Here is a 144,179-nt window from a genome sequence, read left to right as displayed (position 1 = left end):
CCTACATGCTTGTAAATACCCGTTGCTATGTTGTTTTTTAATATGTGATCTTGTCTGAATGTTTTATGACTGCTGCAAAATGTTATTGCCTCTGAGGTCATTAATGCTTTCTGAATCTGAAAAATCTCCTTTACTTATAATCCACCCAATAAGACACATTTCCTGTTGCTGCGGGATTATTTTCCCGCTGTGAGAAATTGCTCAAATGAATATACTACACCTGTAGTTACAGTAGCTAACATGCATAAAGTAAGATTTAGGGCTTGTGTTTGGGTTAGCTCGCAAGTTAGTTTCGATGCTGTAATAGCTTGCTATATCATCTCTACTAATGCATCAACTGAAGCTATACATCAGTTGAAGGTAATGTCTCCTCTCGCTGTCTTTCCCCAGGGCAGCAGACCAGTGTGCAGTCATCACCACTCAGAAACCAGAAGACCTCTGACATTATGGAATCAGTCTTCTCTCCATCGCTACACCGTTGGGCATGAATATGTCAAAGGACCAGACAACGATGCCCTGCCACACCTCACTAAGAAGGAACCACCTTGAGATCAGAATCTACAGTACACGTATAATGAAGGAACTATGAACTCACAGAGAACTGCAATACCTATAATACCGTTCTCTTCGTCCACTGGAAAACTACATATTCCATGCACCTTTTCTGCTGTAATTCTTGAAAAATAATTATAGTGTCGAGCTTCTTGGACAAAACAGGGTCTACATTGTAATTGATATGCTGCACTTGAATGACAATGACTGTTTAGGACTAGGTGTACAACTCTTTCAATGAATGTCAGGCCTCTTGGCAGCTAGCTACTGTACTAAATGGAAATTTAGCTGACACTTTAATCCAAAACAGATTACAGTTAATACATATTCAGAATATGTGGTCAATTGTGGGAATCAAACCGTCAACTCAAACCAATCAACCAACGAAACAATCAACTGACTAACCAACCATTCAACCGACTAACTAACTAACCAAACATCAGAACCATTCAATGGGCTCGTTCGACATTGCAGCTGACAGTGCAGGTGACTGCCGACTGACTGATCTACAAACCACCTTGCATCACAAACAACTACTCATTATAATTTGTAGATCAGTCGGACAGTTACAATTGATCCAGGATACATTATGGTTTCTCAAAGATTGTCTATTATATTCACGATAGTCGATCGACCTCTCTAACAATAGAAATACATGTCCTCAAATATGAAAGGCAGGTGGGAGGAAGCTAGATAAGGTGGGACCATTCTGGCCAATGAGAGGGCAGATATGCGTGTGAACAACAGGCCATAGAGCTAGATAGAGGACTCATATTTGTATTCGTGGTATTATAGCGTCTGTGACAGCCTGGGCAGCACCATTGAAACTATGTCCATTTCAAGGTAGTCCATTTTCTTATTCATCGGCTGATTGCTCCCAACTCACAGGAATCCCCACATAGTTGACAACTTTAAAATAGTGGAAGCACTCAATGGCAATATGCATTTTAAGACAGGTTATATCCATTATGAGCCATCCATCTGTCTCTATCACAACAAAAATAAAGTTGTTATTTTTTCAAAGTTGTCGAAATGCCAGTTGCGTCCACTTATATCAGTGCATTTGAGACAATTGAACCATTATGAAACTTCTATTAGATCAAATAAGCCTCAGGTAGAAAATTAGCAATTCAATTCGACACTCTCTCATTGACCTCCATACAAAAATTCCTAAATTCGTGGGCTTATTTTTCATAGACAGCTTTGCCTCTTTCTCTCTGGCCATTGTCACTACATGACTATCCTCCTCTGCTGGGCCACAACAAGCCTCAGTCATGTCAAGTCATTTTCTCTGCCATGAGATTGCCACGACTTTGAGTCGCAACAGCTTCCGTGTAGTCCAGCTACTTTATGGAATCTGGGGGAGTCTTTGAGCCACAATGGTACATCCGTTTCCGGTTAGACCAGCTACTTCCTTAAAACTGGTGGGGAGGGATATAGAGACTGACATTGACTGGAGCAGGATGTGCTGTGACTGTCCTCCACTCAGCCACGTCTTTGAAAAGAACCAAGTCAGAGTCCTGCCACCGAGGGACTTAACATGCTTTTTATTTGAAATACTATGGCTTGCTCAGCTTGGTTCCCATCGAGACCAACCAATGACATGACCAATCACAGCACCCCATTTGCAATGTGAATTGCAGCAAATTATACTTCCCACGGGTTTGAGGAATTAGTCAGACTCAACTCCACAGAGTATTATAAAGTGAGGGCTATGTATTCCTTCTGATATCTGCTCTGCTTTTGTCCTCTGCATGGTTACAAACATTTACTCTTCTAAACAGACCAATTTGTTTTGGTCATATTCTGGGCTTGACATCAGTGGTAGTAGTACTAATAAGGTGTGGAGATCAGTTAAGTGACTTAGTCTTGTATGGTAGATGTGTGTGGCACACAAGAGGGAGGATTTAAAATCAAATTTGACTTGAGCCAATGTTCAAGTGAACTTGGTAGGTCATATTCATTTGGTATGAAATGGAAGCAAACAGGGAGGGACTACCTGGACTTTTTCAATAAGAAACGGTATTAGCTACATGTACACTAATGAATAAAACCCAGGTTTTGGGAAGGCGTTATACATATCATGTAAATGACTAACTGATGCTCTCAAAATACAGAATATCATTTATCAAATGTAATATTTGTGGTACATTATTACTATAGTGCATGAATAAATAGGACATTAAAAGTATCACAATAGTATGACTCGTCCAAGACCCTCTAAATAATATTGTATTAAAAAAACAAAGAACTAAACTAGCTCCTGTGTTTGTGTAGGCTACAACAGAGAGAAAAAGACATTCTACTACGTCAGAATTTCAAAATGACTATACCAAACCAGCACGATACAGTACATATAACACACACACAGAGTACAGTAGTAGGCTATGCTATGGGAGTGGAAGAGAGACTTTTGGAAACAGTATTCATCTGATACTTAAAAAGAAACAAGATCAGCTTTAGAGACATTTTTGTTTTTTTCCCAAAATGTGTGACATGCAGATGGTTATTGCATCCCATCTTGTCTTGTTGCTTTTTTTTCTTGCCGAATGTCATAACGTGAAACCACTGAATTGAACCAAGAGGTCGTAGATTGGTTGATGAAAAAAGGCGGGTCGATTTGGAACCAAAGGAAAACATAACTAGCAGATGATAAACTGTTTTATTGTGATCAAGAGAAACATAATCAAAAAGACAGCATGTAAGTGCCCTGGGGAACCCATCATCTGGGGAAAAAATGCACACAAAAGGGACAAATGAACATGAGATTTAACATACAGTACAAGTCAAAAGTTTAGACACACCTCATTAAAGGGTTTTTCTTATTTTCTACATTGTAGAATAATAATAAAGACATCAAAACTATGAAATAACACACATGGAATCATGCAGTAACCAAGAAAAGTGTTAAACAAATTATTCAAAGTAGCCACCCTTTGCCTTGATGACAGCTTTTCACACTCTTGGCATTCTCTCAACCAGCTTCACCTTGAATGCTTTTCCAACAGTCGAAGGAGTTCCCACATATGTTGAACACTTGTTGGCTGCCTTTCCTTCACTCTGCGGTCCAACTCATCCCAAACCATCTCAATTGGGATGAGGTCAGGTGATTGTGGAGGCCAGGTCATCTGATGCAGCACTCCATCACTAGCCCTTACACAACCTGTAGCCCTTACACAACCTGAAGGTGTGGTGGGTCATTGTCCTGTTTAAAAACAAATGATTGTCCCACTAAGCCCAAACTAGATGGGATGGCGTATCGCTGCAGAATGCTGTGGTAGCCATGCTGGTTAAGTGTGCCTTCAACTCTAAATAAATCACTGGCAGTGTCACCATCAAAGCACCCCCACACCATCACACCTCCTCCATGCTTCACGGTGGGAACCACACGTGGTGGAGATCATCCGTTCACCTACTCTGCGTCTCACAAAGACATGGCGGTTGGAACCAAAAATCTAGTTGAATAGTTGACGTTGAGATGTGTCTGTGACTTGAAACTCCGTGAAGCATTTATTTGGGCTGAAATTTCTGGAGGTGCAGTTAACTCTAAATAACTTATCCTCTGCAGCAGAGGTAACTCTGGGTCTTCCTTTCCTGTTGCAGTCCTCATAAGATCCAGTTTTTATTTAACTAGGCAAGTCGGTTAAGAACAAATTATTTTTTTACAATGACAGCCTACCCCAGCCAAACCCTAACCGGGCAACGACGCTGGGTCAATTGTGTGCCGCCCTATGGGACTCACAATCATGGCCGGTTGTGCTACAGCCCGGGATCAAACCAGGGTCTGTAGTGACGCCTCTGGCACTGATATGCAGTGCCTTAGACCGCTGCGCCACTCAAGAGTCCCAGTTTCATCATAGTGCTTGTTGGTTTTTGAGACAATGTGGAAAATTTTAAAAAATAATATTTTTTTAAACTCTGGAATGAGTAGGTGTATCCAAACTTTTGACTGGTACTGTAAGTGTTTGTTTTTGGGACATTACATTATTCTATATCAAAACTACATACAGGTAAGAATTTAAAGAGATCCAGATATCAATATTTTCTTAGACTACAGCAAATGAACAGTCCAACAAAACATACAAGACAAAACGGCCTGTCGGTTTCATTTGTAATGTGGTCTTTAGTAATGTCCAGGCAAAGTATCTAAAAAGCAGCTTTTGTTAAAAGTGAACAAGTTCTTAATATACAGAGTTCATTTTTAAAATACACAAGAGATATAGTATGTTGGAAAAAAATACTGTACAAAAACATGAATATCTTTGTATAAACAATAAAACCTTTAATATATCAATATATCCTTTGTATACTGAAATGTTTTGGTCTGTAGTAAAGATATAGTGATTAGGGTATATTCCACCGTACTGTATAGGCAACACAATTAATTCGCCCAACGTACTGTGTGACTGTTATCAGAGGAGGCTGCTGAGGGGAGGACGGCTCATAATAATGGCAGAAACCGAGCAAATGGAAAGGCATCAAACACCTGCAGACCGTGTGTTTGATACCATTCCACTGATTCCACTCATTACCACGAGCCCATTCTCCCCAATTAAGGTCCCACCAACCTGTGTTTGTTATATACTGTAGTACATCTGTTACATTCATCTCATTGGGTCACAGAGAGCATCTGTGCAGTGTCCATACTAGGACAGTCTCAGTAGGACTTCTTTCAATCTGAGCAGGACTGAGAGGCTGTCTTAATACGGACACTGACAGAGAAAAGTCATGCTCGGGAAGAGTAAAAGAAAATTATAACAGCTATTGTCTATTGCATGTACGCTGATAATGTTCAAATTTGAATACTTGAAGAGGAAATAAAAACATGCCAGAATATATGTAAATACTACAAGTAATTACAAATGAAATAAAGAGGGTTGTTCCATGTGTGTCTGTGACAGTAAGCTTGGTAGATAGGAGACCAAGTCTCTACTGCTTTATGGGCTTATTGCTTTAGCTTCTGACAGTTCGTCTGTACAACACGGTGAAACAATGATCTGGTGACAGGTAACTTGAAACAACCTGTGTTAACAAAGTTATCAATAACACTGTCAAAACCTACAAGCTCACAGTCTTACGTCAAGTTGTTCCAAACGTCAAATTTCAAAGTGTTTAAGGTTAAGTTTAGGCATTAACTCTGAATGGTTAAGTTTAGGGATAAGTTAGGGATAAAACAAAATATAAAAACATCTTTCTATCGCTGGATTCAAACATGCAACCTTTGGAATCAGAGGCAGATGCTTACACCCATCCGCAACATCTTAGCAAAACCAAAACCTACTTGTTAGTAACAGGGCTCACTGTTGCCCCTTGTGGCTGTTTTCCACATCTCTGGACGTCATCAGACATGGATCGACGTCGAATACTGACTTGTATCACGGGTGACCTCCCTGGTCAGAACACTGCCATATGAACGAAATGAACAAATGACAAAGCTGACATCATAGAATGCTAGCCTGGACGCCAGTCTGTCTCTGCGTTAGCTAATATGCTGTTGCCTAATGAGAAACAGTTGGGTACCCAGGCTAGCGGTATGTAGGCATTAGAGAGATTTCAAAGTGTGAGCAGTGCAGTCATTCTTTACATCAAGATTCTACACTTTACAAACAGCTTATCTCTGTCAAAGCATAAGAAGGGGGGGGGTGGATTAAAAAGAAAGCTGGATGAAGTGAGACAGGTAACGTCAGCGGAGACATCTCAGCTGACATATTTACAGTATGGAAACCATAGAAAACCATGGCAACCACAGACACAAGATCATCAACAGATGATAACAGATGTTATGGATCAAGAGGGAGTTGGATAAGGGTAGGTAACATAACATTCAACATACATATTAATAAAAAATGAAATGCCACAGTAAACGCCGTGGACAATATGTACAAACCACTGTGTAAGGAAAATAACAAATGAAATACATTAGCCATGTGTGGATAAATGTATATAAGAAAGAAAATAATAAAATCAAAAACACACATAGCCCAGAAATAAAGGAAACACATTCCGTTTCATACTCACACTTTACACAACGTTATCCGCTTTCACGCTAAAGTGCCAATCAGAGACAGACATGGGTGAGATAAATGGGGGGGGATTGACTGGGTGGTTGTCTCAGACAGCTGTAAGCTCAGCCTCTCAGCCTCATATTTTGTGTGTGTGTGTGTGTAGTTGCTATCTGTGTTTGAGTGTATTCTGTCTCAGTCCCATTACAGAGGTCCGTGTGTGGCCTGGTACTTGACCACTATGTTTTTGGTGCGCCCCAACTCTCTCCTCAGGTCGCCCACCTCCATCCTCAGTGCTGAATTCTCTTTCTCCAGGAAACCCGCTCGGATGGCGATCTGGTTCTCTTTGAGCCGACGGGCGTCCCGTGACCTCTTGGCAGCCACGTTGTTCTTCTTACGCCTCACCCAATACCTGTCATCCTGCTCGAGAGGTGCAAGGGAAGAGAGTGGGGAGTTAGAAGAGGGGAAATGTCCCACTGGGCAAAAACTGATTGAATCAATGTTGTTTCCACGTAATTTCAACCCAAAAAGCCTGATGAAGTTGAAACATGGAAAACTAATTGGATTTGCAAAACGTCATCAACTTAAGGGCATTTCGTCTTTTTTGACCCAACTTTGAACTTAAATCCAATGACGGTCAATTGTTTAGTTGATTTTACGTTTAATGTGAATTTGTTGACAACTCAACCAAATGTAAATCAAAACTAGATATCGAACGGACTTCCGTGCCCAGTGGCACAGTTAATTATAAACTCCTCAGAGCTAATTTATAAACGTTGCCTATGTACAAAAAAAAAAAAACATTTAATGTACCAGTTCACGCAAAAGTTGGCATTTATACAAACTGAACTTGAAGTGAGAATGTGCTTAGCTTCCCACAAACTTTAGAATATGCACAACTTTTAGTGGTTAACGTATTGCATTGCAAGCAGGCAAGAAGCCTGGTATTTTATGCAAATGTGGGATATGATGACATACTTACTCATAGGACACATATAATAACAGGATTCAATAATATACCGTTAGTGAGAACAGCGAAGATGCATTTTTTGCATCCTAAAGTAGTTAGAAACAGGCATCTATAGTACATTTGGAAAATATTCAGACCCCTTCGCTTTTAACATTTTGTTACGTTACAGACTAATTATAAAATTGATTAAAACATGTTTTTTCTCATCAATCTACACACAATACCCATAATGACAAAGCATTTTTAGAAATGTTTGCAAATGTATTAACAATAAAAAACAGAAATAGCTTATTTACATAAGTATTCAGACTCGACATTTTGCTCAGGTGCATCCAGTTGCCATTGATGATCCTTGAGATATTTCTACAACTTGATTGGTGTACATCTGTGGTAAATTCAATTGATTGGACATGATTTGGATAGGCACAGAACCTGTCTACATATGGTCCCACAGTTGACAGTCAAGTCAAAGCAAAGACTAAGCCATGAGATTGAAGGAATTGTGTCGAGGCAAAGATCTGGGGAATGGTACCAAATCATTTCTGCAGCATTGAAGGTCCCCAAGAACGCAGTGGCCTCCATCATGCTTTGATGGAAGAAGTTTGTAAGCGCCAACACTTTTCCTTAAGCTGGCCGCCCGGCCAAACTGAGCAATCGGGGGAAAAGGGCCTTGGTCAGGGAGGTGACCAAGAATCCGATGGTCACTCTGAAAGACCTCCAGAGTTCCTCTGTGGAGATGGTTGTCCTTCTGAAAGGTTCTCCCATCTCTACAGCACTCCACCAATCATGCCTTTATGGCAGATGGAAGCTACTCCTCAGTAAAAGGCACATGACAGCCCGCTTCAAATTTGCCAAAAGGCGCCTAAAGGACTCAGACCATGAGAAACAAGATTCTCTGGTCTGATAAACCAAGATTGAACTCTTTGGCCTGAATGCCAAGTATCACGTCTGGAGGAAACCTGGCACCATCCCTATGGTGAAGCATGGTGGTGGCAGCATCATGCTGTGGGGAAGTTCTTCAGTGGCAGGGACTGCGAGACTAGTCAGGATTGAGGGAAAGATGAACGGATTAAAGTACAGAGAGATCCTTGGTGAAAATCTGCTCCAGGGTTCTCAACCTCAGACTGGGGTGAAGGTTCACCTTCCAACAGGACAATGACCTTAAGTACACAGCCAAGACGAAGCAGGAATGGTTCCGGGACAAGTCTCTGAATGTCCTTGAGTGTCCCAGCCAGAGCCCGGACTTGAACCCGACGGAGAGACCTGAAAATAGTTGTGCAGCGATGCTCCACATCCAACCTGACAGAGCTTGAGAGGATCTACAGAGAAGAATGGGAGATATTCCCGAAATATAAGTGCGCCAAGCTTGAAGCATCAAACCCATGAAGACTCAAAGCTGTAATCGCTACCAAAGCTGCTTCAACAAGTTACAGGTATGAAAACTATGTAAATGTGATCTCATTTTTTTATACATTTGCATTGTGTGTAGATTGAGGAGGGAAAAATAACTATTGAATCCATTTTATAATAAGGCTGTAACATAACAAAATGTTAAGGGGTCTGAATACTTTCCCAGGGCACTGTATTTCTTTTCTATGATCATTGCAGAATAAATCATTTTTCTGACTATGATGGTTTCATACTTGCCAAGTAGCTTATAGGCCTAGAACGTCCCATCTCTCATTAATTGGACCCACTTTAAAAATGTTAAATAGAATAAATTCCTCACCACATTTTCTGGCCATGATGGGTTTACATTCTTGAAGAAGCTTTAACCTACAACAAATTACCATGGCATCTCTCATTTCATTTGACCTATTAGACTATTGTTTCAAGTATTTTGCTCTATGCATCCAAAAGGGAGCGCAGTTAATATACAGTAGAATTTAACAGACAGTTAATATTTTGCTTTGAAGTGCGTAGGCTACCACAGTAGGTTTTTTTTTATTTTCGAGTAGACATAGACAATGTATAAAAATGTGCGGCCAGTGCAGTATATTTAGGATTGGGAAAAAGTTCACGCAAAACATCACCGATTTCAAATGATCCGTTTACAGTTCCACAGCAATTTACAATAGTTTTTCCTCTTTCAGAAACTGTCAAGATACAGCCAATGTTACTGTAAAAATGTAAAACATTCTACCAACACCTCCAGAGACATTTGATCAAGTTGGCCATTGCTATTTCCTTTAGAAACTAAGTTGGCCTAATTCCAGTCATTCCAAAGTATACAGTAAATAAGGGCATTACTGTCACCATAAAAGGTGGAGTTTTAATGCTCATTCATGCGTGCATAGTTTCAGCACCGGTCTGATTTTTAATGGGCAACATGTGTATGCATGTTATGTGCAAAGTTTATAATATAATTATAATATAATAATAATAATAATAATAATAAATGCCATTTAGCAGATGCTTTTATCCAAAGCGACTTACAGTCATGTGTGCATACATTCTACGTATGGGTGGTCCCGGGGATCGAACCCACTACCCTGGCGTTACAAGCGCCATGCTCTACCAACTGAGCTACAGAAGGACCTCTTATAAATCTCAATATTTGTGTGCAGTCTTTTTAGAAATGGCACAGGCAGATATTTAGTGTGAAACGTACACAACGGTTATACATAAGACCCCAGATGACCAATATAATAAAAAAATAATTAAACTCACATTTCATATAAGCGGGTTAACTGGATTGGTAGCTTTAGCCAACTTTCCATTGGCTTGTTGCTGTGTACCAAAACAGTTGCCTAAGCAACGCTGTAAAGGGGTTGCCATGAATTTGGCATTATCTTTGGCTCCTGGTGAGTAAAATGCTCTAATATAAATATGGTATCAAAGCAAGTACAGGGCAATGAAACACAATACCGTAAAATTTAACAATGAAAATATTTTAAATGCATTCTTTGGGATATTTACCTGGTACCAAAACAGGTCAAACACCGTAAAGGGGTTACATTTGGCAGTAGCTTACAGGCAGCTCGTAGCAAGTCAAATTATGCATTTCAAATTACAGTACACCTACTGTAATATAAATACGGTATCACAGTACAAGTACATCATAAAATTGGCTGTATTATATTCTAGAAACATTAATGCCTCTAATCAGAATAAATTATGAATGGATGAATGAATTAAAGAGGGGAGGGGTTTGTATTTTACTATAATTACAAGGGATTGGTGCAAGCAGGCTGGCTGCTTGATAAAGTGTTTACACATTACAGAATATTTTGTGTTTTATATCACTTGACCTTCTAGGGGCCTTAAAGGCTTCCAAACTGGCAGTAACTAAAAGGCAAAACACAGAAAAATGCTGAACAATTTAAGGTTTAATACTTACTGCCACTCTAATCTGTCATCTATACATTTTCAATAGAGGGAGCATTATCACATGTGAGCTAAATTGGTACAGCATTCTCACTCTCGGGTGCAACAATTATAGCCTCTTAAAAGGCACACCTCAAAATACGTTAATGAGCCAGAAACAACAATACCATGCACCCACTAGTGGTAAAAAGGTCCAAAGATACAGTACGTTCACTCCGTGAAAAATCACTCTGAAGTTAAACACATCCATTTGCTAACATAATGCTCTCCCATTAGAAAATGACCCCTCCTCTCTCTCTGGCAGCTAGTGAAGTTCCCCATAACCTTTGTATGCCTGCACAATCAGCTTTCAGTCAATGTACTAAAACCATGCATGGATCCACCTTTATGTGAACAAACTTAAAAAGGCAAATCCCCTAAGTCTCTCACACTCACAACCTTGTTTTCATATGGCTTTAGTGTTGTTGTGAAACCAGACTATAATCAGTATTAATGGCTCTCTGTCTACATGCCATTCATTCACTGTGATTATCATCTCTAAATAATAGATGAGTCAGCATTATGACCAACTCTACCTGTTACATAATCAGGGATAAAACAGCGCTAAGTAATCTGATAGATTAGATGACACACACACCTTCATGTCATCAGGGAATAACACCTTGCGAGCCTTCTTGAACATGGGCTGTGGTTTGAGCTCCTCGGGGGCAAACTTGCATTTGCGGGGGTCGAACATCTCCTGTCCCGGTACACTGGACAGGGCCAGGTCAGCAGGGTCGGGCTCATAACTCATCGGCACCTGGATGGACTCTGGGTCGATGGGGCTGGGAGTGTTTCTGGATGGCAGGGCTAGAGAAGGGGAGGAAGACAACAACAGGATGTTCGAGACATGGAAATAGGCTAGAGAAATGTATTTGATAGAATTATAGAAATTACCTCTGCATACTTTTTGGGTTGGTGTGTCGGTTAAAAGTAATGCATTCATGACATTCATGAAAAGTGACAAATTGAAAGTAATGCATTTTTATTCCAAGCACCACAAACAATTGCACTGTTATTATAATTGGGGGCGGCAGGGTTCAAATCCCTGAGCTGACAAGGTACAAATCTGTCGTTCTGCCCCTGAACAGGCAGTTAACCCACTGTTCCTAGGCTGTCATTGAAAGTAAGAATTTGTTCTTAACTGACTTGCCTAGTTAAATAAAGGTAAAAAAAAATAAAAAAAATAAAGTATGTATCCAGTAGTAGTGGCAAACAGTGGCCACCATGGGGCACCATGCCATTGTGTGAAACATACCAGTGTGAGTACCTACATTTCCCCTCTTCCCCCTCCAATTCCTATCCAAAAATCAACTCTGAACCAACTACTGGACAGAAGCACATTGGTTCTAAAATGGGTATGTGGACAGGGCTCATATTATAAATCTCTATCCACTTGTCTCTTGTCTCACTATGCATGCATGTATCTATTTGCATTGAGTGGAGACTGGAGGCCAGCTGGAGAGAGAGAAAGATAGTGCCAGAGGCCCTGCTCCTTTTCAAATGACATCTGAACCTCATTCTCAAATCAAAGTTTATTGGTCAAGTGCACAGGATACAGAAAAGCCCTATAGATCTGAACCTGATGTGACGACTAGGCCCTTCTCTAACTGAGCTGAGGTATAATAGTCGTATAGAAAACCTGTGTTTTTTATTTGCACTTGTATTCAAATTCAGATTCATATTTGATTTATAATCACACTAACAAGTGTCCAGGAGGTGTACTTGTACTTCAAGCTGGCTCGCGCTACAGAAACAGGAGACAGCCTCCTGCCTCTATGGGTTGTTCTGGCTCGGACAGGGCTTACTTGGTCAAGCCTTTCATATCTACTTAACTAACCGCTACCTTAGGCTCAACTGCTACCAGAGAGAGAGTCGGCTGGTGGACGAGATTAATCACACTGATTCGGTCTGAGATTTACAGTATCGATAGATCTATACCTAGCTCAGCTACACAGGGATGTACAGAGACAGATTTGACCTTCAGTGCAGATAAAGATTTCACTTCAATCAAGAGAAGACAACATATGCTTCTTAGAAGTGAGTAAAGCACCTGCTAATCAGAAGTGCCTGAGACGAGTGACTAAGGAACAGAACATTACACTAATTAGCTAAAGGGATGCACTGAGAGAGATTTGACCTCCAGGTGAAGATTTCACTTCAATCAAGAGAAGGCAATCTGCTTCTCAGAAAAGTGTCCTAGGCTGTGTTTACACACGTAACCCAATTCTGATCTTTTATTTGCATACCTGATATTTAAAAACAAAATGGAATCAGATCTTTTAAATATTTTCAAATACCCCAACATTTTAAGGAATTTTTTACACAGCCACCCTAAGAACCCAATTCAGATTTTTCTTCATATCAAATATTTTTTTCTGACTGTCAACATTCAGTTTTACATGTGACCAATATCAGATTTGTGCATTCACACCGATCTAGCCTCTGAAGTAGCACACAGATGCAATGCTCATTTCCTGTCACTGTTCTAGGGGGGTTGTCATGGTAATGGACGGTAATGTGCAAAACAAACACTCCAGTGTAATGAAATCTAAATCAGGACAGAGCCACATGGGCTGCCTGTGTAAACGCAGCCTAATTCTGATCTTTTTTTCACTAATTGGTCAGATCAGGTCAGGTCTTTACCCAATAATTGGGCAAAATATCAAAAGTGTGCTGCCTGTGTAAACGCAGCCATATAGATGTGGGTTAACAACTGCCTCTCTGAAGAGAAGTACTTCAAATGAGTGACTTACAAACAGAACATTGCACAAATTAATCAAGTTAATTAAGCCTTGTTCAAACTGCAGGCCTTAATGCTCAAATCAGTTTGGTTTTTCAAATCTGTTTTGGAATATGACTGTCCAAACAGCAAGTTACAAGTGACCAAATCGGATCTGTGTGTGTTCAGACAGCAGTCATTTGATGACATGGCTACACTCTGTCATAGTAATATCGGGTGTGAGCGCAGAGGTGTAGGCTGATTGGTGGTGGTGCTGAAGGTGACAACAATGTCTGCTTTGAATGTTCAAAATCATAGTATAAGAACACTTTTAAAGCCTTGAAGGATAAGATAATCCAACTTTTTTTTAAAGTCATTTTTGGCCACAGCAGTCTATGTAGGTGGCTGTTGAGCTTTCTAGCACATTCACTCATTTGTCTGTAAACAATTAACACACTAGTTAGCTACCACATGTTCTTGCCAAACTGTCAGAGTAGCTAGCAAGCAACAAGATATGGTACATAATCTAAAAACCATTCGAGGGCAAATAAATCAGATTTGACCGCTCAGACAAGTTTCTCGGCCAGGAATCAGAATTGTATCTGATTTCAAACCACACCCCCAAACATCTTCCCGCAGTGGTGGTAGGGGTTGGAAGAGAGTAGTCTGACTGGCCTACATGCTGTTTACATTCTGTGGTTGGTTATCGTTGGTCCATATGTCGTATAGGTTTGATCAGCGGTTCCCAACTCCGGTCCTCGAATATCCCCAACAGTACACATTTTTATTGTAGCCCCAGACAAGCACACCTGATTGAGTTGAATCAGGTGAGTTTGTCTGGGGCTACAACCAAAATGTATGCTGTTGGGAACTGGAGGACTGGAGTTGGGAACCACTGCATTAGATTCTAAAATGTGTGTTAGCTGGGTTCACGTGAGGTACCCCTGCTCATACTTCTGATCATGTCCCAGTTCAGGTAAGTAGAGCACAGTATGTACCTAAAACACAGATATTACGCAGAGACAAGCCCAGGTCCAGACAGCCTGAAACAGTGTGTCTGCATTCTGTGTGCAACACACTTAGGGGTCACACCATCACAACATCTGTTGAACTTCACACCTTATCCATTCTGGGTTTGTGGCCTTTTCTAGGGAACCTAATAAAGCAGTCCTACACTCTATTCGTACTGAGCCTGCATTTTAATTGGGGCACAGACACTAAGGACTGTGACGGATACATGATTCATCTTTTCCCTTCTCGTCTATTTTTATGTTGACGTAATTTGTTCTGAATTCTGACACACTCAGAATGCATTGGTTGGCTCATCCCAACCCAAGGCCAAGTATGAAATGAACAGACAGCTCTACATTGCATCTATTGATTTACTCATCGATTACGAGGTGACAATAAAATATGCTGCTGGACCCCTCGAGGTGACAATTAATACGGTTTAGAACTGCAATAGCAACTCTCATAAAAGTGGTCCTCTGTGACTCAGCTGGTAGAGCATGGTACTTGCAACACCATGGTTGCGGGTTCGATTCCCACGGGGGACCAGTGTGAACATGAATCCACTCACTAAAAGTAGTGTACATCTTAACACCTTACTAACATGGTGACTAGCAGGTGTATTGTATTTTCACTTCAAATGATTGAGATTTGTATGAGCTTAGGGGGAATATTTTCCCTAGTGACAAAAGGCAGGAAAAGGATGAATTTGATGGTGTACTGTAGGCATGAACATTCTTGCCCCTGCTCCTTGTTTTCCTGTGTGTTTTGGTATGTATGCGAGGTGTGCATGTGTGTGTTTTACACACCTGTTCTGGTAAGACTACGGAGACAGTTCTGTGCGCCCATGCCTGTGTGTACCAACGTCGATGCGCTGGCATGGCTGCTAAGGTCGATCACTGAGGGCGACGGTGTGGTCGGGGCTTGTGACCTACTTGACGTCTGGTGCTGGGACTGCGATTGGTGTGATTGGTGCTGGTGGACGGCGCTGGCGAGATCAGACGGAATGCCATTTTCCGACAGGAACTCGTCCAGATCCATGTACTCCAGCTGGAAATTGTCCTCATCGTAGGGGAGAGTCTTGTTCCACAGTGTGGGGCCAAGGAAGGCTGACTGTGGGGCACTCCTCTCCTCATCCAAATTCTTCTCCTTCTCTCGCTCCTTCCCAAACCCTAGAGAGAACACTGTTAGTACCAAGACATATATTTGTTTTTTTAACAATGCTGCTCTATCACAAGGCTTGTATTATATTGAATATGCAGCATATTTATTTCAGTTTATTGTATCTGTAATTTGGGAGAATAAAGTATCCGCTATGGCAGGGCTATTCAACTCTTCCCCTGTGAGGTCTGGAGCATTCTGTTTTTTTGTTCTACCTGATAATTAATTGCACACACCTGGTGTTCCAGGTCTAAATCAGTTCCTGATTAGAGGGGAACAATTTTTAAAAAGCAAAAGCAGTCGAACTGGCTTTGAAGTCCAGAGTTGACATTTTGAGGGCTCTATGGTATCCACCAGCTCATTTTCAGGGTTAGCTGGTTTGGATAACTGTTTTTTGAGGAGCAAAAAAGCTAGTATATGGAAGTGAATCCCTGTACCTGCTTTAATAATGTTACTTCATAACAATATCTATCACCCCAACGTATCATGCTTGCAATCAATGAATCCATTGTACCAATATACATCACTGACAGCCACTGTGTTTGCGATATGATTAAATACATTAATTTAGGAGTAAACAAGTGAAGGGATAGTTAATTGCTAGCTAATTAACTTGTCAAATGTTTGTCAGCTGACTAATATCTGAAAACATAGCTACTGTACTGGTGGGGATGGTTTGGCCAAATACAGATATGCACACCTTGGAATTTCCTCAGAAAATGATTCCAAGTATGTGACCAGGTAAAGACAATGAAGCAAATCACTATCAATTTGATCAAACATTTCTAAAAAAAATTGTATAGCCTAGGCCAGGGATATTCAACTCTTACCCTATGAGGTCCGGAGCCTGCTGATTTTCTGTTCTACCTGATCATTAATTGCACCCACCTGGTGTCCCAGGTCTAAATCAGTCCCTGATTAGAGGGGAACAATGAAAAAACGCAGTGGGACTGGCTTTGAGGTCCAGAGTTGAGTTTGAGGGATCTTTAAAGTATATTTTAAATGCATTCTTTGGGATATTTACCTGGTACCAAAACAGGTCAAACACTGTAAAGGGGTTAGATTTGGCAGTAACTTACAGGCAGCTCATAGCAAGTCAAATTATGCATTTCATATTACAGTACACCTACTGTAATATAAATAAATCTAATTTTATTGGTCACATACACATAATTAACAGATGTCATTGCGGGTATAGCGAAATTCTAGAAATACGTTATCAAAGCAAGTACTGTGTAATGACATACAGTACAATAGTATAAAATATTATGTTTTATCCTATAAAAAGGTAAATACTACCGTAATCGGAATTCATAAATGGATGGATGAATGAAATTCATTGAGGGGAGGGATTGTTTGTATTTCACAGTATTTTATTGTAATTACATGGGATCGATGCAAGCAGGTTGGCTGCTAGGTAAAGTATTTACACATTACAGTAGGTATATTAATGAATATTTGGTGTTTATATCATTTGTACTTATAGAGACTTTAAAGGCTTCCAAACTGGCAGTGACTAAAGGGCAAAACAGACCAAAAGGACATAGCAAAATGCTTAACCATTTGAGGGTTAAAACTAGATGCCAGTCCAATCTGTCTCCTAGACAAATTTACAGGGCACTAGAACCACATTGCACATTCATCTTCTGCACATCTATCTCTTCAGTGTTTAATTGTTATATTGTAATTATTTTACAACTATGGCCTATTTATTGTCTTACCTCCCTTATCCTACCTCATTTGCACACACTGTATATAGACTTTTTAAAATTGAATGTATTGACTGAATGTTTGTTTATTCCATGTATTGTTATTCCTGTGTTGTTGTTTGTGTTGCACTGCTTTGCTTTATCTTGGCCAGGTCGCAGTTGTAATTGAGAACTTGTTCTTAACTAGCCTACCAGGTTAAATAAAGGTGAAATATATATATATATATATATATATATATATTTTTTTTTTTTTTTTTAAATAGGAGTTCAAATTGTACAGCATTCTCACACACAGGTGCAACAGATATGGCCTCTTACAAGGAACGCCTAAAAATATGTTAATGAGCCAGAAACAACAACACCATACACCCAATAGTAGTTAAAAGGTTTTTGGCACTCCAAAAATACTGTACTGTACTGTATTCTGTGTGGCGGAATTACAGTACCATTCGAAATACAGCAATTCTTTGCCCAGGCCAAAACATTTTCTCACAATTAACTATAATTTACAGTAAGCTGCAGTAAAAAGTTTGAGTATTTTACTGTTGATAATAACCCAAATTACCGTATAATTTACAGTTTTCTGTTACAGTGTAGATACAAGTAACTTATCCTCTAAATAAACTACACAAAAATACATAAATAAACAATGGAATTAAATATATATATATATTTCTATACAAATTAGAATAATTTCAATTTAAGATAAGTTGTTATATAGACTTGGAACATAATATAATAATAAAAAATACTTATTTCTTACCTTCATTTTGGTGTTCATGTTTGAGGAAGGGTAGCTTCATGGGGTTCTCCAATAGAGACTTCAGTACGCAGTGATTCGACGGAGGTAGAAAACTTGGATTCACCGTGAGATGCCTGGACATTATTTTATCCATCACTTCTTCCTTTAGCTGTAAAAAATGCACTAAATCTGGTCCTGGGGTATAATTATGCAGATAGGCTAATAAAAAATATTAAACAAAGCAAATAAATCTAAATCACAAGAATAGGTCGATTTAACCTGTTCAATTAGCCTAACTGGAGAGAAAAATTAACTCAGTGGGCAGATTGCGTGCAAAGCTGGTTCCAGGGCCACCGGCTATTCCAAAATCGGCTGTAGTCTGCAGCAGAAGACAGATAGCGTTCAAGAAGACAGATAGCGTTCCCCCATTCCATTCATACCATATGTGAGAACCGAGGTATGTGACGTCAAACCCTGAGAGATACCGCCCCTCTTTCCTCGGGTGTGTGTGTGCGTGCGTGCGCGCGCGCTCGTGTGTGTGTGTGTGTGTGTGTGTGTGTGTGTGTGTGTGTGTGTGTGTGTGTGTGTGTGTGTGTGTGTGTGTGTGTGTGTGTGTGTGTGTGTGTGTGTGTGTGTGTGTGTGTGTGTGTGTGCGTGTTTCCCGACCAATTCATCATTACAATGAAAGAGGCCAGTGTCAAAAAGTGATTAAACGCCACTCGGAAGTTCATTCCGGTCTTTATTCGGTGTGTCGTGAAAGTTACCTATGTGCTACTACAGTATATTATAATAGACATAGTCTTATGCCCTGTGGCCTATAATTTATCATAATGTTTAACAGGGTTCAAAGAAGCAGACATTGCAGGGCTATTCACCACCAGAATGCGCACAGAGAGTAATAGGCCTATTGGCATAATATCCGTGTAGATAATAATATTATAATAATATTATTATCCGTGTAGATAATAATATTGGGTGTAAAAAAAATCTAATAAAACTGTTAGAACATTATGTAGGCATAAATTGGCCCTTGTTTCATAATAGGTGCAAGGTGCCATCATTTTTGAATCCCTCGTTCTCGATGAGAAACGCATCCTCATATGTGAAACACATGACAGATTCGCTTTAAATTAGGCTAAGATTTGTTCCCACATACATACAAGAACAAATGCAGTTTGAGACTATTTAAAAGCGCTTTCGTCATGTTTCAAACGAGGAACTGTGTGAGCGCATTTTTTTTTATACAGAGCGCTTTTTTCGTCGGTCACGCTTTGAACGCACGGAACAAACCCTGTTCACCCGAGAACAGAGTGGAATGATTGGTCACGTGCGTGGGCGCGGTTGACCTACTTTTGCCCAATAGCAGAGCGAGATATCCGGCGCTCGCTGCTCACCCCCTCCCTAGCCGGTTCTCACATTGAACCCCTCATGTGCCTTTGCCCGGGGAAAAAACAACTCAATCTCACACAGTACTGGGGAAGAAAAAAGGGTCCATACTCCTTGAAATAAGCCGTTTAGGCCTACAAATGAACAACTGCAGGATCCTCAACCTGAGTGCTGTCTTCTGCTGCCAGAATCCTCAACCGCACCAGATCAACTGATCTCATCACAGCAGTAGTGGTGCATGGGTAAAATTACTGAGGAAACCAAGCCAGAAAAAAGCCATATTACAAACTTTTTTTGTGGTAATTGCTTGTTTGCACTATAACCTGGTAATTCATCTGCCTTGCAATCGTGATATATGGGCCCAATGCCGAGAAAATTAGAAGACTGTCAGAATGAATTCAACCACACCTTTGTTTCAAAACAAAAGCGGAGAGCAACTGTCCCACGAAGCATATTGCATGTAACAAACAGTTACATGACCTACAGCATGGTCAAGCAAGTTCATGTTTCCAACATTTTCAGACTACTAAACAACTATTGATTTAGAACCACGGAAAGTTATCAAATGCTGCAAAGAAAACAGGAGCTGCTTCAATTATTTCAGCACCATTTAATCTTCAACATCATCAAATCACCTATGTCTAATACAGTGACAACTAAAATATCTAAAAAAAAACAATGTAGTCCAATCAACATAAGCTAAATATGATGTGACTGTTCATGGTACTGATTTCTGTCTGTCTGTGAGGTGTTTAATGAGGTGTTTGTTTACATTGACTTTGTTTTCAAACATTGGAGTAAAACAAGCTTATATTTTGGTTACTGTGGGGTATGACCGTTGAACTAAGCTTATAGGGCATTTATAAGTTATATTCTTCAAGAATCAATGGGTACATCATTATTAACAACAATTTATGTAGCAACTGCTGATAGCCTTTTTAAGCTAGAGATGTCCGTTTTTTTGCATGGATCTACATTTTTTGCATGACTCTAAATCCACCGCAGCTGCCAATGTCGGCCTTGTTATTTGTCAGACCAGGAGACATCCTGAAAATTGGTCTTCTCATGAAGACCCCTTTATGGAAATATGAGACTCTCACGAACACGGTGGTGTTCTCCGTGTCACGGGACTTGTCTGAAGGTGAAAATGAATGGAAGTGAATAGAGAATTTCCAGCTAAAAAAAGGTATACGGGCAATTCCATGATAATGAAAAAATAGAAATAATTCCTGAGATTTCTTATCTCTTAGATATAGGACAGACACTTCAAATACTTCCTTTTGATAAAATGTTGGACTATCTGTTTTTCCATGTATGAATCTGGTAACACAATAAATATTTATTTAGTAAAAAAGACAGTTGTTACTGATAATACCATAGTTGAGGACATGTATGTGAAAATCCCAGCAGCTTCGCAGTTATTGACACAGTCAAGCCGGTGTGCCTGGCACCTACAACCATACCCCGTTCAAAGGCACTTACAACTATTGTCTTGCCCATTTACCCTTTGAGTGGCACACTTACACAATCCATGTCTCAATTGTCTCAAGGCTTAAAAATCCTTCTTTAACCTGTCTCCTCCCCTTCATCTACACTGATTGAAGTTGATTTAACAGGTGACATTAATAAGGGATCATAGCTTACACCTGGATTCTCTTCTGGTCAGTCTATTGCACACTCAGTGTATAAAAAGTAAGACAGAGTGGCAGTGTTTCAGTTTGCGCTTAGTGGGAATATAATTGGTTTTACAACAGGACAATGACCCAACACACCTCCGGGCTGTGTAAGGGATATTTGACCAAGAAGGAGAGTGATGGAGTGCTGCATCAGATGACCCAACACACCCCCAGGCTGTGTGAGCGCTATTTGACCAAGAAGGAGAGTGATGGAGTGCTGCATCAGATGACCCAACACACCCCCAGGCTGTGTGAGCGCTATTTGACCAAGAAGGAGAGTGATGGAGTGCTGCATCAGATGACCCAACACACCCCCAGGCTGTGTGAGCACTATTTGACCAAGAAGGAGAGTGATGGAGTGCTGCATCAGATGACCCAACACACCCCCGGGCTGTGTGAGCGCTATTTGACCAAGAAAGAGAGTGATGGAGTGCTGCATCAAATGACCTGGCCTCCACAATCACCTGACCTCAACCCAATTGAGATGGTTTGGGATTGTCACGTTCTGACCTTTATTTCCTTTGTTTTGTATTTATTTAGTATGGTCAGGGCGTGAGTTGGGTGGGCAGTCTATGTTTGTTTCTCTAGGTTTTGGGTATTTCTATGTTTCGGACTAGTATGGTTCTCAATCAGAGGCAGGTGTCATTAGTTGTCTCTGATTGAGAATCATACTTAGGTACCCTGGGGTTCACTGTGTGTTTGTGGGTGATTGTTACTGTCTCTGTGTTTGCACCAGATAGGGCTGGTTTGGGTTTTCACGGTTTTTGTTAGTTTGTTCATGTGAAGGTATTTATTAAAACATGAATCAAAACAACCACGCTGCGCTTTGGTCCGCCTCTCCGTCAATGGAAGAAATCCCTTACAGGGATGAGTTGGACCACAGAGTGAAGGAAAAGCAGCCAACAAATGCTCAGTATATGTGGGAACTCCTTCAAGACTGTTGGAAAAGCATTCCTCATGAAGCTGGTTGAGAGAATGCCAAGTGTGTGAAAAGCTGTCATCAAGGCAAAGGGTGGCTACTTTGAAGAATCTAAAATCTATTTTGGTTACTACATGATTCCATATGTTTTATTTCATAGTTTTGATGTTTTCACTATTATTCTAATGTAGAAAGTAGTACAAATAAAGAAACCCTTGAATGAGCAGGTGTGTCCACATTTGTTACTTGTACTGTACAGTATACAGTGGGGAGAACAAGTATTTGATACACTGCCGATTTTGCAGGTTTTCCTACTTACAAAGCATGTAGAGGTCTGTAATTTTTATCATAGGTACACTTCGACTGTGAGAGACGGAATCTAAAACAAAAATCCAGAAAATCAAATTGTATGATTTTTAAGTCATTCATTTGCATTTTATTGCATGGCATAAGTATTTGATCACCTACCAACCAGTAAGAAATCTGGCTCTCACAGACCTGTTAGCTTTTCTTTAAGAAGCCCTCCTGTTCTCCACTCATTACCTCAAATCAAATTTTATTTGTCACATACACATGGTTAGCAGATGTTAATGCGAGTGTCGCGAAATGCTTGTGCTTCTAGTTCCGACAATGCAGTAATAACCAACAAGTAATCTAACTAACAATTCCAAAACTACTGTCTTATACACAGTGTAAGGGGATAAATAATATGTACATAAAGATATATGAATGAGTGATGGTACAGAGCAGCATAGGCAAGATACAGTAGATGGTATCGAGTACAGTATATACATATGAGATGAGTATGTAAACAAAGTGGCATAGTTAAAGTTGCTAGTGATACATGTATTAGGTAAGGATGCAGTAGATGATATAGAGTACAGTATATACGTATGCATATGAGATGAATAATGTAGGGTATGTAACATTATATTAGGTAGCATTGTTTAAAGTGGCTAGTGATATATTTTACATAATTTCCCATCAATTCCCATTTTTAAAGTGGCTGGAGTTGAGTCAGTGTCAGTGTGTTGGCAGCAGCCACTCAATGTTAGTGGTGGCTGTTTAACAGTCTGATGGCCTTGAGATAGAAGCTGTTTTTCAGTCTCTCGGTCCCAGCTTTGATGCACCTGTACTGACCTCGCATTCTGGATGATAGCGGGGTGAACAGGCAGTGGCTCGGGTGGTTGTTGTCCTTGATGATCTTTATCCTGTAACATCGGGTGGTGTAGGTGTCCTGGAGGGCAGGTAGTTTGCCCCCGGTGATGCGTTGTGCAGACCTCACTACCCTCTGGAGAGCCTTACGGTTATGGGCGGAGCAGTTGCCGTACCAGACGGTGATACAGCCCGCAAGGATGCTCTCTATTGTGCATCTGTAGAAGTTTAAAACTTACTACCCTCTCCACTACTGTTCCATCGATGTGGATAGGGGGGTGTTCCCTCTGCTGTTTCCTGATGTCCACAATCATCTCCTTAGTTTTGATGACGTTGAGTGTGAGGTTATTTTCCTGACACCACACTCCGAGGGCCCTCACCTCCTCCCTGTAGGCCGTCTCGTCGTTGTTGGTAATCAAGCCTACCACTGTTGTGTCGTCCGAAAACTTGATGATTGAGTTGGAGGCGTGCGTGGCCATGCAGTCGTGGGTGAACAGGGAGTACAGGAGAGGGCTCAGAATGCACCCTTGTGGGGCCCCAGTGTTGAGGATCAGCGGGGTGGAGATGTTGTTGCCTACCCTCACCACCTGGGGGCGGCCCGTCAGGAAGTCCAGTAACCAGGTGCACAGGGCGGGGTCGAGACCCAGGGTCTCGAGCTTGATGACGAGCTTGGAGGGTACTATGGTGTTGAATGCCGAGCTGTAGTCGATGAACAGCATTCTCACATAGGTATTCCTCTTGTCCAGGTGGGTTAGGGCAGTGTGCAGTGTGGTTGAGATTGCATCGTCTGTGGACCTATTTGGGCGGTAAGCAAATTGGAGTGGGTCTAGGGTGTCAGGTAGGGTCGAGGTGATATGGTCCTTGACTAGTCTCTCAAAGCACTTCATGATGACAGAAGTGAGTGCTACGGGGCGGTAGTCGTTTAGCTCAGTTACCTTAGCTTTCTTGGGAACAGGAACAATGGTGGCCCTCTTGAAGCATGTGGGAACAGCAGACTGGTATAGGGATTGATTGAATATGTCCGTAAACACACCGGCCAGCTGGTCTGCGCATGCTCTGAGGGCGCGGCTGGGGATGCCGTCTGGGCCTGCAGCCTTGGGAGGGTTAACACGTTTAAATCTCTTACTCACCTCGGCTGCAGTGAAGTAGAGTCCGCATGTTTTCGTTGCAGGCCGTGTCAGTGGCACTGTATTGTCCTCAAAGCGGGCCAAAAAAGTTATTTAGTCTGCCTGGGAGCAAGACATCCTGGTCCGTGACTGGGCTGGTTTTCTTATTGTAGTCCGTGATTGACTGTAGACCCTGCCACATACCTCTTGTGTCTGAGCCGTTGAATTGAGATTCTACTTTGTCTCTATACTGACGCTTAGCTTGTTTGATAGCCTTGCGGAGGGAATAGCTGCACTGTTTGTATTCGGTCATGTTACCAGTCACCTTGCCCTGATTAAAAGCAGTGTTTCGCGCTTTCAGTTTCACACGAATGCTGCCATCAATCCACGGTTTCTGGTTAGGTAATGTTTTAATCGTTGCTATGGGAATGACATCTTCAACGCACGTTCTAATGAACTCGCACACCGAATCAGCGTATTCATCAATGTTGTTATCTGATGCAATACGAAACATAGACCAGTCCACGTGATGGAAGCAGTCTTGGAGTGTGGAGTCAGCTTGGTCGGACCAGCGTTGGACAGACCTCAGCGTGGGAGCTTCTTGTTTTAGTTTCTGTCTGTAGGCAGGGATCAACAAAATGGAGTCGTGGTCAGCTTATATGCCTTATATGCATCGCGGAAGTTAGAGTAACAATGATCCAAGGTTTTTCCAACCCTGGTTGCGCAATCGATATGCTGATAAAAATTTTGGGACTCTTGTTTTCAGATTAGCCTTGTTAAAATCCCCAGCTACAATGAATGCAGCCTCCGGATAAATGGATTCCAGTTTGCAAAGAGTCAAATAAAGTTAATTTAGAGCCATCGATGTGTCTGCTTGGGGGGGAATATATACGGCTGTGATTATAATCGAAGAGAATTCTCTTGGTAGATAATGCGGTCAACATTTGATTGTGAGGAATTCTAAATCAGGTGAACAGAAGGATTTGAGTTCCTGTATGTTTCTTTCATCACACCATGTCTCGTTAGCCATAAGGCTTACGCTCCCGCCCCTCTTCTTACCAGAAAGATGTTTGTTTCTGTCGGCGCGATGCGTGGAGAAACCCGCTGGCTGCACCGCCTCCGATAGCGTCTCTCCAGTGAGCCATGTTTTCATGAAGCAAAGAACGTTACAGTCTCTGATGTCCCTCTGGAATGCTACCCTTGCTCGGATTTCATCAACCTTGTTGTCAAGAGACTGGACATTGGCGAGAAGAATGCTAGGGAGTGGTGCACGATGTGCCCGTCTCCGGAGTCTGACCAGAAGACCGCCTCGTTTCCCTCTTTTACGGAGTTGTTTTTTGGGGTCGCCGTTGAAAGGCAGAACACAGGATCCGTGTCGCGAAAATCATATTCTTGGTCTACTGATGGTGAGTTGACGCTGATCTTATATTCAGTAGTTCTTCTCGACTGTATGTAATGAAACCTAAGATAACCCGGGGTACTAATGTAAGAAATAACACGTCTTAACTGCACCTGTTTGAACTCGTTACCTGTATAAAAGAAACCTGTCCACACACTCAATCGAACAGACTCCAACCTCTCCACAATGGCCAAGACCAGGGAGGGTGTAAGGATATCAGGGATAAAATTGTAGACCTGCACAAGGCTGGGATGGGCTACAGGACAATAGGCAAGCAGCTTGGTGAGAAGGCAACAACTGTTGGCGCAATTATTAGAAAATGGAAGAAGTTCAAGATGACGGTCAATCACCCTCGGTCTGGGACTCCATGCAAGATCTCACCTCGTGGGGTATCAATGATCATGAGGAAGGTGAGGGATCAGCCCAGAACTACACGGCAGGACCTGGTCAATGACCTGAAGAGAGCTGGGACCACAGTCTCAAAGAAAACCATTAGTAACACACTAAACCGTCATGGATTAAAATCCTGCAGCGCACACAAGGTCCCCCTGCTCAAGCCAGCGCATGTCCAGGCCCGTCTGAAGTTTGCCAATGACCTTCTGGACGATCCAGAGGAGGAATGGGAGCTTTTTGGTCTAAACTCCACTCGCCGTGTTTGGATGAAGAAGAAGGATGAGTACAACCCCAAGAACACCATCCCAACCGTGAAGCATGGAGGTGGAAACATCATTCTTTGGGGATGCTTTTCTGCAAAGGGGACAGGACGACTGCACCGTATTGAGGGGAGGATGGATGGGGCCATGTATCAAGAGATCTTGGCCAACAACCTCCTTCCCTCAGCAAGAGCATTGAAGATGGGTCGTGACTGGGTCTTCCAGCATGACAACAACCCGAAACACACAGCCAGGGCAACTAAGGAGTGGCTCTGTAAGAAGCATCTCAAGGTCCTGGAGTGGCCTAGCCAGTCTCCAGACCTGAACCCAATAGAAAATCTTTGGAGGGAGCTGAAAGTCTGTGTTGCCCAGTGACAGCTCCGAAACCTGAAGGATCTGGGGAAGGTCTGTATGGAGGAGTGGGCCAAAATCCCTGCTGCAGTGTGTGCAAACCTGGTCAAGAACTACAGGAAATGTATCATCTCTGTAATTGCAAACAAAGGTTTCTGTATCAAATATTAAGTTCTGCTTTTCTGATGTATCACATACTTATGTCATGCAATAAAATGCAAATGAATTACTTAAAAATCATACAATGTGATTTTCAGGGTTTTTGTTTTAGATTCCGTCTCTCACAGTCGAAGTGTACCTATGATAAAAATTACAGACCTCTACATGCTTTGTAAGTAGGAAAACCTGCAAAATCGGCCGTGTATCAAATACTTGTTCTCCCCACTGTATACACAGAGTTAAAAAAGGGCTAAAAGTAAAACAAATTGACCTGGAGATGTTTTTCAAATCCTAATATATACTGTATTTATTTGCAGTTCATAGCAACTACACATTTTCTTATTGTGCAAGCTATAGTCCTCTAATGGAACACTTGCAGACACATGCACAGATAGGGTTCAACCAGTGCCTGAGATCTTGCCAGTGATGATGTCAATCACATTTCTCTGTAAGGAGTCATTATCACTACTCTTGCTTAAAATGTGTGTGCTTAAAAAGTGTTCGGTATAGGCCTATCGCCTGTGCAAAAAAAATTATTCACTACAGATGCAATTGAAATATTATAAGGAATTACATTATATTTTTGCGTGGGTGGGGTGGTCGGGGTCATTTTTAGCACCTTCCCCTCACAAAGATCTTTGCATGGCGCTGAACACTTGAAACAGTGAGTGGGCGATTCACTGCATGTACAATATTCCCCTAAGCTCTCAGTCTCTCTCTTGGTCTTTCTATTGTCACGCCCTGACCTTATCTATGTTTTATGTATTATTTTGGTCAGGTCAGGGTGTGACGAGGGTGGGTATGTGTGTTTTTGTCCTGTCCAGGGTTTTTGTATATCTATGGGTTTTTTGTATGTCTAGGTAATGTAGGTCTATGGTGGCCTGAATTGGTTGCAAATCTGAGGCAGCTGTTTATCGTTGTCTCTGATTGGGGATCCTATTTAGGTTACCATTTCCGTTTTGGTTTTATGGCTTATTGTCTATGTGTCATTTCCTTTCTGCACTTGGTTTATATAGCATCACGTCTTTATTAAAAGAAGTATGTATTCACAGTATTCACAGTATGTGGTCTCATCAATACGACGAACGCGAGATCTCTTCTTTCTCTCTCCTTTTTCTCATTTCTCTCCCCCCAAAATGCAAATTCAGAGAGTTGGACAGATGTCATTTTTAAGCAGACTAGAAATCATTTCAGACAGAGAGGCCTTTCACATGATTTTGTTTTAATCAATCATAAGATGTGGCAATTTAGAACAATGCAATCTATTAGGAATGTCCTATATATCCTTAAGGTCAAAACGGTCTTGTTTTTATGATATCTTCCTAGCACACACACTCTAATCCACTATATTGTGCCTGTACGAATAACAGATTGAAAATAAGATTAGCATGAACAGAATGACCTAAATCAGCCAGTTTGTTATGTACTCCAAGATCTTGATCCTACTTTGCCCTGCACACACACACTTTAGGCCACTCAAACTTATCTCTGGAATCGACACCAGTCCCACTGCATTTTCTTTCATTGTTCCCCGCTAATCAGGGACTGATTTAGATCTGGGACACCAGATGGGTGCAATTAATTACCAGGTAGAACAGAAAACCATCAGTCTTTGGACCTTGTAAGGTCAGAGTTCAATAGCCCTGCTCTAGGCTATCTGATAACCCTTTGTTGTGCAATGAAATTAACTGAAAACACCGATTGTGGTTTGACACAGATTTTGCTTCTTTATTTGACAATAAAACATAGCTGGCTGAAGGCCAGCTCTCAAACTCCATTTGGTTCTGAGATGCCAAGATTTATTTTGTTTTATAATTATTTTTACCAACCTTCTCTGTCTCTGAGGAAACTAATTGATCTCTACCTTCATTCACTGCTATTTATGGTTCATTTTTTAATAACAGCAACTTTGTCAAGAGAATGAAAATGCTGTGCCAGTAATATAACAAAAGGCTGAAACAGCAGCAGTCTGGCATAAAATGTGTCCCAAATGGCACTCAGGTTGCTTTATAGTCCACTACTTCTGACCAGGCCCTGTAGGGTGACATTCTGACCAGGCCCTGTAGGGTGACATTCTGACCAGGCCCTGTAGGGTGAAATTCTGACCAGGCCCCGTAGGGTGACATTCTGACCAGGCCCTGTAGGGTGACATTCTGACCAGGCCCTGTAGGGTGACATTCTGACCAGGCCCCGTAGGGTGACATTCTGACCAGGCCCTGTAGGGTGACATTCTGACCAGGCCCTGTAGGGTGACATTCTGACCAGGCCCTGTAGGGTGACATTCTGACCAGGCCCTGTAGGGTGACATTCTGACCAGGCCCTGTAGGGTGACATTCTGACCAGGCCCTGTAGGGTGACATTCTGACCAGGCCCTGTAGGGTGACATTCTGACCAGGCCCTGTAGGGTGACATTCTGACCAGGCCCCGTAGGGTGACATTCTGACCAGGCCCTGTAGGGTGAAATTCTGACCAGGCCCCGTAGGGTGACATTCTGACCAGGCCCCGTAGGGTGACATTCTGACCAGGCCCCGTAGGGTGACATTCTGACCAGGCCCCGTAGGGTGACATTCTGACCAGGCCCCGTAGGGTGACATTCTGACCAGGCCCCGTAGGGTGACATTCTGACCAGGCCCCATAGGGTGACATTTGGGAGGCAACTCTGACTCTGGGTTTTAGTGGAATCTCTAGTAAAGCAAGACCAGATGTGTCTCCTCCCAACTAAAGCAGTCAGTCGTCAGTCAGTCAGTCAGTCAGTCAGTCAGTCAGTCAGTAGCCCGAACACTCTCACTATAGAACTATGGGGCTGTCGGAAGACTGATCACAGGTAGCACACACTTATACACACTCACTTGTTTTTTCTATCCTCGTGGGAACCTAACATTTATTTACTATTTTCCCTAACCATAATCATAACCCTAAACCACCTACCCTAATTCTAACCCTAACCCTAACCCTAAATTTAAAATAGCCTTTGTCCTCGTGGGACCGTGGGAAATGGATAATTTTCCTTCTTTTACTATCCTTGTGGGGACTTTTGGGGATTTTAGGCCCCCACAAGGATAAAAGAACAAGACCACACACACACACGTTATCTCTCTCTTTCTCTCTCATTCAAAGTTCTGTGTTGCATAGAGCCGTGACGAGGAGTAATTCTTCAACATTTTATTTTATTAACTTCAATTACAAAAGTCACCTAGACAACAAACAAACCACAATTGCTTTAAAGTCTCAGTTAAATGTGGATGATCATTGGAAAGATCTGTATCTACTATGACGTTAGAGATGGCTTAGGCCACAGGTAGCACACAAGTAATGATATGCAGAACACTGGTAATTGTTGGTTAGACATGAACACAATACACTTGGGGCTCCCAAGTGGCGCAGCGGTTTAAGGCACAGCAGCTTAGTGCTAGAGGCGTCACTACAGACCCTGGTTTGATTCCAGGCTGTATCACAACCTGCCGTGATTGGGAGTCCCATAGGGTTGATGCACAATTGGCCCAGCATCGGTAAGGTTTGGCCGGGGTAGGCCGTCATTGTAAATAAGAATTTGTTCTTTACTGACTTGCCGAAGTTAAATAAAGGTTCAATAAAAACAAAAAAAATAGGCTGCATTTACACAGGCAGCCCAATGATGATATTTTGCCTAATTATTGGCAAAATATCTGATTGGTCAAAAGACCAATTAGTGGCAAAAGATCAGAATTAGGCTGCCAGTGTAAACACAGCCTTAAATATCTTTAAAATACTGTTTTATTGATTGCATAATGAGTTGAAAGCAATACAGGACTCTGAATTGACATGTTATTGCAGAATTTTGAGCAACTGGATAAAGATAGCAATGCTGGGCTCAATTAGTGAGCACTGGTTAAAGAACAGGTTAACTTACAACAGCAAATATGATGATGTTCGATAACTACCCTTGCTATTATATGCTTTCGTTCCTTAATTCTTATTAAAACTTGAGTTAGGCTGAGCTTTTAACAGCAAACTCTGGTCTATTGTGACTCAGAGACAATTCTGAGTTCGGAATGTGGACCTCTAGGAATCTCATTTAAAGGTGCAGCTCAAGGAGCAAACAGAAAGAAAAGAAACGAGAGCAAAGATAAAGTCACTTCACCGACCAACCTTTTCTGCTTTGGAAAACAAAAATACTAATTCTGAACCTGGTTTCAAAGGATGAAAAGGGGTTGTGACATTGTTTGAGTTCTTTGAAAAGATGGATGGTGGAGGTGGAAAGAGAGATGAAGAAAGAATGTTTGGTCATTGTTCCTAAAAGAGTTAATAGGAAAAGAAAGAAAGAAGAACATAAATAATAGAGAGGAAGGTGGAGAGGCAATTCCAGTAACTCTGTAAAAAAAACACAGAGTGAGATATTAAAGAATCATCATTCAACTCCATTGAACCGGGAAGCTAGCCTTGTGCAATTCATTTGAATATAATTCACTTACGTCTAGTTTCACTGTAAAAAAAATTACGTTTCCAACCGCATATTCACCAGAACAGCTAATGTAATGCCATTTAATGAAACACTATGTATAGCTAGTTATATGATTTTAAGGACACAAGGTGTTTGTTGGGGCACCTAAAGGGTTCCAGGTAGTTTTCTCTGTATCCACCTCTATGGTTCTTCAGAGTCTCCATTTGTACAGGAGGACAGGCTGAATGACAGGTGTTTCACAGCTGCCTGAGGGGTATACTACTAAGCAAGTTTGAGGAGTTAGCGAGGTAACTTGGGTCAACTCTGAGTTCAACTCGCGATAACCGTTCATACAAAAGTGGCTCACCTTTTAGCCAGGTAAATTTCCAAGTCAAGGAATCCTTCGGAACTCACAGCTAACTCCACTTCTCCGCATGAAATGATTGAGCCACGAGTTGAGAACCAATGAAATCAGATTCCCTTCCTCTTGCAAAGATTGCATCATCATCCCCTTCATTTGAGGAAGATGACTGATTACATCTTTTATTAATCAAATATTTTTCAGTGTAAAAAAATAGTAATTTTCACATTACACTTTTAGGAATGACATAATGCATTTTAAACGTCACACACAGTAACAGTTTTGTATGACTTAGCTAATAAAATTGTTTTATTGATAGGAGAGGGGAAAGGCGCTTGTGGTTGTGCATTGATAAGCACACCAAAGCACACCCGAGTCAGCATTAAAGATAAATAATCAAATAAAGACAGCACTTCTAAAAGCCTATTTCCCCACATAGCCTGCGGAATTTTCACAATAACTTCGGCAGAAATTCAAATGTGGCACTGACTCGCTCATGGATCGATTTTGTCAGCATTGTCTCAATGAAGAGTTCTGCATTCAACTAGCCATGTGTGACATGCATGCACAGTTACAAGCCTGCTAGAGCTAGCGGCAGGCGGACGAGCAATATCAAATCACATTCTATTGGTCACATACACATATTTAGCAGATGTTATTGCGGGTGTAGCGAAATGCTTGTATCCACCGTGGTAGTACGGATGAAGCCTGAGCTGTAATGTGAAGCTAACTGAAGCTGGTTAACAACCCGGAGTAGATCTAACTTGCTTCGTAGGATTCCCTTTAGGTGTGTTCTTTTCTTGGGGAGGTGCCACTACAGAACGTTGAGATGTAAATATAATGTACAGGGATGCCTGCCAGGCCTGTCTATTCTCCAACTCCAAGACACACATGATATCTAGTCTATGCATTGCAATACACGTCTATATAAAGATTCTGTAATGTTATACCCTATTGAATCTGCCCCCTTTTTCTCTCAGGCATCCTCATAGCCAGGCTGCAGGTCATTGGATGGGTCCACGATGTTGTCTGCGCCACATAACTGGCACAAGGCAAAAATAGGGCACAGAGCAACACATCACTCTCAGGTCATCACCCCTGAGCGCGGTTCTATTGAAGGGATCAACCTGCTTAACATCTATGAGCTTCTAACCCTAAATAACATCAGTTTAGTGAGTGTCAGTGTGCAATGCTCATGTGGGCTGTGTAATGTTGTGGGTTAGATACTGTAGGTACGGGTTGTTTGACATGGACAGACAGAAGGACACATTCAGAATTACAGAATGCATAGGTGTCATTGAACAATGGTAAAAATACACAGGTGTCATTGGGCAATGTTAATTAATAATGTTGGTTAGACATAATACTGGTGCTCACAAGCCTGGGCATCTGACAGTTCCTGTAATCAACAAAGCAACTGTATATCCCTGTTAGGCAAGACAACAAGTAGACTAAAGCGGAAACAGACTGGCACCCAGTATTACCCATAATGGCGTAAAGTAATCTTGTTGCCCGTGAAAGCGCTGCAGACAGATATAGCCGCTAATACAGGACTATTAAAGGCCCAGTGCACTACTTTTGTGAATAATTTATTTTTTAACCACCCCCAAAATAGGATTTCATTTTTCTTCTTCAGATTTTTCAAGGGGTTCTGCAGGACCCTCAGCACCCTTACTTCCCTGTTCAGTAGTGTACTAAGGAAACAACCCAATCTCTAGGGCATGTCACTACTAACACATTACTCCCTGGTCTTTCATTTAGTAATCAAGCACATTACGACACATCCCACAATTCCCTGCATGTTTTTATGCACAGCCAGCAGGGCTAAAGGTGTGCGTAAGACTGAGAATAAAGCAGATCTATGTTTGGGTGAGTATATTCTATGGTGTACTGGAGTTGCCGTAAGACTGAGAATAAAGCAGATCTATGTTTGGGTGAGTATATTCTATGGTTTACTGGAGTTGCCGTAAGACTGAGAATAAAGCAGATCTATGTTTGGGTGAGTATATTCTATGGTTTACTGGAGTTGCCGCTCTACGGCAGCAGTTTAATGTTTCTGTCTGTAATCACAGAAGTTCCCATTAATGGAATTGTCACGAACGTTGTAGTGAGGAGACCAAAGCGCAGCGTGATGTGAATCCATCCTTTTAATGATAGATGGAAACAAACACGAAGTACACTTAAACAAACAAAATATCAAAACGACCATGACAACTACTGAGTGCAAACACGCAACATCACATAGACAATAACCCACAAAATACCCAAAGCAGATGGCTGCCTAAATATGGTTCCCAATCAGAGACAACGATAAACAGCTGCCTCTATTTGAGAACCAATCTAGGCAACCATAGACATACATAAACACCTAGATGGTAAACAACCCCATAAAAAAAAAAACCTAGACAGAAAAAAACACATACATCACCCATGTCACACCCTGACCTAACCAAAACAATAAATAAAACAAAGAATACTAAGGTCAGGGCGTGACAGGAATAGAAAAGGGGTGTGACTTTGTGGAACCTTGTCACAACATTGATAGGCATTGATTGATTATGTAGCTGGGGTTCAATGGATTCTTTTAATTATGTATGTTTCTTTGTTGTTTGTTGTTGTTAACCCTCAAGCTACCAACATAATTCACATACATTGATTACCAACAGGGGTCATTTTTACCCCAATAAGAAACTATTGGAAGAAGCAACAATCATGGCAAAATATCCTTAAACATGATTAATTTTAAGTAAATAAACAAATGACCAAGACACTGTTATTTCGTCAAAATTACAGTTAATTAGCATATTCTTTCAAATGAAAATATGCAGAAAAAGAATTCAAGGTTATTTAGCATTTTCTACAGGATCATCAGAATCTCTGGACCCAGTTATAACCATAGGTGAATACATAAGGTGCTCATCTCTGCAGGTGATCTGTCTATCTGGTCAAAATCATTAATACAGGTCCCCTTCACCGTCTGATGATATGTACTGTACAACTTGATATTGTGACTCCAGAGAAACTTGTTTTCAAATTATGACTTTTTTTTTAGATTTGCCCTAGAAAAACTATTTTTTTGAGAATACACACCAATACAGCCCTCTTTATAGATTCAGAGCCTATCTGAGCCAAAGTAATTTTGAACACAGTCGCCTCCCCCATTTCACAGTTGGATTCAGGAGGCAGGATTATTAAGGGGTTAGGGTGACATCACCTTAACTCTCATTTTAATACACCAATGATAACATGACATTCTCTTACCTAATTTAAATAAGTACCACCTTGTAAAGAACATCGGAGAAGGCGTGTTTGTGGAGGGGTGTGGTTTCGATACTGTTATTTTCACTGTCATTTTCCTGTTTTTTAAAAATGTATTTACTTATCTATTGTTTACCTAATACCTATTTTTACTAACAAATTGCGCTGTTGGTTAGGGCTTCTTAATAACTTCTTTGGGATAGGGGGCAGCATTTTCACATCCGGATGAAAAGCGTGCCCAAGGTAAACTGCCTGTCACTCAGGCCCAGAAGTTAGGATATGCATATAAATGGTAGATTTAGATAGAAACCACTCTAAATGTTCTAAAACTGTTAAACTGCTCAGCCCCTGTACTCCTTGTTCACCCATGACTGCGTGGCCATGCACGCCTCCAACTCAATCATCAAGTTTGCAGACGACACAACAATGATAGGCTTGATTACCGACAACAACTAGACAGCCTACAGGGAGGAGGTGAGGGCCCTCGGAGTGTGGTGTCAGGAAAATAACCTCTCACTCAATGTCAGCAAAAAAAGAGATGATCGTGGACTTCAGGAAACAGCACCCCCCTATCCACATCGACGGGACCGCTGTGGAGAAGGTGGAAAGTTTTAATTTCCTCTGTGTACATATCACTGACAAACTGAAATTGTCCACGCACACAGACAGTGTGGTGAAGAAGGCGCAACAGCACTTCTTCAACCTCAGGGGGCTGAAAAAATGTGGCTTGTCACCGAAAACCCTCACTAACTTTTACAGGTGCATAATTGACAGAATCCTGTCAGACTGTATCATTGCCTGGTACGGCAACTGCACTGCACGCAACCAGCAAGGGTCTCCAGAGGGTGATGCGGTCTGCACAATGCAACACCAGGGGCAGACTACCTGCCCTCCAGGACACCTACAACACATTTACATTTACATTTAAGTCATTTAGCAGACGCTCTTATCCAACACCCGATGCCACAGGAACGCAAAAAAAATCATCAAGGACAATAACCACTCGAGCCACTGCCTGTACAACCTGCTTCCATCCAGAAGGCGAGGTCAGTACAGGTGCATCAAAGCTGGGACAGAGAGATTGAAAAATAGCTTCTATCTCAAGGCCATCAGATTGTTAAACAGCCACCACTAGCAGAGAGGCGGCTGCCTACCTACAGACTTGATATCATTGGCCACTTTAATAAATGGAACACTAGTCACTTTAATAATGCAACTTTAAATTTTTTTACATATCTCGCATTACTCATCTCATATGTACAGTTGAAGTCAGAGGTTTACATAACTAGGTTTAATGACTCCAACCTAAGTGTTTCAACCACTCCACAAATATCTTGTTAACACACCATAGTTTTGGCAAGTTGGTTAGGACATCTACTTTGTGCATGACATAACTAATATTTCCAACAATTGTTTACAGACAGATTATTTCACTTATAATTATTTGTATCACAAGTCTAGTGGGTCAGAAGTTTACATACACTAAATTGACTGTGGCTTTAAACAACTTGGAGAATTCCAGAAAATAATGTCATGGCTTCAGAAGCTTCTGATAGGCTAATTGACATCATTTGGGTCAATTGGAGGTGTACCTGTGGATGTATTTCAAGGCCTACCTTCAAACTCCGTGCCTCTTTGCTTGACATCATGGGAAAATCAAAAGAAATCAGCTAAGACCTCAGAAAATAATTGTAGACCTCCACAAGTCTGGTTCATCCATGGGAGCAATTTCCAAACGCCTGAAGGTACCACGTTCATCTGTACAAACAATAGTACGCAAGTACAAACACGATGGGACCACGCAGCCGTCATACCTCTCAGGAAGGAGACACGTTCTGTCTCCTAGAGATTAATGTGCTTCGGTGCGAAAAGTGCAAACCAATCCCAGAACAACAGCAAAGGACCTTGTGAAGATGCTGGATGAAACAGGTACAAAAGTATCTTTATCCACAGTAAAACGAGTCCTATATCGACATAACCTGAAAGGCTGCTCAGCAAAGAAGAAGCCACTGCTCCAAAACCGCCATTAAAAAGCCAGACTACGGTTTGCAACTGCACATGGGGACAAAGATCATACTTTTTGGAGAAATGTCCTCTGGTCTGATGAAACTAAAATAGAACTGTTTGGCCATAATGCCCATCGTTATGTTTGGAGGAAAAAGGGGATGCTTGCAAGCCGAAGAACACCACCCCTGTGCTTCACGGTTGGGGTGGCAGCATCATGTTGTAGGGGTGCATTGCTGCAATAAAGATTGGATGCATTTCACAAAATAGATGGTATAATGAGGTAGGAAAGTATGTGGATATATTGAAGCAACATTGCAAGACATCAGTCAGGAAGTTAAAGCTTGGTCGCAAATGGGTCTTCCAAATAGACAATGACCCCAAGCATACTTCCAAAGTTGTGGCAAAATCGCTTAAGGACAACAAAGTTAAGGTATTGGAGTGGCCATCACAAAGCCCTGACCTCAATCTTATAGAACATTTGTGGGCAGACTCCATTACACCAGCTCTGTCAGGATGAATGGGCCAAAATTAACCCAACTTATTGTGGGAAGCTTGTGGAAGGCTACCCGAAACGTTTGACCCAAGTTAAACAATTTATAGGCAATGCTCCCAAATACTAATTGAGTGTATGTATACTTCTGACCCACAGGGAATGTGATGAAAGAAATAAAAGCTGAAATAAATCATTCTCTCTACTATTATTCTGACATTTCACATATTTAAAATAAAGTGGTGATCCTAACTGACCTAAAACAGGGATTTTTTACTAGGATTAAATGTCAGGAATTGTGAAAAACTGAGTTGAAATGTATTTGGCTAAGGTGTATGTAAACTTCCGACTTCAACTGTATATAATGTATACTGTATCTTTCACTATCTATTCTTTACTATTTATTGCATCTTAGCCGATCTGTCACTGCTCATCCATATTTTTATACTTATATATTCTTATCCCATTTCTTTACTAGATTTTGTGTATTACGTAGGTTTTGTTGTGGAATTTGTTAGATATTACCTGTTAGATTCTGCTGCACTGACGGTTCTAGAAGCATATGTATTTTGCTATATTCGCAATAACATCTGCTAACCATGTGTACGTGACCAATACAATTTGATTTCAACTGATTGAACTTGGCTTTCTGGCTTTTATTTCTGTATCTGCAGCTGGTTCTAACATAGAGAACCAGGAGAGTGTGTCCCTCGTGCCCAGTGACAGAGCACAAGCTCTGGCCTCGGAAAGAGTTGTGAGAGGAGTCTGGCCACATGAAGCAGGGAGGGCTGAATACTAGCTTTGTCAGGGGCCTTTGCCCCTAACATCCTGGGGCAGTGGACTGATTTAATTTGACTGTTTCTGAGAAATAAAGCATCAAATAAAGCATTAAAGCTGCTTACAACAAACCCCTCAGAATGTCATAGAGAGATTCATCGAGAAAATAAGGGAGAGAGGGAGAGGAGAAAGGGGGGATGTGAAATGATCAATAAAGGATCATTGTCCTAGGTTCAGGTTAAGGAGATAATTGTGAAGTGTGTGTGTGTGTGTGTGTGTGTGTGTGTGTGTGTGTGTGTGTGTGTGTGTGTGTGTGTGTGTGTGTGTGTGTGTGTGTGTGTGTGTGTGTGTGTGTGTGTGTGTGTGTGTGTGTGTGTGTGTGTGTGTGTGTGTGTGAGCACATGTTTGTGTGTGAGCGCATGTTTGTGTGTAGTGACTGTAAGTACGTCACTCATTGAATGCTTAATCCAATATTACAGCTAATAACCCTGCTGGCTCCTCCGGGCCCTTACCAATCCCCAGTCCCTCTGCTCCTCATCACTCCTTCCCTTTCCAACTGCCTCTTCTGTGAGGTGAATCAGCGAGGCCTAATTGCCTTCCCTCTCACTCTGCTCCAGCCCTGGAGAGCTCCTCTCCTCGGTCACCCTGGTGTCACTGTGGCCTCCACAGGCGGCATGGCCCATAATGGGCCTGAGTAATGTGCTTCTCCAGAAGAATATGAACAGCTGCCATACTTACAAAGTTAGAACACACATACACACACTTGGCATCACAGAATGAGTCTGATGAAAATGTGAGCATCCCATCCCCTCCTCGGTCACGCTCTGCCCAGGCTGCAGGACACTTTTCAGTCAGCATGTTGCTAATACACTTGTATACACACACACAGACACACACACACAGCATGTTGCTAATACACTTGTATGCACACGCAGAGACACACACACACAGCATGTTGCTAATACACTTGTATACACACGCACAGACACACACACACACAGCATGCTGCCTGACACATACTCAACATGCTGCTTGTACACACACACACACACTCTCTCCACTTTCTTGTTGGGTTGCCAAGAAAAACAATGCCAAAAGGTGATTACAATATTTCAGCTGAGGGAGGAGAAGTGACACAGTAGGTGTAACACATAAAGCCAGCCTTGTGTTTTGTAGTTATTAGTGTCAATATTTAATTCTGACTCTATTAAGGAGGTGCGGCATGGACCATATTCAAAGGGGTGCAGCAGGATCTAACATGGGAGTGTGTAAAGTTAATCTTCAAGTGTTTAATGATGAAGATGTCGGTGTTAGGATGGACACAAAGCTATTCAAATAGAAGGACTACACCTGAGCACTTGTGAGGGAAAACGAGGCAGAGAACTGAAAGAAAAAGACCTAGGGATAGAGACAGGAAGAGATGGAGAGGTAAATACACAGAAATATATACAAATACAGAGGGACAGAGGGACAGAGCAAAAGACAGAGAAGATAGATGACTACCTGTAGGCGACAGCTCCTCTGTGTGTTAAAGCTCCTGTGGAGTTTGGGTCCCTGCCCTTGCATTCTACCTCTGCGTTTGGAGGAGTGGTGCCCCATCCATCAACATCACTCTGGGACAAAAGTGCTAAAGCTGCCAAGTGACAACTCACCCACAGCTTAGATTATAATTGTTGCAATGATTACTACTGTGCTGCAGTCCCTGAGTACCATGGATAATACACTAAGCGCAGATTCATGACTGTCATGCTTGCAACATTACTACAAAGAAAACTGCTTTTAATCTCAAATACTTTTTATTGTGCTCCTAAATGTATTTGTGTGCTCCTAAATTGTTCTACTTATGTGCACACGTGCTCCTTGTGAAAAAAGGTCAGTGTAGAGCCCTGTGGGGTTAGGATTAGGGGTAAGCCTCGTGTGTAAACATTTGCATAAGACTGAGAGATGGAGGAGCCTTTTTTTGGGCATGGACCCATGTACACACATACGTGTGTGTTTGGCTACAGGGAGACAGGAAGTGGTTGTGGCTGGCATGCAAGATCATAGCATAAGGATCACTAACCACCACAAGGGATTGGGGTAACACTGCAGCGCACAGTGGACATTGGCTGGTGATATCCAATAAACTTATACATGATTAGTCAACAAAGTTACTTGAATAACAAATTTGACAGACAGGGAGTAGCTGGCGTGCCAAAACTCATGACTACTACGCTACTAAGTAACCAGCACAGGATCGTACAGAACTAAACTGTATCGTCTTGGATGCTACATGACCTTGTAAAGGAGCATCCTCCATTCCAAATCTAACCCTAGCCCTAGGTTCTTCTTGCATCTGAAATCTATCACATTATATCATTAATAACAGATGGTAGAAGTCAAGGACTGACAGGATTGACAACCCATTTAGAGGGAGAAGTTATTGTAGTTTATTTGCATCATGTACAACTTTGTGATAGTACAAGACAAATATACAGTACCCACATTAACAACTTTAGTCATTCAAATCATTTCAGCACTTAAACATGTTTTAATACCAAAAGGTATTGTATGAAATATATTGTAATCTTCAAAAATTCCAATGTGAAATGAAATTGGTCAATATCTTAATAAATGCTTCAGCCTATGGAGTGATCAGAAAGGGTTGTTTCATGTGATTTGAGATTGACAGGATGTATATAATCAGTCATGATCAGAATAATGCAAATTAACATTTTATCGGAATGATTTTTGTTCATTTTGATAGTATTGAAAGGCATCATCCATACTACGATGGTGGATATTTGCTCGTCCACCTGCCGCTAACTCCAGCAGGCTTGTAACAGCGAGGTCATGTGACTATTCGAATGCCAAACTCTTCATTGAGAAAATGCTGAAAAAAATCTATCCATGGGCAAGTCTGTACTACATTTTAATTTGTGCCAAAATCTAAATAAAATAAAAGCAAATTCAGTAGGTTATTGTGTGAAATAGACTTTAAGAAGTGCAGTCTTTATTTTCTTGCTTTGGTGTGTTTATTAATGCACAAGCACTTTTACCCCTCAACCCCATCGATAAAATCATTTGATAAAGTCAAACAAAAGTTTTACTGTGCGTGAACTTTCAAATGCATCCTGTCATTACTAAATGGGTAATGTGATAGGTATTTTAATTTGACTATTTTTATCCAAATAATAAAATAATTTGATTAATAAAATGTTTGCGAGAGGGAGGGCAATCTGATTCCACTGGTCCTCAACTCGCGGCTCAGTACTATCAATCAGAGCAAGTGGAGTTACATGTCAGTTAGATTGTCCCAGAGCAGGTAAGTTCTGAAGGATTCGTTGCCATAGAAATTTACCTGGCTAAAAGGTGAGCCACTTTCGTATGACCGGTTATCCAGAGTTGAACTCAGAGTTCACCAAAGTTAGCTTGCTAACTCCTCAAACCTGCTTCGTAGTAAGGGGCTCAGGTCAACTCCATTCAATTACAATCTTTGCGCAAACAACACTGTGTGATTAGGTTGAGTGTGTGTATGTGTTGAGAAGGGCTAGGTAAGTAGGTCAATCCAATATCAGGCGACCCAAAAAGTGTGTGTGTGTGTGTGTGTGTGTGTGAGAAAGACCATCTGGTTGAAACCTAAGGTAAGATGGTTTTCTCTCAGCAGTACATACTGTAACCAGCAACACTGACCCCAGGGAAAATGACTAAGATTTGGATCTGGGGAAAGGAGGAGATTGTCCAAAGGTGCAAACACACACACACACACACACACACACACACACACACACACACACACACACACACACACACACACACACACACACACACACACACACACACACACACACACACACACACACACACACACACACACACACACACACACACACACACACACACACACACTTAGATAAACGTATGTTGTTTTTGTAACGATATATCCATTGAAACAGAAGCTCATGTCTTGCTTTACCATGGGTTACACAACCACAACAAGAATGATCATTTTCATCAACTGTTCAGCCAAGGTAAAACATTTCACGTTCTAGATGGAAATAATCAATTGGGCAACATTTTACCAGGTAAAAATGATGGTGAAAGCCTGCCTCCTTATCCTTCAATGGAGATGTTTCAATATACAGTGCATTCAGAAAGTATTCAGACCCATTGACTTTTTCCACATTTTGTTACATTACAGCCTTATTTTAAAATGGATTAAATAGTTTGTTTCCCTCAATCTACACACAATACACCATAATGACCAAGCAAACACAGGTTTTTAGAAATGTGTTAAAAAAATATCACATTTACATAAGTATTCAGACCCTTAACTCAGTATTTTGTTTAAGCACCTTTGGCAGGGATTACAGACTTGAGTCTTTTTGGGTATGATGCTACAAGCTTGGCACACCTGTATTTGGGGAGATTCTCCCATTCTTCTCTGCAGATCCACTGAAGCTCTGTCAGGTTGGATGGGGACCGTCTCTGCACAGCTATTTTCAGGTCTCTCCAGGATCTCTATGTACTTTGCGCCGTTCATCTTGCCCTCAATCCTGACTAGTCTCCCAGCCCCTGCCGCTGAAAAACATCCCCACAACATGATGCTGCTGCCACCACCATGCTTCACCTTAAGGTTGATGCCATGTTTCCTCCAGATGTGACGCTTGACATTCAGGCCAAAGAGTTCAATCTTGGTTTCATCAGACCAGAGAATCTTGTTTCTCATGGTCTGAGAGTCCTTTAGGTGCCTTTTGGCAACTCCAAGCGGGCTGTCATGTGCCTTTTACTGAGGAGTAGCTTCCGTCTGGCCACTCTACAATAAAGGCCTGACTAAGGCCCTTTTTGGTACCCTTCCACAGATCTGTGCCTTGGCACAATCCTGACTCGGAGCTCTACAGACAATTCTTCAAACTCATGGCTTGGTTTTTGCTCTGACATGCAATGTCAACTGTGGGACCTTATATAGACAGGTGTGAGCCTTTCCAAATCAATTCCAATCAATTTAATTTTCCTCAGGTGGACTCCGATGAAATCATTATGTAAATAAGATAATACATTTGCAAATATTTCTAAAAACCTATTTTCAATGGCATTATGGGGTAATGTCTGTAGATTGATGAGGATTTCTTTTAAATACATTTTTTAATACGCCCTCAAAACTCATCACTAAGCTAAGGACCCTGGGACGAAACACCTCCCTCCGCAACTGGATCCTAGACTTCCTGACGGGCCGCCCCCGGTGGTAAGGGTAGGTAACAACACATCCGCCACTCTGATCCTCAACACGGTGGCACCTCAGATGTGCGTGCTCAGTCCCCTCCTGTACTTCCTGTTCACTCATGACTGCATGGCCAGGCACAACTCCAACACCATCATTAAGTTTGCTGATGATACAACAGTGGTAGGCCTGATCACCAACAACGATGAGACAGCCTGTAAAGAGAAGGTAAGAGACCTGACCGTGTGGTTCAAGGACAACAACCTCTCCCTGAACGTGATCAAGACAAAGGAGTTGATTGTGGACTACAGGAAAAAGAGGACCGAGCACGCCCCCATTCTCATCAACGGAGCTGTAGTGGAGCAGGTTGAGAGCTTCAAGTTCCTTGGCGTCCACATCAACAACAAACTAACATGGTCCAAGCACACCAAGACAGTCATGAAGAGAGCACGACAAAACCTATTCCCCCTCAGGAGATCCTCAAAATATTTTACAGCTGAACCATCGAGAGCATCCTGACGGCTTGCATCACTGCCTGGTATGGCAACTGCTTGGCCTCCGACCGCAAGGCACTACAGAGGGTAGTGCGTACGGCCCAGTACATCACCGGGTCCAAGCTTCCTGCCATCCAGGACCTCTATACCAGGCCTTAAAAATCGTCAAAGACTCCAGCCACCCTAGTCATAGGTACGGCAAGCGGTACCGGAGTACCAAGTCTAGGTGCAAGAGGCTTCTAAACAGCTTCTACCCCCAAGCTGTAAGACTTCTGAACAGCTAATCAAATGGTTACCTAGACTATTTGCACCCCCCCCCACGCTGCTCCTACTCTGTTATTACTCTACTCTGTATTATAATTAATGCACATTTTTGTAGAGGTTGATACTTTTTTCGAAATGGAAAATCAAGTCTGAAATTTCAAAGTGGAAATGACTTTTAAAACATCAAATACACTACAAGTTATGTTTCCTACATTGCAGAAAAGTTCTCCTTCAACAGGGTGATCTAATGAACACCATACACCTTTAGATGACAATGTATAATAACTGATACCAATAATGTATAGATGTTGTAATGCATTATAGATGACTCCAAATCAAGTACTGTACCATGTTGGTCTATGACTGTTTTTAGTGTCATAAAACTCTATTTGATTGGTCCACACTGTGGTTATTAAAATCTCTCATACATTTGTTTTTAACCCTAACTAACACGTGGGGGTCGCCCAATATTAGATTGACCTAGTTATTGACCTACTTACCTACCCCTATACAACACACATACACAGACCCCTTGACTTTTCCCACAATTTGTTACACGCTTACATAACACAAAATGAACACAATAGATTTTCCGATTATGCCAATGTCCTCTTAAAAATGATCAAACACCAGAAAGGACTTCCTTTCACATAACTTTCACAGGACTTTATTTCCTTTCACATAAGCACTTAATATCGTCTAACGCCCTCAGAAGGCAGACTGAGATGATAAAAGGAATGAAAAGTGGTAGAAGTGGAACGAAACAGTCCTCTATTCCTACCATACATTTTCTAGTTCACTGACTCATTTAATCTAGTACATTTGTATTTGTTTTGTTTAATCTGAAATTCACCTGTGATTATCAGAAATGACAACTGAGAGAAAGACTATGTCCCAATGGGCACCCTATTCACTATGTCGTGCACTATATAGGGATTAGGGTGCCATTTGGGACTCACAGAAAGACTCATCCAAAGCTAAAGTGATGAAACACTGGCTTGAGTAGCATGCTGTGTTTTGTTCAGATGATCGTTTACACACTCCAGATTCACCATGACCCATTAGCCTCAGGTGAGAGCACAGAGATTGTTAAAGGAACAACATTGTATCTGTCTCATTATGCCGTCTGTGAGAGCATGACCCCATCTCCATTTTCTTATTCTACTACTTCTATGAGTTGGTAAACAACCTGAAAGGGTGCAGTGTGTTGTTTGAACAGGTTAAAAAATTATGGAATGTCTGCACACGAGTATAATTCATTGGCTGATCCCTCCTGATGACCTAGATGGAAGTACGTGATCCTTCCTTAACCCATAGGATGTCCCACTCAGTTGACTACTTCAAAATGGTGAACGTCCTCAATGGTGCTGCCCATGCTTAAACAAGCTTTGGGGCACTAGAGTCCTCTATCTCTAAGGGTGAGAGTTAGATCACCTAGCTGATTGGCTGCTTCACCTTTGACTGGGAAAGTTCAAGAGGGGTCAAGTGCCTTGTTGCAAACAGGATGCCTGTATTGACATTGGAAGTCTATGGGCATCTGCTAGCATAGAAAAGCATGCTAGCAGATACCCATAGACTTCCAGTCATTGAGCTAACGCTAGTTAGCATTGGCTCGCAAATATTTTTATAGGGAATTGTCAGAGGCGGTCTCATATTGTTACATCACCAACATTTTGAGAATAAAGGTGCTAACATGGCGTCCATTCTAAAACCTGGCCAAACTCTTAATATACTGCATGGCTCTGCTTCTCTCTGCTCATAACCTGACAACACATGGCGCTGGAATAGAACTGAATGAAACAATCGGAAACAGTTTACTCCTATATGGTTCCTGATACAGTTACTGTATATTGTACTTCCTGAATAATCTTGTTAGTGATGATGCAAATATTTAATCTGTTTTCATCTCAATCATCTTGTTGGCTAAGTTCTTCCTTCCCTGTGGTTGATGTCCCAATACAAATCAAATCAAATTTTATTGGTCACAAACATATTTTGCAGATGTTATTACGGGTGTAGTGAAATGCTTGCATTCCTAGCTCCAACACTGCAGTAGTATTTAAAAACAATTCACAACAATACACACAAATCTAAAAGTAAAATAATGTAATTCAGAAATGTATTAATATTAGTTTGAGCAATGTCAGAGTGGCTTTGACTAAAATATAGTAGAATAGAATACAGTATATACATACGAGATGAGTAAAGCAGTAGGTAAACATTATTTAAACATTATTAAACGAACTAGTGTTCCATTATTAAAGTGGCCAGTGATTCCAAGTCTATGTATATAGGGCAGCAGCCTCTAAGGTGCAGGGTTGCATAACCGGATGGAAGCCTGCTAGTGATGGCTATTTAACAGTCAGATGGCCTTGGGATAGAAGCTGTTTTTCAGTCTCTCGGCCCCAGCTTTGATGCACCTGTACTGACCTCACCTTCTGGATGATAGCGGAGTGAACAGGCCGTGGCTCGGGTGGTTGATGTCATTGATGTACATGCCGAGGAACTTGAAGCTTTCCACTTCCTCCACTGAGCTTCCCGTCGATGTGGTTTGCTATTTCCTGTTTTGTTGACTTTGAGTGAGAGGTTATTTTCCTGCCACCACTCTCCCAGGGCCCTCACCTCCTCCCTGTAGGGTGCTGCGTCTTTTGTTGGTAATCAGACCTACTACTGTTGTGCCATCAGCAAACTTGATTGAGTTGGAAGCGTGCGTGGCCACGAAGTCATGGGTGAACAGGGAGTACAGGAAAGGGCTGAGCAAGCACCCTTGTGGGGCTTCTGTGCTGAGGATCAGCGAAGTGGAGGTGTTGTTCCTACCTCCACCACTTGGGGGCGCCCCGTCAGGTAGTGCAGGACCAGTTGCAAAGGGCGGGGTCGAGACCCAGGATCACAAGTTTAATGATGAGTTTGGAGAGTACTATGGTGTTGAATGCTGGGCTGTAGTCAAGGAACAGCAGTACCGGATTGCCAAGTCTTGGACAAAAAGGCTTCTCAACAGTTTTTACCCCAAGCCATAAGACTCCTGAACATCTAACCAAATGGTTACCCGGACTACTTGCATTGTGTGCCTCCCCCAACCCCTCTTTTACACTGCTGCTACTCTCTGTTTATCTTATATGCATAGTCACTTTAACTACACATTAATGTACATACTACCTCAATAAGCCTGACTAACAGGTGTTTGTTTATAGCCTTGCTACTCTTTTTCAAATGTCTTTTTACTGTTGTTTTATTTCTTTTACTTACCTACACACACACACACACACACACACACACACACACACACACACACACACACACACACACACACACACACACACACACACACACACACACACACACACACACACACACACACACACACACACACCTTTTTCCCCCGCACCATTGGTTAGAGCCTGTAAGTAAGCTTTTCACTGTAAGGTCTACATCTGTTGTATTTGGCGTACGTGACAAATGAACTTTGATTTGATTTCGTCCAGATGGGATAGTGCAGTGTGCAGTGTGATGGCGATTGCATCGTCTGTGGACCTAGCAAATTGAAGAGGGTGACAGGTAGGGTGGAGGTGATATGATCCTTGATTAGTCTCTCAAAGCACTTCATGATGACAGAAGTGAGTGCTATGTGGCAATAGTCATTTAGTTCAGTTAGCTTAGCTTTCTTGGGAACAGTAACAATGGTGGCCATCTTGAAAATTGTGAGGACAACAGACTCGGATAGACAGCGATTGATTTAAATACAGTTGAAGTCGGAGGTTTACATACACCTTAGCCAAATTTCTGGGATAATTACTTGTCATGCACAAAATAGATTTCCTAACCGACTTGCCAAAACTATAGTTTGTTAAAATGAACAAGAAATTTGTGGAGTGGTTGAAAAACTAGTTTTAATGACTCCAACCTAAGTGTATGTAAACTTCCGACTTCAACTGTATGTCTGTAAACACACCAGCCGTCTGGTCTGCGCATGCTTTGAGGACGTGGCTAGGGAAGCCATCTGGGTCAGTGAGGGTTAACATGTTTAAATCTTTAACTCACGTCAGCCACGGAGAAGGGGGGTGCAGTCCTTGTTAGCGGCTGCGACGGTGACACTGTATTATCCTCAAAACGGGCAAAGAAGGTGTTTAGTTTGTCTGGAAGTGTAACGTCGGTGTCCGTGACGTGGCTGGATTTCTTTGTGTAGTCTGTGGTTTCCTGTAGACCCTGCCACATACGTCTTGTGTCTAAAACATTGAATTGCGACTCTACCTTGTCCCTGTAATGGCATTTTGCTTGCCTTGCGGAGGGAATAGCTACTCTGTTTATATTCAGACATATTCCCAGACCTCTTTCAATGGTCAAATGCGGTGGATCGTGCTTTAAATTCTGCACGAATGCCACCATCCATCCACGGTTTCTGGTTAGGGTAGGTTCGCTATGAAACAGTCAGAAAGACTCACCCTCTCTTAATAGATAGTGAGAAAGTTCTCAAAAGAAAAGCTGACTTAGCTAACGTGGCCTGCCTGCTCAGTGTGCTTGCTAGCTACTACTATCTAGCTTAATTGACAAACACAGAGACGGAACATAGCTAGCTATCTAGCTAGTGATTTTGAGCACTGTTAAACAGTGTATAGCAGCTTGTGCTTTACTTACGATAGTTTGACAGCTTGTTGATGAAGTTGTAGACACGTTCTCAGAAATCAGTCCTGAGCGCAGTCTGCAACAGCTGACTAGACGATACTGTCTGCAGTGCACCGACTTGTTTTCATGTATGTTTTGTAACATGAGAAATACTGCACCCAACACCTTATTTAGAGGTCAAATTGTGTGACTAAGACTTCCTCTGCAAAAACTCCTAAATTAATTACAGATTTCTTGATTTATCTTAGATATTGACTATTTTTTTAGGAAGTGATAGTGTCTATGTTGTGCTATCGTGACTCAAGAGGGACAAACAGTAACTGACAGGGTACGATAAAGCGAACATAACACACCCACATGGGAACCACACCCCCAAGACACAAATCTCGTTTTTCTTGATGAGCAGCAGAAAAACACATGCGGAATTGGTGCATTCAGACCCCCTTTAAAAGGTGGAATCCTTTGCGATGGAACTGCCACGTCTGTTTGTAATATTACAACAGGAAAGACATTACTTCACACCATTTTATTCCTGCGGACATCAATGCACATCATTGCAGGCGTGAAAGACAAACAAAGGATATAATTATTACTTTGCTGGATGCTCATTTCCTCTAAACAAAAATGATAACAATTGTGTCTCGGGCGGCAAGTGAATCGAATGTTCATTGTTCATTTCTCTACCATAAGCCGTCTTCTACGTTGTTTTAGAGAATTTGGCAATACGTCCAACTGGCCTCAAAACCACAGACCACATGTATGGTGTCATGAAGGCAAGGAATTTGCTGATGTCAACTTTGTGAACAGAGTGAGTAACGATGGCGGGTGGTTATGGGAAGGGAAGGCATAACCTATGGAGAAATGAACACAATAGCATTTTATCGATGGCAATTTGAATGCACAAAAATACAGTGATGAGGTACTGAGACCTATTGTGAAGCCCATTTCTTTTTAAGGTATCCATGACCAACACATGCATATCTGTATTCCCAGTCATGTGAAATCCATAGGTTGGTCCTAATTAATATATTTCAATTGACTGATTTCCTCACTGTAACTCAGTAAATCAATGAAATTGTTGCATGTTTTTATTTGATTTGATATTTTAATTTATTTTCAAATTATGGTGGAAAATAAGTATTTGGTTACCTACAAACAAAAAAAGATTTCTGGCTCTCACAGACCTGTAACTTCTTCTTTAAGAGGCTCCTCTGTCCTCCACTCGTAACCCGTATTAATGGCACCTGTTTGAACTTGTTATCAGTATAAAGGCACATGTCCACAACCGCAAACAGTCACACTCCAAATTCCACTATGCCCAAGACCAAAGAGCTGTCAAAGGACACCAGAAACAAAATTGTAGACCTGCACCAGGCTGGGAAGACAATCTGCAATAGGTAAGCAGCTTGGTTTGAAGAAATCAACTGTGGGAGCAATTATTAGGAAATGGAAGACATACAAGACCACTGATAATCTCCCTCGATTTGGAGCTCCACGCAAGATCTCACCCCGTGGGGTCAAAATGATCACATGAACGGTGAGCAAAAATCCCAGAACTACCCGGGGGGACCTAGTGAATGACCTGCAGAGAGCTGGGACCAAAGTAACAAAGCCTACCATCAGTAACACACTCAAATCCTGCAGTGCCAGACGTGTCCCCCTGCTTAAGCCAGTACATGTCCAGGCCCATCTGAAGTTTGCTAGAGAGCATTTGGATGATCCAGAAAAAGATTGGGAGAATGTCATATGGTCAGATGAAACCAAAATATAACTTTTTGGTAAAAAACTAAACTTGTCGTGTTTGGAGGACAAAGAATGCAGAGTTGCATTCAAAGAACACCATACCTGCTGGGAAGCATGGGGGTGGAAACATCATGCTTTGGGGCGGTTTTTCTGCAAAGGGACCAGGACGCCTGATCCGTGTAAAGGAAAGAAAGAATGGGACCATGTATCGTGAGATTTTGAGTGAAAAAATCCTTCCATCAGCAAGGGCATTGAAGATGAAACGTGGCTGGGTCTTTCAGCATGACAATGATCCCAAACAAACCGCCCGGGCAACGAAGGAGTGGCTTCGTAAGAAGCATTTCAAGGTCCTGGAGTGGCCTAGCCAGTCTCTAGATCTCAACCCCATAGAAAATCTTTGGAGGGAGTTGAAAGTCCGTGTTGCCCAGCAACAGCCCCAAAACATCACTGCTCTAGAGGAGATCTGCATGGAGGAATGGGCCAAAATACCAGCAACAGTGTGTGAAAACCTTGTGAAGACTTACAGAAAATGTTTGACCTCGGTCATTGCCAACAAAGGGTATATAAAAAAGTATTGAGATAAACTTTTGTTATTGACCAAATACTTATTTTCCACCATAATTTGCAAATAAATTCATTAAAAATCCTACAATGTGATTTTCTGGATTTTTTTCATTTTGTCTGTCATAGTTGAAGTGTACCTAGGATGAAAATTACAGGCCTCTCTCATATTTTTATGTAGGAGAACTTGCACAATTGGTGGCTGACTGAATACTTTTTTGCCCCACTGTACATGTAATTCACCACTCTTCCCCACTTGCTTCAAGATGGCCAGCAATGTTCCTGTACCAAAGCAAGCCAAGGTAACTGCACTAAATGGCTCAATCAAGCTAGTCATCTTGACTACTTTCTTATGTCATTTTTGCTGGCACCAAAACATAAAAGAGTGTTGATAGGGGACAGAATGCGGTCGGACCATCAAATAATTGGTATGCACATTATTCTTACAGAATTTCAGAAGGCGAGAGTATTGGATATATTTGCCTTTCCCGAGTCTGATGAAGCGATGGGACAAGACTGTAACTACCAATTGGATATCACGAAAAAGGGGTAAAAAAATTGTAATTTTAGGTTCAGCACAATAGAAAAATATATGGCAGCTAGAAATCTAAACTGGATGGTCTTCAGAGATAGATGGGAGGGGTTGAGTAGCTCAAGGCTGGGACTAAAAACCAACAAAAGATAACTAATGTAAAATATACTGTCAGTGAAATGTATGTAGTATGTTTAAGTATTATTTTCCATTAGTTTACACCAATTACGGGAGGGGTGCTTGAGTTAGGGGAAAATAATTACATAAAAATATAAAGATATGGGGGATTGCAGACAATTACATTGACAGAAGCTAATCTATCTGCAATATTAAAGCTAATGTTACATTTTTTTAAATATATTATAAAAAAATAAACCACTGCACTAAATTACTATCGCCCCATAGCAATCACATCTGTCATTATTGTCAGTGCTTTGAAAGGCTAATCAAGGGCCATTACCTCCACCATACCTGACACCCAAGAGGAACATCTATAATACTATTCATCGATGACAGCTCAGCTTTTAACACCATAGTGCGCTAAGCTCAGGCCCTTGGGTCTGAACTCCTCCCTGTGCAACTGGTTCCTAGAATTCCTGACGGGCCGACCCCAGGTGGTGAGGGTAGGCAACAACACCTCCGCCACACTGATCCTCCACACGGGGGCCCCCAAATGTGTGTGTGCTCCGCCACCTCCTATACTCCCTGTTCACACACAACTCTAACTCAATCATCAAGTTTGCTGACGACACAACAGTGGTAGGCCTGATTACCAACAACAACGAGACATCCTACAGGGAGGAGGTTAGAGCCCTCTGGAGTGGTGCCAGAAAAATAACCTCTCCCTCAATATCAACAAAACAAAGAAGCTTATCTTGGACTACAGTAGACAGAAGAGGGAGGATGCCACCATCCTCATTGACGGGGCCACAATGGATAGGGTCAAAACCGCAATGGATAAGGTCAATAGCTTCAAGTTCCTCATGGTGCACATCACTGAGCACCTAAGACCCTCACAAACTGAACCATTGAGAGCATTCTGTCTGGCTGCATCACTGCCTGGTATGGCAACTGCTCCGCCCTCAACCGCTTAGCTCTCCAGAGGGTGGTGCGGACAGCCCAACGCATCACAGGAGCCACACTGCCTGACCTCCAGGACATTTACCACACTCGGTGTCAAAGGAAGTCTAAGAAAATCATCAAGGACCTCAGTCACATCGACACGCACAGCCAACGCTGCTGTATCATGTTATAGAGACATTGAACCAACCACTGGTCACTTCCCATTTTAACTGTGTATTTAAATACTGTATCCTCAACATAGCTTATTCTAATATTTCTACATCTGCACATTGTATTTTAGTTACACTGATTATTCGCACCACATATTTATTTATTTCCTTGATTCTTGACATAGTTCACTCTATATTGTGTTTACTGCTGTACATTCTTAGTTGATCTGGTGTAAATTCCCCCGGTGTACATACTGTAGGTAAAGATTCCATTTTGCTACATTGCTATTTGGGTTGTTAATTGGATTCGTCCTTCCATTCTTTTTTGTATTTTTCTTTACAATGTATTTTTTTAACATTGTAATTGCTTGAGATTTGACTACATTGCTAGGAGTTAGCAACATAAGCATTTCGCTGCACAGCTATTACACCTGCTAAACTGTGTACGTGACCAGTAAACCTTTATTTGATTTACTTCCCAACACTGATGGTTAGCTACTAACTTGATCACAGGTGTATGTATGATGATGTTTTGTATTGACTAAGGTCTTATTGTACATTTCTAGATACACTTATACAAACATATCTATAGGAAGTAGAACATTGCATTGCATTTCATGTTGCATGAAAGATCAGTGTGTCCATCCACTAGATGATGACTACAGAGAAAACTTGAGTAAATATGGATGGAACACAACTCCACTGGACAGAAGCTGAACATTGAGGTTGCTTAACACTCAGTCCCTGGTCCCTTCAACTCCACTGGACACAGAGGCTGAACATCGAGGTTGCTTAACACTCAGTCCCTGGTCCCTTCAACTCCACTGGACAGAAGCTGAACATCGAGGTTGCTTAACACTCAGTCCCTGGTCCCTTCAACTCCACTGGACAGAAGCTGAACATCGAGGTTGCTTAACTCTCAGTCCCTGGTCCATTTAACTCCACTGGACAGAAGCTGAACATCGAGGTTGCTTAACTCTCAGTCCCTGGTCCATTTAACTCCACTGGACAGAAGCTGAACATCGAGGTTGCTTAACTCTCAGTCCCTGGTCCATTTAACTCCACTGGACAGAAGCTGAACATCGAGGTTGCTTAACACTCAGTCCCTGGTCCCTTCAACTCCACTGGACAGAAGCTGAACATCGAGGTTGCTTAACTCTCAGTCCCTGGTCCATTTAACTCCACTGGACAGAAGCTGAACATCGAGGTTGCTTAACACTCAGTCCCTGGTCCCTTCAACTCCACTGGACAGAAGCTGAACATCGAGGTTGCTTAACTCTCAGTCCCTGGTCCATTTAACTCCACTGGACAGAAGCTGAACATCGAGGTTGCTTAACTCTCAGTCCCTGGTCCATTTAACTCCACTGGACAGAAGCTGAACATCGAGGTTGCTTAACTCTCAGTCCCTGGTCCATTTAACTCCACTGGACACAGAGGCTGAACATCGAGGTTGCTTAACTCTCAGTCCCTGGTCCATTTAACTCCACTGGACACAGAGGCTGAACATCGAGGTTGCTTAACACTCAGTCCCTGGTCCATTTAACTCCACTGGACACAGAGGCTGAACATCGAGGTTGCTTAACTCTCAGTCCCTGGTCCATTTAACTCCACTGGACACAGAGGCTGAACATCGAGGTTGCTTAACACTCAGTCCCTGGTCCATTTAACTCCACTGGACACAGAGGCTGAACATCGAGGTTGCTTAACACTCAGTCCCTGGTCCATTCAACTCCACTGGACACAGAGGCTGAACATCGAGGTTGCTTAACTCTCAGTCCCTGGTCCATTTAACTCCACTGGACACAGAGGCTGAACATCGAGGTTGCTTAACACTCAGTCCCTGGTCCATTTAACTCCACTGGACACAGAGGCTGAACATCGAGGTTGCTTAACACTCAGTCCCTGGTCCATTTAACTCCACTGGACACAGAGGCTGAACATCGAGGTTGCTTAACTCTCAGTCCCTGGTCCATTTAACTCCACTGGACACAGAGGCTGAACATCGAGGTTGCTTAACTCTCAGTCCCTGGTCCATTTAACTCCACTGGACACAGAGGCTGAACATCGAGGTTGCTTAACTCTCAGTCCCTGGTCCATTTAACTCCACTGGACACAGAGGCTGAACATCGAGGTTGCTTAACTCTCAGTCCCTGGTCCATTCAACTCCACTGGACACAGAGGCTGAACATCGAGGTTGCTTAACACTCAGTCCCTGGTCCATTTAACTCCACTGGACAGAAGCTGAACATCAAGGTTGCTTAACTCTCAGTCCCTGGTCCATTTAACTCCACTGGACACAGAGGCTGAACATCAAGGTTGCTTAACTCTCAGTCCCTGGTCCATTTAACTCCACTGGACAGAAGCTGAACATCGAGGTTGCTTAACTCTCAGTCCCTGGTCCATTTAACTCCACTGGACACAGAGGCTGAACATCGAGGTTGCTTAACTCTCAGTCCCTGGTCCATTCAACTCCACTGGACACAGAGGCTGAACATCGAGGTTGCTTAACACTCAGTCCCTGGTCCATTTAACTCCACTGGACAGAAGCTGAACATCAAGGTTGCTTAACTCTCAGTCCCTGGTCCATTTAACTCCACTGGACAGAAGCTGAACATCAAGGTTGCTTAACACTCAGTCCCTGGTCCATTCAACTCCACTGGACACAGAGGCTGAACATCTCAAGGTTCCTTAGCTGCTGTATTGTCTTTAATTCTGCTGTCGCATACTCCAGTGCAAGGATGTCCTTCATTTCCTTACAGGCTGCTCCACTAAAAAACAACTATTGAGATTATGTTTATAGTAACTACAGAGGTGGATTGGTGTCGGTTTTCCAGTTGGTTTTGGTTGGCTTGGTAACTATGGAGGTTGGCTTGGTGTATGATGAGCTGATTGGTTTTGGTTATCCGGTTGGTTTAACTTGGCTTAGCAACTAGGTGGTTTGATGTCGGTTATGCAGTTGGTTTTGGTTGGCATAGTAACTATTGAGGTGATTTGGTTGGTTTGGTGTCTGTTATCCAGTTCGTTTAGGTTGGTTTCAAAACTACGGTGGTGATTGTTGAGCTGATTGGATTTGCATGCTAGGCCAGGGATAGAGACGATATGCAGGCATGCAGCAAGTCGACTCGTAACACGTCGAGTAAAGATGATAGATCACTTACAGCCCACCTCGAGGATGGCTCTAACAGTCCGTGTGAGTTCTTTAGCCTCTGCAGCTAGCGTAGCCGTCGTCCACTGGGACTTCTTCCCCACACGGGCTCCCAGGGGTTGAGAGGAAGCGCTGGGCTTCATGTCACGAGAGCTGCAGAGAAACAGACAGGTATAGAGTTAACCTTTCAAGCTTACAGCACTTTTACACTGTTTTTACCATGGCTGTATTCATTAATCTAGCAAGAGAAAACTCTATGGATATTGGCTTTCACCTGGAATTGTCGATTTATGTCTGACATAAAATAAGGATGAGATAATAAGGATATGGATAGGCTAGATAGGATGAAGTCAGAAGTGATGCAGGAAAATACGGTACTCTTCCTTAGGGATGTTATTGTAAAGAGTAGAAGACATAGGCTGTACTACAGTTGGTCAGGAATATGGTGGCATGATGGCAGGTCATGACACATGGCATAGCTAATATTTCATAACAGAGTATAGACTTGTCTCAAGTTAAGCAGTTGGTTACAACTGTGAGCGTTGTGGAGACCAAACAAAACTAGCAGAGTTGTGCACCTACTCTCCTTATTTGACCTAGATATTTTGCGTGTATGTATTGATGTGGAGGCTACGTGTGCCTTTTTAAAATTGATGTAGTTCTGTTCTTGAGCTGTTCTTGTCTACTAATGTATTATGTCATGTTTCATGTTTTGTGTGGAAGAGAAGCTGCTGCTTTTGCAACGGCTAATGTGGATCCTAATAAAATACCCCCCCCCCCAAAAAAAGAATACCATAGTCTGAATTCAATTCAATAGTGTTGCTAGAAAATACCGCAATATTGCCGACCTTGCCACCTAAATTGATGGAAATTATCTTGCTGTAAAAATGGTTATTGCCACACTTAATGGGGGATATCAATATTAGAGAAAGAGAAAGTAATTGCCTGACAGTGACTGATTAAGTAATTATATTATGACAATGAGCAATGGATATAATTATCTTTGTTTACCATTACCGAGGTGAAAACAAGAACATGTCAACCTACATTTCATCTGTTACAACTACTGCCCTACAAACGACTAGGAACACCTGCAGTTCTAGGAAGAAAACATATTGTCAAAAGTGTTTATCTAACAAATGGTCTGGTTACCTCAGACAGAAGGTTACTTTAAAGTCCAATGCAGCCATTTCTGAATCGCCGAGCTGACTAGGTGAAAAATCTATTGAGCAAGACATTTAACTCTAATTGCTCCTGTAAGATAAAAGAGTCTGTTAAATGACTAAAATAGTCTGAGTAGGGAAGGGTAAACTGGCTGTTGTTGGCAGAGAGGTTTGGAAATCTCCTTTCTTATTGGTCTATTAACTCATTTACTCCATCCCACCAAAACAGGCAGCAATTTCAGGCGGACTTTTCAAACAACTATTATCATCATTTTCACAATTTCACAGTGTAATTCCAACCTCAGTGTGGAAATATATATAAAACAGGAAAATCACATTTTTGACTGCACTGGATCTATAACATAAAAACGAAAGTTGGGAGGTTGGTCAGAGACGTGAACGTCTTCGAATCGCGTCGGGGACACCTTTAGCATCTTAGCTAATTAGCAACTTTAGCTAACCCCAACCAAAAGCGTTTGGCAACTACTTGGCACGTTAGGTAACCCTTATCCTAACCCCTAATCCTTAACCCCTAACCTACCTAAACTTAGCCACAATTGCTAAGAAAATATTTACTACAAATGATAACACAAAAATATGTATGATACTCTACAACTGCTAATATGTATGAAACTGTACAACCACTGGACCATTTGTACCATATCATACAGAATGGAAGGACATAAAAAATAACTATAATATCATGCAAATGGGTATGAGACAGCATTGTTGTCACAAATCCATGTGAGACTGACTGGACAGTTATATTGAGGTTTTCCAGTGACCTACAGATTGACAATAGAACACTGGGTAGGGGGTAGCACAGGGGGTCTTTGTAAAAAGTGTTTCAAACTGACACAGACTACTGCATGTTACTCACTGACACAGACTAATGCATGTTACTCACTGACACAGACTAATGCATGTTACGTAGTCAGACTTACAAAACAGGACATTGTCTAGGTCTTATAATAATAATAATATATGCCATTTAGCAGACGCTTTTATCCAAAGCGACTTACAGTCATGTGTGCATACATTCTACGTATGGGTGGTCCCGGGGATCGAACCCACTACCCTGGCGTTACAAGCGCCATGCTCTACCAACTGAGCTACAGAAGGACCCCTCTGAGCTTCTGAGCCAGAACTAATCATCACCCCACGGTGTTTGCTAAAAACTGCACAAACTGCAGCTCAATACCCAAGTGGAAAGTAAATATATTTAAATATACATATCATACTTGAATATATTTAAGTATATAGAATTATGTCCATAATATATATATATACACTTTAGTATATTTAAAATAATCTAAATTGGAAAACATTTTAATACATTTAATGTCAACTTTAATAGTGTTTTATTAGCATTTAAGTATATTAAAATATGCCCATTAGAGCATTAAGAGCGGCACCTCACTTGCGATTGGTCAATAAAAAATGTATAATTAATTGTTTATGTTTTAAATGCTCATAAAAATGTGGTAAATGTGTAGATTTTTCTGTTTCAAAAATATATGGTTAAAAACAAGCTGTTCAGTTACTTACTACTCTGCCCCTAAGTGACTGTCAGCAGTGGCAGCTCCGCCTCCGTGGGTGAACAGGCCGTGCGAACATTGTTTGGATTGTGTTGCCAGCTGTTTGCTATGAGGGTGAATAGTCCAAATGAAATCACAGGAATTGAGGAACTCCTCAGCATGTTGCATCGAAGGACAGAGCGATACAGTAGCTAGAACCTTTATCGTGGATCTGGTAGGGATTTTTTGGGATTGTTTCCCACTGTTAGGGTCCTGTGTGGCTCAGGTGGTATAACACCAGGGTTGTGGGTTGGATTCCCACAGGGGACCAGGATCAAAAGGTATGAAAATGTATGCACTCTGGATAAGTGTCTGCTAAATGACTAAAATGTTGTTTGTCAGGTTCTACTGTAAGTGACATGGCGACATGTGTCGACTACAACAGCATAAAACCAGTTGTTTTACAAAGCATGATCAAATGAATGAGCCAGCTACAGTAATATTGAGAAATAGTTAGGTCGATTTTCTTGGGTCAAATAAACCACTTATCTACCTTTGATAAGCAGCAAGCTATAGCTAGCTATTGCTAGCTAGTTAACACCCATGTCAATATCCGCAGCATTGGTATGTTTGTTGCATTCTCCCAGGTTCACTCGTTCGTTCATGATCTTGGCTGCGGGTTTTAAATAGTATCATCTAATCCAGTGGTTCCCAAACATTTTATTGTCCCCTACCCCTTCAAACATTCAACCTCCACATGCATACCCCCTCTAGCACCAGGGTCAGCGCACTCTCAAATGTTATTTTTTGCCATCATTGTAAGCCTGCCACACACACATTATACGATACATTTATTAAACAAAATAATGAGTGTGAGTTTGTCACAAACCGTCTCATGGGAAGTGACAAAGAGCTGTTATAGGACCAGTGTACAAATAATAATAATCAATCATTTGTCTTTTTTAACCATCTTACATATAAAACCTAATTTGTTCATCAAAAATTGTGAATAACTCACCACAGGTTAATGAGAAGGGTGTGTTTGAAAGGATGCATATAACTCAACTGCAATGTTGTTCAACTGCAATAACTGCAATGTTGGGTTGTATTGGAGAGAGTCTGTCTTAAATCATTTTCCACACACAGTCTGGGCCTGTATTTAGTTTTCATGCTAGTAAGGGCTGAGAATCCACTCTCGCATTGGTACGTGGCTGCAAATGGCATCAGTATCTTAACAGCGCAATTTGCCAAAGCAGGATTCTCTGAGCGCAGCCCAATCCGTAAATCTGTCAATGGTGTCTGATTAAATTCAATTTTCATAGAACCACATGTGGCAATTTTGATGGACTGGAGGCAGGACATGAAGGGATAACGAATCCAGTTGTTTATGTCATCCGTTTCGGGAGAGTACCTGTGTATTGCGCACCCAACTCACTCAGGTGCTTCGCTATATCACATTTGACATTTTCCATAACATTGAGTTAATTTGCACACAAAAAAATCATACAATGATGGAAAGACCTGTGTGTTGTCCTTGTTAATGCGGACAAAGAGTTCCAACTTCTTAATCATAGCCTCAATTTTGTCCCGCTCATTGAATATAGTCACGGAGAGTTCCTGTAATCCTAGATTCAGATCATTCAGGCAAGAAAAAACATCACCCAGATAAGCCATTCGTGTGAGAAACTCGTCATCATGCAAGCGGTTAGACAAGTGAAAATTATGGTCAGTAAAGAAAACTTTAAGCTCGTCTCTCAATTTAAAAAAACGTGTGTCTATACTTTGCCCCTTGATAACCAGCGCACTTCTGTATGTTGTAAAAGCGTGACTACTTTCACAAGGCACTGTATATATATATATATATATATATATATATATATATATATATATATATATATATATATATATATATATATATATTATTTTTATTTTTTCCGTACATAGGGACATGTCATGTCAGGGTGAGCCTGCAGGAAGGGTACCACATGAGGGAGGAGGATGTCTTTTTTTATACATATATTTAATAAAAAATGTGAATCACATTTTTATTTGGCGGAACCCTGACGGCATTGCCCATACCCCAGTTTGGAAATACCTGATCTAATCTGTTCAAAATAGCAGCAGCATGTGCAGCAGTGGTCATTCGGATATTGAGATGCAAAAGTGAAATAGGTGTAAAAATGCTGCTGTTCAAAGGCACAGATTGCTTTACATTTCTTCTCAAATAAAATTCTGGTAGTTTGAAAACTTGTTTTCTTCAACTCAGGAAAAAAATAAACATCCTCTCACGGTCAACTGCATTTATTTTCAGCAAACTTAACATGTGTAAATATTTGTATGAACATAAGATTCAACAACTGAGACAAACTGAACAAGTTCCACAGACATGTGACTAACAGAAATGAAATAATGTGTCCCTGAACAAAGGGGGGGGGGGTCAAAATCAAGTAACAGTCAGTATCTGGTGTGGCCACCAGCTGCATTAAGTGCCTCTCCTCCTCATGGACTGCACCAGATTTGCCAGTTCTTGCTGTGAGATGTTACCCCACTCTTCCACCATGGCACCTGCAAGTTCCCGGACATTTCTGGGGGGGAATGGCCCTAGCACTCACCCTCCGATCCAACAGGTCCCAGACCTGCTCAATGGGATTGAGATCCGGGCTCTTCGCTGGCCATGACAGAACACTGACATTCCTGTTTCGCAGGAAATCACGCACAGAATGAGCAGTAAGGCTGGTGGCATTGTCATGCTGGAGGGTCATGTCAGGGTGAGCCTGCAGGAAGAGTACCACATGAGGGAGGAGGATGTCTTCCCTATAACGCACATCTTTGAGATTGCCTGCAATGACAACAAGCTCAGTCTGATGATGCTGTGACACACCGCCCCAGACCATGACGGACCCTTCACCTCCAAATTGATCCTGCTTCAGAGTACAGGCTTCGGTGTAACGCTCATTCCTTCGACGATAAATGCGAATCCGACCATCACCCCTGGTGAGACAAAAAAGCGACTCGTCATTGAAGACCACTTTTTGCCAGTCCTGACTGGTCCAGCAACGGTGGGTTTGTGCCCATAGGCAATGTTGTTGCCGGTGATGTCTGGTCAGGACCTGCCTTACAACAGGCATACAAGACCTCAGTCCAGCCTCTCTCAGCCTATTGCGGACAGTCTGAGCACTGATGGAGGGATTGTGCGTTCCTAATGTAACTCGGGCAGTTGTTGTTCCCATCCTGTACCTGCCCCGCAGGTGTGATGTTCGGATGTACCGATCCTGTGCAGGTGTTGTTACATGTAGTCTGCCACTGCGAGAATGATCAGCTGTCTGTCTTGTCTCCCTGTAGCGCTGTCTTAGGCGTCTCACAGTACAGACATTGCAATTTATTGCCCTGGCCACATCTGCAGTCCTCATGCCTCCTTGATGCCTCCTCTCGATACCCCTAAACACTGAGGAACATTGGGTGGAAACAATGTGCTTTCGTGGTACCGCCGTTGTGATACCCGGACCACACCATTGACCGAGCCACTTGGAAGCACTGTTGCCACAGTAAATGCTTGGGGAGGAGGGCCCTGAGAACACGCACCTTCTCCCGGCCTCCAGCTAGGGTCACGAGATCTGCCTCTTGCCCCTCACGCTTCTGGCCCGGACCATTTCCTTTATGCCTCGGAAACTGTTGCGTCACCCCTGCGAAGGACTTTTGTTTGTCCTCGAAACAGGCCTGTAAGGACTCCATAGCCAAACAACTCTGTTGGTGAAACTGTCCCTCTCAGGAATCCAAGAATACATCAACTAGAGGTGGCCCTGAGCCTCCATACTTTTCCACACAGCCAGAATAGAACAGCGGGACAGACACAGCACAAAATCAGCCATAGCATGGCTTTCATCGAGACGCTCTGGAGGCGGCTTCCCCCACCTCCATGGTCTTATTCAGCTCCTGTAGCAAAACGATATGATACATCTGCAGCATTGTGACCACATTCAACGACCGGGCCGTCACACCGTCACCCTGGTACACTTTGTCCAGCTGATCCGCCGAGAACCGGCACTGTTTATTTGGAAGCACAGTGCTAGGATTAGACCCCTTGTTAGCATCTGGAGCTAAGTAGCTCGCTAGCTTTCCATCCATTGGCAGTGTGAAGATGAACCCCGCCTCCTCTATACCCTCTACATTTATGAACTCACCATAACCTGATAGTATCAGTCTGGCTGAATGAGGGGAATCCCAGGTCGCCTTTAGCTCATCGGCAAAATCTTTAAACAGGTAAGTGACGCTTCACCGCTGCAAGGACAGGAGGTAAATACTTTCCCCCAAACCTGCCGGAACGCCGCTGCAGGGGAGAAGATGGCCAATCCACCCCCAGGTGATCTGCTGCACTATGACACAGCTCCATCAAAGGTGAATTAACCATCAATAGTTCACTCTCCCCCGCCGAATGCAAAAAAACATTGTTTCACAAGTGAAAGTCCACATCATCGCATGTTTATAAACTTGTCATTATTCAGAGATGTAAATGCTAAAAAAAACACATGGTTTCAAATGATTTCACATGAACAAAACATGTGGAAATATCATGTGAGATCATGTGTTTTTTTCGTAAGGGTGTATACACTGTGAATGAATGAGATTATCTGAAAGATAGCCCACTATTGAAGAAAGAAGCAGAAGAAGCAGACATGATTCACTAGAAATGTGCACAATGCACATTCTTACCTACAGCTCTTCACGGGACCTTGGTTTTCAATGAGGAAGTCTTGAACATTCTAAATGGGAAGGAATGTAAACGTACATATTATTTTAGTTGATATATGCGTCTCAAATGACACTCCCATTTCCTATGGTACACTACTTTTGACCAGGGCATATACATAGGGCTCTGGTCAAAAGGGGTGCACTATATTTTTTATTTTATCTTTATTTAACTAGGCAAGTCAGTTAAGAACAAATTCTTATTTGTAGGGAATAGGGCGCCATTTGGGACACATTAGACGCGTCCACTTTTCTGAACACTACAACCCTATTTATCAGACATGGGTTCAAATACTATTAAAGTATTTAAATTACTTTCACATACATTTCAAAGTAAATATTTGGATTTTAATATTTTGAAATACAGTTGGAAAATATTGGCATGTATTTGAAAATAATCAAATACAAAGACAAGTGTATTTTCAAATACACATATTAAAATACTCCCATGCATTTAAATCCAGGTCAGTTTGGTTCAAGGGGTATTTGCTATGTTCTTGGAAATAAGTATTTGAAAATATTTTAAAGGAGTATTTATAGGAAATTATTTGAAAAAAATAGTTCAAATAGAAGTAGTTTATTCAGCTACAATTTTTGAAAATACTCAAATACACTAGAAAATACGTATTTGAACCCAGGTCTGCTATTTATAAACTTGTCATTATTCAGAGATGTAAATGCTAATTTCAGTTTGTCTTTATATTTCTGTATTTTCTTTCTGAGGATGTGAATGATATGAATTCAAATCTGTTTCCCTTCACACATTGTAAACTAGATATGAAGTAATGGTCTTCGAGAGAGCTAGTGTTGACATTCAGTAATCACAGTACACACACATACAGTACCTCCACAAAGTTGAGCAGTTTTCCCATGGACACCTCAAACCCCTTTTTGGCCCCCTCGTTCTTACGTAGTTGACACTCCAGAACGGCCACTCTCTTCTTCAGCTCCTCCACCTCATCCTATCAGGAAGGACATCACACTAGGTCATCAGCAGGGGTTCTACTGAATGGCCTGCATCTGGATGGGTTTTAATTCAGAAATTGAAAGATTGTCTGTATTTTTTATTTATTTTTTATTATTGTGATTAAATCGTATTGTCTGAAAGTGTTCAAAATACACTGAAAATGTCCAAAATACATCTATACAGCTAAAAACAACAATGCGATGTCAAATCAAGTTGACAGTGAAGTTAAAGTGTGATTATCAATATACCAAATTTTATAACAAACTTTAAATTACAGCTCAATTTGAGCTAAATCTGAATTTGTGATTCATCTTGATTAATCACAACAAATCCTGGGATTAACAGCCCTAATTTTCAATAACATTACATATTTTCAATAAAGTGTCATTCATTGATAGTTAAATTATTTAAAAACTATAGCAAAAGTTTTTATTGACTTTTCTGTGACAGCCAAAAGTGTGATACGTTTCATGTAGGCTACGTGCCAAAAGTGTGATACGTTTCATGTAGGCTGCGTGCCAAAGGTGTGATACGTTTCATGTAGGCTGCGTGCCAAAAGTGTGATACGTTTCATGTAGGCTACGTGCCAAAAGTGTGATACGTTTCATGTAGGCTGCGTGCCAAAAGTGTGATACCTTTCATGTAGGCTGCGTGCCAAAAGTGTGATACGTTTCATGTAGGCTGCGTGCCAAAAGTGTGATACGTTTCATGTAGGCTACGTGCCAAAAGTGTGATACGTTTCATGTAGGCTACGTGCCAAAAGTGTGATACGTTTCATGTAGGCTACGTGCCAAAAGTGTGATACGTTTCATGTAGGCTACGTGCCAAAAGTGTGATACGTTTCATGTAGGCTACGTGCCAAAAGTGTGATACCTTTCATGTAGGCTGCGTGCCAAAAGTGTGATACGTTTCATGTAGGCTGCGTGCCAAAAGTGTGATACGTTTCATGTAGGCTACGTGCCAAAAGTGTGATACGTTTCATGTAGGCTGCGTGCCAAAAGTGTGATACCTTTCATGTAGGCTGCGTGCCAAAAGTGTGATACGTTTCATGTAGGCTGCGTGCCAAAAGTGTGATACGTTTCATGTAGGCTACGTGCCAAAAGTGTGATACGTTTCATGTAGGCTACGTGCCAAAAGTGTGATACGTTTCATGTAGGCTACGTGCCAAAAGTGTGATACCTTTCATGTAGGCTACGTGCCAAAAGTGTGATACCTTTCATGTAGGCTACGTGCCAAAAGTGTGATACGTTTCATGTAGGCTACGTGCCAAAAGTGTAACTGGTGATATAATTATGGTCCAGGTAAAGGTCTCCCGAACAGGATGGAGAAAACCTGGAACAGGATCACAGACCAGAGGATTGGGGATCTGGTGCGGACTCACACAGTATGGGAGGGTGAGGAGTGACAGGAGGGAGAGGGAAAGCAAGGGAGAGAAGTTAAGAATGATGAGATGGGTCTACATTTATTTTACTCACATGGTGAAGGAGTAAATCCTGCAGACTCGGACAGGAAGAGGAGGGAAATCATGAGCAGACTTTTCTCAGCACAGGGGAGAGGGAGGAACCTGGAACGGACTCACACAGGGAGGAAAGGAAGGAACCAGGAGCAGGGTCCAGCAGGGTTTGGGTGGGCTTGACACACTGGATGACAGGATGGACAGAAGGAAATACAGACAAATGGAAGGAAGGGAGATGAAGGAACTACTTCCTTTGAAGACAGGGGAAGAGAGAGAGTGTGAGAGAGAAACAGAGACAAAGACACATACAGAGAGACAGGTACAGATAGAGAGAACAGGGTATACCAAGGCCCCTCAGATCTAGCAGAGCTCCCTGTGGTTGATACCTTACACCAAGATAATAATACATGCTTTTGAGGAATAGACTGTTAATTATTCCAACAGGGGAATGTAGCGTAGTCTGTTACCTCAGTCTGGGCATGGGTTTTATGCTCAACAGAGAAAGAGGAAAGAGAGAAGGGGGTCTTAAATCCAAGGATGGCGGTTGACAGGTTTAATGGCAATTCTGCTTCTCAAAAGTATTCTCTGGTCCAAAGTAGTGCGCTATGGGTGACAATAGTTATATTAACAAGTGTGTAGGCTATAGTAGCTCTGGTCTAAAGAAGTGCACTACATGGAGAATAGTTGCTCTGGTTAAAAGCAGTGGTGGAAAAAGTACCCAATTGCCATACTTGAGTAAAAGTATAGATACCTTGATAGAAAGTTAATCAAGTAAAAGTTACCCAGTAAAATACTATTTAAGTAAAAGTCTAAAAGTATTTGGTTGTAAATATACTTAACCTCTTGAAGCTAGGGGGCACTATTTTTATGTTTGGAAAAATAACGTTCCCAAAGTAAATGGCCTATTTCTCAGGACTAGATGCTAGAATATGCATATCATTGACAGCTTAGGATAAAAAACTCTAAAGTTTCCAAAACTGTAAAAATATTGTCTGTGAGTATAACAGAACTGATATTTCAAGCGAAAGCGAAAATCGAAAAGCGAAAATCCAATCAGGAAGTGACTCTTATTTTGAAACCCCTGTGTTCCTCTGCATCCCTATTGCCCATTGAAAGGGATATCAACCAGATTCCTTTTTCAATGGCTTCCCTAAGGTGTCAGCTTTTAGACATAATTTCAGGCTTTTATTTTGAAGAATGAGCGTGAACGACCACATTGCGTAAGTGGACAGGTGGGGGCTCTCAGAGTGATTTGTGCGCATAGTGAAAAGCCAACTGTCCCGGTTGATATATATCATTGAATAGATATTTGAAAAACACCCTGAGGACTGATTATAAAAAACATTTGACATGTTTCTGTGTACCTTATGGATATAATTTGGATTTTTGTCTGCGTTGTCGTGACCGCTCATTCCGGTGGATTCCTGGGCATAACGCAACAAACTAACAGAGGTATTTGCATATAAAAAATATCTTTTATGGAACAAAAGGAACATTTGTTGTCTAACTGGGAGTCTCGTGAGTGAAAACATCCGAAGATCAAAGGTAAACAATTCATTTGATTGCTTTTCTGATTTTCGTGACAAAGTTACCTGATGCTAGGTGTACTTATTGTTTTGTTATGCTATCGATAAGCTTACACAAACGCTTGTATTGCTTTCGCTGTAAAGCATAATTTCAAATTCCGAGACGACAGGGTGATTAACGAAAGGCTAAGCTGTGTTTCGCTATATTTCACTTGTGATTTCATGAATATGAATATTTTCTATTAATATTATTTGACTGTGCTATTCAGCGTTAATGATTACAAATATACCGGATCCGGGATGGGTGGTTCTAAGAGTTAAATATCAACAGTAAATGTAATTGATCAAATATACTTAAGTATCAAAAGTAAAAGTACAAATCATTTCAAATTCCTTATATTAAACAAAGCAAACGGCACCATTTCTTGTTTAAAAAATTTACTCAGACATAATTTACAAATTATGCATTTGTGTTTCGTCCGCCAGATCATAGGCAGTAGGAATGACCACATGTTCTCTTGATAAGTGTGTGCATTGAGTAAAAAGGTACATTTTCTTTAGGAATGTAGTGAAGTAAAGGTTGGCAAAACATAAATGGTAAAGTACAGATACTTAATTAAGTACTTTACTCCACTGGTCAAAAGTAGTGCAATACACGGGGAATAGTGGCTCTGGTCAAAAGTAATGCAATAGGGATTATAGGGTATGATTTGAGAACCAGTCTGTTACCTTAGCCTGGCCGGGCTGCTGCTGTTCGTTCCTCTGGGCCTTGAGCTCGGCTATCTCAGCCTCCAGGAGATGGATCACCTCCTCATAATCCATCTCCATCCCCCTGGCCTGCTTCTGGGCTGCTACAGCCAGGTGGATCCGGCTCCGCAGAGCACGGCTCTCATCCGTCCCAGACTTTACCTCCTACCAGGGAGAGTGACGAGGAGAGGAGAGTCAAACAGGCACAGGAATATGCTGTAGGTAAAAGTTCAGTGCACTTTGAACTTGTGTTGGAACATTTTACTGCTTGAATGAATGAAAAGGATTCTACATTATTTATCTAGAAACGGTGCTTTGCTTTAATTTGTCTCTTAAATGATTTTGTCCTATTTCAGAGGCATTTTAGCTTTCTTTTGTAATTCTCTGCTAGAGGATAAAAGTGTTCTGAGGTGTGTGACACTGACACCCACAAACAGGTCTCCAGTGGTGGAAAATGTACCGAGTGTCATACTTGAGTAAAAGTGAAAGATACCTTAATAGAAAATGACTCAAGTAAAAGTCACCCAATAAAATACTACTTGAGTAAAAGTCTAAAAGTATATGGTTTAAAATGTACTTAAATACAGTGGTGGAAAAGTGTTGATACTTGAGTAAAAGTACAAAGTAAATGCTATACATCAAAATCCTCATATTAAGCAAACTAGGCGCCACAATTGTCTTATTGTTTTTTACGGAAAGGCGGGCACACTCCCACACTTTTGGGTGTTATCCCTGATGTATGGAGTAAAAAGTACCTTATTTTCTTTGGGAATGTAGTGGAGTAAAAGTAAAAGTTGTGAAAAATATAAATAGCAAAGTAATGTACAGATATCCCGAAACTACTTAAGTAGTGCTCCAAAGTATTTTTACTTCAGTACTTTACACCACTGCAGGTCTCCCTCACTCATCACCAGCTAGAGTAGAGTCAACACGCTAGAGCAGAGTCAACACGCTAGAACAGAGTCAACACGCTAGAGCAGAGTCAACACACTAGAGTCAACGCGCTAGAGTGGTGTTAACACACTAGAACAAAGTCAACATGCTAGAGCGGGGTCAACACGCTAAAGTGGTGTTAACACACTAGGGCAGATTCAATACGCTAGAGTGGTGTCAAAACGCTAGGGCGGTGTCAACAAGCTAAGGCAGAGTCACCACGCTAAAGTGGTGTTAACACGCTAGAGTAGAGTCAACACACTGGAGTAGAGTCAACACGCTAGATGAGAGTCAACACGCTAGATGAGAGTCAACACGCTAGATGAGAGTCAACACGCTAGTGCAGTCAACACGCTAGAGCAGTCAACACGTTAGAGTACAGTCAACACACTAGAGGGATGTTAACAGGCTAGATCTGAGACAACACGATAATCAACACACTAGTGTTAACACGCTAGAGTGGTGTTAAGATGCTAGAATAGAGTCGACACACTAGAGTAGAGTCAACACGCTAGATGAGAGTCAACACGCTAGATGAGAGTCAACACGCTAGATGAGAGTCAACACGCTAGTGCAGTCAACACGCTAGAGCAGTCAACACACTAGAGTACAGTCAACACACTAGAGTGGTGTTAACAGGCTAGATCTGAGTCAACACGATAATCAACACACTAGTGTTAACACGCTAGAGTGGTGTTAAGATGCTAGAATAGAGTCGACACACTAGAGTAGAGTCAACACGCTAGATGAGAGTCAACACGCTAGATGAGAGTCAACAATCTAGTGCAGTCAACACGCTAAAGTACAGTCAACACACTAGAGTGGTGTTAACAGGCTAGATCTGAGTCAACACGATAATCAACACTCTAGTGTTAACACGCTAGAGTGGTGTTAAGACGCTAGAGTAAACATGCTAGTGACACATGACGGATGATGGGACTACCTTGGAGAGAGAGACAACCTGACAGACTAACCTACATAATTACATAAGTTTATGTAATGACCACTTGACCTGAAAGAACTCCTAGCCGTACCTGATACTATGATAAAACGGTAGATAATTGACACAGAAGGCTCACGTGTGTTGTGGCCAATCTATACAAGCTGTAGCGTAATATTGAGTTGCAGTTCATGGTTAAAAAAAAACAAACATGGGATGTCGATGCCTCTGAAGACTTAAAAAAAAACAATGTTTCGTCAGCCTAGTGGCATAACATGCATTAGTCTGTCAGTTAGTTCAAAGTTCAAACCCTCTAGCCAATGTTCTATTATCAATCTGTAGGTATGTGGAAAACCTCTATATAGCCGTCCAGTTATAAAGTCTGATGGATTTATTTATTTTCTTCCACAAACTATTTCTCTGTGTGTTTGTGTGCTTGTGGTCAATGCTGATCCCTGCTGTTGGCTAAAAATAAACACCTAACTCTCTGTGACCTAGATCTCCCCTGGTGTTCCCTACATGGAACACATGTGCACACACACAAGTAAATGGGCACATACACACATTCATTGACTTTCCCCTCCCCCCACACACACACCAGCTGTTCCTGTGACTGGAATACTGGGAATTCTATATATTCTCAGAACCAACGTTCAGAGAACAGAAGGAGAGAGAGCTAGAGAGCAAGGGATAAGATCACTTAAGCTGGGATACATCTCACAGTCATGTGAATGAGTTTCCCGAGTTAGCAATGACCAACAGCATCAGTACACAGGAAGGGCACGATAGGGCAGAGCAACATACAAGCTGTAACTCTAAACACTGAGTAAGCCCTCAATATTGTATCTTTATATACTGTTAGTCTGTGCCTCTCCTTTTCCCCTCAGCTCTACAAAAGAGCCTTAATAAAAAATTTAACCAAACCCCATGCAAACTGGTCAAACATGGATTTATCAGATGGCGTTGTAAACCTTCACAAAATAGCAACAGCAGGACATGTCCCTGGATCTATTCAATACATAATTCAGTTGTTTTACTAGTAAATTATGTATTTTCTTTATCCGCTTGTGTAATGTTTTCTGTGTGCTGGCTGGGATGACAGCAGGGATTTAGTTCTGTAATACTGCTACCCTCTGAGCCTGAAGCTGCTGAGTCTGCAGGGAGCACTATACAGAGCTCTTAAAAGGCAGCATCCCAAATGGCACCCTATTTCTTATATTGTGCACTTAGCAACAGTCATCAAAATTGTTAAAAAGGTTTTAAAAACATTTATAATATTTGATCCCAGGCTGTGTCGCGACTGGGAGACCCATGAGGTGCCGCACAATTGGCTCAACGTCGTCCGGATTAGGGGAGGGTTTGGCGGCCGGGATGTCCTTGTCCCATTGCACTCTAGCGACTCCTTGTGGCATGCCGGGAGCATGCATACTGACTTCCGTCGGCAGTCGTACGGTGTTTCCTCCAACACGTTGGTGCGGCTGGCTTCCGGATTAAGCGGGCTGTGTGTCAAGAAGCAGTGTGGCTTGGCAGGGTCGTGTTTCGGAGGACGCATGGCTCTCGACCTTCGCCTCTACGAGTCCGTACAGGAGTTGCAGCGATGGGACAAGACTGTAAATACCAATTGGATATCACAAAATTGGGGGGAAAAAGAGGTAATAAGTAAAAAATATATTTCTAATTAATGCAACAGATGGATAATGGGTGAAGATACTCCAAACTTTTAAAAATGTTAGAATCCTCAGATATTGACTGAATTATTACACATAAAATATTTAACTGGCACAGACAAATAATGAGTTTTACTTTTATTAGAATGCACTCATTTATACACTTTCTTTATTATATTCTGTGTTCATATAAAGATAATTATGTGTGCCTAATTTACATAAAGATAGTATATTTGCATATACAGTGCCTTGCGAAAGTATTCGGCCCCCTTGAACTTTGCGACCTTTTGCCACATTTCAGGCTTCAAACATAAAGATATAAAACTTTATTTTTTTGTGAAGAATCAACAACAAGTGGGACACAATCATGAAGTGGAACGACATTTATTGGATATTTCAAACTTTAACAAATCAAAAACTGAAAAATTGGGCGGGCAAAATTATTCAGCCCCTTTACTTACAGTGCAGCAAACTCTCTCCAGAAGTTCAGTGAGGATCTCTGAATGATCCAATGTTGACCTAAATGACTAATGATGATAAATACAATCCACCTGTGTGTACCAAAAAAATACAGTTTTATATCTTTATGTTTGAAGCCTGAAATGTGGCAAAAGGTCGCAAAGTTCAAGGGGGCCAAATACTTTCGCAAGGCACTGTATGCATAAATTAACATAAAGGGGAGGAACAGGGCTGCAACCATCAAACACTTGTGCCATCTTCCCTACCTGCACTGTCTAGACTGCCTCAATAATTACTGTTGGTGTCTTGTTCACTTGCATAATTCAACAAGTGTGTTAATAGCAGGATACTCTCAGATTCAAAATCAACACGCTTGGGTAGCAGGGTAGCCTAGTGGTTAGAGCGTTGGACTAGTAACCGAAAGGTTGCAAGTTCAAATCCCTGAGTTGACAAGGTACACCATCTGTCGTTCTGCCCCTGAACAGGCAGTTAACCCACTGTTCCTAGGTCGTCATTGAAAATAAGAATGTGTTCTTAACTGACTTGCCTATTAAAATAAATAAAAAACATTGTACCTATCTAAACATACTTTACATTGTTTGCGAGAAAATACATAATATCGCTATAATCCAAGTGTTTTTTCCACTAGTTGCCTTCATTTCAGCGCATCTAATTTGTAAACATTTCAACTGTATTAAATTATTACTTTTTTCAATTCCACAAAAAATTAACACCCATCAAGTTATCTTTGTTCTCTTTCTTCTGATGCAAGTGTCGAGACGGTGAGTTAAATCCCAGGCAAAGCTTTAGCGTTCTTATGGATTCAACGGAAAGGCAATGCATCCTTTTGAGCTCAAGTGTTTGATAGCAGAAAAAAACAACAGGCACAAGCAATTCCCTTAGGGGCAAGGTTTAATTTGAGGAAGAAAAAAAAAAACTCTCCATTGTTGGTCCTTGAATCAAATAACGCATATGTGACAAAGTAGATGATAATTCAAATTTATATAAAGCGTTGTAGAAAAATATAAAAGCAAAGTGTCGGTACCATGTTGCATGAAATTAAAATAAAAAAATACTATAAATGTTCCATACACACAAAAAGCAGAAGCTGATTAAAAAGCACATTCATTACACAGGTGCACCTTGTGCTTGGGACAATAAAAGGCCACTTTAAAATGTGCAGTTGTGTCACACAATGCAGTTACAGATTGCCATGCTGACTCCAGGAATGTCAATCAGAGATTTTGTCAGAGAATTGAATGTTAATTTCTACCATAAGCTGACTCCAATGTTGTTTTAGAAAATGTGTCAGTACGTCCAACCAGCCTCACAACCGCAGACCACGTGTAACCACACCTGCCCAGGACCTCCACCATCCTGCTTCGTAATTCTGATTGGCTGGGCCTGGCTCCCCAGTGGGTTGGCCTACGCCCTCCAAGGACCACCCATGGTTGCATCCCTACCCAGTTATGTGAAATCCATAGACTAGGGCTTAATGAATTAAATTCAATTGACTGATTTCCTTATATGAACTGTAACTCAATCTTTGCAATTGTTGCGTTTATATTTTTGTTCAATATACATGTACACTACCGGTCAAAAGTTTTAGAACACCTACTCATTCAAGTTTTTTTCTATATTTTTACATTGTAGAATAATAGTGAAGACATCAAAACAATGAAAAAACACATGGAATCATGTAGTAACCAAAGAAAGTGTTAAACAATTCTAAATGCATTTCACATTTGAGATTCTTCAAATAGCCACACTTTGCCTTGACAGCTTTCCACACTCTTGGCATTCTCTCAACCAGCTTCATGAGGTAGTCACCTGGAATGCATTTAAATTAACAGGTGTGCCTTCTTAAAGGTTAATTTGTGGAATTTCTTTCCTTCTTAATGCATTTGAGCCAATCAGTTGTGTTGCGACAAGGTAGGGGTGGTATACAGAAGATAGCCCTATTTGGTAAAAGACCAAGTCCATATCATGGCAAGAACAGCTCAAATAAGCAAATAGAAACGACAGTCCATCATTACTTTAAGACATGAAGGTCAGTCGGTATGGAACATTTCAAGAACTTGAAAGTTTCTTCAAGTGAAGTCATAAAAACCATCAAGCGCAATGGTGATACTGGCTCTCATAAGGACCGCCACAGGAATGGAAGACCCAGAGTTACCTCTGCTGCAGAGGACAAGCTCATTAGAGTTAACTGCACCTCAGATTGCTGCCCAAATAAATGCTTCACAGAGAACAAGTAACAGACACATCTCAACATCAACTGTTCAGAGGAGACTGCGTGAATCAGGCCTTCATGGTCGATTTGCTGCAAAGAAACCACTACTAAAGGACACAAATAATAAGAAGAGACTTGCTTGGGCCAAGAAACATGAGCAATGGACATTAGACTGATGGAAATGTGTCCTTTGGTCTGGAGTGAAATGTAAGACTTTTGTTTCCAACCGCTGTGTCTTTGTGAGACGCGGTGTGGGTGAACGGATGATCTTTGCATGTTTATTTCCCACCGTGAAGCATGGAGGAGGTGGTGCTATGGTGTGGGGGTGCTTTGCTGCTGACACTGATTTATTTAGAATTCAAGGCACACTTAACCAGCATAGCTACAAAAGCATTCTGCAGCAATACGCCATTCCCATCTGGGCTTAGTGGGACTATCATTTGTTTTTCAACAGGCCAATGACCCAACACACCTCCAGGCTATGTAAGGGCTATTTTACCAAGAAGGAGAGTGATGGAGTGCTGCATCAGATGACCTGGCCTCCACAATCCCCAGACCTCAACCAAATTGAGATGGTTTGGGATAATTCGGAACGCAGAGTGAAGGAAAAGACTGTTGGAAAAGCATTCCAGGTGAAGATGGTTGAGAGAATGCCAAGAGTGTGCAAAGCTGTCAAGGCAAAGGGTGCCTATTTGAAGAATCTCAAATATAACATATATTTGGATTTGTTCAACACTTTTTGGTTACTACATGATTCCATTTGTTATTTCATAGTTTTGATGTCTTCACTATTATTCTACAATGTAGAAAATAGTAAAAAATAAATTTCAAAAACCTTGATTGAGTAGGTATTCTAAAACTTTTGACCGGTAGTGTAAGTGTAGCCTACATGTCTATGTAATATGGCCTATAGTAGCAACAATTATTTATGTTGCAGAGGCAGTAGCTCATGTTGGGTCTGCAAGAGGGACTCCAACAAGAAGCTCTAGATGTATTCGTAATCTTTATTTACAATGGTTTGCTTGTACTTCTGCCCAAACCTGGTCCCAGAGGGCCAAAACACTTCTGGTTTCCATCCTCTCCTTTTAAATCAGGGACTAATTCAGATCTGGGACACCAGTTGAGTGCAATTAACTATCAGGTAGAAACAAAAAACTGAAATGTTTCAGCCCTCCAGGACCAGTATTGGGCAGCCCTGGTGTAGAACTTAATCTGATAACCAGGTAGTGACTACATAATATGCAATCAGTGTCATGATGAACATGATGTACAGGAGGAAGATAGAGGGATATGGAGAAACCGAATAAATATGTTACTATCCTAGTGCCTGTTGGGATATATTACATTTGGAAATTGATCTGTGTGCTTTATGCTTCAGAGGATGAGTCCCAAATGACACACTATCCCCTAATTGCACTACAATGGGCCTAGTCAAAAGTAGTGCACTATATAGGGAATAGAGTGTCATTTGGGATGCAACCAGAGAGAAGAAGAGGTGTGCTGTGTCAATGACTCACAATACAGGGAGGATCTATTTAGGGTGCACCCGCATCTCTATGTTCCCTGTAGGCTCACACATCATACAGTAACCCTACACGGTGCCGTCCGTTTCTCCCTCCTACACACGGTGAGTATTGCCTCGGTGCTACTACAATACAGTACGTGCTTAAATCCCATGTTCTCAACACACTCAGAGAGAAAAGATGCTTAGGAATGATGACGACATGCATGGAGGGGAAGTTTGAGAGAGTGTGTGACTGCTCTAGGGTCCCGTAGCGAATTAAGGAGTTCATAATGAGGGGTTTGTTGGTTTCAGTATGTGACGCTCATGTGGTTGGGTGTATGCAGTATGTGATGCTCATGGGTTATCAGTTTATCGGCCGTGTCCGAATACCCCTTGATGCATTCTACCATAAATAGCAGGGTTTTTGGGTATGCAAAAATAGAAAGTGTTACAGCATGTGAAATGTCAAATGTAGTAAATGCCAGGATGTCATACTAATTTTGGCTTTTCATCTACTAGAATTCTCCGCACGCGGTTGAGGAAGAGAATTGTCTTTCTCTACCCACGTGCGTTTGACAACAGCTGATAATCAGATAAAGGGACGTGCTGTACAAAAACGAACGAATGGCGGGAATTAACGCAATTACACATTAGGGGCTCCCGAGTGGCGCATCTCAGTGCTAGGGGCGACACTACAGACCTTGGTTCGATTCCAGGCTCTGTCACAACATGTCGTGATCGGAGTCCCATAGGGTTGCGCACAATTGGCCCAGTATCATCCGGATTAGGGTTTGGCTGGGGTAGGCAGTCATTGTAAATAAGAATTGTTCTTAACTGACTTCCCTAGTTAATTAAAAAGAACATGATGCATTCTTAGTATGGATGAGCTTAGTTTATATTCGTTGCTTACTGCGTTTTTACTAAAAAAAGTACGTTCTAAATAGTATGTAGTAAGATTAGTACAGTACGTCGTTAGCAAGTAGTAGGCAAGGCAGATTTCAGACATGGTCATCCACAAGACAAACCTGGACAATCTTGTATGAAGTCCACAGTCTAAGACCAAGAAAACACCATCGCTTGCTGAATATAAACTGTAATCTAGAAACATGCATTTAAAAGATTGCATGCTAGTCTTATGCTACCTCTTCACGACCGGTCATTAACAAAACGTCAGTTGGACTCAAGCACAGGAGGTTGGTGGCACCTTAATTGGGGAGAACGGGCTCGTGGTAATGACTGGAGTGGAATGGTATCAAACACATCAAACACACTGTCTGCAGGTGTTTGATGGCATTCCATTTGCTCGGTTTCTGCCATTATTATGAGCCGTCCTCCCCTCAGCAGACTGATATGGCCTCAAGTGTCTGGTTTGTTCTCTGCTTCTTCATAAGACAAAGAACCCTACAGAATAAAACGCATGTATGTAAGTGTGCATGCTTGTGCAGAGCGCCCTCTGGTGAATGGGCAAACTACGCACCCCCCAAAAAAGCTCAACAAAACCAGCTAACTTCCAGTAAGTGAGCTTCAGATGTATGTGTAAGGTCAGATAAAATATACTAAAATCACCTGTTTGACCATGTTCAGCTCTTCCTGCATCTGCAGGTGAAATCTCTCTGACTCTGCCAACTGCTCCTGGAGAATGTAGAGACACGGCAAGAAAATCAAAAAGTCTATATATTCTCTAAAGTCTACACACAAATGTTCCTGTTTTCTGACCTACTAATGTTTGATTTCTCTAACTCCTGTGATACCTGTAGTTTCTTGATGTCTCTCAGAGCCTCGATGTGGTCTTTCCTCAGTCTCTCCATCTCCTCCAGGTCATCAGAGTCAGACAGTGAAGGCTGACAGATACAGGACAACAGGGACATTATTAGACAGAGACAGTGAAGGCTGATCTAACAGTGAAGTATGATCTGGAGAGACAGGAAGACAGGGACATGAATAAAGGCTCTACTTCACACAATCACAGCAACGGAACATGGGACTAACAACTTGTCAAAAGCTTTACATCAAACAGGCATTACCAGCATGTATAGCATCAACACAGGAACACATCATTAAAATAACATGTTACTACATGATTTAGTTACAGTCTGTATTACACTCTCACACACACACTACAACATAGGAACACATGCATATAGGCCAGTGGTTTTCAAACCGATCCTCGGGGACCCCTAGATATTTCACAACTTTGTTGTTGTCCTGAACTAGCTCACCTGGTGCACCTAACATGGGCTTGATAATTACAGTAGTTGACCAGTTGAATCAGGTGTTCTAGCTCTGGAACAGTTCAAATACATGGAACAGATGGATGTCCCAACAGATGGGTGTCCCAAAACCCCTAATAGATCGGTTACTGAAGACTTTACTGCAAACATATATTGTACAATCACACTACTACACACATTAATCACCTTCAAGCAGAGCATCAACAGGTCGACATCCATAACCACTACTACACTGTACACATGGATGTTTACTACAGCAAACAGGAATGTTACAATAGAGAAACACTGTTAGTGCAGGGATGGGCAACTCTAGTCCTCAGGGCCTGATTGGTGTCACACTTTTCACCCAGCCATATAGCTGACTAAATTAATTGCATTCTAAACTAAAGACCATTATTAGTTGATTATTGGAGTCAGGTATGTTTGCTGGGGCAAAAGTGTATCACCAATCAGGACTAGAGTTGCCCATCGCCACCTTAGCATAAAGACAGAGCTTCAAATCATCATACCCATTTGAAATTTCGCAGTCTGATGTGCACTTAACCAACTACAAATGCATGAGCTTTGACGTCTTCACAGAAGAAAACCCTAGAGGCTAAAGTGTACAGTATTAATATCTCCTACCGTGTTGGTAGGTGACTCTAGGAGACTGGAGAGGTCATCGGACACGAACCTGGAGCCTTGACCTCCGGCCCCTGACTCCTCAAACTGAAGCTTGAACAGCTCCCGTGTCAGTGTCTCAAAGTCTGCACAGAGTAATAACATGTGTTTTATAATCACAATCTATGAATATAGATGCTCGTTGCACAATTTTGTATCGCTGAAAAACACATAAGAAAAGACTGTTGCCTGTTAAAGTTTCAATAGAAACATGCTACATTATTCATACAGTTGAAGTCAGAAGTTTATATACACTTGGGTTGGAGTCATTAAAACTTGTTTTTTCAACCACTCCACAAATTTCTTGTTAACAAACTATAGTTTTGGCAAGTCGGTTAGGACATTTACTTTGTGCATGACACAAGCCATTTTTCCAACAATTTTTTACAGACAGGTAAAACGTGTAAACTTAGATATCATGCAATGTCGTGGCATATAAGAACATCGTTGAGACAAGTCCAATGGCTCTATTGAAGAAGGCCAACCATATCTACTCACTGCAAGAGTTTTTATCCCAATCGGTGAACACAAAGGCCACAATGATTTCTACAAAACTCGACCTCATTCCCTTTTAGATCAGACAGCAGGCTCAATCAACCGATGACGCAATTGGTTGACCTCTCCCAGCGTGAAAATAAACAAATACCACTATGGTACATAATTATGTCTGAAACGCCTCTCATCAATCATAATTATGTAGGGAGACTGGAACAACACCCCAAATAATGTCGAACGGTGAAGTTTCACTTTATCTGGTTACAATATTCTAACCAAATGGTGACCATCTCATCAATGGAAACCTTCCCAGGCTCTTTAGTATGACAATACTTACCCAGATGTACTGTAATTTAAGATTCTGTGCAGTCAGTGAACATTATAACAATAAAAAAAACATCTCAACAGAAGACATTACCTGGAATGATATTCACTCTCAAGGGTGGCCAAACAATTAAGTGAAAGCCACCCCCCCTTCAATAGGCCACGCCTCCATCTCTTCTGGTAGGCTGCCGCCGCTACATTGCACACACCACTATTCAATGTGAATGCACATGAGGTGTTGAAAGTGTTATAGGCTTTGGGGTTTAGATTGATTTGGTTTTCAATTACGATGTTGGTTTTGTTTGGGTGTGGTTTGCCTTGATTGGAATCCTCCTCATTGGTCAGGATGTGTTGCCCCTGTCGCCTGGTTAGTTAGTCGTTAGTTTCCCCTGTGCTGGCCCAGTGCTCCAGTTAGCATGAGAGATGTTGGAAGAGCGATACCACTAGCTCTTCCTTTTTAAGTTTAAGTCTTGTCTCACCTGCTTGGCTTGCTCCACGGTCATTTGCACTCCCCTACCTACGTTGGTGTGGGTTCTTTTCCTTTAGTTTCTGATATCAGGCAAATCTACTGGGTGTGTGTTAAGACCACATTAACACAAGTTTGCTTGGTCAGAATGCAGTCTGTAGGCACCCCCATGGATGTCTTTCAGAACCAATTTTAAACCCCCACCTGTTTCGGTTTTCAATGTCATTTGGTAGTTCCCTATTTCTGTTGAGCGACGATTTTTGGTTTCTTTTTGGGGAACTTAACAAAAGCAATTTAAAAGATTTCATTCAATAAATTTTAAAAAATCACATGAATCTATACAGTATAGTTTAGATATAGCGGGACATGATATGTGTTACCTGTGTAAGGGTCAGGTAAGGTAAGGGGTTATCTTGCCTGCGTAGAATAATAGTTAGGGTCAGGTAAGGTTATGGTGAAGTGTAGTCTTACCTGCGTAGGCCACGGTCAGAGCAGGGTTAGAGCTATGGTAAGGTAAGGTTATGATAAAGTGTAGTCTTACCTGCGTAGGCCACGGCCCCATCAGGCTTAGGGTTAGAGTTAGGATCAGGTAAGGTTATAGTGAAGTGTAGTCTTACCTGCGTAGGCCACGGTCCCAGCAGGCTTAGTGTTGGAGTTAGGATCAGGGAGGTTATGGTGAAGTGTAGTCTTACCTGCGTAGGCCTCTGTCCCAGCAGGCTTAGGGTTAGAGTTAGGATCAGTTAAGGTTATGGTGAAGTGTAGTCTTACCTGCGTAGGCCTCTGTCCCAGCAGGCTTAGGGTTAGAGTTAGGATCAGGTAAGGTTATGGTGAAGTGTAGTCTTACCTGCGTAGGCCTCTGTCCCAGCAGGCTTAGGGTTAGAGTTAGGATCAGGTAAGGTTATGGTGAAGTGTAGTCTTACCTGCGTAGGCCTCTGTCCCAGCAGGCTTCGGGTTAGAGTTAGAATCAGGTAAGGTTATGGTGAAGTGTAGTCTTACCTGCGTAGGCCACGGTCCCAGCAGGCTTAGGGTTGGAGTTAGGATCAGGTAAGGTTATGGTGAAGTGTAGTCTTACCTGTGTAGGCCTCTGTCCCAGCAGGCTTAGGGTTAGAGTTAGGATCAGGTAAGGTTATGGTGAAGTGTAGTCTTACCTGCGTAGGCCACGGTCCCAGCAGGGTCTGTTCGCAGTCTGGCCCTCAACGTCTGTCTCTGTGCCTCCGTAGGATTCAGTCCTAATGCATCCAGAGCCTGCCAACACACACACACACATAGTTTACACACACCGTATCAAAGACACACACCCTCACACATTTATACACACATGACTACACACACAGAGTAGTAAACACACGCACACCTAGTGTGCTTTATGTGAATAGTGCCTATCGATTTTCCAATGATGTTGTGGGAGAGGGATTGGAGCAGCTTGGACAACATGCACCCCAACACGTGCGCACACACACGCAGTAACATGCACATTGGCTTGACTGTACACTCTTAGAAGAAAGGGTTCCAGGTAGAACCCTCTGTGAAAAGGGTTTTACGTGGAAGCCAAAAGGGTTTTACCTGGAACCAAACATGGTTCTTCTATGGGCACAGCCAAAATAATCCTTTTAGGTTCTAGATAGCACATTTGTTTTTAAAGAGTGTAGGCATCCATTTGATTAGGCCAGAGCAAATGACTGGCCAGCAGCAGTAATAGCTTATTGAGCAATGCCTCTGCAGGGAGGGGTCAAAGTCAACACAATCATTACACTGCAATGACCCTAGCATCAAACCACATACATACTGTACACATACATCTACAGACACACCAAGACAATCAAACATTCCTACACACATACTCACAAATCCTCAGGTACAGGCACATACAGTCATACCAGTGGAGGATGGCTCATAATAATGGAAGGAACAGAGCGAATGGAATGGTATCAAACACATAGAAACTATGTGCTTGATACCATTACACACATTACATTCCAGCCATTACCACAAGCCCGTTAAAGTGCCACCAGCCTCCTGTGAGTTATACAGTTATTATTTGTTAAACAAAAGCTCTTTCTCTGAACTATTGTATTAGTATAACATCTTTATTTATGTGCATACAATATAGCTCATTGTTTGTCATTTTTATTTATAGTCTTTTTTGCTCTTTATCAAGGGTGCCAATCATTATGGACCTGACAGTACAGTTCACCAATACACGCTAACAAATACACAAACTTCCACACACACACACACACACCTGCTCCAGCCTCTCCAGTTTGAGGCGACTGATGGAGCTGAGGGAGCACTTCCTGTGTGGTGTTTGCTGGATGCTGTTTGGCTGACAGGCAGGGTAGGATTCTGAGTATCGGGACACAGGTGAGGTGTTAATGTATCTCTTCTTTGACATTTATGACTTATGTTTATTGCATTTACATGAGAGAGAGAGAGAGAGAGAGAGAGAGAGAGAGAGAGAGAGAGAGAGAGAGAGAGAGAGAACAGGTCTGCGTTCAGTACATTGAAAGTGTAATTGAACGGAAACGTTACTGAACGACCAGTTGGGGTTGGGTTATGGGTTCAAAATGCAGACCTGCTCTTTAAATGCATCACTCGTTGCTTCAAGCTACACACCAGCACACCCACCAAAAGTATTTTCAGTACAAGAACGTTTGTGGGAAATGTGTTGTTCAGTTAAAAACGCTCAGCGATGAGACACGTGATGCCGTGGAGCTGAGCAGACGTTGACAAACCGAGCTCTTCAAAGTTATTATATTTTTACCTAAATAACAACGTTGAAATAATATTCTAACATCGGCTGATAAATTGTCAAGTACTTACCTTCCCAAAGAGCCATGGACCCCCGACCGAGAGGCAAGAAGGACGACCAAAACGTTGTTGATTCCCAAGATAACGATAACGCTACAGCTAGCAAGATTAGCATTAGCCCTCATAACTCAGACGACAGTTCCAGACTGTTGCGCTCAGCAGCCTCTTGCGAGCCTGCTGACATGCTGGCTACTCTCCTCCGGGAAATTCGGGATGGTAACAGAGGTCTTTCTCTGAAAATCGATAAGAAATCGGCTGAACTCCATTCTTCCATTGACGACCTGAAATCCTCCATGAATGATCTCCTTTTGAGAACGACTGAGGCAGAGCTGCGCATTAGCACAGTTGAAGATACCATCGCTAGACATGACCAGGTCTTGACACAACTGCAAAAGGACAATGCCTACCTCAAAAACAAAGTAGATCAGATGGAGAACCAGAGTAGATGTAGTAATATCCGTGTGGTGGGATTGAAAGAGGACAGCGAGGGCCGTGACCCGGTCCGTTTCTTCACTCAATGGATCCCGGAGGTCCTAGGCATAATCAACTTCACCAAGCCGCTGGAAATCGAACGCGCCCACAGAACATCAGCGCCGAAACCCCGGCCAGATGAGCCCCCACGAGCCGTCCTGATCAGGTTCCTCCGTTTCCAAGACAGAGAGAAGATACTGCAACTCGCAAGAGCCAAAGGGGACATCGCCATCGATGAGAAGAGGGCCAGCCTTTTCCCGGATATGAGCGCGGACCTCGCCAGACGCCGCAAGCAGTTCAGACCTGCCGCCAAAGCACTGAAGGAGAAGAACATCACCGGCTACCTCATCCACCCTGCGCGAATGAAAGTTCAGTACAAAGGCCGAAGCCATCTCTTCAACACACCGGGAGAAGTGCATACTTTTCTCAAAGAACTGAGCAACGTCTGAGTCTGAGCCAGGACGGTCTCTCTGGGGGATAAAATGCAGTTCGTTTGTTTTCTCTTATCCGGATTGAACTGCTGGTATCTCCCGGTCACTTTAATTGATTTGTACATTTTCAACTAACCGTATCTTCCCGGGGTGAGTTCTATTACATTTACAGGAGAGTATATTTTGGTTTAGTCCATATCTACTGGGCGAAGCAATAAGTGGGTTTAGGCCCACTGCTTTCCCCCTCATTTATGTTAATCTTTCGTAAAGAGACTCAAGCAGCCCTTACCGTGGGCAGTAAATATTCAGCCATAAATATCTATTCACAACGTTTGTTTTCAATTTAGAGAGCTCGCAGGTTTTAGTTTACGCCAAGGTTTAGCTAGTAAGAGCAAGATGGAAAGCGAGCAGCAACGTATCTCTACAAGTGTATTCATGTTTGATTGTTGGGACTGTTGTTCTAGTCTGACAATCGGGGTGGGTGGGATTTTTATTATATTTTTTTTCTATGTTCAATGTTTATTTCCTAAAGAGACACACAGGTCACTTTTGTGCTCAAACCAAAGTTGAAACATTTCCCAATTATCTGCTTATGATAGATTTCTATTCAGTTACATATTTGAAACCCAACCTATGCTTAATCCACTAAAATGTCACATTCAACGTAAAAGGTCTTAACAGCCCGATTAAAAGGAAAAGAGTCTATACATACCTTAAGAAATTAAAGGCTGACATTGTGTTTTTACAAGAAACACATCTTACAGCCAGTGAACACAAGAAATTGAAGAGGGAACGGGTAGGACAAGTTTTTGCATCCTCTTTTAAGTCCAAAGCAAGAGGAACTGCAATTTTGATAAGTAGACACATCCCCCTTCTGCGTCAACAACACCATCTCTGATCCCTCTGGCAGGTTTGTTTTGGTGCAGGGGCATATGTTTTCAGAGTCTTGGACCCTATTGAATATTTATGCTCCTAACTTCAATGACCATATGTTTATTCAGAATGTCTTCCTTCAGGTTGCTCAAGCACCACGAGGATGGCTACTGGTTGGAGGAGATTTTAATTTTTGTTTAGATACAGTTCTTGATAGGTCTTCTGATAAACCCTCACTTCTTACCAAAGCCGGCAAGCTCACCATGTCATTCATGAAAGATCTCAATTTACTAGACATCTGGAGACAGTTGCACCCACAGGATAGGGACTACTCTTTTTATTCACACCCACACAAGACACACACACGCATAGATAACTTTTTACTTTCGACACAACTGTTTCATAGAGTGTTAGATGTCGAGTATCTCCCCAGATTGCTTAGTGACCATTCTCCTCTGGTATTATCAATCTCCATTCCTACCAAGGTAAATGGAGCATATAGATGGAGACTAAATTCTACACTTCTAAAGCAACCTGAATTTTGTTGCTTTAGAATTTTTTGTTGCTTTAGAATTTTGAGCAGATCAATATTTTTACTTTGACAAACAAACCCTCTGCTCCTGACAGCTTCAATCTTTGGGACACATTGAAGGCCTACCTGAGGGGACAGATTATTTCCTATACTAAAGGGCTGAAGAGAAAACACGGTGCGGTACTGAGTGCTCTTGAATCTGAAATCTCCGAGCTAAAGAAAACCTAACAAAGAGGCCCGACTAAAGATCTATACAGGCTTTTGGTAAATAAAAAACTTAAATATAATATTCTGAACACATATCAAGCTGAGAGGGCCATCACTAAATCAAAACAGCGTTATTATGAGCTTGGAGAGAAAGCTCACAAAGTATTGGCATGGCAACTGAAAGCAGAGGAAAGTAAGAGGACAATTAATGCCATAGAAACTCTCACTAAAGAGATATCTTTCGACCCTACTGAAATTAATAATACTTTTAAGAAATACTATGAAGACCTCTACACTTCCCAATCAAGCGATGATCTATCAGAGATAGACTCCTTTCTCTCCTCTCTCAACCTCCCATGCCTGTCAGGGGAAGACAGCGAGCGCCTGAGTGAACACTTCTCAGTCCCTGAATTGTTGGAGGCCATTAAATCCTTACCTTCTAATAAATCTCCTGGGGAGGATGGCTTCCCTCCAGAGTTCTATAAAGAATTTAGGGAGCTGTTGGTCCCCTACCTTATGGAGGTACTTAAAAAAGCCAGAGAAGACAACTGCTTTCCAGAGTCCTTCTCTCAAGCAGTGATTACTGTAATCCACAAGAAAGGGAAAAACCCGCTAAAGTGCGCCTCCTATAGACCAATCTCTCTCCTTAACACAGATTGTAAACTGGTCACCAAGATGCTATCTAAGAGATTGGAGTCATGTCTTCCCCTGTTGGTCAACACAGATCAGACTGGCTTCATAATTAATAGATTGTCCTCCAATAATCTCTGAAAAGGCCTTTGATAGGGTTGAATGGCCATACCTCTTTCGCGTCTTGGAAAATTTCGGTTTAGGTACCGTGTTTGTAAATTTGATAAAATCACTCTACAAATCTCCTAAAGCTAGGATTGCTACCAATGGGATTACTTCCTCCTCTTTATAGGGGGAACAGACAAGGTTGCCCAATTAGCCCCCACCTCTTTGCCCTCGCCATCGAACCGTTGGCTGAGGCTATTAGAACGTGCCCTGACATACATGGCTTTGAGGTGGGCCCCCATACCCATAAATTATCACTCTTTGCGGACGACCTTGTCTTATTCCTAACAAACCCAGAACACTCCCTCTCTCACTTGCAGATCCTACTACAGTATTATAGTTCTTTCTCTGGATATAAGGTCCTTCTGTAGCTCAGTTGGTAGAGCATGGCGCTTGTAACGCCAGGGTAGTGGGTTCGATCCCCGGGACCACCCATACGTAGAATGTATGCACACATAACTGTAAGTCGCTTTGGATAAAAGCGTCTGCTAAATGGCATATATATACATATATATAAGGTCAATCTTGATAAAAGCGAAATCTTACCGTTGTCTGTCTTTGACCATCATACCATCAAGCACAAGTTTCCTTTTAGATGGTCACCTATGGGCTTCACATATTTGGGCATAATGGTGGATGGTAATCTGAACAACCTCTATAAACTCAATCTGACCAGTTTGTTGCAAAAGGTGGAGGTTGACCTTTGTAAGAATCAATGTAATTAAAATGAATGTCCTGCCCAGGTTTCTATATCTGTTTCAATCTCTCCCTATCCCTGTTCCCGCAGCATTTTTTTCCTCTCTCGACAAGCTGACCAGACGGTTTATCTGGCACGGCAAAACCCCTAGGGTTGGCCTGGATAAACTGACCCTTGATTACAGTCAAGGGGGCTTAAACCTCCCCAATTTTAGAATGTACTACTGGGCTGCACAGTCTAGGTTTCTGGCTCAGAGGTTTGACAATGGTCCCTCTCCCTCATGGTTGAACATTGAAAAGCTTGAGGTAAATGATGACACTGGGGCAGATTTGTTTTACAAATGGGACAGAAAATCTATAAAAAACATCACAGACAACCCTTTAATCATACATTCTGTCCTGGCATGGTGCAAAATGCATGAGCTGTTCGGACGAGGGGGATTCCTTTCCCCTAAAACCCCTTAATGGAACAATAGATTGATCCCTATGTTTTTCCAGAATAGTAACTTTAGACCATGGTCTGATAAGGGGATCACTCTTCTGGAACATTGTTACGAGGAGGGAGTTCTTATGTCTTTTGATCAGCTGAAACAGAAATACCAATTGCCTAACAGGGACTTCTTTAGCTACCTACAACTACGAAACTTTATTAGGGTGACTCTCAAGGGACAATGGAACCTACCTAACATGTCACCTATTGAACAACTCTGCCACGCAGACCAACCACTGTTCAAGACCATTTCCCGTGTATACGATGCTCTTATGTCAGGACTAACACTGCCTGGGCTAGATAAACACCGACTTAGATGGGAGAGAGATCTGGGTATTGATCTTGATGAGGCTCTATGGAGTGACCTATGCAGGGATGGGGTTACATCCACATTGAACTCCAGATACAGACTGATCCAGTTTCATTTCCTCCATCAGCTCTATATCACCCCATCTAGACTACACGGGTTCAACCCAGATATCTCCTCCCTATGTTTTAGATGTGGCTCAGATGAAGGAACATTCCTCCATTCCACTTGGCAGTGTTCAAAACTACACAGTTTCTGGCAGGGGGTATGCGATACCATATCCTCAATTCACGGGGTTGCATTCCCTTTAGACCCGGAGGTCTGTCTACTGGGTAACTTTACTAAAACCAATCTTAGGCAAAGCCATACTATAAAGCTAACAGAAATATTGCTAGCGATTGCCAAGAAATGTGTTGCCTTGAAATGGAAATTGGTTTCCTCCCTGCCAGTTGCAATGTGGCTTTCGGAAGTTAATAGTTGTATCCCTTTGGAGAAAATCACTTACTGCTTGAGGAATAAGTTAAAGACATTTTACAGAATTTGGCAACCTTTTATTGACTATATGGAGAATCTCCCCCCACATCTCATTTATTGAATCTATATATAATCCTCACATAATGTTTCACACGTAATGTATATTATGTAGCCTACGGCAGGTGATACAATGTCTCGTTATTTAAAAAAAATATATATAGTTTTTAATTTTTTTAATGTATTATTGTATGTTTGTTTATATAACTATAATTATAATTTATTTTTGTTACGTTCGTCTGTTACTGTCACTTTGTCCTATCGTTGTCTAATATCTTTTCACTTTTGTTTTGAATGTTCTTAATTGTAAAATGCAAAAATAAAATATTTTTTAATTAAAAAAAAAAAAAACATTAAAAAACGCTCAGCGATGTAGCAAACGTTTAAGTGAACTGAACGCACCCCAGGTGAGCTACAGGTGTAAACAGACAGTATCACATAGTCTGGAGCGAGGCATAATTAGAGAGAAAGGCACAGAGGAGAAAAGACAGAAAGAACGAGGGAGGAAATTACTATTCTGATGGACGGCTCTGCTTCACAGCTTTTCAAACCACCACATTATATTTGTTAAAAATCTACCAAGCTCACGACATAGCAAGATGATAGACATATGCAGTCCTTTGTACAGTCCTCTGACAGACAGATATAGTATATATACAGATATAGTCTTCTGTAGCTCTGTTGATAGAGCATGGCGTTTCCAACACCAGGATAATGGGTTTGATTCCCGGGACCACCTGAATTTAAAATGTATGCAAACATGACTGAAGTCACTTTGGATAAAAGCATCTGCTAAATGGCATATGTTGTTATTATTATTAGAACAAATTGAAAGTTTGAAAGTGGTAAATCGAGGTAGTTCCGGTAATTAGTATAGGTAAAGAAGGTAGACAATGTATGTAAAACAGTTTTAGGTTACGTTGACAAATGCAGTAAACGTTTAAAATGTGTGCACAGGAGTCATATCTGATTAAATGGCTGCACCAACTGAACATTAACATTCTGGGCAACACTTGAAGGAAGTCTATCTGCCAATCATTCACATCTCTGTATCAACTGATCATTAACATGTTGAGCAACACAGAACATCCAGACAACATCACTCATCATACCAAAGCCGCTCGAAGAACATTATTCTGAGAAGGGATTCCATCCGGAAGATGACAGTGTCTTGTTTTTGACACCTCTAGGTGTGGGACGAAATGTCCCTTAGACTGTGTAGACTAGACATCCAAGGCCAGATTAGCCTTTTTCCACCTAATAGACATGTCTTGTTTTGACACATTCAGATGAAGCGTCTTCCGCCTCACTCGATCTCCTCCTTCCTGGCTGCACCCCACACCACGCTACATCTGTCCTACCAGTCTACACAGCCAAATCTCCAGTGTTAAAAAACAAACAGAGTTAAATCAACACTGAAAGTGTTGAGTCTGTGGACCCATATAGGCACCAGAAGTGTTACATTAACACACTGCTAAGTGTAAAGCCTTATTCAAATAGTAACACTCTCAGTGTGAATTTTTTTTTTTTTTACACTGGATAATTTGCTGTGTATCTTCTCTATGTACCAACGCAACAGGCTCTGATATATCTGATTTTGGGTTCCAAAATGGCTCCCTATTCCCTATATTGTGCATTACTTTTGACCAGGGCTCATATGGCCAACTCTAGAAGACAACATTGGGCATTATAGAGCAGAATAGAATATACTTAATTTTCTCACAAGGGGGAACTTTGGTACCCCACATAACCTTATAGAATTGCTTTGAACTGCTTAGGGTGGTATAGAACAGAGTAGAGCAGAGTACATTTCTTTAGAACTGTACAACCCAGTTCAGTGAAGTAAAACTGCCTAGAACAATAACACAGAACAGATACACAACAACGCACAGAACAGTTGTGAACACTTGAAATTACACAGAGACACACATGGAGTGAGGTGTGCGTGTGAGTTTGACAAGATATCATGTTAGAACTGGTTTCAAATGTAGGTTTCAAGTATAGGTCACATCATTACTTGGGCTGGTTGTTTGCCTGACTCACTGACTGCGTTTATGACATGGCTCTGTCCTGTGAAGAGAGATAAGGGCTAAAAGGCACACACTCATTTGACTATTAATCTCTTCTTTACAACCTGCTGTGACCATTTTCCCAGTATAGTTCCCACCTGGAGGTGTGAGTCCCAAAGGGCACCCTATACCCTATATAGTACAGTACTTTTTACCAGAGCCCTATGGGCCCTGGTCAAAATTAGTGCACTACATATGGAATAGAGTGCCATTTGTGATGCATTCAAAGTGTAGGTGTACTGTATGGGAGGGTGGGACTGGGACATGTCTTAAAGCCATGGGACACCATGTTCCAAATGTACATCAATAACTAAGACATGTCAGATTAGTTATATTAGCCCAGAGGCAAATGTGAAGGTGAGACAGAGAGGGAGAGAAGAAGAAAGAAGGAGAGAGAGAGAGAGGCTGAGAGAAAGAAAGGCTAAAAGAGAGAGGCTGAGAGAGAGAGAGGCTGAGAGAGAGAGAAATAATTGGAGGAGCGAAAGAGAGAAAAACGGAGACAGAGACACAGAGATGATAGAGAAGTAGACAGATCTCACCAGGCTTGGCATCTGTGGTGCTGGGACTCTGACGGGGGGAGGAGACACACATCTGTTCTGTTCTCATTCGAACCTGCAGGACACAACCACACAAACCACACCAACCATTAATACTATATAGGAGGAATAACCATTTTCAGAGAAGACTGGTGTGAGTGGGTGTGTGTGTTGAACGTGTGTTCGAGCCTCAGCCTCTAACTTGGCTAAGGTTGACAGATGGCAGGGTCTCGCTGGCGGGGTTGAGGGTGGAGGTGATCTTGGGCACCACCAGGGGAACCCCAGGGAGGGCTGCAGGGAGTGTGGTTCTCCTGTGCTGGAGCAGTGATGCAGGGAGAGGCAGGGCCCCCAGCACAGCCATGGTCTCTTTCCTGATGGGAGGCACTGTGGGGGCTCCGCTGACTGGGCCCTGGGGGGTGATAGGGCTCTGGGGGCCACTGCTGGAGGAAGCAGAGCTGGAGGAAGACCTGTGTCTCATAAACGCTATCTCCACCGTAGGGTCTGGTCTGAAGAAGGACAGAGAAATGAGAATGGATTGGAATACTTATAAAGTAGTAAATATGAATATATCCCAAATGGCACTATTTTTTTTACCAGGGCCCATAGGGATCAAGTCAAAAGTGGTGCGCTATTTAAAGAATAGGGTGCCATGAACGCATCCTAGGTTACAGTTCACACAATTGCTACAGTAGATATGTTTACTCTTCTTCTACTGTATCTTTATACAGGAACCCCTTGAAAACAAGGTGGTAGACCTTGGGAGGTTTATCCTGTCAATACATATTCAGGTAAAGTCATACAGGTGCGCCCCACCTGAGTTTGGTGCATGTCAGGATACTTCTCGCCTCCTCATAGGTCACTCCAACTAACGACTCCTTATTAATCGACACCAGCTGATCTCCTGGCTGTAGTCTACCGTCCTGCAATGCAGATAGAGAATATCATTAGCCTATAGTTTGACTATAATAAACATGGTCATTGTCAGTTGAACCAACACATATTTTTCCTGTCTCACACTTTGTCTTCCCACAAAACCCCATGTAAAAACCCATGAATAACACCTGATTCCCCCTGTATCAAAAGGTAAACATAGTGACAAGTCACCCTCTGGCAGTCTCCTCCAGGTATTATTTCCTGAATCAACACCATTGGTCCCTCGGCTCGGTTAGCTCCGCCTTTTATGATGAGGCCCAGGCCTGTTCCCTTTGAGATGCATATCAACTGAATGACGCTGTCGAGAGACAGAGAGAGAGAGAAGTATATAATAGGGCAGGGAAAGAGAGAAAGATAGAAAGGGGCAGTCAGGGAGAGAGGAAGAGGAAGTGAGAGTGTGCAGTATATCTCAGACTAGCACACAGACTGTGAGCATGATTAAATAAACACACAAAAACATATGGGTTTCATTCAGGCTGTCCCTGAAATCTCTCTTCCTTTGTATTTGTATCTTTCTCTATCTCTCTCCTTCTATACATGTGAGGGTTTCTCTTCTGTCAGAGAGCAACGTGACTGTTCAGCATCATGCACACATTCAATATATTGTTTTGTGTTACACAACTAGATCTTATATAAAAGGATATCAAGGATAAACTGTTACAACCTTTCAATCTATCTTAGTGACACAAGGACATCAGGGATATATAACCTGGCCATTTATCTATCTAGTTCTCTGGAAAAAAACCTTCTGTCGGGATTTTAAATTATGAGGACAAACAGACAGTGACAACAAGTGCAATATTCCCGGTGCTTTAACTGTCTCGTTCTATTTCTGCCTGACACTTACTTATTGAAGACGTGCTGTGTAGGGGTTGTGTTAGGGTTCGATGTGTAGGGGGGGCCAGTGGTATAGAGGGGTCCAGGGGTGAAAGGGGGTCCTGTGACCCCCTCTTTAGGGCTGAGGAGCTGGCTGGTGGGACTGGTAGATCTGGAGGAGGAAGAGGAGGAGGCCGTGTCTGTCTTGTCTCCTGGGGGGAAGTGAGAGAGAGAGAGAGAGAGAGAGAGAGAGAGAGAGAGAGAGAGAGAGAGAGAGAGAGAGAGAGAGAGAGAGAGAGAGAGAGAGAGAGAAGAGGTTTGTTACTTCCGATCGATGACATACATTGGTACAGGAGCCAATAATGAATCACACATTGTGAGGTGTAAAAACAGCTCTTTTGATTAGCATAGAGAAACACCTACACACGTTAGCCACATTGTTGCCCAATGTTCTCATGCATATCTCAAGGTAGGATTCAGTGCTCTATTATTTTAAATAATGCCGTGTTGAATTTGAGTGTCGGTGAAAGGATGTTTGGAGAGGGAGGCGGATTGCGAGAGGAGCTGAGCCAGCACTCAGTTGGAGAAGGTGAAAACAATTGTGAATACGGATGAGAGTAAGGATTGTGAAAGGGAAAATGAATGAGAATTAGGAGTGTGAAAGTAGGAAGATAATGGTTAAGAGACTATAGTGTTACATGGAGATGAGGAGGGGAACGGGGGACAACCAGGTCTTAGGTACAGTTTATGAGTCCCAAATGGCACCCTATTCCCTATATAGTCCACTACCTTTAACCAGGGCCCTTTTCCCAAATGGGAGCCATTTGGGACACAAAGGTCCTAGGTACAGAAACTCACCTGTAGACAGTTGTGTAGGGGAGACTCTCCCTGAGCTTCCTTTAAAACTGCTTTGAGAACCATACTTATTCATCAACTCTATGAACTCCCGCCTGGAAGACACACACAAACACAGACCCACGCTGTCAATTTACCCATAGAAACAGTGCAGTAGATCTCTGTCTCCCTCCCATGGTCAGATAGACATTGATTCCCAGTGACATCTGATGGGCATGGGCTCATTAAAAGTGACTTCTTTGTCAGTGGTTGAGATTAGGATTATTTGAGCTATATCAGATCAGGCTGCTAATCCAGTTTAATCTTGCGGTAAAGAGTCTACTGTCTTAAGAGTTCGGGTAAAGAGTCTAGGTGCTTGGAGCCCTTGTTGGAGCCCAGCCATAACCTAATAAGTATGTCTTGGAGAGAGGGATTGACCTCTTGCCACCAACTGTCTGATCTGGGATTCAGTTTTGTGTCATAGACACTAAATAAATGAGGGTTCCTTGAGAGTTCTTTGTGGAACCAAACTGACCCAAAGAACCCATTGAGCCCTTCGGAGTGATTGTTTGTACATGTTCTTTCATCTTTTCATGATAATTCAAATATAGGGGTGGCAGTTTATTTGAATATTTTGGGGTGTGGTTTACTCACAACTCTTTTTGTGCAACGGTGAATGAGACTGTCATTCTAGTTGAACTAATCTGTAGCTTGTTCGCCTTGTTTTTTTCTGGATGAGAAGGGTCCACTTCAGGAGCCCAGATAGTCTTCTGTCCCTAATATGTCAGCTTGTATATGTCTAGTTGTCTGGCGGTTGGGCCGTTGGGTGTGACTGTATTGTGGCTGACAAATTATGAAAAGCACAGAGCCTAGCAGAGTGCCAGGTCCCTTTATGTCAGGCCCGGTGTACAATACAGGGTGAGACGTGAAAGGAGAGAGACAGAGGACGGAGACCTTTCCTCAGCAGTTAGAACTAGAGTCACAGAGGATGCTATGTACGTTTTTAACTTTAACCAGCTGAATGACTCATCACAGCATTCTGAGGTAATATTACTGACCTGGCTTTGAGACTGTGTTGTAGTCCAGTCTCGAGAACACATATTGAGTGTCTCGGTGTCGGATACAGTTGTACTCGGTCTCGGACAATAAGGACTCATAATTTCTTCCCGAGACGAGCGGAGTAAAAAAACTCATAATTATCAGCTTCCGTTAAATCAGCGCATAAAACTGCGTATTTCTTGAAGCATTAGCTAAACAGCCTTTATATCTATTATAGACGTTTGCGCAGTGGCGAACCTATAGGCCTTCGGGTTGTGACAGATTCGTGATTATAAAAAGAAAGCAACCTTAATATCAGCGCACTAATGTAGGAGAATGCACTTTTTGTAAAACACAAAATGGTGTAACGTTAGTGGATGGTATAAGCAGCTATAAACCATATACCCACTTTTTTTCAGTGGGCTTTGCGTATGTACTTCTTAATCCTTACGGATGCATATCAAAGTAGTGTGGTGGAGGTATACGATTTATCAATGATGTAGTACAAAATAGAAATCATGCAGAAAGTAGCCTGCACAATCGCAAAGAACGTGAAATATATTCACATGCGCGCCGCACACAAAGCCTAGGTTCAACGGAATATCATCATCAGGCAGCAAGTGTGCAGCTCACAGAAGAATGACATCGGTAGCCGGTAGGATAGGAACTTATATATACCAGTATGCAAACCAGGTATTGAAAAAGTTTAGTGCGAAGTGAAGTGTTGGTTAGTAGGCTATTTTTGATGCACAATTGTCATCATGCGTTGCGCGCATCGGGGGCGTAGACATGGATGGGCCTGGCAATGATCACAAGTAACGTGGCTAATATGCTAGCGTATCTATGTAGCAAGCTAAAAACATGTAGCCTAATAGTAGCTCGATCGCTAGCTAGCTAGCTGCTAGGAAGATGTCATGTCATGCCGTTGGAGGAGTGGGTGAGTGACTGACTTCATATAATTTTTTGGTGGCTATACACAGCTAGAGATGCAGGTGTTATTTGATTAGATAGCAAGAACTTGATCGACTGTTATCCAGTTAGCGTATCTCTTGCGTTCACAAATTCACGATGGCTATTTACAGTCAGTAAGCGCAGGTAAAAAGAAAGAAAGTAATAGTTACTCAAGAACGCTCTAGATAACATGTAAACAGCCTAACCAGCTCTGCTACGGCAAGTAAAATGGTCAGAATGAGGTGTTCTCTCATTTGTGTCTGAAAGTAGCTATCTAGCAAGCTAGCCAACTTTAGCCAGTTAGCTTGGGTGCTTGGTTGGGACAAGCATGCATTGGCAGGAAAGCTACAGAAGGATGAGGCGGCTACAATTTCCCATCGTTTATCAGTGCAAATCTGACGGTAAATTACAAAAACTGTGTTTATCTCCCCCAGAGACCAGCAAAGAAATTCCTGAATGGATCTTTTTTTCTCTTCAGTGTTAACCCTTTCCAACAAAAACTGAAGAGATAAAATCAGAACATCATCTAAAATAATAATATAATTATCATTATTATTATTATTATTATCATCATTTTTGTTTTATAAATCCTTAGCCTTTCTCTGCAGGTGTAGAAGGCCCATTGTTCCCCACTGTGTTTGGGTTAGTAATAATTTGTAGAGTGGCTCTATTTTCCCTCCGCATGCATGTTTTCACTATTCTAAATGTCTAAAGAATCCATGTTGTTCTGAAATATGAACACAGAAATACTGGACATTTTGACCTCTTAATATGGTGGTGATTTGACAAAATTACAATCATGGTCTTGAATTTTAATTTGCATTTTTCTGGTCTCTGTCTTGACTCTGTCTCACCCCCCCCCCCCCCCAAACAACACTGCTTTGAGCTCTGTTTCAGAGCAGCTCTGCTTTCAGATCAAGTCTTGATTGATGAACTTTAGTTGTTTCTATAGATCACTTTGGCTCTCTCTCATTGGCACAGGTTGGTAACTGCATCATTCGAATATAACTATGAAGTATTCTGAAAAGAGTGCCAAATGCAATAGAAGCAAACACCCTTGCAGCTATGAATGAATGTGCTTTATCTGTCTTGTCATAAGCCTTTTTCTGAATCTGCGCATTTGACATATGTATGCACACATGACTAAGTCACTTTGGATAAAAGCGTCTTGTTAATGGCATGTAGTATTATATTATTTATACATCAAGGCCTCAAACACTGTTACGCAACACTCTACCTTTCTTTCCTAAACTCTGTTTCTGTCAACCTATTCCCTATATAGTGAACTATTTTTGACCAGGGCTCTGGTTAAGAATATAATATTATTATTACATTATATATGACAATACAATATTAGAATAGGGCACCATTTGGGACGCCTTGTCTGTTTATGAGCGAACACTACCAAAGCCCCTTAATGTTCTTACTGTATTAACCCTATTTTTAGATTGATCAAAAACAAATCACCACTCAGCTCCTAACAAGATTAAGCGTCGTTCAGTAGTGACAACAATGATGAAGTACTCTGATGTAGTGCACCCTACTGTACATCGACTACATACAACCTCACAGAGGCTAAGCACTACACTGCAATGGAAAACTGTAATTTATACAATAATTTTAGATATTATCAACCATAAAACATTCTAAAATGTTTAACAACAGCATGCTGTAAAATGATGGCGCATTGTGAGAATATTGCTGTATTTCGAAGGTACTGTAATTTCACCCCACAAAACACAGTACTGTACCATATTTTTAGAACATATTTTGTGGCGTGCCTTGTAAGAGGCAATATTTGTTGCACCTGTGAGTGAGAATGCTGTACCAATTTTACTCCTATGTGTATACTTCTTTAAAAGTATATTGCCTTCAATCTGACGGTATTGTACTGTATGTCATTACACAGTACATGCTGAAGTGACCTTATTTATATTACACCGGGGATCATGTGGAAAAGACACATCCCTGTCAAAAAGTTTTTTAAAATGTCAGTAGGTGTACTATAATGTGAAATACAGCCACCAAGCTGCATGTAAGTTACTGTAAAAATAATAGGGCATAGACTCCACACTTGAGGTCTCTCAGGTTCATCTCAGAGCAAAAAGGTCCAGTGATTATCATAGTGTTACTCTTTCACACAGTGACACAGCACAAATCAGACAAGACTGTGTGTTGCATTTTTCTTTTCTGTGCTTTGAGGTCAGGATTGGAACTTTTCAAATGGTGGTTAAATGCTCCAAAGTATAAATAATTTCAACCAAACTTCTGATGAGAAAAAAAAATATATATATATATATATATATATATATTAAATGTATTAAATAAAGTCAGCCTTGGTTACCTGCTTTCATCATCCCTGGCAACCATCAGAGACATGTGATTGGAGGCTGACGCTGATCGGAGGATATCAACCGCCCTATAGGACCACAGGAGAGAGGAGAGTCGTTTTAACACAACACCCAGGTTCAGGAAACTATGCGTCTCAAATGGCACCCTATTCCCTTTCTAGTGCACTGCTTATGACCAGGGCCCATAGGGAATAGGATGCCATTTGCCATTTGGAACACTTTCAGACATACAGTGCATTCGGAAAGTATTCAGATCCCTTGATATTTTCCACATTTTGTCCTCATCAATCTACATACAATACCCCATAATGACGAAGCAAAAACAGTTTTAGACATTTTTGTAAATGTATAAAAAAAAAATATTTAAAAACAGAAATACTTTATTTCCATAATTATTCAGACCCTTTACTATGAGACTTGAAATTGAGCTTGGGTGCATCCTGTTTCCATTGATCATCCTTGAGATGTTTCTACAGCTTGATAGGTGTCCACCTGTGGTAAATTCAATTGATTGGACATGATTTGGAAAGGCACACACCTGTCTATATAAGGTCCCACAGTTGACAGTTCATGTCAGAGCAAAAACCAAGCCATGAGGTCGAAGGAATTGTTCGTAGAGTTCCAAGACAGGATTATGTCGAGGCACCGATCTGGGGAAGGGTACCAAAAAATGTTTGCAGCATTGAAGGCCCTCAAGAACACAGTGGCCTCCATGATTCTTAAATGGAAGAAGTTTGGAAGCAGCAGACTTCCTAGAGCTGACCGCCTGGCCAAACTGAGAAATCGGGGAAGAAGGGCCTTGGTCAGGAAAGGTGACCAAGAACCCAATGGTCACTCTGACAGAACTCCAGAGTTCCTCTTTGGAGATGGGAGAACCTTCCAGAAGGACAACCATCTCTGCAGCACTCTACCAATTAGGCCTTTATTATAAGAGTGGCCAGACGGAAGCCACTCCTCAGTAAAAGGCACATGGCAGCCTGCTTGGAGTTTGTCAAAAGGCACCTAAAGGACTCAGACGATGAAAAACAAGATTCTCTGGTCTGATGAAATCAAGATTGAACACTTAGGCCTGAATGCCAAGTGTCACATCTGGAATGAAAACCTGGCACCATCCCTACGGTGAAGCATGGTGGTGGCAGCATCATGCTGTGGGAATGTTTTTCAGAGGCAGGGACTGGGAGATTAGTCAGGATTGAGGGAAAGCTGAACGGAGCAAGTACAGAGAGATCCTTCATGACCTCAGACTGGAGCGAAGGTTCACCTTCCAACAGGACAACGACCCTAAGCACACAGCTAAGACAACACAGGAGTGGTTTCGGGACAAGTCTCTGAATGTCCTTGAGTGGCCCAGCCAGAGCCCAGACTTGAACCCAATCAAACATCTCTGGAAAAACCTGCAAATAGCTGTGCAGTGACACTCCCCATCCAACATGACAGAACTTGAGAGGATCTGCAGAGAATGGAGAAACTCCCCAAATACAGGTGTGCCAAGCATGTAGTGTCATACCCAGGATGACTCGAGGCTGTAATCGCTGCCAAAGGCGTTTCAACAAAGTAAAGGGTTTGAATACTTATGTAAACATTTTTTTTTAGACATTTGCAAAAATCTTGAAAAACCTGTTTTTGCTTTGCCATTATAGGGTATTGTGTGTAGATTGATGAGGGGAGTAAAACTATTTAAACCATTTTAGAATAAGGCTGTAACGTAACAAAATGTGGAAAATGTCAAGGGGTCTGAATACTTTCCCAATGTACTGTAAATACAGTAGACATACACATCATAGCCCTTTATGTACATAATCCAGTTGTTTTTTTATGCAACGTGTGGCATTCAAGTAGATTATTCCCGTGCTTCTATGTCTGCATTACTTGCTATTTGGGGTTTTAGGCTGGGTTTCTGTATAGCACTTTGACATCTGCTGATGTAAAAAGGGCTTTATATATACATTTGATTTGATTGATTGAAAACATGTTTGAAAGACAAAAGTCAATGAAACATGCTTTAGAGACTAATAAGTTAAGGATCAGTAAGAATAAACAAGAAATCTAGTATAGCGTCATTCACACCTTAGGTTCAGAGTCTACCACTGTGCACTACTGACCTACCTCTCGTTGGTTACTCGTCCACCTAAACTCATATTATTGACTTCCAAAACGAGGTCGCCCGTTCTAAGCCGTCCTGGAGTAGAGAGAGAGAGAGCATTTTGTCATCATCAGCAACAGAGGATGTTTATCAACTAGGGCTGTCAAACGACATAAAAAATAATATTGAGTTAATCGCCCCCCAGGTGGTAAGGGTAGGCACAACACATCTGCCACGCTGATCCTCAACACTGGGGCCCCTCAGGGGTGCGTGCTTAGTCCCTTCCTGTATTCTCTGTTCACCCACGACTTCGTGGTCAAGCACGACTCCAACACAATCATTAAGTGTGCTGACGACACAACAGTGGTAGGCCTGATCACCGACAACGATGAGACAGCCTATAGGGAGGAGGTCAGAGACCTTGCATTGTGGTGCCAGGACAACAACCTCTCCCTCTGTGAGCAAGACAAAGGAGCTCATCGGGCCGAACATGTCCCCATTAACATCGACAGGGCTGAAGTGGAGCGGGTCGAGAGTTTCAAGTTCCTTGGTGTCCACATCACCAATGAACTATCACCAAGACAGTTGTGAAGAGGGCACGACAACACCTTTCCCCCTCAGGAGACTGAAAAGATTTGACATGGGTCCCCAGATCTTCAAAAAGTTGTCTATTATGCACAAATCACTCTGAGACCCTTCAGCTGACCACTGACGCAATGTTGTCATTCAGGCTCATTTTTCAAAATAAAAGCCTGAAACAATGTATTGTGACACTAGACACATTAGTGAAGCCATAGAAAAAGGAATCTGGTTGATATCCCATTCACTGCTCAATAGGGACACATAGGAACACAGAGCTTTCTAAATAAGAGTCCCTTCCATGATTGGTCCCGGGATTTTTGGCTCAGGCCCTTTTCGCCTGCAATATCAGTTCTGTTATACTCACAGATAATATTTTTACAGTTTTGGAAACTTTAGTGTTTTCTATCCTAAGCTGTCAATTATATGCATATTCTAGCATCTTGTCCTGTCAAAATAGCCCGTTTACTTTGGGAACGTTATTTTTCCAAAAATTATTATAGTGCCCCCTAGTTTCAAAAGGTTTTTAAGAGCATGCGCTATTCGGCAGGTGTAATCTAATACAGCTATTAAATATAGCCTAAGCTAGGTTACTTATCCATGTTCCTCAACATGAACTAGTCACAAGCTGCTACTACAAGAATTGGGATCATTTGCTTAAAGTAATTGTCCAGGGAAAATCACACTTTTAAAAGTTCATATTCTGTTAACTCATACCCAAATAATGCTGTTGAGTCATCCTGTACTCGTTTTTGTGGCCAAAGCATACATTGGAGAAAAAACTCCACCTCAAACTTGTATCTCAAACAGACTGTTTCATGATGTCATCTTCCTGAGGAGGATGAGCTGGCCAGTGTTTATTTGCGTTTAATATTTTTTATGACCGGTATACGCCCACATCATTCTGTTGTTGGGATACAGCCACACCATTCCAACACAGAAAAGCAAATTTTTAAAATACTTAATAAATACAAAATTGGAGGGAAAACTATATCACTCTTATTTTTTATTTCCTTTGGTATTTCATAGAAATTTGGAAACACTGGATAGTTACTTTAAATGTTTTGACCTGAGAACTACAATAAAACCAGTAACTAAATGGAATGGATGTCCTGTTCTGATTAAAATAATTGTGGGAAATTAGTTAAATCAAGAAGCCATGGCATTGTAAACATTCTCGTTTGGTTAGCTAGCTAGCTAACATTAGCATAACTAGTTAGCTACTTCTGTGCAAATTATGTTTTTGCTGTTATACAAAGAAATGCCTGGGAATGTGTTGATGATTGAACTTTCTGTAAGTTTTCCTTTGAAATTGTTGCTCAAAAGCTGCACGCATAGTGGAAGCTCTCCAGGAGCTGTTATCTGCCAAGACTAAGAGCACACAGCACAGCCAAGGGGGGCAGTGTTCTGGTTGAGAAGCACGGTTTAGACTGCTCCAACAGTTTTGCTTCGGTACTGCAGTTTAACTGACACCCGGTCCAGAAAGACAATTTCCACATAGAGAAGTCAGAAGTCAGAAAATTCCTAATAAGACACTTTAGACCTCACTTTTGTGCACAAAACATCCATTGAATTATTCAAATAATTGTCGCTGGGGTCAATTTTTTTTCCCATCACTCACAGCCGACGATATTAAAATGTTATATTCATCCAATGTCTGTCATTTTTTGGGATGATGTTGCTGTGCACACTGAGTGCTAAATTAAAATGTTTCTCTGTATAAACCTTGGACCCAGTTAATATTACACCTCAGTGAGCACAGCAGAGCATGTGTGTGTGCTGCGCTTAAAAGGGTCCATCAGTAAACAGACTTGGGGGAAGAAATGGAGATGCCATTAACGGCTTTAAAAAAATTACAGCATTTAAAATGTCAAACGTTAACTGTAATTAATGCTTTAACTTTGACAGCCCTATTATCAACATAGTAGTAAATGATACAACAACAAAAACAACAACAACCAGACATTAACGTACCATCCTGAGCAGCCAGACCTCCCGGTAACACCCGCTTGATGAAGATCCCAAACTCTTCCCGTGTTTGATCTCTGTAGCCACCTATGATTTTCAACCCTGGATGAGAAACAAGGGACAGAAGGTTAAACTTTATACTACAGGTCAGAAGTTTTAGAACACCTACTCATTCAATGGTTTTTCTTTATTGTTACTATTTTCTACATTGTAGAATAATAGTGAAGACATCAAAACTATGAAATAACACATATGGAACAATCTAGTAACCAAAAAGTGTTAAACTAATCAAAATATATTTTATATTTGAGATTCATCAAATAGGCACCCTTTCCCTTGATGACAGCTTTGCACACTCTTGGCATTCTCTCAACCAGCTTCATGAGGTAGTCATCAGGAATGCATTTTAATGAACAGGTGTGCCTTCTTAAAAGTTAATTTGTGGAATTTCTTTCCTTCTTAATTCGTTTGAACCAATCAGTTGTGTTGTAACAAGTTAGGGGTGGTATACAGAAGATAGCCCTATTTGGTAAAAGACCAAGTCCTTATTATGGCAAGAACCGCTCAAATAAGCAGAGAAACAACAGTCCATCATTACTTTAAGACATGAAGGTCAGTCAATAAGGAACATTTTAAGAACTTTGAAAGTTTCTTCAAGTGCAGTTGCAAAAACCATCAAGTGCTATGTTGAAACTGGCTGTCATGAGGACCGCTCCAGGAATGGAAAGACCCGGAGTTACCTCTGCTGCAGAGGATACGTTCATTAGAGTAACCAGCCCCCGGAATTGCAGCACAAATAAGACACATCTCAACATCAACTGTTCAGAGGAGACTGCGAATCAGGCCTTCATGGAATTGCTGCAAAGAAACCACTACTAAAGGACACCAATAATAATAAGAGACTTGCTTGGGCCAAGAAACACAAGCAATGGACATTAGACCGGTGGAAATTTGTCCTTTGGTCTGGAGTCCAAATTGGAGATTTCTGGTTCTAACCTCTGTGTCTTTGTGAGACGTGGTGTGGGTGAACGGATGATCAACCGCATGTGTATTTCCCACCATAAAGCATGAAGGAGAAGGTGTTATGGTGTGTGTGTTCTTTTCTGGTGACACTGTCTGTGATTTATTTAGAATTCAAGGCCCACATTAAACAGCATGGCTACCACAGCATTCTGCAGCGATACGCCATCCCATCTGGTTTGGGATTAGTGGGACTCTTTGTTTTTCAACAGGACAATGACCCAACACACCTCCAGGCTGTGTAAGGGCTATTTTACCAAGAAGGAGAGTGATGGAGTGCTGCATCCAACCTAGCCTCCACAATCCCCCGACCTCATCCCAATGGACATGGTTTGGGATGAGTCATACCGCAGAGTGAAGGAAAAGCAGCCAACAAGTGCTCAGCATACGTGTGAACTCCTTCAAGACTGTTGGAAAAGCATTCCAGGTGAAGCTGGTTGAGAGAATGCCAAGAGTGTGCAAAGCTGTCATCAAGCCAAAGAGTAGCTATTTGAAGAATCTCAAATATAAAATATTTGTATTAATTTAACACTTTTTTGATTACTACATGATTCCATATGTGTTATTTCATAGTTTTGAGGTCTTCACTATTATTCTACAATGTAGAAAATAGTAAAAATAAAGAAAACCCATTGAATGAGTAGGTGTTCTAAAACTTTTGACTGGTAGTGTATATGAACCACCAGTAGATAACATCTATGGGGTCTTCTATCTAACTAGCAGATAGTACATTTAGGGCAATTTCGAGGTACAATATCGGAGCTACCATTATTTAGAAAGTTGCGGTGTGTTAGCTCGTTTTTGTGGGGGGAAATGTCGCTCTTAGACTTGCTATAATAAACATTCATTGCTAGGGCCAAGATTTTTTCCTTCACAACCTGACCAGGGAAACCTCTGGGCCCCAGTTATAGCCTGATAAAACATTATACATGCATACACTCACTGTAGCTACATCTATTCATAATGCACATCACTTACGAGGTGAAGTTCTATACTGACCCAGTCCTTTCTTGCAGTCACAGAACTCCAATCTCTCGATGGCCCGGTTGATGCCGTGAGGTCCCATGATAGTCCTGGAACACACAAACACCTCCTCTGTCACGTCGTCCCAACGTTTACCATTTGAAAAATAAATATTAAGCCCTTCCCTTCCTTGTCGACTGAGAAAGAAGAATATTTATGACAGACAGGAGAGAATGGAAGAGATAAGGGAAGACATAAAGCAAGAGAGAAAAAGTGGCAACCTCTCACAGTCACAGAGTTCGTTGAATGAGCTTTCGTCTTCGGTCTCGAGGTGTAATTGAATCATAGTCCAAAGAATTTCGTTAGAATAGGTTCCGAGAGCAACACCAATTAGTTCCATAACCAGCTGTGGATTGGCTTTAGAGACAAGCTGGGATGAGATGTGTCAGGAGCTGCCGCAAGAGTGTGCAGAGAGAGTGTGCGGTCTGCGGAGCCACCACAGTGTCTGGCGAGTGTGTGTGGTGAATTTAAGGTGAGAGTGTGTGAGGCGGATGTGCGTTGGGAGTGTATGTGGGGTCAGAAGCAGCAGCCAGACACAGACTGACAGGGTTTTAGCATCAGGGGAAAACAAAAACACACTGTCTCATCTCTTCATAGGGAATTTGACTGGCAGAATCACATCAGCTCAGGCTGTCCAGACCAATCTCCCTATGAGCCATTCTCGGCATTAAAATGCACCATATGACAGTAATAACCAAGGACTTAGCCCAATCTGAAAAGAAGATTTTGTTGTTGAGAATTAATGCCATTATGCTGGTAAATTGTACAAGGTCAGAAGTTTTTCCAGGACAGCTCATGTGATCAGGGAAAAGTTTTCCTCGCCCTAATTATTTCATATAGTAAGGTACAGGAGCTTTTTTCTGAATCCGTCAACAGGACAAATTCCTGGCCTTATAATGTAAACAGTATGCAAGCTGTGTCACCAATAGGAGTAAATAGGTTACAGCAGCAAAGAGCTTCTAGATCTTTTAAATTATGAAAAAGTAATTACAGTCTAAACGGGTGCATTAGGTATTGGAAAACGCTGCTGCCAATCTGCAGACCTGGGAGGACAGGACAGGGCAGGCGATTTAATCCTCTGGACAGACACACACAGGAAGAAGCAGAGGACAAAGGCTTTGGGCTCAAACTAGGGCAATGGATGACTACAGTCAATACAATTGTTTCAAACGTAGTGTACACACAGACGTTGACATCAGGTGCACTTTAGGTGCTAAATGAACAGTGAAAATATGTATTTTCCAGACATCAAAAATACATATTTTCTGGACGTTGAAAATAAGCATTTTCCGTACTTTGGAATAAGGTGCATTGTAGGTGCTTAATGAAAAGTGAAAATACATATTTTACAGGCGTTGAAAATACGATTTTTTTTCGGTCATTGATTCTATGGCCAAATTTCAACTGCACATACAGAGCATTTGGAGTCCTTGACTTTTTACACATTTTGTTACGTTACCACCTTATTCAAAAATGGATTAAGTTTAAAAGAAATGTCCTCATCAATCTACACAGAATAGCCCATAATGATAGGTTTTTAGAATAAAATAAAAAACAGGAAAACATTATTTACGTAATTATTCAAACCGTTTGCTATGAGACTCGAAATTGAGCTCAGGAGCATCCTGTTTCCATTGATCATCCTTGAGATGTTCCTACAACTTTATTGGAGTCCACCTGTGGTAAATTCAATTGATTGGACATGATTTGGAAAGGCACACACCTGTCTAAAGAAGTCCAGTTTTATTGCTTCTTTAATCAGAACAACAGTTTTCAGCGGTGCTAACATAATTGCATAATTTCTAATGATCAATTAGCCTTTTAAAATGATAAACTTAGATTACATAACACAATGTGCCATTGGAATACAGGAATGATGGTTGCTGATAATGGGCCTCTGTACGCCTATGTAGATATTCCATTAAAAATCAGATATTTCCAGCTACAATAGTCATTTACTACATTAACAATGTCTGCACAGTATTTCTGATCAATTTGATGTTATTTTAATGGACAAAAAGTTAGCTTTTCTTTCAGAAACAAGGACATTTCTAAGTGACCCCAAACTTTTGAATGGTAGTGTAAGTAGGAAAAATGTATGTACAGCAGTAGTTACATAGGTTGAGCTATGTCAAGAATACAGCATGCATTGGGAATGGCGCCGGAGGAGATGGCTGCCGTTTTACGGGCTCCTAACCAATTGTGCTATTTTGTGTGGTTGTTTGCAACTTATTTTGTACATAATGTTTCTGCCATCGTCTCTTATGACCGAAAATAGCTTCTGGATATCAGAACAGCTGTCACACCCTGACCTTAGTGTTCTTTGTTTTCCTTGTTATTTTGGTTAGGTCAGGGTGTGACATGGGTGATGTATGTGTTTTATCTTGTCTAGGGGTTTTGTATGTTTATGGGGCTGTTTCCTTTCTAGGTGTTTATGTAAGTCTATGGTTGCCTAGATTGGTTCTCAATTAGAGGCAGGTGCTTATCGTTGTCTCTGATTGGGAACCATATTTAGGCAGCCATATTCTTTGGGTATTTGGTGGGTGAATGTTTCCTGTGTCAGTGTTTGTGCCACACGGGACTGTTTCGTTGCCAGTTCACTTTGTTGTTTTGTATTTGTGTTCATGTTAAGTTTTCATATTAAATACCATGGACACTTACCACGCTGCATATTGGTCCGATCCTTGTTTCACCTCTTCAGAGGAAGAGGAGGAAATCTGCCGTGACAACAGTGATTACTCATCTCGAACTGGACAACGATTTGTTCTTTAACGAGTCAGACACGAAGCATTTACTCCAGATACCAGACCAGGCCCAAATCCCTGTCATTCGCATGAAGAAAAGACAACGAATACAGGGGACGCAGGTCTGGGTGCCTTGTTAAAATTTGTCGGCGAGTGGGTAACCCGCCTCCACCATCCATCCTATTGGCCAACGTGCAATAATTGGAGAATAAACTGGATGAGCTCCATTCAAGACTATTAAAAACTGTAATATCTTGTGTTTCAAGAGTTGTGTATGAATGACGACATGGATAATATACAGTTGCCGGCAGGACAGAACAGGACAGATCAAATATTAAGGAAGTCTCAAGGTTTTGCTCGCCTGAGGTAGAGTATATCATCATAAGCTGTTAGCCACACTATTTACCAAGAGAGTTTTCATCTATATTTTTTGTAGCTGTCTATATACCAGCACACACCGATGCTGGCACTAAGACCGCACTCAACGAGTTGTATAAAGCCATAAGCAAACAAGAAAATGCTCATCCAGAGGCAGCGCTCCTAGTGGCCCGGGGAAGTTAATGCTGGGAAACTTAAATCCGTTTTAACCAACAAAAAAAATGGTGTATATATTTTTAAAACTATTTATTAATTTTTTCTCCACAATTTCATGATATCCATTTTTTTCTTTATCTGTACTTTGAAAGGCTGATCATGGCTCACATCAACACCATCATTCTGGAAACCCTAGACCCACTCCAATTTGCATACCGCCCCAACAGATCCACAATTTGCACACAGCCCTTTCCCACCTGGACAAAAGAAACACCTATGTGAGAATGCTGTTCATTGACTACAGCTCAGCATTCAACACCATAGTGCCCACAAAGCTCATCACTAAGCTAAGGACCCTGGGACTAAACACCTCCTTCTGCAACTCGATCCTGGACTTCCTGACGGGCCGCCCCCAGGTGATATGGGTAGGGAACAACACATCTGCCACGATGATCATCAACACGGGGGCACCGCAGGGGTGGGTGCTTAGTCCCTTCTGGTACACCCTATTCACTCATGACTGTGTGACCAAGTATGACTCCAACATCATCATTAAGTTTGCTGATGACATGACGATGGTAGGCCTGATCACCGACAACGATGAGACCGCCTATAGGGAGGAGGTCAGAGACCTGGCAGTGTGATGCCAGGACAACAACCTCTCCCTCAACGTGAGCAAGACAAAGGAGATGATTGTGGACAGGAAAAGGAGGGCCAAACATGTCCCCATTCACATCGATGGGGCTGTAGTGGAGTGGGTTGAGAGTTTCAAGTTCTTTGTCTTCCACACCACCAACAAACTATCATGGTTCAAACACACCAAGAAAGTCGGGAAGAGGGCACGACAACGCCTTTTCCTCCTCGGGAGACTGAAAGGATTTGGCATGCGTCCCCAGATTCTCAAAATGTTCTACAGCCGCACCATCGAGAGCATCCTGACCAGTTCCATCACCGCTTGGTATGGCAACTGCTCAACATCCGACCTTAAGGCACTACAGAGGGTAGTGCATACAGCCCAGTACATTACTGGGTCCAAGCTTCCTGCCATCCAGGACCTTTATACTACATTTACATTTACATTTAAGTCATTTAGCAGATGCTCTTATCCAGAGCGACTTACAAATTGGTGCATTCACCTTATGACATCCAGTGGAACAGTCACTTTACAATATTGCATCTAAATCTTAAAGGGGGGGGTGTCAGAGGAAGGCCCAAAAAATTGTCATAGACTCCAGTCACTCAAGTTATAGACTGTTCTCTCTGCTACCGCACAGCAAGCTGAAACCGGAGCGCCAAGTCTAGGTCGAAAAGGCTCCTTAACAGCTTCTACCCCCAAGCCATAAGACTGCTGAACAATTAATCAAAAATTTGGCATGGGTCCTCAGATCCTCAAAAAGTTAATCAAATGGCTACCTGGACTATTTGCATTTTTTTAAACTTGGAGCTCTGCTACTCACTGTTTATTATGCTGTATATCCATAGTCACTTTACTAGCCTGTATCACCGCACATTGACTCGGTACCGGTACCCCCTGTATATAGCCTTGTAATTGCTATTTTATTGTTGCTCTTTTATTTTTTACTTTAGTTTATTTACACAATAATTCTTAACTATTATTTTTCTTAAAACACAGCCCTTTCCCAGGGCTTGTAAGTAAGCATTTTGAGTAAGGTCTACTACACCTGTTGTATGTGACAACATTTGATTTGATGTACGTATAAAGTGAGTAATCAATTTTATGAAATTCTCTGAGATCAAATAAAATGGCATGAATGGTAATCGTATCTGTATCTAACTACAGAAACTATTTCAGAACAATAAACATTATGTAAACATTATTAAAGTGACCAGTGTTCAATAACTATGTACTTAGGGCAGCAGTGTCTAAGGTGCAGGGCAGGGTACCGGGCAGAAGCTGGCTAATGATGGCTATTTAACAGTCTGATAGCCTGTTTTTCATTCTCTCGGTCCCAGCTTTGATGCACCTGTACTCCCCACCTGCTAGATGGTAGCAGGGTGAACAGGCTGTGGCTCGGTTGGCTGAGGTCCTTGATTCTGTAGTTGTACTGGTGGGCAGGCAGTGTGACCCCAGTAATGTGTTGGGCTGAGCGCAAAATCCAAATCTGAATGAATCATAGACATTTAGGCTGTTTCACAAGTTGGAACATCACAGTACAGTATGGCATGGTACAGGAGTTTTCAGTAGAGTGTAATTGAGTAGAGTACAGTACAGTTTAATTCAGTACAGTACAGTATAGTTTAATTCAGTAGAGTATAGTACAGTTTAGTTCAGTAGAGCAGAATACATTAGAGTAAAGTAGGGTACAGTACACTATACTTTACTGTACTCTACTGTATTGTACTATACTGTACTTGTATTTACTGTACTGTGTACTGTACTGTATTGTGCTGTACTGTGCTGTTCAAACTTGTGAAACATAGATGTCTATGATTGGTTATTTCAATTCCTTTTGATTACCTTCCCCTCCTCTCATTTAATTCAAATCGGATTTTATTTGTCACATACACATGGTTAGCAGATGTTAATGCGAGTGTAGCGAAATGCTTGTGCTTCTAGTTCCGACAATGCAGTAATAACCAACAAGTAATCTAACTAACAATTCCAAAACTACTGTCTTATACACAGTGTAAGGGGATAAAGAATATGTACATAAGGACATATGAATGAGTGATGGTACAGAGCAGCATAGGCAAGATACAGTAGATGGTATCGAGTACAGTATATACATATGAGATGAGTATGTAAACAAAGTGGCATAGTTAAAGTGGCTAGTGATACATGTATTACATAAGGATGCAGTCGATGATATAGAGTACAGTATATACGTATGCATATGAGATGAATAATGTAGGGTAAGTAACATTATATAAGGTAGCATTGTTTAAAGTGGCTAGTGATATATTTACATCATTTCCCATCAATTCCCATTATTAAAGTGGCTGGAGTTGAGTCAGTGTCCGTGTGTTTGGCAGCAGCCACTCAATGTTAGTGGTGGCTGTTTAACAGTCTGATGGCCTTGAGATAGAAGCTGTTTTTCAGTCTCTCGGTCCCAGCTTTGATGCACCTGTACTGACCTCGCCTTCTGGATGATAGCGGGGTGAACAGGCAGTGGCTCGGGTGGTTGATGTCCTTGATGATCTTTAAGGCCTTCCTGTAACATCGGGTGGTGTAGGTGTCCTGGAGGGCAGGTAGTTTGCCCCCGGTGATGCGTTGTGCAGACCTCACTACCCTCTGGAGAGCCTTACGGTTGTGGGCGGAGCAGTTGCCATACCAGGCGGTGATACAGTCCGCCAGGATGCTCTCGATTGTGCATCTGTAGAAGTTTGTGAGTGCTTTTGGTGACAAGCCGAATTTCTTTAGCCTCCTGAGGTTGAAGAGGCGCTGCTGCGCCTTCTTCACGATGCTGTCTGTGTGAGTGGACAAATTCAGTTTGTCTGTGATGTGTATGCCGAGGAACTTAACTTGTTCCCTCTCCACTACTGTTCCATCGATGTGGATAGGGGGTGTTCCCTCTGCTGTTTCCTGAAGTCCACAATCCTCTCCTTAGTTTTGTTGACGTTGAGTGTGAGGTTATTTTCCTGACACCACACTCCGAGGGCCCTCACCTCCTCCCTGTAGGCCGTCTCGTCGTTGGTAATCAAGCCTACCACTGTTGTGTCGTCCGCAAACTTGATGATTGAGTTGGATGCGTGCGTGGCTACGCAGTCATGGGTGAACAGGGAGTACAGGAGAGGGCTCAGAACGCACCCTTGTGGGGCCCCAGTGTTGAGGATCAGCGGGGTGGAGATGTTGTTGCCTACCCTCACCACCTGGGGGCGGCCCGCCAGGAAGTCCACTTCCCAGTTGCACAGGGCGGGGTCGAGACCCAGGGTCTCGAGCTTGATGACAAGCTTGGAGGGTACTATGGTGTTGAATGCCGAGCTGTAGTCGATGAACAGCATTCTCACATAGGTATTCCTCTTGTCCAGATGGGTTAGGGCAGTGTGCAGTGTGGTTGAGATTGCATCGTGTGTGGACCTATTTGGGCGGTAAGCAAATTGGAGTGGGTCTAGGGTGTCAGGTAGGGTGGAGGTGATACGGTCCTTGACTAGTCTCTCAAAGCACTTCATGATGACGGAAGTGAGTGCTACGGGGCGGTAGTCGTTTAGCTCAGTTACCTTAGCTTTCTTGGGAACAAGAAATACCACCTCCTTTTCCTGTCTTTTATTTTCCTCTCCTGTCTTCCCTCCTCTCTCCTTCTCTCCTCCCCTACACATCTATCCTTTCCTCTCCTGTCATTTCTGTGGTCTCCTCCAGCCCCCCCCCTTCCCCTCCCATCTTGTCCTCTCCTCCCTCTTCTGCTCTTCCCCTTCCCCTTCACAACAAAAGCCCACATTTCTAAATTTAGCCCAGGAGATTACACTGACCAATAGACAATGACCAAGACGGACAGTTACTGTCTTCAAAGTCTCATAGCAAGATATCTAAACAGCTATTGTTCATGAAACCTACAAAAGACTATTATAAAAACACCCTATAGCCTACATTACCACATATAGAACCCTTTATCAATAAACAGCGAGTGAGTCATTATAGTGCGTTATTGGCGGAGTAGCGACGAAACAGCTCCGTTCTTCCTCCTGCTGCAACAGTAATATGGTAATACAGGATAGGCCAGCACCGGTCACAGGGCTCTAGCTGCTATGGGCTACTGGTTTGGGCAACTGGTGGCCCTCCCCCTTTTGTAGGCCCGCGGACAAATTTCCAACCAAAATAATAATAATATATATAAAGTACCAATAAAAAGTTGGGACACACCTACTCATTCCAGGGTTTTTCTTTATTTGTACTATTTTCTACATTGTAGAATAATAGTGAACACATCAAAACTATGAAATAACACATATGGAATCATGTAGTAACCAAAAAAAGTGTTAAACAAATGAAAATATATTTTAGAATTGAGATTCTTCAAAGTAGCCACCCTTTGCCTTGATGGCAGCTTTGCATACTCTTGGCATTCTCTCAACCAGCTTCATGAGGTAGTCACCTGGAATGCATTACAATTAACAGGTGTGCCTTGTTAAAAGTGTATTTATTTCCTTCTTAATGCATTTGGGCCAATCAGTTGTGTTGTGACAAGATAGAGTTGGTATACAGAAGATAACCCTATTTGGTAAAAGACCAAGTCCATATTATGGCAAGAACAGCTCAAATAAGCTAAGAGAAACGACAGTCCATCATTACTTTAACTCTTTTGGGATAGGGGGCAGCATTTTCACTTTTGGATGAATAGCGTGCCCAGAGTGAACGGCCTCCTACTCTGTCTCAGATGCTAATATATGCATAGTATTAATAGTATTGGATAGAAAACACTCTGAAGTTTCTAGAACTGTTGAATGATGTCTGTGAGTATAACAGAACTCATATGGCAGGGGAAAACCTGAGAAAAATCCAACCAGGAAGTGGGACAGTGGGATGTCCAAATAGCCACTTGTTGTCAGCGTGTTCAGCCCAGTAATCCATCTTCATGAGGTGCAGGCACTTCGTCCAGACAAAAACTCTAAAAGTTCCGTTACAGTCCTTTAGAAACATGTCAAACGATGTATGCATTCATCTTTAGGATGTTTTTAACATAAAACATCAGTAATGTTCCAACCGGAGAGGCCAGCATCCCAGAGTCACCTCTTCACTGTTGATGTTGAGACTGGTGTTTAATGAAGCTGCCAGTTGAGGACTTGTCAGTTTCTCAAACTAGACACTCTAATGTACTTGTCCTATTGCTCAGTTTTGCACCGGGACCTCCCACTCCTCTTTCTATTCTGGTTAGAGCCAGTTTGAGCTGTTCTGTGAAGGGTGTAAAACACAGCCCTGTACGAGATCTTCAATTTATTGGCAATTTCTCGCATTGAATAGCCTTAATTTCTCAGAACAAGAATAGACTAACAAGTTTCAGAAGAAAGGTCTATGTTTCTGGCCATTTTGAGCCTGTAATCAAACCCACAAATGCTAATGCTCCAGATACTCAACTCGTCTAAAGAAGGCCAGTGTTATTGCTTCTTTAATCAGAAAAACAGTTTTCAGCTGTGCTAACATAATTGCAAAGGGGCTTTCTAATGATCAATTAGACTTTTAAAATTATAAAATTGGATTACCTAACACAGTGTGACATTGGAAAACAGGAGTGATGGTTGCTGATAATGGGCCTCTGTATGCCTATATAGATATTCCAAAATCTGTCGTTTCCAGCTACAATAGTCATTTACAACATTAACAATGTCTACATTATATTTCTGATCAATTTGATGTTATTCTAATGGACAAAAAGTTAGCTTTTATTTCAAAAACAATGACATTTCTAAGTGACCCCAAACTGTTAGTGTAAATATAAACTCAGCAAAAAAAGAAACATACCCTTTTCAGATCTTTCAAAGATAATTCGTAAAAATCCAAATAACTTCACAGATCTTCATTGTAAAGGGTTTATACACTGTTTCCCATGCTTATTCAATGAACCATAAACAATTAATGAACACGCACCTGAGCAACGGTCGTTAAGACACTAACAGCTTACAGACGGTAGGCAATTACGGTCACAGTTATCAAAATGTAGGGCACTAAAGAGGCCTTTCTACTGACTCTGAAATACACCAAAAGAAAGATGCCCAGGGTCCCTGCTCATTTGAATGAATGTGCCTTAGGCATGCTGCAAGGAGGCATGAGGACTGCAGTTGTGGCCAGGGCAATAAATTTCAAGACAGCGATACAGGGAGACAGTACGGACAGCAGATTGTCCTCGCAGTGACAGACCACGTGTAACAACACCTGCACAGGATCGGTACATCCGAACATCACATGTGCGGCTAGGTACTGGATGGCAACAACAACTGCCCGAGTTACACCAGGAATGCACAATCCCTCCATCAGAGCTCAACTGTCTGCAATAGGATGAGAGAGGCTGGACTGAGGGCTTGTAGGCCTGTTGTAAGGCAGGTCCTCACCAGACATCACCGGCAACAACGTCGCCTATAGGCACAGACCCACCGTCGCTGGACATCCTCCTCCCTCATGTGGTACCCTTCCTGCAGGCTCATCCTGACATGACCCTCCAGCATGACAATGCCACCATCCATACCCATACTGCTCGTTCTGTCCGTGATTTCCTGCAAGACAGTCAGTGTTCTGCCATTGAGCACGTCTGGAACCTGTTTGATCTGAGGATGAGGGTTAGGGCCATTCCCCCCAGAAATGTCCAGGAACTTGCAGGTGTCTTGGAGGAAGAGTGGGGTAACATCTCACAGCAAGAACTGGCAAATTTGGTGCAGTCCATGAGGAGGAGGTACACTGCAGTACTTAATGCAGCTGGTGGCCACACCAGATACTGACTGTTACTTTTGATTTTGACCCCCCTTTGTTCAGTTTATGTCTCAGTTGTTGAATCTTGTTATGTTCAAACAAATATTTACACATGTTAAGTTTGCTGATAAACACAGTTGATATGAGAGGACATTTATTTTTTTGCTGAGTTTATATATATAAATTATTATATGAATAATAAAATGCTTTCAGTGTTAAACCAGATATAAAGTATGTAGAAAAAAAGATAATGGAGCTATGTATTTTTATAAATAATATAATCTTTGAGAACTAACAACCAGGGAGAATGAAAAATTCCAAAAATGTCATGGTATATTTTAGATTTTGTTATACATTTTAAGTCACTCAGATAGCAAAATAACTAGGAAAAAGCCATGGCAAAATGTGTAGAATTGCAGAAAACTAGCTTTAAACTGTAAAATGTTCTCTCCGCCCCATGACAAAATGTGTAGAATTGCAGAAAACTAGCTTTAAACTGTAAAATGTTCTCTCCGCCCCATGACAAAATGTGCAGAATTGCAGGAAATTAGCTTTATATCAGAAAAATGTTGTATATGCAGCCAAGAGGCAGACCTGTGAAATGTTTGGTCGGAGACCGCACCATTGGCCATGCCCACTACCCTGCTCCCCCCATATGGTAACTTTGCCACTGCTGCTGAAAAATATCCTAGGGAAAACACTGATGATTGTTTTCAATCAAAATGGTAATAAAAAAAATACAAATAAATGCTTCTTAGCTAGAGCAATTTCTCAAGCAAGAATTTTGCTAGGGCTGTCTGGGAGTGGTCTAAGTGGGGAGGAGAAAACTGAAAACTAGCTGTTATTGTCAGAGAGGTTTTCAACTCTTTCTTATTGGTTAATTAGCTAATTTGCCACCGGTGATGTCACCAGGGAGGCCAAAACTCCCTCCCACCAAAACAGGCTGAAATTGCAGGTGGTCTTTTCAAACCGCTCTTACGCTGAAAGGGCATTATGATCATTTTCACAATTCCACAGTATTATTCCAACCTCATAGTGTAGAAATATATACATAAAAAAACAGGGAAACCACGTTTTTGACTGCACTGGGACTTTAAAAAAGTGAGGAAGAGGATGATTAATTAAGCAACAGAGGATGAAAATGAGAAAGATGGACATACCAATAAAGTAGAGATAGCCCATCGAATCGTTCTGCCTCCTTAGGCAGCAGTGGCATCGCAGGGAAAGCGAAACTGAATCACTTTCTCTCGCAGACAAACACACACACGGACAGAGGGCGATAAACTGACACCCACACAGACACACAAATATTACAGAACCATGGAAGATGACAGCAGTCAGTTGTTTGGAGGGAGATGAGATGAGGCACTAGCAGTTCAAACAGGGTCGGTGCTGTGTAACTGCATAGAGAGAAAGAGACCGATTGAAATCCGCCTAGACAGAGAGAGAACACGCCTGCCTACCTTTACCACTAATCCCTCCTGATACCCGTCCATCACTGGCTGCCTCCCCTCACCTCTCCTTCCACTGTCACTGGGCGTCAGGGGCATCAGCGTCACACACACAATCTAAGAAACACACACACACAGCCACACACGACACACCCACATACTCACCTGAGATGTACCTCTGTCCAATAAGCTATCATGGAGAGACAGATGGACTGAAAGGAGGGAGAACAGAAAAACAAATAGGTAAAACTATACAACCATGCGATTAGGGAAAGAGAGACGGAATAAAAATGTATGAAAAACAGAAAGGAAAAGAAAGACAACAATGTTAAGTTGAGGTCCTTGTGGAGAGAGAGCCTAATAGGTAATACTAAACTACTCTAATTCCATGCGTCTCTGTCTACTACAGCTAGTAATTTACTAGGATTCGATTGACGCACCAACGCGTCAATCTAATTGACATCATTAAAAAAATCCCCTTCAAAATCCGTCTATTTAAGCCTATGGTTTAAACTTGATGTATCTGGTGTTTTGTATGGGATGCGTCTCAATCCACCACATTTCGGCCTTCTGTATTGGTGGTGGAAAGTGGCAGAGCTACAGGGCTATTTGCCAGACCAGCAGACATCACGAAAATAGGTCTTCTCACAAAAACATCTGTTTGGGATGAGACTCTTATAGACATGATGGTGTTCTCCGTTTTGCTCTATGACCACCACAAGCGTCACAGGACTCTGAAGATAACTCAGTACCAGTTTAACTGATGGAAGTCGTTTTGGGGTTAAAAATGTGTCCAAAAAAATTATATTTCCTGAGCTTTGTTATATCTCCTATATAGGACAGATGCTTAAAAACCTTATTCATCATGATTTATTTTTTGATTGTCTTTTTTGCCATTTATGAATGTGTTATTCAATGTATTTCTATGGGCTATAATAGTAAAGGCCAAATTCAATATTTTATCCCATTTTTTAAATCTTTTTTTTTTATACCTACTGGCGTCCTAACATTCCATATCAAATAACTAAATGATCCATGGTACGAACATCTTAAAACAATTCCATAAGTTATCTTTGCAGAACCCCCCCCCCAATTAGATAAGTAGATACTACAAAGCCAAAAGAGTTTTGTCATGTTATGTTTTTAGTAGGTGATCAAAAATGAAGATCGACGGTTGTCTAAGTGCACCGGGCCATGCAAAACGAAGTTCACTTGGATTTAGGCTAGATCAACAATGCACGTTTTGCAGAAATTAATTCTCAAATACCCATCAAATTAATGTCATTGTTTAGTTCAAAGTATGGCTTTATTTTGCTAAACCTCCTGATCTTTATTGGCCAATACAACTTGCAGGATATCATGGTAACCAATGTTTGTGTCAGACATTATACCTGTACTTACTGTTACTGCTGCTTGTAACGTTAGTACTCAGGTTAGCATGTGGCGAGCTAAAGCTACCATCGGCCAACAACCGAGTTGTTTAGCCAGTTTGGTTATAGACGTTCAATGTCTACTATGATGGTAAAGGTTTATCTTGATTTTGTGTAACAGTATGAGAATATGTTGAACTGCTAATACATGATGTGTTTCAAGGCTGCTAGTGGATAGCTAGTAGGGGTTAAGCCCAAATCACAGTCAGACGCTGTCAAAATTTGCATGTGAAACTAGAGAGCGTCAATTCACACACTGCGTAGCATATGCCAATTTAATTGTCTCGAGAATCCATAATAAACTGTTGTATTTGCTATGTAGTCCTTGTGAATTATTGATTGTTGTTGTTACTTTTGACTCACCATATATGTCCTACAGAAGCCACTGTACCTGCCTATTAAACTGTTATGTTAGCTAGCTAATATACCCGAGCAGTTTATAAATAATTTAGCTATTCTCGTTCATTCTACATAACAGTATTATTTTGTGAAATTGGAGTTCCTTCGAGTTTCCCAGCCATAGCCTGCCAAGGCTATATGCCTGTGATCGAAATCAACACAGGCATAACGTTATTGTTTTCAAATATGCACTGGCAGTGTTATTATTATCAAAACTAAATAGACACTATAACTTAGACACTGTACATCACAGGATATGGTCAGATGATAAGTTGGCTTTATTCAGTGTCAAAATATTTATTCAAAAACAATGAGGACTCGGTATGATGTGGTTCTTTACCGTCTTATGTGGACAGTGGCTTCACTCTTGTCGTATATTCACTCATGTGATCTTCTCTTGTCACTTTTACGAACGCTTTTCCAACATTACTTCAGTCAAATTCTGGTCAAATAAAATAAAATATCCCAAAATACAAAATAAAGTTTTACTTGTCGTATTGGGACTTTTAGTTGGAAGGTTGAAACCAAACATAATGTTTATTAACAGCAACCTAATTCTGCAATCTTCTTTTAAACAGTGATTAAACATAGGCAGTGTCAACCCGGTCTCAGAGCATTTTGTATTAATCTGTACGTAAATCCGACATACTCAATTTAGTATGACATGTTACAGTATGGTATGTATTAATTTGTATATGTGACAAATTGCAATTTGTATGATATGTTACAAATTATGTGGCTAACGTTAGCTAGGATAGAAGTTAGGGTTAAGGGTTAAGGTTAGGAGTTAGGCAAGGGTTAGCTAACATCAGCAAATTATCTAAAATGCTAAAGTTGTCCATGATGAGATTTGAACACGAAACCTTTGAGTTGCTATACATTTCCGTTATACACCAACCCGACCAAAAGTAAAAACCCAACCCGACCAAAAGTAATGGTGATGGACTGCGCTATTAGTATGCATAGGAGGCCTTCAATATTGAAGTGCTATTCTGAACAGTTTTAAATCAATGTACAGGTAACTGCCAAAATAATGAATACACCTGAGTAAATGAAGTGTTTGCTTCCACACAGGTGTGGTTCCTGAGTTCATTAGGAAATTAACTTCCCATCATGCTTAGGGTCATGTATAAAAATGCTGGGCAGTCCATTATTTTGGCTACCATGGCTATGCTCCCATCCAAAGGGCACGAGTGGTCACAATGTAAACCGTATGCCATGGCCATCACAGTCACCAGATCTCAACCCAAATGAACACAAATGGGAGATTTTGGAGCAGCCCCTGAGAGTGTTTTCCACGACCATCAACAAAACACCAAATTATGGAATTTCTTATGGAAGAATGGTGTCGCATCCCTCCAATAGAGTGCCAGTGTAACGGCTGTGAAACGGCTAGCTTAGTTAGCGGTGTGCGCTAAATAGCGTTTCAATCGGTTACGTCACTTGCTCTGAGACCTTGAAGTAGTAGTTCCCCTTGCTCTGCAAGGGCCGCAGCTTTTGTGGAGCGATGGGTAACGATGCTTCGGGGGTGACTGTTGTTGATGTGTGCAGAAGGTCCCTGGTTCGCGCCCGGGTATGGGCGAGGGGACGGTTTAAAGTTATACTGTTACATTGATGCTGTTGACCCGGATTACTGGTTGCTGCGGAAAAAGGAGGAAGGTCAAAAGGGGGGTGAGTGTAACGGATGTGAAACGGCTAGCTTAGTTAGCGGTGTGTGCTAAATAGCGTTTCAATCGGTTATGTCACTTGCTCTGAGACCTTGAAGTAGTAGTTCCTCTTGCTCTGCAAGGGCCGCGGCTTTTGTGGAGCGATGGGTAACAATGCTTCGTGGGTGACTGTTGTTGATGTGTGCAGAGGGTCCCTGGTTCGCGCCCGGGTATGGGCGAGGGGACGGTTTAAAATTATACTGTTACACCAGACACTTGTAGAATCTATGCCATGGTGCATTGAAGCTGTTCTGGCTCATGGTGGTCCAATGTCCTATTAAGACACTTTATGTTGATGTTTCCTTTATTTTGGCAGTTACCTGTAGCTATACTGTTTGTAATTGTTAAAGTGTGTAAAATCTATGTAGCCTAACAAAGGTTCTTAGGATAGGCCTAAAGCAGGGTTCAAGACCTAATCTTGGAAGACCTAATCACAAGAATTAGGTTGTGTTGCATGCATCAACCAATGGTTGCGTACCACATCATCAACTGCGCCGTCGGACACCAGATTGTTATGACATAGGATTTGGTAATGTTGCGTTTGTGACGAGTGGGAAGGTGGTATTTACCACATAAGACTGTGAAGCATCCACATGAATGTCCCTCTAACTCGTAATTACTGGTGGGAAACTCGTCTATCATCCTTGCGCGCCAACCTCTCCCACATGCTGAACTCTGACGTAACCTACTAAGAAAATGGCCTCTAAAAGCATTTTCAGCAGTTAAATGTAACAAAACATTCTTTATAAAAAAATATGTATTAATATGGTTTTTGAACACGTATTTGTTTACTAGCATGATAGCTTTAATTTTAGTTTATGGTTGCAGCAGCTTGTTGAAAATAAAGGAGAGCCGCACACTAGGAGCTCAGATGCAAAAATGTAATATCCAACGTTTCGACAAGCAAGCTGTCTTCATCAGTGTATAATCACAAACACTGCAGGGTGACTCGTTGATATAGTGTCAAAAGACACACAGGTGTCTGTAATCATGGCCAAGTGTGGCCTAATATCATTACTTAATTCTCAAATATTAAAATGGCCTACAAAGAACAACATACAAAAAACAGATGGATAGCATACGATCATTGATTCATTTTAGACTACACTAGCTTACAAACAATTACAATGGCGAAAGTCACAACAATCACAAGAATGGATTCAGATGAAAGTCTACGTTGAGACCGAAAGGAGCAAGGGTCTTTAAATGAAAGATCCAGGCGGCCTCTCGTCATAAACCCATACAAGATTACTTTGAAAATCGCCAAAGGGAGCGTGATAAGATGATTGTTTCGGAGTCCCTTTTTGACATGCCGGGAGGTAATTCTGACCTCTCGAAAGAACTGTTACATGTATCTAAGCGCCAGATGAGAACGCATCTACATATTGTCACTCTTAGTGATTATGTGCGTCAAGGCACTATTCCACGGGGACTCAGGTGGCAAAAAGAACGATAATTGGGACAGCCCGCAGATGATTTCTGTGAGCGCTGTTGTGCCATCCTGAACAAATGCTCTATTGATTTAATGACATTAATTGATGACCAGTTGGGAAATGATTTTATTGAAATGGATAACACGATTAAAGACAAACGCACAGCTCTACAAATAGCTGTTAATGATGGTGGCATATTCAATGAACTGATAAACTAACCAGAAATAAAGGAACATAAAATCAATTCAACCAAGACAAAAAAGACAAGGCCGAGGATAAAGTCTACTTCTGACAAAGGAGGTTCCTCCTCTCCATGGCAGACGCAGGAGGGATGCCGCTTACTTCGATCCACCCCCGTCTGACCAACACTCCACAACCAGCGCCTCATCGGCTTCCAGTGGCAGTTTTTTATTCAACGAGAAACCGGGCCGACCGAAGGGCGGAGGTGGCCGCAGGCACGCTCATCGACGAGATGCCGCACCCGACGGGGTGAGAAGAAACGACTTTCAGAGGCAGAGGGGACCATTCACACGGTCCCAGAACCCACAGGACTGAGTGTCTTTAATTTATCAAGCAAGATATTGAGCCCTGCCCATGTCTCCTTGCTTTGTAAAGGACACCAGCAGTATGATCTCTATCATTGAATCTCTTGATCCTCTCCCTGAGAATACCTTGTTAGTTACTTTTGATGTTGAGTCGTTATACACAAATATTCCACACGAGGGCGGTATTGAAGCTATGAAGCTAACATTTTCTTCTGCAACGTGACCCTAATTAACTACCTTCCAGTGCCTGCATTATAACATTGGCTGAAATAGTACTCGCACACAACTACTTCATGTTTCTAAACTATTTCTTTATTCAGACGAAGGGTACTGCTATGGAATCCCCCATGGATCATAACTATGCTAATTTGTATGTGATGGAGCAAGTCTATTTTCAATCCTCTCAAATGTTTTCTTGCCTAACATCATTATATTGATATTTTTTTCTATTGAGGGGTGATGCAAAACAGCTCCAGGCATTTTATGCTTTTCTTAACTCCTGTTCTGATCATTTGAAATGTACTATACAAACTGATTTGACGTGTATCAAATTTCTTGATCTTCTGATCTTTGTGTGAAAATACTGTTCTATACACTGATCTTTACAGGAAACCTACTGATCGTAACTGTTTGTTGAGGACTGACAGTTGTCACCCACTTCCCTTGAAAATTAGTTTTCCCTACAGCCAATTCTCTCTAATCAAAAGAATTTGCAAAAGACATTCAGGTTTCGACAGAAGTATGGCTGAGACGCAAAGACGATTCAAGTTTTCTACACCGCGAGCCAGCACCTCGTCTAAATAGGTGTGCGTTTATTTTTCTTCTAGATTGCAGCAGCTTGCTGGCCATGAGCCAATTTGCGTTTCTCGACGTGCATCCAACTGGTATTTACCGCTTCACACACTGATAATTACTACCTTCCCACATGGTTATCAATGCAGCATTAGCTGATACGTAAAATACCTATCCAGGCGTTGTAAGATCTGGCATGCATCAGCAACGTCTGATCAGGGGAACACAACCACGCTTTCGCTAAATCCACAGCCAACTGTGAATACTTACAGATTAACACATGCGCCATCATTTTGGAGGAAACAGGTGGTGGTCATAGCCTTAATATATAGACAACTCTTGTGCCCAAAATCCTGTTTTAGCATGGGCATTGCTTATTGAGGACTTTCACAATTTTGAAGTAGTCAACTGGTTGGGACTTCCTTTGAGTTAAGGCAAGATCACATAATTTCATCCAGGTCATCAGGAGGAATCAGGCAATGAATTCTACTTGTGAGGAAACATTCCATAACAGTAGGTGGCAGTAAATTTCCAACCTTGGCTTCATACCTGTTCAAACAATTACACTCCAGGTGGCAGTATGCACCCTTTCAGTCTGCTTATCAACTCATGGAAGTAGTAGAAGAATAAACTGTGCTACTTCAAAATTAAGATGGCCTCTATTGCGCTGCCCATGTGCTTACAGAGGGCATAATGGGACAGATACAAAGAAGAGTCCTTGAAGGTTAGTGCTATCCAGGGTCCTTGGGATGTCCCTACCTTAATCCTTACCATAACCATTTTAAATGTTAACTTCAATGGGTAGGAAGTCCTAAGGATTCCAGGTTGCAAGGACCTTGAGTATCTCTACGGTGGTGGTGCAGTCTCCTTCATACATGCACCCAATCAGAGCACACAAGCAATACATTCAAATGGAACAATATGCTCACGGAACAAAATCACATGATTACCCACCATTTTCTGCAATTCATGGAGCCACTACCCTGTTACAGTTTAATAACTGATTAATTATATCAAATATTATGTATATACTGACAAGACACATGTCGCTCCGCACTAACAATGGGAGTAGTCCACAAAGCTCACGGCGGACTGTCTAGCTCCTGCCTATATTCTTTCTTTCTTTTGGCTTGACAAATACATCTCATTTTTCACATCCTTTTTTGTATATTCGATGAGGGTTATTGACGTCAACTGCCTGTATTTAATGGAGAGAGATGTGGTGGTGTAAAGTACTTAATTAAAAATACTTTAAAGTACTACTTAATCACCCTGTCGTCTTAGATTATGAAATGATGCTTTACAGCGAAAGCAATCTTTTTTTGGTATCTGTACTTTACTATTTATATTTTTGACAACTTTTAAGAAGTAGGGGGCACACGGAGCAGAGGAATGGTTTCCCTTACAACAACCTTATCCAAATGGCAAACTTAAGTATATTGTAATATTGTAACGACCCTGAGTTTATAAGAAACTTTTGCGGCACAGTCGATAGCACGCCGGACCTCAGGCTAGAAGGTCGAGGGTTTGAGACCTGCTCCCTGCTGTTTCATTACAATATTTAGAACCAAATACTTTAAAACATTTACTCAAGTAGTATTTTACTGGGTAACTTTTACTTGAGTAACATTCTATTAAGATATCTATACTTTTACTCAAGTATGACAATCGGGTACTTTTTTCACCACTGGAGAGATGCTACCAGCGTCATCCCATGAATATGCATAGCCATCTCGAGATCAATATAAACTCCCATATAAAGTGTTTCCCCCCCACCCAAAAAAAGTTGCCCGGTATGTCACGTCAACTACTTAAATCAGTACAACATAAGCATTACAAAACATATATTCAATCAAATAAACCTCACGTAGCAAATAAGCCATTCATTTTTTTATTGACGAAATTCGGTCGACACTCTCATTGACCTGCATAGAAAATAAATCCTTGCTTGGTGGGCGAAACAACTAAAAAACGCCACCTGCTGGAGGGAGTCAGATTTTCAGACGAATTGGGCTTCTCTCTTCAGCTCTCATTGCATTCAAGTCAACAGTCAACTTCCCACAGGTTTTCTCTGAATACATTTTCTGCAAGCAAAGGCTATACAGATTTAGCATTTCAGGGCTATTCCAATAATTATAATTGTGAATGTGTGTTAACAAGTTGTGAATGCGGGTTAAGTAGCCTACTACAGTAGCTAGCGAAGGAGAAATACAGACCATCTAATGTAGCTTTTAGTACTATTACCTGTGTTGAATGCATTTCCTCTATGTATAATCATATTTGGAATTTAGATGTACTTATTTTCTATGTGATCGTGTGTTAAATAGCTAATTATTGTCAAAAAAGGTTGAGGGAAGGGGAATGGCTGTCGGTGTGGTCATGGGGTGGGAGTAAGATGGAGAAAAGTGGAACATGTTTTGAGTGAATATGGAGTGGTGGATCACACAGATCTTTTGGAAGAGCTACAGAAGGAAATTGAACATGACGAGAGTGAGGGTGAATTAACTGCGGTGGCAGCTTTGGTGAAGACTGCTGAGTTTGAGCCTCATCTTGATGATGACAAAGATATTCCTGGCCCAGTGGGAGTGAGATGTTTTGCCTTATGGATCTGATTCCTGGATGTGAGGTACCCATGATGCTGGCGATCAAAGTTGTCCAATGAGAGAAAGGCAGGTTGAGGTTGCCAAGATCAGAGTAGTCTACAAAGGTGTCCTATGCTGAGGTAGTGAAGAGAGTAGTAGAGGAAGATGGGTCCAGGGTGAGGGCTCTTAAGAGGATCCCTATGAGTAGGCCGAGGCCAATAGAGTGATCGGAATAACCTGTGCTTCGTTAAGGTTGTTTTTGTTTGGTGCTCTTGGCCATGGTTGTCAAGTACTGCAGGAATGACATGTAAATCAGCGAGGATAGATGTGGTGGCAGCTGCAGAGAAGTACTTGGGTGTACAATATGTTTTGAACAGGATCAGATGGGGCCAAAGCAATGGAATAGTTTTGTGGTTTTAATGGGTGCAGGGTTAGTTGGTCATTTGTATTTTTTTCACAAAGTGTAATGAATTCATACTGTACTACAGATTAGTAGGCTGATACACTGCCAATACAGTAGGTGGCGGTAGCTACCTAAAACATTTGAAGAAAAAGAAGAGCCAGCGGAACAATAGCGCTGCCTGGAACCTATGATTATGGTCCTCGTATCAAGGGGGGGACGTTAAACCGCTGGACCAAGCTTTTCTTATGTTTTGTAATGTACAATCCAAGGTTGTGTGGGAGCTGAATTTACTTGGTGAGTTATTAACGCTATCATCTAACGTTACCTATCGTATTGAATTTGGGCAGTATCAACACTAAACGAGACCTTGGCGGCATGAGCAGGTACGATTTATATGTAGTTTGTAGCTACCAAAGCAACTTACCCGGTAGCTAGCTACATTAGCCTGTGCATGTTTACTAATGAATAATTGTTTCCTATGGATTTTTTTTATTTTTAGAAACGAACAGTAGTTAGCTAGTATATGTTATATTGTGTAGCTAAATTAGCGAGATAATATTAAGGGGTTTCTCAATGCTCTTTCACATCGGCTGTATTGAGAATATTCTGGCCAACCATGTCTGTCTTGTTAGCTAGCAGATTGTAACTGCTAATGATGCTCCATTAGCCTTACATGATAAGTACCGTTTGGCGTAGCACTGAATTTTCGAACAACCTTAACTTTGCGATAACTTCGTTCTCAATTCGGTCAAACACGTATCTTCTAACATGTCCCTTTCCAGTTGCATGTTTTTCGTTTTGAATTCAGAAAATGCTCCGTTATTAAATACGTACTATACAGAAATCGCTCTTCCTTTTCCTGGCTGTTAAAATTCGAATAATTCCCATAATTTCAGTTGGTGACAGCAAGCAAGTAGTGTATAGTGTAGGGAATCATTTTACCATCTAAACCACTGTGAAATGTATTTTCCATAACCAAAAATACAGTGGTGTAAATTACTAAAGTAAAAATACTTTAAAGTACTACTTAAGTCGTTTTTGGGGGGGAGGGGGTTATCTGTACTTTACATTACTATTTATATTTTTGACAGCTTTTACTTTACTATATTCCTAAAGACAATTATCACTATTGTCTAATTCGCGCATTTATAAAGATAACATTCCTGGTCATCTGTCTGAGTGTTGAACTGCGCCCCTGGCTATCCCTAAATATATATTTTTTAAACAAGAATCGTGTCGTCTGGTTTGTTTAATGTAACACATTTTAAATGATTTATACTTTTGATACTTAAGTACATTTTAAACCAAATACTTTTAGACAAGTAGTATTTTACTAGATTACTTTTACTTTAGTTATTTTCTTTTTTAAAGTATCTTTACTTTTACTGCAAAAAATGTATTTTCAGCTCTTTGAAGCTGGTGTACCAAACTGAAAGTAAAACACACAAAAACGAAAGTTACGAACGGGAAGTATAGAAGTAATGCACATAGAACAAATACCGCTTCTTAGACTTGCTTTCAATATGAGTGACAGATCTATAATGCACATTTGTATGTGAATATGTCTGGGTTGCCCAAAAAGTTACATATTGCAGCTTTAAAGAAATCAATGTTTTGTTCCATGAACTAATCCAACCTTGTACTCCATCTTGTATATTTTAACTCTTCTCTCATTAATCGAGACAGTTGTGTCATGACGTGACACTTTGGTGTGGACCCACCTGTCTCAGTCATTGGGCTAGTTTTAGTGGTGAACGCAACAGACTGTTGACACAGGATGTTGTTGGTACCTTAATTGGGGAGAACGGGCTTGTGGTAATGACTGGAAATACATCAAACACAGCTATTCCATTTGCTCCATTCCAGCCGTTATAGAGCTGTTCTCTCCTCAGCAGCCTCCTGTGGTTGATGAAAGTCGAAGAGTGAAGTCGGGGTAGGTGCATCTGTAACAGCCGAAAGTCGGACACTGATGTGGATTTCCACCCGCAAGGTTCAGTGCAACATGAGTGTTTATAAAAGTTGTCTCCAATCCCCATATCACACACTCACAAACTGAAAATGTGTGTCTATTGAACATAAATTGGTGAGAGACCATTATTTTACATTCATTTCTACACATCCACTGAATACATGAATTGCGGCAAAGTTGGTTCCTGTTTGTCACGTCTTTGGTCATGTTCGCATCAAAAACACCTTAATGATTGATTGACAATAGAGCCTCCCACAATGCAGGCGATGAATGTTTATCCCCATAATGCAACACACTTTAAAAGGCCGACTTGACAAAACTGAAAAGCTTGAATGCCCAATGAAAGAAGATATATAAATAGTTTAAATATACATTTATAAATAGGCAAGATGGCAGCATACACATTGTTGGATTACTTCATGGAGCAAAAAACAAACATTTTAATAACTTGAGTTTTTTTCTAAATTCAAACAAACCACCTGCAACTGAACACTGATATTTTAGAAGATATGTTTGGGCGAATCAAGAACGAAGATTGTATCGCCAACTTAAACTTGTGGAAAATTCTGTGCTACACAAAACAGTACTTATCCTGTAAGGGCTAATGGAGCATCACATTAGCTAACAGATTGCAACAGACTAATATCTTACTAGCTAGCGAAGGGTTTTGCTTCCTTGCTTTACCAAATATATGTTTTATAAATTCTGTTTTTATCTGTATTTTTACCAGTGAAGTTGAAGTCAGAAGTTTACATACACCTTATCCAAATACATTTAAACTCAGTTTTTCACAATTCCTGACATTTAATCCTTGTAGAAATTCCCTATCTTAGGTCATTTAGGGTCACCACTTTATTTTAAGAATGTGAAATGTCAGAATAATAGTAGAGAAATATTTCAGCTTTCATTTATTTCTTCACATTCACAGTGGGCCAGAAGTTTACATACATACCCAATTATTATTTGGTAACATTGCCTTTTAAGTTGTTTAACTTGGGTCAAACGTTTCGGTGACTTTTGGCCCATTCCTCCTTACAGAGCTGGTGTAACTCAGTCAGGTTTGTAGACCTCCTTTCTCACACACTTTTTCAGTTGAGGTCAGGGCTTTGTGATGGTCACTCCCATACCTAGACTTCGTTGTCCTTAAGTCTTTTTTGCCAACTTTGGAAGTATGCTTGGAGTCATTGTCCATTTGGAAGACCCATTTGTGACCAAGCTTTAATTTCCTGACTGATGTCTTGAGATATTGCTTCAAAATATCCACATAATTTTCCTCCCCCATGATGTAATCTATTTTGTGAAGTGCACCAGTCCCTCCTGCAGCAAAGCACCCCCATAAGAGGATGCTGCCACCCCCGTGCTTCGCGGTTGGGATGGTGTTCTTCGGTCATTATGGCCAAACAGTTGTATTTGTGTTTCATCAGACCAGAGGACATTTCTCCATGTGCAGTTGCAAACCGAAGTTTGGCTTTTTTTAATGGCGGTTTTGGAGCAGTGGCTTCTTCCTTGTTGAGCGGCCTATCAGGTTATGACGATATAGGACTCGTTTTACTGTGGATATAGATACTTTTGTACCTGTTTCCTCCAGCATCTTCACAGGGTCCATTGCTGTTGTTCTGGGATTGATTTACAATTTTCACACCAAAGCACGTACATTTCTAGGAGACAGAATGTGTCTCCTTCCTGAGCGGTATGACAGCTGCATGGTCTCATGGTGTTTATACTTTCATGCTATTGTTTGTGGAGATTAACGTGGTACCTTCAGGCATTTGGAAATTGCTCCCAAGGATGAACCAGACTTAAAACCAGAGGTTGATTTCTTTTGACTTTCACATGATGTCAAGCAGAGGCACTGAGTTTGAAGGTAGGCCTTGAAATGCATCCACAGGTACACCTCCAATTGACTCAAATGATGTCAATTAGCCTATCAGAAGCTTCTAAAGCCATTACATAATTTTCTTGAATTTTCCAAGCTGTTTAAAGGCACAGTCAACTTAGTGTATGTAAACCTCTGACCCACTGGAATTGTGGTACTGTGAATTTTAAGTTAAATAATCTGTCTAAACACTTTTTGGATAAATTACTTGTGTCATGTACAATGTGATGTCCTAACCGACTTGCCAAAACTATAGTTTGTTAACAAGAAATTTGTGGAGTGGTTGAAAAATGTGTTTTAATGACCAACCTGAGTGTATGTAAACTTCTGACTTCAACTGTAGCTAGACTTGTTGTTATGCCTTAACACTGCTGAAGTGGTGCTGTCAGTTTAGCCCAATCTATCCCTGAACCTATCAGTTATAAACATGAAGGTTTAGTTAGTTCAGAAACGTTCACATTAACACATTTCAATGTTTTCACACCCAGGTGAATCCAGATAGGAGCAGCATCTGACTCGACTGAAGCTTGAACTTATAAACCCACTGCAGTCATGCTACTCCCCATCCTTGTCCGTGAGTCCCTATGCTGCTCAAAGAACTCTGTCTTACTGACATCCTCAAACATACAAACCTGTATCAGGGGTCTTCAGGGCAAGGGAGCCAGGGGCCTCCACAGCTATGCCCAGTGGTTCCTCTGTAGGAGGCTTCCCTCACGCATCAACACCCAAATACGGGGGGCCAAGAGTTGGAAGAGCCAGACCAAGCAGCAGGAGGATGAGTGGAGGAAGAGGAACAAGACAGTGCTGACGTATATCGCTGCTGCGGGGGTGGGGATGATCGGCATGTCCTACGCTGCTGTACCCCTCTACAGACTCTACTGCCAGGTAGAAGCAGAATCATATATTTAGAGAGTATGGACATTAAAGTTTCTGTATTATGTATTTACATGACACTGTAATTCAAAATGGCGTCCATGTTAAACTATATGGCTCTGGGACGGGTAGGAGAGCAGAGATGGACCCAGAGAGACGTAAAATGTTTGATACAGTAGTACTGCCACTTGAAGATTTTTAATGTTTTATTTATGGAGGTAGATATAGTAGCACATCTCAAATTGCTGGTTTGCTTACAAGTCATTATAGAAGCCTTCATGAAATCTAGAGCTAAGCATTACAAGAAGACCTGAAAATAGTGGGTGAAAGATGGATGGATTTATTAGATAGCTGAGTGTCTCATCTGTTGTGTGTGTCTCTAGGCGTCCGGTCTGGGTGGGACGGCGGTGGCAGGTCACGATGCAGAGCAGGTGGAGACGATGACGCCGGTGATGGACCGCATCATTAAGATCACCTTCAACGCTGACACACACGCCAGCATGCAGTGGAACTTCCGCCCGCAGCAGTCTGAGATATACGTAAGACATGCTTAATATAGTGCTCACTCGCTCTCCCTCCACACACACACAGTAAGGAGGATACATTAGAAGACTGACAATTAAACCATTACTTTTAGCAGAAAACAAATCATTATTGTGTGTTACAATAGAGGTATTTTATTATGTGTTTTAGTTATCTTTATTATTATTATGTTTTTTGTACAGGGACAATGAACAACAAAACATAACTTTCAGTACACTTGAGAAAAGATACGTTGTACCAGATTTAGCCAACAGCTAATATCCATCGGCAGTCCCCAGGCAGGTGAACAAGAAAAACATTATAATGGACATATAGATGCGTTTCCACAATGAAGTCAAGACATTGTTCACGAGTATGTTTGTGTTGTTACAATAGGTATTTTATTGTGTGTGTTACAATATAGGTATTTTATTGCGTATGTTGTGTTCCAGGTGGTTCCAGGAGAGACTGCCCTGGCCTTCTACAGAGCCAAGAACCCTACAGACAAACCTGTTATTGGGATCTCCACCTACAACGTTGTGCCCTTTGAGGCTGGACAGTACTTCAACAAGATACAGGTACTAATGAACATGTAGTCCATGTCATTTATTTTATTTAAAAATATATATATATTTCACCTTTATTTAACCAGGGAGGCTAGTTGAGAACAAGTTCTCATTTACAACTGCGACCTGGCCAAGATAAAGCAAAGCAGTTTGACACATACAACAACACAGAGGTACACATGGAATAAACAAACATACGGTCAATGATACAGTAGAAAAAGTCTATACAGTGTGTGCAAATGAGGTAAGATAAGGGAGGTAAGGCAATAAATAGGCCAGGGTGGCAAAGTGATTACAATATACCAATTAAACACTGGAGTGATTGATGTGCAGAAGATAAATGTGCGAGTAGCGATACTGGGGTGCAAAGCAGCAAGATAAATAAATACAGTATTGGGATGAGGTAGTTGGATGGGTTATGTACAGGTGCAGTGATCTATGAGCTACTCTGATAGCTGGTGCTTAAAGCTAGTGAGGGAGATATGGGTCTTCAGCTTTAGTGATTTTTGCAGTTCGTTCCAATCATTGGCAGCAGAGAACTGGAGGGGAAGGCGGCCAAAAGAGGAATTGGCTTTGGGGGTGACCAGTAAGATATACCTGCTGGAGCGTGTGCTACGGGTGAGTGCTGCTATGGTGACCGGTGAGCTGAGATAAGGCGGGGCTTTACCTAGCAAAGACTTGTAGATGACCTGGAGCCAGTGGGTTTGGCGATGAGTATGAAGCGAGGGCCATTCAACGAGAGAGTACAGGAGGATGCTGTGAAGGATGCTTTGTTGTGAAATAGGAAGCTGATTCTAGATTTTATTTTGGATTGGAGATGCTTTATGTGAGTCTGGAAGGAGAGTTTACAGTCTAGCCAGACACCTAGGTATTTGTAGTTGTCCACATATTCTAAGTCAGAACTGTCCAGAGTAGTGATGCTGGATGGGCGGGAGAGTTGTATGACATTGTAGCTCGTCTGGAGGTTAGTTAACACAGTGTCCAAAGAAGGGCAAGGTGTGTACAGAATGGTGTCGTCTGCATAGAGGTGGATCAGAGAATCACCAGCAGCAAGAGCGACATTGTTGTATACAGAGAAGAGGCAGCCTGAGAATTGAACCCTGTGGCACCCCCATAGACTGCCAGAGGTCCGGACAACAGGCCCTCCGATTTGACACACTGAACTCTATCAGAGAAGGATTTGGTGAACCAGACGAGGCAGTCATTTGAGAAACCAAGGCTGTTGAGTCTGCCGATAAGAATGTGGTGATTGACAGAGTTGAAAGCATTGGCCAGGTCGATGAATACGGCTGCACAGTACTGTCTCTTATCGATGGTGGTTATGATATCGTTTAGGGCCTTGAGCGTGGCTGAGGTGCACCCATGACCAGCTCTGAAACCAGATTGCATAGCGGAGAAGGTACGGTGGGATTCGAAATGGTTGGTCATCTGTTTGTTAACTTGGCTTTCGAAGACTTTAGAAAGGCAGGGTAGGATAGATATAGGTCTGTAGCAGTTTGGGTCTAGAGTGTCTCCCCTTTGACGAGCTGCCCGGCTGATTTGTAGGAGTCCAGATTTTGCCGCTCTTTCAGAACATCAGAACATCCCGGGTATCCTGGATATTGACCTCATCCCGTCAGTTGAGGATGCCTGGTCATTCTTTAAGAGTAACTTCCTCACCATCTTAGATAAGCATGCTCTGTTCAAAAAATGCAGAATTAAGAACAGATATAGCCCTTGGTTCACTCCAGACCTAACTGCTCTCGACCAGCACAAAAACATCCTGTGGCGGACTGCAATAGCATCGAATAGTCCCCGCGATATGCAACTGTTCAGGGAAGTCAGGAACCAATACACGCAGTCAGTCAGGAAAGCAAAGGCCAGCTTTTTCAAGCAGAAATTTACATCCTTTAGCTCCAACTCCAAAAATTTCTGGGACACTGTAAAGTCCATGGAGAACAAGAGCACCTCCTCCCAGCTGCCCACTGCACTGAGGCTAGGTAACACGGTCACCACCGATAAATCCATGATAATAGATCATTTCAACAAGCATTTCTCAACGGCTGGCCATGCCTTCCTCCTGGCTACCTCGACCAACAGCCCCAGCTTGTCATTTACCCAAATCAAGATAGCAGATGTTCTGAAAGAGCTGCAAAACCTGGACCTGTACAAATCAGCTGGGCTTGACAATCTGGACCCTCTATTTCTGAAACTATCCGCCGCCTTTGTCGCAACCCCTATTACCAGCCTGTTCAACCTCTCTTTCATATCGTCTGAGATCCCCAAGGATTGGTAAGCTGCCGCAGTCATCCCCCTCTTCAAATGGGGAGACACCCTGGACCCAAACTGTTATAGACCTATATCCATCCTGCCCTGCCTATCTAAGGTCTCCGAAAGCCAAGTCAACAAACGGATCACTGACCATCTCGAATCCCACCGTACCTTCTCCGCTGTGCAATCTGGTTTCCGAGCCTGTCACGGGTGCACCTCAGCCAAGGTTCTAAACAATATCATAACCGCCATCGATAAAAGATGCAGCTGTCTTCATCGACCTGGCCAAGGCTTTCAATTCTGTCAATCACCATATTCTTATCGGCAGACTCAGTAGCCTCGGTTTTTCTAATGACTGCCTTGCCTGGTTCACCAACTACTTTGCAGACAGAGTTCAGTGTGTCAAATCGGAGGGCATGTTGTCCGGTCCTCTAGCAGTCTCTATGGAGGTGCCACAGGGTTCAATTCTCGGGCCGACTCTTTTCTCTGTATATATATAAATGATGTTGCTCTTGCTGTGGGCGATTCCCTGATCCACCTCTACGCAGACGACACCATTCTGTATACTTCTGGCCCTTCCTTGGACACTGTGCTATCTAACCTCCAAATGAGCTTCAATGCCATACAACACTCCTTCCGTGGCCTCCAACTGCTCTTAAACGCTAGTAAAACCAAATGCATGCTTTTCAACCGTTCGCTGCCTGCACGCGCACGCCCGACTAGCATCACCACCCTGGATGGTTCCGACCTAGAATATGTGGACATCTATAAGTACCTAGGTGTCTGGCTAGACTGTAAACTCTCCTTCCAGACTCATATCAAACATCTCCAATCTAAAATCAAATCTAGAGTCTGCTTTCTATTCCGCAACAAAGCCTCCTTCACTCACGCCGCCAAACATACCCTAGTAAAACTGACTATCCTACCGATCCTCGACTTCGGCGATATCATCTACAAAATAACTTCCAATACTCTACTCAGCAAACTGGATGCAGTTTATCACAGTGCCATCCGTTTTGTTACTAAAGCACCTTATACCACCCACCACTGCGACCTGTATGCTCGAGTCGGCTGGCCGTCACTACATATTTGTCGCCAGACCCACTGGCTCCAGGTCATTTACAAGTTCATGCTAGGTAAAGCTCTGCCTTATCTCAGTTCACTGGTCACAATGGCAACACCCACCCATAGCACGCGCTCCAGCAGGTGTATCTCACTGATCATCCCTAAAGCAAACACCTCATTTGGCCGCCTTTCCTTCCAGTTCTCTACTGCCTGTGACTGGAACGAATTTCAAAAACGGCTGAAGTTGGAGACTTATCTCCCTCACCAACTTTAAACATCAAGCACTGCAGCTCACATCAGTGTTGTAGTAATCGAGACAGGTCTCGCTTTAGGTGGTCTTGAACACAACACTGGCTCACACACAGCTTCATATACATTATTTAGTTTGCTGTGGGGACCTAAATTGAACCTCTGATATTTACCTCCATATTGAATCTCTTCTCCCCTCCCAGTGTTTCTGTTTTGAGGAGCAGCGGTTGAACCCTAAAGAGGAAGTGGACATGCCCGTGTTCTTTTACATTGACCCTGAGTTTGACGAGGACCCACGTATGGCCCGTGTCGACACCATCACACTCTCATACACCTTCTTCGAGGCCAAGGAGGGACAGAAACTACCCCTCCCCGGATATAGTCCGATTTCCCTACACAGCTAAAGATTGGCCTCATACTATTTATTGTTCTCCTCAGAGATGCTGAGTTAGTCCAATATATACAGGCATTCAATCCATTTCGTCACTACAGAATGTTACTCAAAATGTTACGGTGTGTGTATTAGACACAGATGATTGCTGTAATATCAGTCATTCATCCCTGAATCAGATAATGCGAAGATAATATACGAAAATGATCATGTACAGAGAAGGGGTTATGTAAAAATGTTGTCCATGTGATGAATAGTTAACTTATCAAGTGTCTTTAAGACTGTACAGTGTTCTTCAATCAAATAAATTATGATTTTAGCTTTGAGGAATAATCAGACTGTTCTACCCCCCCCCCCCCCTTAAGGGTCAATTTATCCCTCTGAACTTTGCAAATGCCTTTTGTGTTTGTATTGCTGCAATTTCACCACTAGAGGTCATCTGCCGAATGATACATCAATGTCATGTTTGCCATTTATTTTCCCATTTACCTGCTCATAATCGGTGACAATTCAAAAACAGTGTTGTTCTCTGAGAACTTTCATCTGAGAATTTCCCCACAATCTTTTAAAGTTTTCATTTTCAATTGCTACCATTGTTGTGCTTATTTCTTTTAGAAACATTTCATTTTGGGCCTGTCGATAACAATTTACATTTGTAAAGTACTTTTCATCATACAGGAATAATCTGTGTTTAAAAAAAAAACCTATAGGTACCAGTCAAGTTTGGACACATACTCATTCAAAAGTTTTTATTTTAATTTTAATTTTTTTTTTTTTTTTTTACACCCGCTTGATGAAGATCCCAAACTCCTCCTGTGTTTGATCTCTGCAGCCACCTATGATTTTCAACCCTGGATGAGAAACAAGGGACTGAAGTAAGGGTAACACTTTACACTACTGGTCAAAAGTTTTAGAACACCTCATTCAAAGGTTTTTATTTTTACTATTTTCTAAATTGTAGAATAATAGTGAGGACATCAAAACTATGAAATAACACACATGGAATCATGTAGTGAACACTTTTGGTTCTCTCAATTTAAAACAGCAACTCCAGCTTCTCACTGATCTCTTCATGTTCCCTGGAGAGATCGACCATCTGCTTCTGAACCTTAGTCCTGGCATCACGCTCAGCCTCAATTTCCTCCTCCAGCTCCTCAATATGGGCCTAGAACAGGGGGCAGGAGCAGGGGGGGATGAATACTTCAATACAGTAAAAAGCACCATCTTTACAATGTTAAGAAGCATAAGCAAGAAGCACCGTCTTTCAAGCAACTGAGCCACCAGGAAAAATGTGTGCTACCTGAAGAAATGTCAGTTTTTTTTCAGGAAAATATTCTGGTGTGCTTTCCTGTACTTGAGTTTAGGCCCTGTACTGTACCAGGAGTTCCTAGATCTCTTTCTGGAGCTGAGCTCCCAGAGAGTGCTCATCCTCAATCTTGCTGTGGCCTTGGTCAGAATGTTGACTTTGTCCTTTTCTCCTTACCAGTCATCCAGTGTCTGCTTGTGGGACTCCTGGAAGGCTTTCTTCTCCTTGGTCAGCTTGGCAGCACTCCTCTGTCAGGTGTTTGGAAAAAACACTGCCCAAAAAATAAAGGGAACACTTAAACAACACAATGTAACTCCAAGTCAATCACACTTCTGTGAAATCAAACTGTCCACTTAGGAAGCAACACTGACAAATTTCACATGCTGTTGTGCAAATGGAATAGACAACAGGTGGAAATGAGGGGCAATGAGCAAGACACCCCCAATAAAGGAGTGGTTCTGGTTCTGCAAGTGGTGACCACAGACCACTTCTCAGTTCCTATGCTTCCTGGCAGATGTTTTGGTCACTTTTGAATGCTGGCGGTGCTTTCACTCTAGTGGTAGCATGAGACGGAGTCTACAACCCACACAAGTGGCTCAGGTAGTGCAGCTCATCCAGGATGGGACATCAATGCGATGCGAGCTGTGGCAAGAAGGTTTGCTGTGTCTGTCAGCGTAGTGTCCAGAGCATGGAGGCGCTACCAGGAGACAGGCCAGTACATCAGGAGACGTGGAGGAGGCCGTAGGAGGGAAACAACCCAGCAGCAGGACCACTACCTCCGCCTTTGTGCAAGGAGGAGCACTGCCAGAGCGCTGCAAAATGACCTCCAGCAGGCCACAAATGTGCATGTGTCTGCTCAAATGGTCAGAAACAGACTCCATGAGGGTGGTATGAGGGCCCGACGTCCACATGTGGGGGTTGTGCTTACAGCCCAACACCATGCAGGGCGTTTGGCATTTGCCAGAAGAACACCAAGATTGGCAAATTCGCCACTGGCGCCCTGTGCTCTTCACAGATGAAAGCAGGTTCACACTGAGCACGTGACAGAGTGAAGACGCTGCGGAGAACGTTCTGCTGCCTGCAACATCCTCCAGCATGACCGGTTTGGCGGTGTGTCAGTCATGGTGTGGGGTGGCATTTATTTGGGGGGCCGCACAGCCCTCCATGTGCTCGCCAGAGGTAGCCTGACTGCCATTAGGTACCGAGATGAGATCCTCAGACCCCTTGTGAGACCATATGCTGGTGCGGTTGGCCCTGGGTTCCTCCTAATGCAAGACAATGCTAGACCTCATATGGCTGGAGTGTGTCAGCAGTTCCTGCAAGAGGAAGGCATTGATACTATGGACTGGCCCACCCGTTCCCCAGACCTGAATCCAATTGAGCACATCTGGGACATCATGTCTCGCTCCATCCACCAACACCACAGACTGTCCAGGAGTTGGCGGATGCTTTAGTCCAGGTCTGGGAGGAGATCCCTCGGGAGACCATCTGCCACCTCATCAGGAGCATGCCCAGGCGTTGTAGGGAGGTCATACAGGCACGTGGAGGCCACACACACTACTGAGCCTCATTTTGACTTGTTTTAAGGACATTACATCAAAGTTGGATCAGCCTGTAATGTGGTTTTCCACTTTAATTTTGAGTGTGACTCCAAATCCAGACCTCCATGGGTTGATAAATCTGATTTCCATTGATACTTTTTGTGTGATTTTGTGGTCAGCACATTCAACTATGTAAAGAAACAAGTATTTAATAAGAATATTTCATTCAGATCTAGGATGTGTTATTTTAGTGTTCCCTTTTATTTTTTGAGCAGTGTACTTTTCACAGACCCATTTTTATACATAAATTGACAATGTCAAATAAATCCTTTGGGATTGCACATTAGAAAATCCAATTTCCATTGTTGGTTCTTTGGTACTTTTGTAGATTTGACCCATTTTATACATAGAAATTGACAATGTAGGTATTTGGTTAAACAATCAATGTTAGTGATGGCTGTTTAACAGTGATGGCCTTGAGATAGAAGTTGTTTTTCAGTCTCTGTCCCAGTTTTGATGCACCTGTACTTTGAAATCACATTTTATTGGCCATATAGATGTTAATGTGAGTGTAGCCTTCTGGATGACAGTAATCTAACAATTTCACAACAACTACCTTATACACACAAGTGGGAATGAACAGGCAATGGCTAGGCAATATGGTAGATGGTTGTTGTCATTGATGATCATTATTAAAGTGGCCTTCCTAGTGACATTTATTACTGGTGGCTAGAGATTTGTCTGGAGGGCTGTTTAACAGTGATGGCCTTGAGATTTGTTTTTCCCTCTGTCCCAGTTTTGATGATGCTGACCTCGCCTTCTGGATGACAGACCTCATTGATGATCTTTTTGGCCTTCCTGTGACATCTGGAGAGTGTCTGGAGGGCAGGTTGTGGGCGGAGAGTCTTACGGTTGTGGGCGGAGCAGTTTCCGTACCAGGCGGTGATACAGCCTGACAGGATGCTCTCGATTGTGCATCTGTAAAGGTTGGTGAGTGTTTTTGGTGACAAGTCAAATTTGTTCAGCCTCCTGAGGTTGAATAGGCGCTGTTGCTCCTTCTTCACCACGCTATCTGTGTGGGTGGCCAATTTCAGTTTGTCCGTGATGTGTACGCCGAGGAACTTAACTTTCCATTTTCTCCACTACTGTCCCGTTTATGTGGATAGGGGGGTGCTCCCTCTGCTGTTTTCTGAAGTCCACGATTATCTCCTTTGTTTTGTTGACGTTGAGTGTGGTTATTTTCCTGACACCACACACTAGTTGTGCAACCTCTGACTAACTATTGCATGGGACATATCAATTCAATTCAAGGGCTTTATTGGCATGGCAAACATGTGTTAACATTGCCAAAGCAAGTGAGGTAGATAATATATAAAGTGAAATAAACAATAAAAATCACACATACAGAAGTTTCAAAACAATAAAGACATTACAAATGTCATTTATATATATATATATACAGTGTTTTAACAATGTACAAATGGTAAAGGACACAAATCTCTAGTCTAGCAATAGATACTGTTGTTTTAGCTGTATGGCATCATTGAATGAGATTGCCAATAGTTAGCTAAAATATATCAGTTAGCTAACAATTTACAGTAACAGCAGTTCATTTTTAAGTCAATACACTATCATTGTTGTGCTTAAAAGGTGACAGACAATGGTTTTCTTTATACAACAGCTAATAACATCATAAAATTATCTGCAATAATATTTTGGTCAGAGTAGATTTTGTATTCTCGATATAACACTAAGAGAGGCATGGCCATCTAATTACTAGACATTGTGAAAATTCCATAATCTGAAAAGGTTCAAAATTATCTGATTTAGTTTCCAATAAAGAACGCATATTTTGGCCAATGGGTAAAATAATGTTAATTGTGTTTAATTTTAATAAAACAAATGGTCTGTTTCTATCATCATGCATTCAAACATTAATTGAGTTATTTACCCTTGTGGGGATGGCCAAGATTAGGGTGACGAAATCAATGGATCACCGTTGGACTCGTCATCTTTCTTCTTGAATCCGGAGGACATAAAACAATATAGGGGTAAAATAGTTTTGGGAACATAAAATGTGATCAGATGTTTCATCGATGAGAAATTAGCAGAATGTAAACCCAGTTTCACCTAGTTCCATCCTCTCTCTACCCGCGACTTGACTTCCTCTCACTACCATATTTTGTGGTGAGAAAACGTTCTAAAGGGATGCTTCACCTTTATAGCCCCTGTTATGTGTCTGAGTTACCCCTTCCAAGCACATTAGGGCTAGTTAACATTCACTAGCTAGCTAACCAGTACATTTAGCAGAAAGGGTCTAGTTATATGGTAGCATTTAGCTAACCAGGATTACCATAGCTGTATAATTTGAATGTTGTAGTTAGCCACGTTTTGGTTAGTTAGTTTTGCAGCATCAATGGCTGTCTACCTAGCTAGCAAGCTAACTATTGTTTACTTATTGGAAAACAATAGCTAGATATTTCTGTTAAGTTTATTTGCTAGCCAACTAACTAGCTAACATAATTTTTACATGTGTTGTATCATCAATATTTTCTTAACTCAAAATTTAAGCTAGCTAGTTTTGGCTGTTTTGAACTGCAACCTAATCACATTGGGAATTTATTGGCTATAACTACTCTTTTTGCCTAGTAATGATGTCATTCTTGCGTTCTATGGTCAGAAAATGACATATTCACCAAAAAGTAGAAAATACTAAATTAGCATTATTATTAAGTGTTCTATTTTTGATGAAGACATTTGCCTCCTAGAAATGGAGAAACCTTACCTTGGCATTGTATAAGCGTTTAACCCCACCTATATGTTAACATTGACATGTCAAATTGTTTTTTGGTTTACATGCAACAACAAAAAACGAGATTTAAAAAACCTTAATTTTTCCCCTATCTTGTTGTTGCATATAAACCAAAAAACAACTTTATATTTCAATTTTCACATGTGAGTGGGGTTAAATGTGTATGCCTGTCATTGGCCAAATGCACAGCCAACACTTCCTGTCCCTCCAAAATAGCAGTTCACCTTTTTAATTCTATTAATCTACTATCTATTAATTAATCTATTAATGCCAAGATCAGGGATATTTCTCCATTTCTATTTTATATTTAAGCAAATATCTGGAGAAATTAATGCATTTTATTAATCAATCACAGACCAATATTTTGAAGAGATTGGCTACTGATGGGAGTTTGGACCATGTCTGGTTTGTTTAAAGATTGTTAAATGATGGAGCTGAGTAAACTGAAGAATAAGACCGGCTCGACCAACCATTTTAGAATCATTCCGATTGTATAGGCAGTCAAGTCGGAGATAGAACCATTACATTTAAACAGGATTTTAACAATTTATAAAACCATAGAGTTACACCTGGTATTGAGGGTGTAAAAAAAAACAAGGGGACTACATCTTCGCTTAAAGTGATGCTACAGAGGTTTTATATAATTTTAGCCAGTAGTTTGGAAAATAGCCCTCATGAGCCAAAACTGGACCCCGAAAATGGTGTACTACGTCATCCAGTTCGTATGTAACGCCCTGCAAAATAAAATGTAAATCCTGAATTCTTATATGTTACAAATTCAAATTAGTACAATAAGTTACGAATGTGTAAGTGCTTAAGATCCCATTCAATTTCCTTACGGGGAAAATGGGGTAAAGATTTGAAGATTAATATACAAGAAATTAAATGGGAAAAACAATTTTAAAAAGGGCAGAGTCCAAAACACAAATGGTTTAGTATAATATAATGAATAGATCTTACTGGTCTCCCTCTAAAATGCACAAGGCAAAAATGACAACCGACAGCAAATGTTGGAGATATAAATCAGATGACGCTGGCCTTGTTCATATCACCATTGGCCTCATGGGGAAATAGCTGAGCCATGTTTGGACTCGCCTTGTTGTGCTGTTCTCACTTGAACAGGAAGGTGGCGCGGCGGCCCATCATGGGCAAATTTTGCCATCAAACTTTGGCATCAGTCTGGCATTTTCTGGATTTATGAACAGTGAAATAAACAAGGTCGAATGATGACATTAGTGATCTTTAGGTCGGAGCTCTAGAAAGAGGCCCGAGTTCCCAACTTGGAATTCCGAGTTGGAAGACCGTCAAAAACATATTTTCCCCATCAGAGCTATTTTTTTTCAGAGTTCCTTGTCTGGAACTCACTGAAGTCTGAGATTTTCCAGTTCCAAGTTTTCAGTTGTTTTGAAAGCGGCAGAAGTCATGCTGGGTTGACAGCATGGCCAATGTTGAATGTTTATCCTTTTAAGCTTGGAAAAGAGACCCTTATACCCAGACTTTTACCGCACATCCACTCCATTGAATAGCAGGCTAGTGATTGTTTTGCAATGCTTGCAGTTAGCCAAACCACACATTGTTGAATTTGTGATTTCCAACTTGTGTAATGTTTATATCCAATGGCCAATTAGCACCGATACGTTTTATCTATAATTTCTCTTCATTATTCATCTTCAAATGACAAGGATTGAAAAGGATTTGCCAGTAGATTGTTGACTTGATTCATGATGATGACTGCTAGCTAAGATTTTGAATGTATGATGTCCAATCAAAGGGCGGCAGCGTAGCCTAGTGGTTAGAGCGTTGGACTAGTAACTGGAAGGTTGCGAGTTCAAACCCCCGAGCTGAACAGGCAGTTAACCCACTGTTCCCAGGCCGTCATTGAAAATAAGAATATGTTCTTAACTGACTTGCCTGGTTAAATAAAGGTAAAAAAATTTTTAATAAAATAAAAAGCTACTGTAGATATCACGTGATTTGACATCATTGTATCTGTGGCCAATGACCTTGAGCCTTCTTGGATGGGCACTTCTAATGTAACTATGGAAGCACCCAAGGGGCTTGAATTTTTGATCTCTCCCCGTAGATTTTGCGGTGACGTAGTGTCCCCATGAGTGACAGAACACTGAGCCAATCACGGCGCAACTAGAGAACATTACCAACCCCTACACTCTGCTGACTGCCCCACCACCACAGAAAACACTGAGCTAGGCTGAAACACCTGCATTTTGGAGCTGCCTTACTCAAGAAAGCAAAAAAGATACCATGTTTGTATGCAGCTTCATTAAGTCAATTATATACATTTTTTTTACATTGTTTGCAAACTGATATGGGAAACGTATTAATGCCAAAATAACATGCAAAACAGGGCCCCCCAAAAATGAAGGGTCGCCACAGGACTTTGACTCAAGATATTTCAGCTTTAAATGTTGTATTAATGAAGAAAATGTTCTACAAACAAAATTCCACTTTGACATTATGGGGTATTGTGTGTAGATCAGTGACACAAAATTTCAATGTTATAAATTCAGGCTGTAACACAACAAAATGTGGAAAAAGTAATTGGGTGTGAATACATTCTGAAGGCACTGTATATGAAAAAAACCCGTACACGTATCCATCTGAACTTTGCATCGAGAATGTTGCAAATGTATTATGTGTACTACCGACAATACACCACCCGAGGGCAGTAGATTAACTGCTGGTAGACGCACTCAAAAACTGTGGCGCACTAATAAACTCGATAGTGGACGATATTATCTGATGTAATATGAGCAAATGAAAAAAATACCACTCAAATAAAAGCAATGAACAGAACATTTAAGAAATTCTGTCAAATTTAAGTCGCATCTTATTTTCTTTAAATTATC

General features: G+C 41.6%; 3 protein-coding genes across 8 annotated transcripts; 1 reads left to right on the top strand and 2 right to left on the bottom strand.

The window, feature by feature from the left end:
• Positions 1-4,809: 4,809 nt before the first annotated feature.
• Positions 4,810-18,667, bottom strand: hlfb (HLF transcription factor, PAR bZIP family member b). The gene is made up of 4 exons (XM_046354361.1): positions 18,254-18,667; positions 15,430-15,792; positions 11,489-11,700; positions 4,810-6,974 (listed from the first exon to the last, which is right to left on the bottom strand). The coding sequence occupies exons 1-4, from the start codon at positions 18,384-18,386 to the stop codon at positions 6,759-6,761; spliced, it is 924 nt and encodes a 307-aa protein (XP_046210317.1). The 5' UTR covers positions 18,387-18,667; the 3' UTR covers positions 4,810-6,758.
• Positions 18,668-54,195: 35,528 nt separating this feature from the next.
• On the bottom strand, positions 54,196-104,559 carry stxbp4 (syntaxin binding protein 4). The gene is made up of 19 exons (XM_046354822.1): positions 104,493-104,559; positions 102,480-102,575; positions 99,950-100,022; positions 97,837-97,911; positions 93,528-93,619; positions 92,701-92,881; positions 92,025-92,151; positions 91,734-91,840; positions 91,123-91,426; positions 90,924-90,996; positions 82,417-82,517; positions 81,323-81,419; positions 78,854-78,975; positions 77,750-77,839; positions 77,565-77,630; positions 68,245-68,427; positions 64,412-64,528; positions 63,531-63,580; positions 54,196-56,293 (listed from the first exon to the last, which is right to left on the bottom strand). The coding sequence occupies exons 1-19, from the start codon at positions 104,557-104,559 to the stop codon at positions 56,146-56,148; spliced, it is 2,169 nt and encodes a 722-aa protein (XP_046210778.1). The 3' UTR covers positions 54,196-56,145.
• Positions 104,560-126,055: 21,496 nt separating this feature from the next.
• Positions 126,056-136,243, top strand: LOC124037279 (cytochrome c oxidase assembly protein COX11, mitochondrial). Of its 6 annotated transcripts, none has more exons than XM_046351977.1 (6): positions 126,101-126,186; positions 127,788-127,825; positions 130,226-130,622; positions 130,994-131,149; positions 131,585-131,710; positions 135,466-136,243. In XM_046351977.1, the coding sequence occupies exons 3-6, from the start codon at positions 130,290-130,292 to the stop codon at positions 135,664-135,666; spliced, it is 816 nt and encodes a 271-aa protein (XP_046207933.1). In that variant the 5' UTR covers positions 126,101-126,186; positions 127,788-127,825; positions 130,226-130,289; the 3' UTR covers positions 135,667-136,243. The 6 variants fall into 6 exon arrangements, with proteins under 6 accessions (XP_046207929.1, XP_046207933.1, XP_046207931.1 ...); XM_046351975.1 differs by having other exon boundaries at positions 126,122-126,186; positions 127,759-127,825; XM_046351978.1 differs by having other exon boundaries at positions 126,171-126,186; positions 127,785-127,825.
• The last annotated feature ends 7,936 nt before the right edge of the window (positions 136,244-144,179 follow it).

This window comes from Oncorhynchus gorbuscha, linkage group LG06, assembly GCF_021184085.1.
Source record: "Oncorhynchus gorbuscha isolate QuinsamMale2020 ecotype Even-year linkage group LG06, OgorEven_v1.0, whole genome shotgun sequence".
Lineage (NCBI taxonomy): Eukaryota > Metazoa > Chordata > Actinopteri > Salmoniformes > Salmonidae > Oncorhynchus > Oncorhynchus gorbuscha.
Note: the sequence above shows the minus strand (reverse complement) of the source record. Positions and strands in the feature narration are given on the sequence as shown.

What these genes read in the sequence shown, in the direction of transcription:
- hlfb (XM_046354361.1), bottom strand. Translation starts at nt 18,386, where the DNA reads ATGGATAAAATAATGTCCAGGCATCTCACGGTGAATCCAAGTTTTCTA. An exon ending in ACATGAACACCAAAATGAAG is followed by an intron (nt 15,793 to 18,253) that starts GTAAGAAATAAG and finishes TGTTCTCTCTAG; the next exon opens with GGTTTGGGAAGGAGCGAGAG. An exon ending in TATTCCCTGATGACATGAAG is followed by an intron (nt 6,975 to 11,488) that starts GTGTGTGTGTCA and finishes CCTCTCGAGCAG; the next exon opens with GATGACAGGTATTGGGTGAG.
- stxbp4 (XM_046354822.1), bottom strand. Translation starts at nt 104,559, where the DNA reads ATGGGACCTCACGGCATCAACCGGGCCATCGAGAGATTGGAGTTCTGT. An exon ending in GGACGAGTAACCAACGAGAG is followed by an intron (nt 97,912 to 99,949) that starts GTAGGTCAGTAG and finishes GTGGTCCTATAG; the next exon opens with GGCGGTTGATATCCTCCGAT. An exon ending in CCCTACACAACTGTCTACAG is followed by an intron (nt 92,882 to 93,527) that starts GTGAGTTTCTGT and finishes ACTTCCCCCCAG; the next exon opens with GAGACAAGACAGACACGGCC.
- LOC124037279 (XM_046351973.1), top strand. Translation starts at nt 130,290, where the DNA reads ATGCTACTCCCCATCCTTGTCCGTGAGTCCCTATGCTGCTCAAAGAAC. An exon ending in CGCAGCAGTCTGAGATATAC is followed by an intron (nt 131,150 to 131,584) that starts GTAAGACATGCT and finishes GTTGTGTTCCAG; the next exon opens with GTGGTTCCAGGAGAGACTGC. An exon ending in AGTACTTCAACAAGATACAG is followed by an intron (nt 131,711 to 135,465) that starts GTACTAATGAAC and finishes CTCCCCTCCCAG; the next exon opens with TGTTTCTGTTTTGAGGAGCA.